Genomic DNA, 115,000 nt, shown 5'->3' on the forward strand with positions numbered 1-115,000 from the left:
CTAACCCTAACCCTAACCCTAACCCTAACCCTAACCCTAACCCTAACCCTAACCCTAACCCTAACCCTAACCCTAACCCTAACCCTAACCCTAACCCTAACCCTAACCCTAACCCTAACCCTAACCCTAACCCTAACCCTAACCCTAACCCTAACCCTAACCCTAACCCTAACCCTAACCCTAACCCTAACCCTAACCCTAACCCTAACCCTAACCCTAACCCTAACCCTAACCCTAACCCTAACCCTAACCCTAACCCTAACCCTAACCCTAACCCTAACCCTAACCCTAACCCTAACCCTAACCCTAACCCTAACCCTAACCCTAACCCTAACCCTAACCCTAACCCTAACCCTAACCCTAACCCTAACCCTAACCCTAACCCTAACCCTAACCCTAACCCTAACCCTAACCCTAACCCTAACCCTAACCCTAACCCTAACCCTAACCCTAACCCTAACCCTAACCCTAACCCTAACCCTAACCCTAACCCTAACCCTAACCCTAACCCTAACCCTAACCCTAACCCTAACCCTAACCCTAACCCTAACCCTAACCCTAACCCTAACCCTAACCCTAACCCTAACCCTAACCCTAACCCTAACCCTAACCCTAACCCTAACCCTAACCCTAACCCTAACCCTAACCCTAACCCTAACCCTAACCCTAACCCTAACCCTAACCCTAACCCTAACCCTAACCCTAACCCTAACCCTAACCCTAACCCTAACCCTAACCCTAACCCTAACCCTAACCCTAACCCTAACCCTAACCCTAACCCTAACCCTAACCCTAACCCTAACCCTAACCCTAACCCTAACCCTAACCCTAACCCTAACCCTAACCCTAACCCTAACCCTAACCCTAACCCTAACCCTAACCCTAACCCTAACCCTAACCCTAACCCTAACCCTAACCCTAACCCTAACCCTAACCCTAACCCTAACCCTAACCCTAACCCTAACCCTAACCCTAACCCTAACCCTAACCCTAACCCTAACCCTAACCCTAACCCTAACCCTAACCCTAACCCTAACCCTAACCCTAACCCTAACCCTAACCCTAACCCTAACCCTAACCCTAACCCTAACCCTAACCCTAACCCTAACCCTAACCCTAACCCTAACCCTAACCCTAACCCTAACCCTAACCCTAACCCTAACCCTAACCCTAACCCTAACCCTAACCCTAACCCTAACCCTAACCCTAACCCTAACCCTAACCCTAACCCTAACCCTAACCCTAACCCTAACCCTAACCCTAACCCTAACCCTAACCCTAACCCTAACCCTAACCCTAACCCTAACCCTAACCCTAACCCTAACCCTAACCCTAACCCTAACCCTAACCCTAACCCTAACCCTAACCCTAACCCTAACCCTAACCCTAACCCTAACCCTAACCCTAACCCTAACCCTAACCCTAACCCTAACCCTAACCCTAACCCTAACCCTAACCCTAACCCTAACCCTAACCCTAACCCTAACCCTAACCCTAACCCTAACCCTAACCCTAACCCTAACCCTAACCCTAACCCTAACCCTAACCCTAACCCTAACCCTAACCCTAACCCTAACCCTAACCCTAACCCTAACCCTAACCCTAACCCTAACCCTAACCCTAACCCTAACCCTAACCCTAACCCTAACCCTAACCCTAACCCTAACCCTAACCCTAACCCTAACCCTAACCCTAACCCTAACCCTAACCCTAACCCTAACCCTAACCCTAACCCTAACCCTAACCCTAACCCTAACCCTAACCCTAACCCTAACCCTAACCCTAACCCTAACCCTAACCCTAACCCTAACCCTAACCCTAACCCTAACCCTAACCCTAACCCTAACCCTAACCCTAACCCTAACCCTAACCCTAACCCTAACCCTAACCCTAACCCTAACCCTAACCCTAACCCTAACCCTAACCCTAACCCTAACCCTAACCCTAACCCTAACCCTAACCCTAACCCTAACCCTAACCCTAACCCTAACCCTAACCCTAACCCTAACCCTAACCCTAACCCTAACCCTAACCCTAACCCTAACCCTAACCCTAACCCTAACCCTAACCCTAACCCTAACCCTAACCCTAACCCTAACCCTAACCCTAACCCTAACCCTAACCCTAACCCTAACCCTAACCCTAACCCTAACCCTAACCCTAACCCTAACCCTTTCTATTCTGCCTTGGTGGGATTCGATCCTGTGAAGTCTTGACTTCCATAGCAGAGCACTAGCGCTGTGAGCTATCCCTCCCCTCCCTGTCAGCCCACCTTTTTTTTGGGCCTTTATCTCGGTGTTTCTATGACGTGTCTTTAGTTTCCCAGCCCCAACCCCAGGAATGAAAGGTTTGCAGAGACCAGCTGTTTTGTGGGGAAATGTGGATTCAGGGGTCGTGGCCTTTCCAAACTTCGCAAGCGCTCCTTTCAAACGGACAGAAAAAGCGGGGGGCCTGGGAGGGCCTTGCGTGGGGTGGTCTAGCGCGGAGGGGTCAACCGCGGGGGTCTGGTGCGAGGGGCTGCTGGCGCGGGGGGGCTTGGCGCGGGGTGTCTGGCACGGAGGAGGCTGGCGCGGGGGTGACTGGCGTGGGGGGCTGGCGCGCAGGGTTGGCAGGGGGGGTCGTGGGGTGTCTGGCACGCGGGGGTCTGGTGCAGGGGTGTCTGGCATGGGGGGTGGTCTGGCGCGGGGGGTGGCTGGCGCGTGGTGTCTGGCACGTGGTGTCTGGCACGGGGGTCTGGCGGTGGGGAGCTCGCGGGGGGTCTGGCGCGGGGGTGTCTGGCGCGGGGTGTCTGGCGCGTGTTGGCTGGCGCGGGGGGCTGGCGCGTGTTGGCTGGAGCGGGGGGGCTGGCGCGGGAGGGGCTGGCACGGGGGGGCTGGCACGGGGGGGCTTCCGCGGAGGGGTCAAGCATGGGGGTCTGGCGCGAGGGGCTGCTGGCGCGGGGGGCTGGCGCGCGGGGGCTTGGCGCGCGGGACCTGGCGCGGGGTGTCTGGCGCGGGGGAGGCTGGCGCGGGGGTGTCTGGCGCGGGGGTGTCTGGCGCGCGTTGGCTGGCGTGGGGGGCTGGCATGTGTTGGCTGGCGCGGGGGGGCTGGCGCGGGGGGGGCTGGCGTGGCATGGCTTGCGCGGGGGGGCTTGCGCGGGGGGGTTGGCGCGGGGGGCTGGCGGGGGGTGGCTTGGCGCAGGGGTCTGGCGCGGGGGTCGCTCACGCAGGGGTGGGTGGCGCAGGGGATGTCTGGCGCGGCAGGACTGACGCAAGGGGCTGGTGGGAGGGCTCGTGGGGGGTCTGGCGCGGGGGGTCTCTGGCGCGGGGGTGTCTGGCGCGCGGGGGTCTGGTGCAGGGGTGTCTGGCATGGGGGGTGGTCTGGCGCGGGGGGTGGCTGGCGCGTGGTGTCTGGCACGTGGTGTCTGGCACGGGGGTCTGGCGGTGGGGAGCTCGCGGGGGGTCTGGCGCAGGGGTGTCTGGCGCGTGGTGTCTGGCGCGTGTTGGCTGGCGCGGGGGGCTGGCGCGTGTTGGCTGGAGCGGGGGGGCTGGCGCGGGAGGGGCTGGCACGGGGGGGCTGGCACGGGGGGGCTTCCGCGGAGGGGTCAAGCGCGGAGGTCTGGCGCGAGGGGCTGGCGCGGGGGGGCTTGGCGCGCCGGACCTGGCGCGGGGTGTCTGGCGCGGGGGTGTCTGGCGCGCGTTGGCTGGCGTGGGGGGCTGGCATGTGTTGGCTGGCGCGGGGGGGCTGGCGCGGGGGGGGCTGGCGCGGCATGGCTTGCGCGGGGGGGCTTGCGCGGGGGGTGGCTTGGCGCAGGGGTCTGGCGCGGGAGGGGCTGGCACGGGGGGGCTGGCACGGGGGGGCTTCCGCAGAGGGGTCAAGCGCGGAGGTCTGGCGCGAGGGGCTGCTGGCGCGGGGGGCTGGCGCGGGGGGGCTTGGCGCGCAGGACCTGGCGCGGGGTGTCTGGCGCGGGGGAGGCTGGCGCGAGGGTGTCTGGCGCGGGGGTGTCTGGCGCGTGTTGGCTGGCGTGGGGGGCTGGCACGTGTTGGCTGGCGCGGGGGGGCTGGAGCGGGGGGGCTGGCGCGGCATGGCTTGCGCGGGGGGGCTTGCGCGGGGGGGCTGGCGCGGAGGGCTGGCGGGGGGGCTGGCGGGGGGTGGCTTGGCGCGGGGGTCTGGCGCGGGGGTCGCTCACGTACGGGTGGGTGGCGCAGGGGATGTCTGGCGCGGCAGGACTGACGCAAGGGGCTGGTGGGGGGGGCTCGTGGGGGGTCTGGCGCGGGGGGTCTCTGGCGCGGGGGTGTCTGGCGCAGGGGGGGCTGGTGCGGGGGTCCGGCGTGGGGGGCTAGCGGGAGGGGGCTAGCATGGGGGGAGCTGGCACGGGGGGGGGGCTTGCATGGGGGGGGCTGGTGCGGGGGGGGCTGGCAGGGGGCTGGCGCGGGGGGGGCTGGCGCGGGGGGGCTTGGCGCGGGGGGCTGGCGCGGGGGGGGGCTGGCACAGGGTGGCTCACGCAGGGGTGGCTGGCGCAGGGGATGTCTGGCATGGGGTGTCTGGCGCGGGGGTGTCTGGCGCGGGGGGTGTCTGGCGCGGGATGGCTGGCGCGGGGGTGTCTGGCGCGGGGGCCTGGCGCAGGGGGGCTGGCGCGGGGGGCTGGCAGGGGTGTCTGGCGCTGGTGTGTCTGGCGCGGGGGTGTCTGGCGCGGGGTGTCTGCCGCGGGGTGGCTTGGCGCGGGGTCTGGCGCAGGGGTGGCTGGCACGGGGTGGCTCGCGCAGGGGTGGCTGGCGCAGGGGATGTCTGGCGCGGGGGGGCTGGCGCGGGGGGCCTGGAGCGGGGTGGTGGCGGGGATGGCTGGCGGAAGGGTCTGGAGCGGGGGGTGTCTGGCGTGGTGGTTGTCAGGCGCGGGGGGAGTGGCGCGGGGGGGTTGGCGCGGGGGTCTGTCGCGGGGGCCTCGTGGAGGGGCTGGCACGGGGTGGTCTGGCGCGGGTGGGGTCTGGCGGTGTGGGGGCTGGCAGGGGTGTCTGGCGCTGGGGTGTCTGGCGCGGGGGTGTCTGCCGCGGGGTGTCTGCCGCGGGGTGGCTTGGCGCGGGGTCTGGCGCAGGGGTGGCTGGCACGGGGTGGCTCGCGCAGGGGTGGCTGGCGCAGGGGATGTCTGGCGGTGTGGGGGCTGGCGCGGGGTGTCTGGCGCAGGGGGCTGGCGCGGGGGGGGGCTGTCGCGGGGGGACTGTCGCGGGGGTGTCCTGGCGAGGGGGGGCTGGTGCGGGGGCTGGCGCGGGGGCTGGCGCGGGGGGGGTGGCGCAAGGGGCTGGCGCAAGGAGTGCTGGCGGGGGGGGCTCGCAGGGGGGCTGGCGGGGGGGCTGGCGCAAGGGGATGTAGCGGGGGGTGTCTGGCGTGGGGGTTGTCTGGCGCGGGGGGCTGGCGCGGGGGGGCTGGAGCGGGGGGGCCTGGAGCGGGGGGGGGCTGGCAGGGGGGCTGGCGCGGGGGGGCTGGCACAAGGGTCTGGTGCGAGGAGGGCTGGCGAGGGGGCTGGCGGGGGGGCTCGCAGGGGTCTGGCAGGGGGGCTGGCGGAAGGGTCTGGAGCGGGGTGTGTCTGGTGTGGGGGTTGTCTGTCGCGGGGGGCTGTCGCGGGGGGGCTGTCGCGGGGGAGGCTGTCGCGGGGGGGCTGGCACGGGGGGTCGGGCGCAGGGGTGTCTGGCGCGGGGGTCTGGCGCAGGGGTGTCTGGCGCGGGTTGGCTGGCGTGGGGTGGCTCGCGCAGGGGTGGCTGGCGCAGGGGATGTCTGGCGCGGGGGGCTGGCGCGGGGGGCCTGGAGCGGGGTGGTGGCGGGGATGGCTGGCGGAAGGGTCTGGAGCGGGGGGTGTCTGGCGTGGTGGTTGTCAGGCGCGGGGGGACTGGCGCGGGGGGGTTGGCGTGGGGGTCTGTCGCGGGGGCCTCGTGGAGGGCTGGCACGGGGTGGTCTGGCGCGGGTGGGGTCTGGCGGTGTGGGGGCTGGCAGGGGTGTCTGGCGCTGGGGTGTCTGGCGCGGGGGTGTCTGCCGCGGGGTGGCTGCCGCGGGGTGGCTTGGCGCGGGGTCTGGCGCAGGGGTGGCTGGCACGGGGTGGCTCGCGCAGGGGTGGCTGGCGCAGGGGATGTCTGGCGGTGTGGGGGCTGGCGCGGGGTGTCTGGCGCAGGGGGCTGTCGCGGGGGGGCTGTCGCGGGGGTGTCCTGGCACGGGGGAGTCTGGCGAGGGGGGCTGGCGCGGGGGCTGGCGCGGGGGGGTGGCGCAAGGGGCTGGCGCAAGGAGTGCTGGCGGGGGGGGCTCGCAGGGGGGCTGGCGGGGGGGCTGGCGCAAGGGGATGTAGCGGGGGGTGTCTGGCGTGGGGGTTGTCTGGCGCGGGGGGCTGGCGCGGGGGGGCTGGAGCGGGGGGGCCTGGCAGGGGGGCTGGCGCGGGGGGGCTGGCGCAAGGGTCTGGTGCGAGGAGGGCTGGCGAGGGGGCTGGCGGGGGGGCTCGCAGGGGTCTGGCAGGGGGGCTGGCGGAAGGGTCTGGAGCGGGGTGTGTCTGGTGTGGGGGTTGTCTGGCGCGGGGGGCTGTCGCGGGGGGGCTGGCGCGGGGGAGGCTGGCGCGGGGGAGGCTGGCGCGGGGGTCTGGCGCGGGGGTGTCTGGCGCGGGTTGGCTGGCGTGGGGTGGCCTGGCGCGGGGGTCTGGTGCAGGGGAGGCTGGCGCGTGGTGGCTGGCGCGTGGGGTGTCTGGTGCGGGGGGGGCTGGCGCAAAGGGCTGGCGCGAGGAGGGCTGGCGAGGGGGCTGCCGCTGGGGGGCTGCCACGGGGGGGGCTGCCGCGGGGTGGCTCGCGCAGGGGTGGCTGGCGCAGGGGATGTCTGGCGCGGGGGGGGTAGCGGGGGTGGCTGGCGCAGGGGATGTCTGGCGGTGTGGGGGCTGGCGCGGGGTGTCTGGCGCAGGGGGCTGTCGCGGGGGGGGCTGTCGCGGGGGCTGTCCTGGCGCGGGGAGTCTGGCGAGGGGGGGCTGGCGTGGGGGCTGGCGCGGGGGGGGTGGCGCAAGGGGCTGGCGCAAGGAGTGCTGGTGGGGGGGGCTCGCAGGGGGGCTGGCGGGGGGGCTGGCGCAAGGGGATGTAGCGGGGGGTGTCTGGCGTGGGGGTTGTCTGGCGCGGGGGGGGGCTGGCGCGGGGGGGGCTGGCAGGGGGGCTGGCGCGGGGGGGCTGGCGCAAGGGTCTGGTGCGAGGAGGGCTGGCGAGGGGGCTGGCGGGGGGGTCGCAGGGGTCTGGCAGGGGGGCTGGCGGAAGGGTCTGGAGCGGGGTGTGTCTGGTGTGGGGGTTGTCTGGCGCGGGGGGCTGTCGCGGGGGGGCTGTCACGGGGGAGGCTGTCGCGGGGGGGCTGGCACGGGGGGGCGGGCGCAGGGGTGTCTGGCGCGGGGGTCTGGCGCAAAGGGCTGGCGCGAGGAGGGCTGGCGAGGGGGCGGGCGCTGGGGGGGCTGCCGCGGGGGTGGCTGCCGCGGGGTGGCTCGCGCAGGGGTGGCTGGCGCAGGGGATGTCTGGCGCGGGGGGGTAGCGGGGGTGGCTGGCGCGGGGGGGCTGGCGCGAGGAGGGCTGGCGAGGGGGCTGGCGGGGGGGCTCGCGGGGGGCTGCCGGGGGGGCTGGCGCAAGGGTCTGCAGCGGGGTGTGTCTGGCGTGGTGGTTGTCAGGCGCGGGGGGGCTGGCGCAGGGGGGTTGGCGCGGGGGTCTGCCGCGGGGGCTGCCACGGGGGCCTCGTGGGGGGTCTGGCGCGGGGTGGTCTGGCGCGGGTGGGGTCTGGCAGGGTGGGGGCTGGCGCGGGGTGTCTGGCGCGGGGGGCTGGCGCTGGCCGCTGGGGTGTGTGGCGCGGTGGGGTCTGGCGCGGGGTGTCTGGCGCAGGGGGCTGGCGCGGGGGGCTGGCGCAGGGGGGGCTGGCGCGGGGGGGCCTGGCGCGAGGGAGTCTGGCAAGGGGGGGCTGGCGGGGTGGGGCTGGCGCAAGGGTCTGGCGCGAGGAGGGCTGGCGAGGGGGCTGGCGGGGGGGGCTGGCGGGGGGGCTTGCGCAAGGGGCTGGAGCGGGGGGTTGTCTGGCGTGGGGCAGAACACTATCGCCCTGAGCTATCAGTCTGCTCCGTACCAGCCCTGTCTTTTTTTGGGGCTTTATTTTCTGTTTCTATTACCTATATATGTTTTTTAACCCCAATCACCACCCCCAAACCCCCTGACCTTTGACCCCTGACACCCAACCCCTTAAATTTGACACTCACCCCCCTGACCTTTGACCCCCCCCTGACCCCCAACCTCCTGGACCCAACCTCTGACCTTTGACACCCCTGACATTTTACCCTGACCCCAACCTTTGACCTCACTTGACCCTTCAGCCACGTGACCCAGGGCCTACGAAGGCCTAACTCCCTAACCTTTCACCCCTGACCAATGACCTTGACCCCTGACCTTCAACCCTGGACTCCTGACACCCCAGCCCCTAACATTTGACCTCCTGACCTTTGACCCACTACCTCCTGACTCCAACCTCTGACCCCCCCAAACCTTTAACCTCCTAACCCCAACCTTTCACCCCCTGACCATGCACCCTTAACCCCCTGACCATGCACCCCTCACCTAACCCTAAGCCCCTCCCCTATGACTGCTGGCCCAACTCCATTTCCTGCTCCCCTCCGCTAATAACACTAACCCCTAGAACGCTAAAACCATAGCCCCCAAAATTAAAACATACTCACCATCCTAGGAATCACGCGTTTGCAGGGACTTCCCAATTGACCCCGTTTGGTGGAGAAATGCGAATTAGGTGGTCTGACATTTCAAACTTCCAGAAGCCCTGCTTTTAAAGCAGGGCCACCGATAGGCCGGAATTACCGGTAGTAGCATCCACAGCCCAGCCATTGCCATTTGCAGCGTGCCTGTGACTTGAATGGCTAAGAAAGTTAATTGGATTTGATGGCAAATATTTTTGAGTCACACCTAATTTAGTATACCTTAAGGTTATGGTGTTAACATTTTTCCCCCAACTTATTCCCTTCTAAGTGTGAGGAAAAGATGCGTTGCTTTGCGGTTCACGTGTTTTTTGGAGCCGTTTCGCGATTTTACGTTTAAGAAAAACCATCCTGGGTTCCACAACCGAGCATTGTGGGAAGTGGGAAGATTTGAATATGCAAAGCAGAAGCTGCTTACGCCTACTAAGATCTTTTTAGAGCCACGTACGATCCGGACCGAAAACTCTTCATTTGAAGGGCTTATGTTTGGTCGATTCGAATACTTTTTTCACTTGGAAAGTAGTCTCAACGTTTCTGCACGCAATGATATCAACGTTGAAATGAAAAAGGTAATTCTTATAGGTTTATTTTGGCGATATAATGCATGCCCCCCCCGTTTTTGTGAAAGTTTTTTCAATTTATGGATGGGTTTGCTTGCAAAATGGATTCTATTTTACTAAAGTTGCTGTGGGATTGGTAGCTTGAACATTTCTGAATATAAGAAAAATATAAAGGAACTGAAAAAAATTATTCTTACTGCTTTTTTAAAATCAAAAATAAGCCCCCCCCCTCGGCTGCTTGCAACCGTTTTCGCTTTTTATTTTTTTATGCTCCCAATCCGAAATATTCTTTAAAATCTTAGGCGTTCCTTTACTCGATTTAACGATGCTGATCCTAAAAAAATATTTTTGGGGTGGTGGCTAATTCTTTTCTGGACAAAAAAAAATCATCGCTTCCAGTCTGTTTCTCTTCGTATCTGACCGGACCGAAAATAATTTGTTTAGGTACTTGAATTTGATCTTTTTCAAAACTTTTTCCACTGGAAAACTAGTTTCAACGTTTATGAACGTAATGATGTGAAAATTGAACTGGAAAAATTGAGACTTATATTTTTATTTTGATCGAAAATCCCCTCCCCCCATCCTTTCTGAATTTCGTGTCCCTTTATATTTTTTAAGGCTACAAATCCCTAAGGAATTTCCCCCCAAAAGGTTTGATATACTAAATTGAACCATCCTGAACGTAAGAAAAATATAAATGAACTGAAAAAAATGTTTCTTATTGGTTTATTTTTGCCACAAAAGGGCCACCCCCGCTCGGCCTTGCCGTGTGCCTTTATTGTCACTTTTTATACGTATTTGGCTAGAAATATTTGGAATATCCTTTTGAAAATCAACCGCGTTGTACCCAGAGAACTAATTTTATGAAAGAAATCCATTTTACTAAAAAAAAGGATGTAAGTTTGAAATTAACAGCATAATTTTGTCAGTAAAGGTAATAAAGTTGATGTGGTGGTGCATCTTGGCACAAACGATTTGTCCGAGAAATGTTAATGTAGTAAAAAGAGATTTTCAATGTCTAAGTGTGGAGCTGGGTAAAATAACTGATTCGGTGACTTTCTCAGAGGTGTTACCGGTTTGTGGCCAGGAGGGTAAAACAAGTTGTATCGGAGAGTTTAATGTGTGGTTGAGGCAGTGGTGTAAAGCTGAAGGTTTTGGTTATGTAAGTCATGATGTCAGTAGGTGGTCTAATAGGGAGTTGTTTAAGAGGGATGGTTTGCGTCCATCGTACAGAGGTGCACAGGTGCTCGGTGAGGAATTCAGAACTTTTTTGCACAGGCATTTAAACTACGTAAAGGGGACGGAGATGTACCGGATGTGGAGGATTTCTATCCCCGACCAATGAGGATAAATCAGTTTCTGGAAGCTTATGAAAAGGGAGCTGTAAATAAAATAGATGTAGTTGTGGATGATAAGGGGCAAACTAATAATGAAAATAATGTTCTTCGGGTAATGTGCACGAATGCTCGAAGCTTGAGCGACAAGCTCTGTGAGTTAATGGCCATAATATCTAGAGATAATTTGGATCTGGTTGCCGTAACTGAGACGTGGTTTAAGGATTCTAATGAATGGGAAATATCCATACCGGGATATACACTGTATAGGAAAGATAGAATAGAGATAAGGGGAGGTGGAGTAGCCGTTTACGTTAAAGAAAGTCTAAAAACAATACTAATTCAAAATACGTGTAAAGATCTGGAGACCCTCTGGATTTGCATGCAAAATAAAGACGGTTCTGTCATTACAATTGGGGTGATTTATTATTTATTTATTTATTTATTTATTTATTTGTTTATTTATTTATTATTTGGATTTGTATGCCGCCCCTCTCCGAAGACTCGGGGCGGCTCACAACAAGTGAAAAAACAATCCAATACACAATCCAATTAATTAAAATATTAAAAGTTTTTTAAAAATCCTATACTAACATACACACACACAAGCATACCATGTATAAATCTATAGGCCTCCAGGGCAATCTGAGGAACATGACAACAAGATGGTGGATGACATTACACTAATGGCAGTAAAGGGAGATATTGTGGTTATGGGTGATTTCAACATGCCTGATGTTATGGTTTGACGTAAAAACTGATTGTGAGCAATCCTATACTGCAACCAAAGTATTGGATTTCAGAAAAACAAATTTTAATGCAATGGGGGAATATTTAAATAATGAATTAAAGGGGAGGGATAAAATGGCAGGAGCGAGCACCCGGTGGACTGTATTAAAAAAGGCCATCTTAAAATCCACATGACTTTATGTAAAACAAGTAACTAAAGGTAAAAGGAAGAAGAAACCGCTATGGTTTAGCAATGATGTAAGGGCTATAGTCAATGAAAAAAAAGCTACCTATAGGAGGTATAAAGAGTCTGGAAGTATAGCTGATAGTGAGGTGTATAAAATGAGACAGAAGGAGGCGAAACAGATAATATATGCTGCTCAAAAATATAACCCTCAAAAGAGGAAGAAATTGCAAAATCTGTAAGGAAGGGGGATAAAACCTTCTTGAGATATATTAGTGATAGGAAGAATAAAAACTGCAGCATCTCGAAGCTTAGTACCGGGAATAATACATGCATTGATGGGAATAAGGAGATCGCTGACCATTTCAATAGCTACTTCTGTTCACTTTTCTCAAAAGACACCATACAAAATAATACTATAGAGGGATGTAGCATTGCTTCCAGCTGTACGGATTCAGCTCCAGTGATCTTAGAAGCCGATGTCTTAGAAGAACTTCAAAGATTAAAGATAAATAAGGCAATGAGTCCAGATGGCATCCACCCCAGAGTTCTTAAAGAACTCAGATCTGTCATTGCTGCCCCCCTGACTGAATTGTTTAACCAATCCCTGTTAACAGGAGATGTTCCTGAGGATTGGAGAATGGCCAGTGTTGTGCCTATCCGCAAGAATGGCAGTAGAGAACAAGCTGGTAACTACAGGCCAGTTAGCTTGACATCAGTTGTAGTTAAAATGATGGAGACTCTACTCAAAAAGAGGATAAATCAGCATCTAAAAAACAATAACTTATTGGACCCAAATCAGCGTGGCTTTACTGAAGGCAAATCGTGTCAGACTAATCTCACTGAGTTCTTTGACTGTGTCACAAAGGTGTTGGATCAAGGTGGTGCCGTGGATATTGCCTATCTGGACTTCAGCAAAGCCTTTGATACGGTTCCACATAAAGAGCTGATAGATAAATTAGTGAAGATTGGACTTAATCCCTGGATAGTTCAGTGGATTTCAAGCTGGCTGAAGCGTAGACATCAGAGAGTTATTGTTAATGGCGAGTATTCTGAGCAGAGACAGGTTACAAGCGGTGTGCCACAAGGGTCTGTTCTGGGTCCTATTCTTTTTAATATGTTTGTGAGTGACAAAGGCGAAGGTTTGGTAGGGAAGGTTTGCCTATTTGCCGATGACTCTAAAGTGTGCAATAGGGTTGATATTCCTGGAGGCGTCGGTAATATGGTAAATGATTTAGCTTTACTAGATAAATGGTCAAAGCAATGGAAACTGCAGTTTAATGTTTCCAAATGTAAAATAATGCACTTGGGGAAAAGGAATCCTCAATCTGAGTATTGTATTGGCAGTTCTGTGTTAGCAAATACTACAGAAGAAAAGGATTTAGGGGTAGTGATTTCTGACAGTCTCAAAATGGGTGAGCAGTGCGGTCGGGCGGTAGGAAAGGCAAGTAGGATGCTTGGCTGCATAGCTAGAGGTATAACTAGCAGGAAGAGGAAGATTGTGATCCCCTTATATAAAGCGCTGGTGAGACCACATTTGGAGTACTGTGTTCAGTTCTGGAGACCTCACCTACAAAAAGATATTGACAAAATTGAACGGGTCCAAAGACGGGCTACAAGAGTGGTGGAAGGTCTTAAGTATAAAACGTATCAGGAAACACTTAATGAACTCAATCTGTATAGTCTGGAAGACAGAAGGAAAAGGGGGGACATGATCGAAACATTTAAATATGTTAAAGGGTTAAATAGGGTTCAAGAGGGAAGTGTTTTTAACAGGAAAGTGAACACAAGAACAAGGGGACACAATCTGAAGTTAGTTGGGGGAAAGATCAAGGGCAACTTGAGAAAATATTATTTTACTGAAAGAATAGTAGATCCTTGGAACAAACTTCCAGCAGACGTGGTTGGTAAATCCACAGTAACGGAATTTAAGCATGCCTGGGATAAACATATATCCATTCTAAGATAAAATACAGGAAATAGTATAAGGGCAGACTAGATGGACCATGAGGTCTTTTTCTGCCGTCAGTCTTCTATGTTTCTATGTTTCTATTTTTATATAAATTGAAATAACTTTATTTATTTATTTAATCATTTGTTTATTTAATCATTTACTTATTGGATTTATATGCCGCCCCTCTCCAAAGACTCGGGGCGGCTAACAGCAGTCATAAAACAGTGTACAATTATAATCCAATAATAAGAACGAATTAAAAACCCCTTAATATAAACAACCAAACATACATACATACAAACATACCATGCATAAAATTGCAAAGGCCTAGGGGGAAAAGGAATCTTAATTGCCCCGTGCCTGGCGACAGAGGTGGGTTTTGAGTAGCTTACGAAAGGCAAGGAGGGTGGGGGCAATTCTAATCTCTGGGGGGAGTTGGTTCCAGAGGGCCGAGGCCGCCACAGAGAAGGTCCCGCCATCACATTCACCCCGCTATGCCTGATTCGGCATTGTTAATGATAGAAACCTGCCCTCCGGTGGTCACGTCCGGTATTTTGCGGAGGCAAAAAGAAATCTATTGGATTTTAATTTTATTATCCGATATCTTTATTATTAACGCCTAATTAATATTAACAAGCGATGATGCGGGTTTGCTACATCAAAGGAATGGGGGAGCAATCCTGAAAAGCAAGGAGGGTGGGGGCAATTCTAATCTCTGAGGGGAGTTGGTTCCAGAGGGGCGGGCCCTCCACAGAGAAGGTCCCGCCATCACATTAACCCCGCTATGCCTGATTCAGCATTGTTAATGATGGGAAACCTGCCCTTCGGTGGTCACGTCCGGTATTTTGCGGAGGCAAAAAGAAATCTATTGGATTTTAATTTTATTATCCGATATCTTTATTATTAACGCCTAATTAATATTAACAAGCGATGATGCGGGTTTCATAGATCAAAGGAATGGGGGACCGGTCCTGAAAGGCAAGGAGGGTGGGGGCAATTCTACTCTCTGGGGGGAGTTGGTTGCAGAGGGCCGGGGCCGCCACAGAGAAGGTCCCGCCGTCACATTCACCCCGCTATGCCTGATTCAGCATTGCTAATGATAGAAACCTGCCCTCCGGTGGTCACGTCCGGTATTTTGCGGAGGCAAAAACAAATCTATTGGATTTTAATTTTATTATCCGATATCTTTATTATGAACGCCTTATTAATATTAACAAGCAATGATGCGGGTTTGCTAGATCAAAGGAATGGGGGAGCAGTCCTGAAAGGCAAGGAGGGTGGGGGCAATTCTAATCTCTGGGGGGAGTTGGTTCCAGAGGGCCGGGGCCGCCACAGAGAAGGTCCCGCCGTCACATTAACCCCGCTATGCCTGATTCAGCATTGTTAATGATAGAAAACTGCCCTCCGGTGGTCACGTCCGGTATTTTGTGGAGGCAAAAAGAAATCTATTGGATTTTAATTTTATTATCCGATATCTTTATTCTTAACGCCTTATTAATATTAACAAGCGATGATGCGGGTTTGCTACATCAAAGGAATGGGGGAGCAGTCCTGAAAGGCGAGGAGGGTGGGGGCAATTCTAATCTCTGGGGGGAGTTGGTTCCAGAGGGCCGGGGCCGCCACAGAGAAGGTCCCGCCATCACATTTACCCCGCTATGTCCGATTCAGCATTGCTAATGATAGAAACCTGCCCTCCGGTGGTCACGTCCGGTATTTTGCGGAGGCAAAAAGAAATCTATTGGATTTTAATTTTATTATCCGATATCTTTATTATTAACGTCTTATTAATATTAACAAGCGATGATGCGGGTTTGCTACATCAAAGGAATGGGGGAGCAGTCCTGAAAGGCGATGAGGGTGGGGGCAATTCTAATCTCTGGGGGGAGTTGGTTCCAGAGGGCCGGGGCCGCCACAGAGAAGGTCCCGCCATCACATTCACCCCGCTATGCGTGATTCAGCATCACTAATGATAGAAACCTGCCCTCCGGTGGTCACGTCCGGTAGGGAGCAATCCCGAAAGGCAAGGAGGGTGGGGGCAATTCTAATCTCTGGGGGGAGTTGGTTCCAGAGGGCCGGGGCCGCCACAGAGAAGGTCCCGCCATCACATTAACGCCGCTATGCCTGATTCAGCATTGTTAATGATGGGAAAACTGCCCTCCGTTGGTCACGTCCGGTATTTTGCGGAGGCAAAAAGAAATCTATTGGATTTTAGTTTTATTATCCGATATCTTTATTATTAACGCCTTATTAATATTAACAAGCGATGATGCAGGTTTGCTACATCAAAGGAATGGGGGAGCAATCTTGAAAGGCAAGGAGGGTGGGGGCAATTCTAATCTCTGGGGGGAGTTGGTTCCAGAGGGCTGGGGCCGCCACAGAGAAGGTCCCGCCGTCACATTAACTCCGCTATGCCTGATTCAGCATTATTAATGATTGATAGAAACCTGCCCTCCGGTGGTCACGTCCGGTATTTTGCGGAGGCAAAAAGAAATCTATCGGATTTTAATTTTATTATCCGATATCTTTATTATTAACGCCTTATTAATATTAACAAGCGATGATGCGGGTTTTCTACATCAAAGGAATGGGGGAGCAATCCTGAAAGGCAAGGAGGGTGGGGGCAATTCTAATCTCTGGGGGGGAGTTGGTTCCAGAGGACCGGGGCCGCCACAGAGAAGGTCCCGCCGTCACATTAACCCCGCTATGCCTGATTCAGCATTGTTAATGATAGAAACCTGCCCTCCGGTGGTCACGTCCGGTATTTTGCGGAGGCAAAAAGAAATCTATTGGATTTTAATTTTATTATCCGACATCTTTATTATTAACGCCTTATTAATATTAACAAGCGATGATGCGGGTTTGCTACATCAAAGAAATGGGGGAGCAATCCTGAAAGGCAAGGAGGGTGGGGGCAATTCTAATCTCTGGGGGGAGTTGGTTCCAGAGGGCCGGGGCCTCCACAAAGAAGGTCCCGCCATCATATTAACCCCGCTATGCCTGATTCAGCATTGTTAACGATGGGGAAACTGCCCTCCAGTGGTCGCGTTTGGTACTGCGAAGGCAAAAAGAAATCTATTGGATTTTTATTTTATTATCCGATATCTTTATTATTAACGCCTTATTAATATTAACAAGCGATGATGCAGGTTTGCTACATCAAAGGAATGGGGGAGCAATCCTGAGGGGCAAGAAGGGTGGGGGCAATTCTAATCTCTGGGGGGAGTTGGTTCCAGAGGGCCGGGGCCGCCACAGAGAAGGTCCCGCCGTCACATTAACCCGGCTATCTCTGATTCAGCATTGTTCATGATGGGAAACCTGCCCTCCGGTGGTCACGTCCGGTATTTTGCGGAGGCAAAAAGAAATCTATTGGATTTTAATTTTATTATCCAATATCTTTATTATTAACGTCTTATTAATATTAACAAGCGATGATGCGGGTTTGCTACATCAAAGGAATGGGGGAGCAATCCTGAAAGAGAAGGAGGGTGGGGGCAATTCTAATCTCTGGGGGGAGTTGGTTCCAGAGGGCCGGGCCCTCCACAGAGAAGGTCCCGCCATCACATTAACCCCGCTATGCCTGATTCAGCATTGTTAATGATAGAAAACTACCCTCCGGTGGTCACGTCCGGTGTTGCGGACGCCAAAAGAAACCTATTGGATTTTAATTTTATTATCCGATATCTTTATTATTAATGCCTTATTAATATTAACAAGGGATGATGCGGTTCGCTACATCAGAGGAATGGGGGAGCAATCCTGAAAGGCAAGGAGGGTGGGGGCAATTCTAATCTCTGGGGGGAGTTGGTTCCAGAGGGCCGGGGCCACAACGGAGAAGGTCCCGCCATCACATTGACCCTGCTATGCCTGATTCAGCATTGTTAATGATGGGATTTTAATTTTGTTATCCGATATCTTTATTATTAATGCCTTATTAATATTAACAAGCGATGATGCGGTTCGCTAATCTCTGGGGGGAGTTGGTTCCAGAGGGCCGGGGCATTGTTAATGATAGAAAACTGCCCTCCGGTGCTCACGTCCGGTAGGGAGCAATCCCGAAAGGCAAGGAGGGTGGGGGCAATTCTAATCTCTGGGGGGAGTTGGTTCCAGAGGGCCTGGGCCGCCATAGAGAAGGTCCCGCCATCACATTAACCCTGCTATACCTGATTCAACATTGTTAATGATAGAAAACTGCCCTCCGGTGGTCACATCCGGTATTGCGGACGCAGAAAGAGATCTATTGGATTTTAATTTTATTATCGAATATCTTTATTATTAATGGCTTATTAATATTAACAAGCGATGATGCGGTTCGCTACATCAAAGGAATAGGGGAGCAATCCCGAAAGGCAAGGAGGGTGGGGGCAATTCTAATCTCTGGGGGGAGTTGGTTCCAGAGTGCCGGGGCTGCCAAAGAGAAGGTCCCGCCATCACATTAATCCTGCTATGCCTGATTCAGCATTGTTAATGATAGAAAACTGCCCTCCGGTGGTCGCGTCCGGTAGGCAGCAATCCCGAAAGGCAAGGAGGGTGGGGGCAATTCTAATCTCTGGGGGGAGTTGGTTCCAGAGGGCCGGGGCCGCCACAGAGAAGGTCCCGCCATCACATTGACCCCGCTATGCCTGATTCAGCATTGTTAATGATAGAAACCTGCCCTCCGGTGGTCACCTCCGGTATTTTGCGGAGGCAAAAAGAAATCTATTGGATTTTAATTTTATTATCCGATATCTTTATTATTAACGCCTTATTAATAGTAACAAGCGATGATGCGGGTTTGCTACATCAAAGGAATGGGGGAGCAATCCTGAAAGGCAAGGAGGGTGGGGGCAATTCTAATCTCTGGAGGGAGTTTGTTCCAAAGGGCCGGGGCCGCCACAGAGAAGGTCCGCCATAACATTCACCCTGCTATGCCTGATTCAGCATTGTTAATGATAGAAAACTGCCCTCCGGTGGTCACGTATTGCGGACACAAAAAGAAATCTACTTTTTAAATTGGATTTTAATTTTATTATCCGATATCTTTGTTATTAATGCCTTATTAATATCAACAAGCCATGATGCGGTTTGGTACATCAAGGGAATGGGGGAACAATCCTGAAAGGCAAGGAGGGTGGGGGCAATTCTAATCTCTGGGGGGAGTTGGTTCCAGAGGGCCGGGGCCGCCACAGAGAAGGTCCCGCCATCACATTAACCCCGCTATGCCTGACTCAGCATTGTTAATGATAGAAAGCTGCCCTCCGGTGGTGACGTCCGGTATTTTGCGGAGGCAAAAAGAAATCTATTGGATTTTAATTTTATTATCCGATATCTTTATTATTAACGCCTTATTAATATTAACAAGCGATGATGCGGGTTTCCTACATCAAAGGAATGGGGGGAGCAATCCTGAAAGGCAAGGAGGGTGGGGGCAATTCTAATCTCTGGGGGGAGTTGGTTCCAGAGGGCCGGGGCCGCCACAGAGAAGGTCCCGCCATCACATTGACCCCGCTATGCCTGATTCACCATTGTTAATGATAGAAACCTGCCCTCCGGTGGTCACGTCCGGTATTTTGCGGAGGCAAAAAGCAATCTATTGGATTTTAATTTTATTTTTCGATATCTTTATTATTAACGCCTTATTAATATTAACAAGCGATGATGCGGATTTGCTACATCAAAGGAATGGGGGAGCAATCCTGAAAGGCAAGGAGGGTGGGGGCAATTCTAATCTCTGGGGGGAGTTGCTCCCAGAGGGCCGGGGCCGCCACAGAGAAGGTCCCGCCATCACATTAACCCCGCTATGCCTGATTCAGCACTGCTAATGATAGAAACCTGCCCTCCGGTGGTCACGTCCGGTATTTTGCAGAGGCAAAAAGAAATCTATTGGATTTTAATTTTATTATCCGATATCTTTATTATTAACGCCTTATTAATATTAACAAGCGATGATGCGGGTTTGCTACATCAAAGGAATGGGGGAGCAGTCCTGAAAGGCAAGGAGGGTGGGGGCAAATCTAATCTCTGCGGGGAGTTGTTTCCAGAGAGCCGGGGCCGCCACTGAGAAGGTCCCGCCCTCACATTAACCCCGCTATGCCTGATTCAGCATTGGTAATGATGGAAACCTGCCCTCTGGTGGTCACGTCCGGTATTTTGCGGAGGCAAAAAGAAATCTATTGGATTTTAATTTTATTATCCGATATCTTTATTATTAACGTCTTATTAATATTAACAAGCGATGATGCGGATTGCTACATCAAAGGAATGGGGGAGCAGTCCTGAAAGGCAAGGAGGGTGGGGGCAATTCTAATCTCTGGGGGGAGTTGGTTCCAGAGGGCCGGGGCCGCCACAGAGAAGGTCCCGCCATCACATTAACCCCTCTATGCCTGATTCAGCATTGCTAATGATAGAAACCTGCCCTCCGGTGGTCACGTCCGGTATTTTGCGGAGGCAAAAAGAAATCTATTGGATTTTAATTTTATTATCCGATATCTTTATTATTAACGCCTTATTAATATTAACAAGCGATGATGCGGGTTTGCTACATCAAAGGAAAGGGGGAGCAGTCCTGAAAGGCAAGGAGGGTGGGGGCAATTCTAATCTCTGGGGGGAGTTGGTTCCAGAGGGCCGGGGCCACCACAGAGAAGCTCCCGCCATCACATTAACCCCGCTATGCCTGATTCAGCATTGCTAATAATAGAAACCTGCCCTCCGGTGGTCACGTCTGGTAGGGAGCAATCCCGAAAGGCAAGCAGGGTGGGGGCAATTCTAATGTCTGGCGGGAGTTGGTTCCAGAGGACCGGGGCCGCCACAGAGAAGATCCCGCCATCACATTAACCCTGCCATGTCTGATTCAGCATTGTTAATGATAGAAAACTGCCCTCAGGTGGTCACGTCCGGTAGGGACCAATCCCGAAAGGCAAGGAGGGTGGGGACAATTCTAATCTCTGGGGGGAGTTGGTTCCAGAGGACCGGGGCCGCCACAGAGAAGGTCCCGCCATCACATTAACCCTGCCATGCCTGATTCAGCATTGTTAATGATAGAAAACTGCCCTCCGGTGGTCACGTCCGGTAGGGAGCAATGCCGAAAGGCAAGGAGGGTGGGGGCAATTCTAATCTCTGGGGGGAGTTGGTTCCAGAGGGCCGGGGCCGCCACAGAGAAGATCCCGCCATCACATTAACCCTGCTATGCCTGATTCAGCATTGTTAATGATAGAAAACTGCCCTCCGGTGGTCACATGCGGTATTGCGGATGCAGAAAGGAATCTATTGGATTTTAATTTTATTATCCGATATCTTTATTATTAACGCCTTATTAATATTAACAAGCGATGATGCGGTTCGCTACATCAAAGGAATAGGGGAGCAATGCCGAAAGGCAAGGAGGGTGGGGGCAATTCTAATCTCTGGGGGGAGTTGGTTCCAGAGGGCCGGGGCCGCCACAGAGAAGGTCCCGTCATCACATTATCCCTGCTATGCCTGATTCAGCATTGTTAATGATAGAAAACTGCCCTCCGGTGGTCACGACCGGTAGGGAGCAATCCCGAAAGGCAAGGAGGTTGGGGGCAATTCTAATGTCTGGCAGGAGTTGGTTCCAGAGGACCGGGGCCGCCACAGAGAAGGTCCCGCCATCACATTAACCCTGCCATGCCTGATTCAGCATTGTTAATGATAGAAAACTGCCCTCAGGTGGTCACGTCCGGTAGGGACCAATCCCGAAAGGCAAGGAGGGTGGGGGCAATTCTAATCTCTGGGGGGAGTTGGTTCCAGAGGGCCGAGGCCGCCACAGAGAAGGTCCCGCCATCACATTAACCCTGCTATGCCTGATTCAGCATTGTTAATGATAGAAAACTGGCATCCGGTGGTCACGTCCGGTAAGGAGCAATCCCGAAAGGCAAGGAGGGTGGGGGCAATTCTAATCTCTGGGGGGAGTTGGTTCCAGAGGGCCGGGGCCGCCACAGAGAAGATCCCGCCATCACATTAACCCTGCTATGCCTGATTCAGCATTGTTAATGATAGAAAACTGCCCTCCGGTGGTCACGTCCGGTATTGCGGATGCAGAAAGGAATCTATTGGATTTTAATTTTATTATCCGATATCTTTATTATTAACGTCTTATTAATATTAACAAGCGATGATGCGGATTGCTACATCAAAGGAATGGGGGAGCAGTCCTGAAAGGCAAGGAGGGTGGGGGCAATTTTAATCTCTGGTGGGACTTGGTTCCAGAGGGCCGGGGCCGCCACAGAGAAGGTCCCGCAATCACATTAACCCCTCTATACCTGATTCAGCATTGCTAATGATAGAAACCTGCCCTCCGGTGGTCACGTCCGGTATTTTGCGGAGGCAAAAAGAAATCTATTGGATTTTAATTTTATTATCCGATATCTTTATTATTAACGCCTTATTAATATTAACAAGCGATGATGCGGGTTTGCTACATCAAAGGAAAGGGGGAGCAGTCCTGAAAGGCAAGGAGGGTGGGGGCAATTCTAATCTCTGGGGGGAGTTGGTTCCAGAGGGCCGGGGCCACCACAGAGAAGCTCCCGCCATCACATTAACCCCGCTATGCCTGATTCAGCATTGCTAATAATAGAAACCTGCCCTCCGGTGGTCACGTCTGGTAGGGAGTAATCCCGAAAGGCAAGCAGGGTGGGGGCAATTCTAATGTCGGGCGGGAGTTGGTTCCAGAGGACCGGGGCCGCCACAGAGAAGATCCCGCCATCACATTAACCCTGCCATGTCTGATTCAGCATTGTTAATGATAGAAAACTGCCCTCAGGTGGTCACGTCCGGTAGGGACCAATCCCGAAAGGCAAGGAGGGTGGGGGCAATTCTAATCTCTGGGGGGAGTTGGTTCCAGAGGACCGGGGCCGCCACAGAGAAGGTCCCGCCATCACATTAACCCTGCCATGCCTGATTCAGCATTGTTAATGATAGAAAACTGCCCTCCGGTGGTCATGTCCGGTAGGGAGCAATGCCGAAAGGCAAGGAGGGTGGGGGCAATTCTAATCTCTGGGGGGAGTTGGTTCCAGAGGGCCGGGGCCGCCACAGAGAAGATCCCGCCATCACATTAACCCTGCTATGCCTGATTCAGCATTGTTAATGATAGAAAACTGCCCTCCGGTGGTCACGTCCGGTATTGCGGATGCAGAAAGGAATCTATTGGATTTTAATTTTATTATCCGATATCTTTATTATTAACGCCTTATTAATATTAACAAGCGATGATGCGTTTTGCTACATCAAAGGAATAGGGGAGCAATGCCGAAAGGCAAGGAGGGTGGGGGCAATTCTAATCTCTGGGGGGAGTTGGTTCCAGAGGGCCGGGGCCGCCACAGAGAAGGTCCCGCCATCACATTATCCCTGCTATGCCTGATTCAGCATTGTTAATGATAGAAAACTGCCCTCCGGTGGTCACGACCGGTAGGGAGCAATCCCGAAAGGCAAGGAGGGTGGGGGCAATTCTAATGTCTGGCAGGAGTTGGTTCCAGAGGACCGGGGCCGCCACAGAGAAGGTCCCGCCATCACATTAACCCTGCCATGCCTGATTCAGCATTGTTAATGATAGAAAACTGCCCTCAGGTGGTCACGTCCGGTAGGGACCAATCCCGAAAGGCAAGGAGGGTGGGGGCAATTCTAATCTCTGGGGGGAGTTGGTTCCAGAGGGCCGGGGCCACCACGGAGAAGGTCCCGCCATCACATTAACCCCGCTATGCCTGATTCAGCATTGCTAATGATAGAAACCTGCCCTCCAGTGGTCACGTCTGGTATTTTGCGGAGGCAAAAAGAAATCTATTGGATTTTAATTTTATTATCCGATATCTTTATTATTAACGCCTTATTAATATTGACAAGCGATGATGCGGGTTTGCTACATCAAAGGAATGGGGGAGCAGTCCTGAAAGGCAAGGAGGGTGGGGGCAAATCTAATCTCTGGGGGGAGTTGCTTCCAGAGGGCCCGGGCCGCCACAGAGAAGGTCCCGCCATCACATTAACCCCGCTATGCCTGATTCAGCATTGCTAATGATAGAAACCTGCCCTCCGGTGGTCACGTCCGGTATTTTGCAGAGGCAAAAAGAAATCTATTGTATTTTAATTTTATTATCCGATATCATTATTATTAACGCCTTATTAATATTGACAAGCGATGATGCGGGTTTGCTACATCAAAGGAAAGGGGGAGCAGTCCTGAAAGGCAAGGAGGGTGGGGGCAATTCTAATCTCTGGGGGGAGTTGGTTCCAGAGGGCCGGGGCCACCACAGAGAAGCTCCCGCCATCACATTAACCCCGCTATGCCTGATTCAGCATTGCTAATAATAGAAACCTGCCCTCCGGTGGTCACGTCTGGTAGGGAGTAATCCCGAAAGGCAAGCAGGGTGGGGGCAATTCTAATGTCGGGCGGGAGTTCCAGAGGACCGGGGCCGCCACAGAGAAGATCCCGCCATCACATTAACCCTGCCATGTCTGATTCAGCATTGTTAATGATAGAAAACTGCCCTCAGGTGGTCACGTCCGGTAGGGACCAATCCCGAAAGGCAAGGAGGGTGGGGGCAATTCTAATCTCTGGGGGGAGTTGGTTCCAGAGGACCGGGGCCGCCACAGAGAAGGTCCCGCCATCACATTAACCCTGCCATGCCTGATTCAGCATTGTTAATGATAGAAAACTGCCCTCCGGTGGTCATGTCCGGTAGGGAGCAATGCCGAAAGGCAAGGAGGGTGGGGGCAATTCTAATCTCTGGGGGGAGTTGGTTCCAGAGGGCCGGGGCCGCCACAGAGAAGATCCCGCCATCACATTAACCCTGCTATGCCTGATTCAGCATTGTTAATTATAGAAAACTGCCCTCCGGTGGTCACGTCCGGTATTGCGGATGCAGAAAGGAATCTATTGGATTTTAATTTTATTATCCGATATCTTTATTATTAACGCCTTATTAATATTAACAAGCGATGATGCGTTTTGCTACATCAAAGGAATAGGGGAGCAATGCCGAAAGGCAAGTAGGGTGGGGGCAATTCTAATCTCTGGGGGGAGTTGGTTCCAGAGGGCCGGGGCCGCCACAGAGAAGGTCCCGCCATCACATTATCCCTGCTATGCCTGATTCAGCATTGTTAATGATAGAAAACTGCCCTCCGGTGGTCACGACCGGTAGGGAGCAATCCCGAAAGGCAAGGAGGGTGGGGGCAATTCTAATGTCTGGCAGGAGTTGGTTCCAGAGGACCGGGGCCGCCACAGAGAAGGTCCCGCCATCACATTAACCCTGCCATGCCTGATTCAGCATTGTTAATGATAGAAAACTGCCCTCAGGTGGTCACGTCCGGTAGGGACCAATCCCGAAAGGCAAGGAGGGTGGGGGCAATTCTAATCTCTGGGGGGAGTTGGTTCCAGAGGACCGGGGCCGCCACAGAGAAGGTCCCGCCATCACATTAACCCTGCCATGCCTGATTCAGCATTGTTAATGATAGAAACCTGCCCTCCAGTGGTCACGTCCGGTATTTTGCGGAGGCAAAAAGAAATCTATTGGATTTTAATTTTATTATCCGATATCTTTATTATTAACGCCTTATTAATATTGACAAGCGATGATGCGGGTTTGCTACATCAAAGGAATGGGGGAGCAGTCCTGAAAGGCAAGGAGGGTGGGGGCAAATCTAATCTCTGGGGGGAGTTGCTTCCAGAGGGCCGGGGCCGCCACAGAGAAGGTCCCGCCATCACATTAACCCCGCTATGCCTGATTCAGCATTGCTAATGATAGAAACCTGCCCTCCGGTGGTCACGTCCGGTATTTTGCAGAGGCAAAAAGAAATCTATTGTATTTTAATTTTATTATCCGATATCATTATTATTAACGCCTTATTAATATTGACAAGCGATGATGCGGGTTTGCTACATCAAAGGAATGGGGGAGCAGTCCTGAAAGGCAAGGAGGGTGGGGGCAATTCTAATCTCTGGGGGGAGTTGGTTCCAGAGGGCCGGGGCCGCCACAGAGAAGGTGCCGCCATCACATTAACCCCGCTATGCCTGATTCGGCATTGCTAATGATAGAAACCTGCCCTCCGGTGGTCACGTCCGATATTTTGCGGATGCAAAAAGAAATCTATTGGATTTTATTATACGATATCTTTATTATTAACGCCTTATTAATATTAACAAGCGATGATGCGGGTTTGCTACATCAAAGGAATGGGGGAGCAGAACTGAAAGGCAAGGAGGGTGGGGGCAGTTCTAATCTCTGGGGGGAGTTGGTTCCAGAGGGCCGGGGCCGCCACTGAGAAGGTCCCGCCATCACATTAACCCTGCTATGCCTGATTCAGCATTGTTAATGATAGAAAACTGCCCTCCGGTGGTCACGTCCGGTATTGCGGATGCAGAAAGGAATCTATTGGATTTTAATTTTATTATCCGATATCTTTATTATTAACGCCTTATTAATATTAACAAGCGATGATGCGGTTCGCTACATCAAAGGAATAGGGGAGCAATGCCGAAAGGCAAGGAGGGTGGGGGCAATTCTAATCTCTGGGGGGAGTTGGTTCCAGAGGGCCGGGGCCGCCACAGAGAAGGTCCCGCCATCGCATTAACCCTGCTCTGCCTGATTCAGCATTGTTAATGATAGAAACCTGCCTTCCGGTGGTGACGTCCGGTATTTTGCGGAGCCAAAAAGAAATCTATTGGATTTTAATTTTATTATCCGATATCTTTATTATTAACACCTGATTAATATTAACAAGCGATGATGCGGGTTTGCTACATCAAAGGAATGGGGGAGCAGTCCTGAAAGGCGAGTCTTCGGAGAGGGGCTGCATACAAATCTAATAAATTATTATTATTATTATTATTATTATTATTATTATTAATTTTATTATCCGATATCTTTATTATTAACACCTTAATAATATTAACAAGCGATGATGCGGGTTTGCTACGTCAAAGGAATGGGGGAGCAGTCATGAAAGACAAGGAGGGTGGGGGCAATTCTAATCTCTGGGGGGAGTTGGTTCCAGAGGGCTGGGGCCGCCACAGAGAAGGTCCCGCCATCACATTAACCCCGCTTCGCCTGATTCAGCATTGTTAATGATAGAAACCTGCCCTCCGGTGCTCACGTCCGGTATTTTGCAGAGGCAAAAAGAAATCTATTGGATTTTAATTTTATTATCCGATATCTTTATTATTAACGCCTTATTAATATTAACAAGCGATGATGCGGGATTGCTACATCAAAGGAATGGGGGAGCAGTCCTGAAAGGCAAGGAGGGTGGGGGCAATTCTAATCTCTCGGGGGAGTTGGTTCCAGAGGTCCGGGGCCGCCACAGAGAAGGTCCCGCCATCACGTTAACCCCGCTATGCCTGATTCAGCATTGGTAATGATCGAAACCTGCCCTCTGGTGGTCACGTCCGGTATTTTGCGGAGGCAAAAAGAAATCTATTGGATTTTAATTTTATTATCCGATATCTTTATTATTAACGCCTTTTAATATTAACAAGCGATGATGCGGGTTTGCTACATCAAAGGAATGGGGGAGCAGTCCTGAAAGGCAAGGAGGGTGGGGGCAAATCTAATCTCTGGGGGGAGTTGGTTCCAGAGGGCCTGGGCCGCCACAGAGAAGGTCCCGCCATCACATTAACGCCGCTATGCCTGATTCAGCATTGTTAACGATGGGGAAACTGCCCTCCGGTGGTCGCGTCCGGTACTGCGAAGGCAAAAAGAAATCTTTTGGATTTTTATTTTATTATCCGATATCTTTATTATTAACGCCTTATTAATATTAACAAGCGATGATGCGGGTTTTCTACATGAAAGGAATGGGGGAGCAATCCTGAAAGGCAAGGAGGGTGGGGGCAATTCTAATCTCTGGGGGGAGTTGGTTCCAGAGGGCCGTGGCCGCCACAGAGAAGGTCCCGCCATCACATTAACCCCGCTATGCTTGATTCAGCATTGTTAAAGATAGAAACCTGCCCTGTGGTGGTCACGTCCGGTATTTTGCGAAGGCAAAAAGAAATCTATTGGATTTTAATTTTATTATCCGATATCTTTATTATTAACGCCTTATTAATATTAACAAGCGATGATGCGGGTTTGCTACATCAAAGGAATGGGGGAGCAATCCTGAAAGGCAAGGAGGGTGGGGGCAATTCTAATCTCTGGGGGGAGTTGGTTCCAGAGGGCCGGGGCCGCCACAGAGAAGGTCCCGCCATCACATTAACCCCGCTATGCCTGATTCAGCATTGTTAATGATAGAAACCTGCCCTCCGGTAGTCACGTCCGGTATTTTGAAGAGGCAAAAAGAAATCTATTGGATTTTAATTTTATTATTCCATATCTTTATTATTAACGCCTAATCAATATTAACAAGCGATGATGCGGGTTTGCTACATCAAAGGAATGGGGGAGCAATCCTGAAAGGCAAGCAGGGTGGGGGCAATTCTAATCTCTAGGGGGAGTTGGTTCCAGAGGGCCGGGGCCGCCACAGAGAAGGTCCCGCCATCACATTGACCCTGCTATGCCTGATTCAGCATTGTTAATGATGGGAAAACTGCCCTCCGGTGGTCACGTTCGGTATTTTGCGGAGGCAAAAAGAAATCTATTGGATTTTAATTTTATTATCCGATATATTTATTATTAACGCCTTATTAATATTAACAAGCGATGATGCGGGTTTGCTACATCAAAGGAATGGGGGAGCAATCCTGAAAGGCAAGGAGGGTGGGGGCAATTCTAATCTCTGGGGGGAGTTCCAGAGGGCCGGGGCCGCCACAGAGAAGGTCCCGCCGTCATATTAACTCCGCTATGCCTGATTCAGCATTATTAATGATTGATAGAAACCTGCCCTCTGGTGGTCACGTCCGGTATTTTGCGGAGGCAAAAAGAAATCTATCGGATTTTAATTTTATTATCCGATATCTTTATTATTAACGCCTTATTAATATTAACAAGCGATGATGCGGGTTTTCTACATCAAAGGAATGGGGGAGCAATCCTGAAAGGCAAGGAGGGTGGGGGCAATTCTAATCTCTGGGGGGGAGTTGGTTCCAGAGGACCGGGGCCGCCACAGGAAAGGTCCCGCCATCACATTAACCCCGCTATGCCTGATTCAGCATTGTTAATGATAGAAACCTGCCCTCCGGTGGTCACGTCCGGTATTTTGCGGAGGCAAAAAGAAATCTATTGGATTTTAATTTTATTATCCGATATCTTTATTACTAACGCCTTATTAATATTAACAAGCGATGATGCGGGTTTGCTACATCAAAGGAATGGGGGAGCAATCCTGAAAGGCAAGGAGGGTGGGGGCAATTCTAATCTCTGGGGGGAGTTGGTTCCAGAGGGCCGTGGCCGCCACAGAGAAGGTCCCGCCATCACATTAACCCCGCTATGCTTGATTCAGCATTGTTAAAGATAGAAACCTGCCCTCTGGTGGTCACGTCCGGTATTTTGCGAAGGCAAAAAGAAATCTATTGGATTTTAATTTTATTATCCGATATCTTTATTATTAACGCCTTATTAATATTAACAAGCGATGATGCGGGTTTGCTACATCAAAGGAATGGGGGAGCAATCCTGAAAGGCAAGGAGGGTGGGGGCAATTCTAATCTCTGGGGGGAGTTGGTTCCAGAGGGCCGGGGCCGCCACAGAGAAGGTCCCGCCATCACATTAACCCCGCTATGCCTGATTCAGCATTGTTAATGATAAAAACCTGCCCTCCGGTAGTCACGTCCGGTATTTTGCAGAGGCAAAAAGAAATCTATTGGATTTTAATTTTATTATCCGATATCTTTATTATTAACGCCTAATCAATATTAACAAGCGATGATGCGGGTTTGCTACATCAAAGGAATGGGGGAGCAATCCTGAAAGGCAAGGAGGGTGGGGACAATTCTAATCTCTGGGGGGAGTTGGTTCCAGAGGGCCGGGGCCGCCACAGAGAAGGTCCCGCCATCACATTAACCCCGCTATGCCTGATTCAGCATTATTAATGATAGAAACCTGCCCTCCGGTGGTCAGGTCCGATATTTTGCGTAGGCAAAAAGAAATCTATTGGATTGTAATTTTATTATCCGATATCTTTATTATTAACGCCTAATTAATATTAACAAGCGATGATGCGGGTTTGCTACATCAAAGGAATGGGGGAGCAATCCAGAAAGGCAAGGAGGGTGGGGGCAATTCTAATCTCTGGGGGGACTTGGTTCCAGAGGGCCAGGGCCGCCACAAAGAAGGTCCCGCCATCACATTAACCCCGTTATGCCTGATTCAGCATTGTTAATGATAGAAAACTGCCCTCCGGTGGTCACGTCCGGTATTTTGCGGAGGCAAAAAGAAATCTATTGGATTATAATTTTATTATCCAATATCTTTATTATTAACGCCTTATTAATATTAACAAGCGATGATGCGGGTTTGCTACATCAAAGGAATGGGGGAGCAATCCTGAAAGGCAAGGAGGGTGGGGGCAATTCTAATCTCTGGGGGGAGTTGGTTCCAGAGGGCCGGGGCCGCCACAGAGAAGGTCCCGCCGTCACATTAACTCCGCTATGCCTGATTCAGCATTATTAATGATTGATAGAAACCTGCCCTCCGGTGGTCACGTCCGGTATTTTGCGGAGGCAAAAAGAAATCTATCGGATTTTAATTTTATTATCCGATATCTTTATTATTAACGCCTTATTAATATTAACAAGCGATGATGCGGGTTTTCTACATCAAAGGAATGGGGGAGCAATCCTGAAAGGCAAGGAGGGTGGGGGCAATTCTAATCTCTGGGGGGGAGTTGGTTCCAGAGGACCGGGGCCGCCACAGAGAAGGTCCCGCCATCACATTAACCCCGCTATGCCTGATTCAGCATTGTTAATGATAGAAAGCTGCCATCCGGTGGTCACGTCCGGTATTTTGCGGATGCAAAAAGAAATCTATTGGATTTTAATTTTATTATCCGATATGTTTATTATTAACGCCTTATTAATATTAACAAGCGATGATGCTGGTTTGCTATATCAAAGGAATGGGGGAGCAATCCTGAAAGGCAAGGAGGGTGGAGGCAATTCTAATCTCTGGGGGGAGTTGTTTCCCGAGGGCCGGGGCCACCACAAAGAAGGTCCCGCCATCACATTAACCCCGCTATGCCTGATTCAGCATTGTTAATGATAGAAACATGCCCTCCGGTGGTCACGTCCGGTATTTTGCGGAGGCAAAAAGAAATCTATTGGATTTTAATTTTATTATCCGATATCTTTATTACTAACGCCTTATTAATATTAACAAGCGATGATGCGGGTTTGCTACATCAAAGGAATGGGGGAGCAATCCTGAAAGGCAAGGAGGGTGGGGGCAATTCTAATCTCTGGGGGGAGTTGGTTCCAGAGGGCCGTGGCCGCCACAGAGAAGGTCCCGCCATCACATTAACCCCGCTATGCTTGATTCAGCATTGTTAAAGATAGAAACTTGCCCTCTGGTGGTCACGTCCGGTATTTTGCGAAGGCAAAAAGAAATCTATTGGATTTTAATTTTATTATCCGATATCTTTATTATTAACGCCTTATTAATATTAACAAGCGATGATGCGGGTTTGCTACATCAAAGGAATGGGGGAGCAATCCTGAAAGGCAAGGAGGGTGGGGGCAATTCTAATCTCTGGGGGGAGTTGGTTCCAGAGGGCCGGGGCCGCCACAGAGAAGGTCCCGCCATCACATTAACCCCGCTATGCCTGATTCAGCATTGTTAATGATAGAAACCTGCCCTCCGGTGGTCAGGTCCGGTATTTTGCGGAGGCAAAAAGAAATCTATTGGATTGTAATTTTATAATCCGATATCTTTATTATTAAAGCCTTATTAATATTAACAAGCGATGATGCGGGTTTGCTACATCAAAGGAATGGGGGAGCAATCCTGAAAGGCAAGGAGGGTGGGGGCAATTCTAATCTCTAGGGGGAGTTGGTTCCAGAGGGCCGGGGCCGCCACAGAGAAGGTCCCGCCATCACATTGACCCTGCTATGCCTGATTCAGCATTGTTAATGATGGGAAAACTGCCCTCCGGTGGTCACGTTCGGTATTTTGCGGAGGCAAAAAGAAATCTATTGGATTTTAATTTTATTATCCGATATATTTATTATTAACGCCTTATTAATATTAACAAGCGATGATGCGGGTTTGCTACATCAAAGGAATGGGGGAGCAATCCTGAAAGGCAAGGAGGGTGGGGGCAATTCTAATCTCTGGGGGGAGTTCCAGAGGGCCGGAGCCGCCACAGAGAAGGTCCCGCCGTCACATTAACTCCGCTATGCCTGATTCAGCATTATTAATGATTGATAGAAACCTGCCCTCCGGTGGTCACGTCCGGTATTTTGCGGAGGCAAAAAGAAATCTATCGGATTTTAATTTTATTATCCGATATCTTTATTATTAACGCCTTATTAATATTAACAAGCGATGATGCGGGTTTTCTACATCAAAGGAATGGGGGAGCAATCCTGAAAGGCAAGGAGGGTGGGGGCAATTGTAATCTCTGGGGGGGAGTTGGTTCCAGAGGACCGGGGCCGCCACAGAGAAGGTCCCGCCATCACATTAACCCCGCTATGCCTGATTCAGCATTGTTAATGATAGAAACCTGCCCTCCGGTGGTCACGTCCGGTATTTTGCGGAGGCAAAAAGAAATCTATTGGATTTTAATTTTATTATCCGATATGTTTATTATTAACGCCTTATTAATATTAACAAGCGATGATGCGGGTTTGCTATATCAAAGGAATGGGGGAGCAATCCTGAAAGGCAAGGAGGGTGGAGGCAATTCTAATCTCTGGGGGGAGTTGGTTCCCGAGGGCCGGGGCCACCACAAAGAAGGTCCCGCCATCACATTAACCCCGCTATGCCTGATTCAGCATTGTTAATGATAGAAACCTGCCCTCCGGTGGTCACGTCCGGTATTTTGCGGAGGCAAAAAGAAATCTATTGGATTTTAATTTTATTATCCGATATCTTTATTACTAACGCCTTATTAATATTAACAAGCGATGATGCGGGTTTGCTACATCAAAGGAATGGGGGAGCAATCCTGAAAGGCAAGGAGGGTGGGGGCAATTCTAATCTCTGGGGGGAGTTGGTTCCAGAGGGCCGTGGCCACCACAGAGATGGTCCCGCCATCACATTAACCCCGCTATGCTTGATTCAGCATTGTTAAAGATAGAAACCTGCCCTCTGGTGGTCACGTCCGGTATTTTGCGAAGGCAAAAAGAAATCTATTGGATTTTAATTTTATTATCCGATATCTTTATTATTAACGCCTTATTAATATTAACAAGCGATGATGCGGGTTTGCTACATCAAAGGAATGGGGGAGCAATCCTGAAAGGCAAGGAGGGTGGGGGCAATTCTAATCTCTGGGGGGAGTTGGTTCCAGAGGGCCGGGGCCGCCACAGAGAAGGTCCCGCCATCACATTAACCCCGCTATGCCTGATTCAGCATTGTTAATGATAGAAACCTGCCCTCCGGTAGTCACGTCCGGTATTTTGCAGAGGCAAAAAGAAATCTATTGGATTTTAATTTTATTATCCGATATCTTTATTATTAACGCCTAATCAATATTAACAAGCGATGATGCGGGTTTGCTACATCAAAGGAATGGGGGAGCAATCCTGAAAGGCAAGGAGGGTGGGGACAATTCTAATCTCTGGGGGGAGTTGGTTCCAGAGGGCCAGGGCCGCCACAGAGAAGGTCCCGCCATCACATTAACCCCGCTATGCCTGATTCAGCATTGTTAATGATAGAAACCTGCCCTCCGGTGGTCAGGTCCGGTATTTTACGGAGGCAAAAAGAAATCTATTGGATTTTAATTTTATAATCCGATATCTTTATTATTAAAGCCTTATTAATATTAACAAGCGATGATGCGGGTTTCCTACATCAAAGGAATGGGGGAGCAATCCTGAAAGGCAAGGAGTGTGGGGGCAATTCTAATCTCTAGGGGGAGTTGGTTCCAGAGGGCCGGGGCCGCCACAGAGAAGGTCCCGCCATCACATTGACCCTGCTATGCCTGATTCAGCATTGTTAATGATGGGAAAACTGCCCTCCGGTGGTCACGTTCGGTATTTTGCGGAGGCAAAAAGAAATCTATTGGATTTTAATTTTATTATCCGATATATTTATTATTAACGCCTTATTAATATTAACAAGCGATGATGCGGGTTTGCTACATCAAAGGAATGGGGGAGCAATCCTGAAAGGCAAGGAGGGTGGGGGCAATTCTAATCTCTGGGGGGAGTTCCAGAGGGCCGGGGCCGCCACAGAGAAGGTCCCGCCGTCACATTAACCCCGCTATGCCTGATTCAGCATTGTTAATGATAGAAACCTGCCCTCCGGTGGTCACGTCCGGTATTTTGCGGAGGCAAAAAGAAATCTATTGGATTTTAATTTTATTATCCGATATCTTTATTGTTAACGCCTTATTAATATTAACAAGCGATGATGCGGGTTTGCTACATCAAAGGAATGGGGGAGCAATCCTGAAAGGCAAGGAGGGTGGGTTCAATTCTAATCTCTGGGGGGAGTTGGTTCCAGAGGGCCTGGGCCGCCACAGAGAAGGTCCCGCCGTCACATTAACCCCGCTATGCCTGATTCAGGATTGTTAACGATGGGGAAACTGCCCTCCGGTGGTCACGTCCAGTATTTTGTGGAGGCAAAAAGAAATCTATTGGATTTTAATTTTATTATCCGATATCTTTATTATTAACGCCTAATTAATATTAACAAGCGATGATGCGGGTTTGCTACATCAAAGGAATGGGGGAGCAATCCAGAAAGGCAAGGAGGGTGGGGGCAATTCTAATCTCTGGGGGGACTTGGTTCCAGAGGGCCGGGGCCGCCACAAAGAAGGTCCCGCCTTCACATTAACCCCGTTATGCCTGATTCAGCATTGTTAATGATAGAAAACTGCCCTCCGGTGGTCACGTCCGGTATTTTGCGGAGGCAAAAAGAAATCTATTGGATTTTAATTTTATTATCCAATATCTTTATTATTAACGCCTTATTAATATTAACAAGCGATGATGCGGGTTTGCTACATAAAAGGAATGGGGGAGCAATCCTGAAAGGCAAGGAGGGTGGGGGCAATTCTAATCTCTGGGGGGAGTTGGTTCCAGAGGGCCGGGGCCGCCACAGAGAAGGTCCCGCCGTCACATTAACTCCGCTATGCCTGATTCAGCATTATTAATGATAGAAACCTGCCCTCCGGTGGTCACGTCCGGTATTTTGCGGAGGCAAAAAGAAATCTATTGGATTTTAATTTTATTATCCGATATCTTTATTATTAACGCCTTATTAATATTAACAAGCGATGATGCGGGTTTGCTACATCAAAGGAATGGGGGAGCAATCCTGAAAGGCAAGGAGGCTGGGGGCAATTCTAATCTCTGGGGGGAGTTGGTTCCAGAGGGCCGGGGCCGCCACAGAGAAGGTCCCGCCATCACATTGACCCTGCTATGCCTCATTCAGCATTGTTAATGATGGGAAAACTGCCCTCCGGTGGTCACGTCCGGTATTTTGCGGAGGCAAAAAGAAATCTATTGGATTTTAATTTTATCATCCGATATCTTTATTATTAACGCCTAATTAATATTAACAAGCGATGATGCGGGTTTGCTACATCAAAGGAATGGGGGAGCAATCCTGAAAGGCAAGGAGGGTGGGGGCAATTGTAATCTCTGGGGGGAGTTGGTTCCAGAGGGCGGGGGCCGCCACAGAGAAGGTCCCGCCATCACATTGACCCTGCTATGCCTCATTCAGCATTGTTAATGATGGGAAAACTGCCCTCCGGTGGTCACGTCCGGTATTTTGCGGAGGCAAAAAGAAATCTATTGGATTTTAATTTTATCATCCGATATCTTTATTATTAACGCCTAATTAATATTAACAAGCGATGATGCGGGTTTGCTACATCAAAGGAATGGGGGAGCAATCCTGAAAGGCAAGGAGGGTGGGGGCAATTCTAATCTCTGGGGGGAGTTGGTTCCAGAGGGCCTTGGCCGCCACAGAGAAGGTCCCGCCATCACATTAACCCCGCTATGCTTGATTCAGCATTGTTAAAGATAGAAACCTGCCCTCTGGTGGTCACGTCCGGTATTTTGCGAAGGCAAAAAGAAATCTATTGGATTTTAATTTTATTATCCGATATCTTTATTATTAACGCCTTATTAATATTAACAAGCGATGATGCGGGTTTGCTACATCAAAGGAATGGGGGAGCAATCCTGAAAGGCAAGGAGGGTGGGGGCAATTCTAATCTCTGGGGGGAGTTGGTTCCAGAGGGCCGGGGCCGCCACAGAGAAGGTCCCGCCATCACATTAACCCCGCTATGCCTGATTCAGCATTGTTAATGATAAAAACCTGCCCTCCGGTAGTCACGTCCGGTATTTTGCAGAGGCAAAAAGAAATCTATTGGATTTTAATTTTATTATCCGATATCTTTATTATTAACGCCTAATCAATATTAACAAGCGATGATGCGGGTTTGCTACATCAAAGGAATGGGGGAGCAATCCTGAAAGGCAAGGAGGGTGGGGACAATTCTAATCTCTGGGGGGAGTTGGTTCCAGAGGGCCGGGGCCGCCACAGAGAAGGTCCCGCCATCACATTAACCCCGCTATGCCTGATTCAGCATTATTAATGATAGAAACCTGCCCTCCGGTGGTCAGGTCCGATATTTTGCGTAGGCAAAAAGAAATCTATTGGATTGTAATTTTATTATCCGATATCTTTATTATTAACGCCTAATTAATATTAACAAGCGATGATGCGGGTTTGCTACATCAAAGGAATGGGGGAGCAATCCAGAAAGGCAAGGAGGGTGGGGGCAATTCTAATCTCTGGGGGGACTTGGTTCCAGAGGGCCAGGGCCGCCACAAAGAAGGTCCCGCCATCACATTAACCCCGTTATGCCTGATTCAGCATTGTTAATGATAGAAAACTGCCCTCCGGTGGTCACGTCCGGTATTTTGCGGAGGCAAAAAGAAATCTATTGGATTATAATTTTATTATCCAATATCTTTATTATTAACGCCTTATTAATATTAACAAGCGATGATGCGGGTTTGCTACATCAAAGGAATGGGGGAGCAATCCTGAAAGGCAAGGAGGGTGGGGGCAATTCTAATCTCTGGGGGGAGTTGGTTCCAGAGGGCCGGGGCCGCCACAGAGAAGGTCCCGCCGTCACATTAACTCCGCTATGCCTGATTCAGCATTATTAATGATTGATAGAAACCTGCCCTCCGGTGGTCACGTCCGGTATTTTGCGGAGGCAAAAAGAAATCTATCGGATTTTAATTTTATTATCCGATATCTTTATTATTAACGCCTTATTAATATTAACAAGCGATGATGCGGGTTTTCTACATCAAAGGAATGGGGGAGCAATCCTGAAAGGCAAGGAGGGTGGGGGCAATTCTAATCTCTGGGGGGGAGTTGGTTCCAGAGGACCGGGGCCGCCACAGAGAAGGTCCCGCCATCACATTAACCCCGCTATGCCTGATTCAGCATTGTTAATGATAGAAAGCTGCCATCCGGTGGTCACGTCCGGTATTTTGCGGATGCAAAAAGAAATCTATTGGATTTTAATTTTATTATCCGATATGTTTATTATTAACGCCTTATTAATATTAACAAGCGATGATGCTGGTTTGCTATATCAAAGGAATGGGGGAGCAATCCTGAAAGGCAAGGAGGGTGGAGGCAATTCTAATCTCTGGGGGGAGTTGTTTCCCGAGGGCCGGGGCCACCACAAAGAAGGTCCCGCCATCACATTAACCCCGCTATGCCTGATTCAGCATTGTTAATGATAGAAACATGCCCTCCGGTGGTCACGTCCGGTATTTTGCGGAGGCAAAAAGAAATCTATTGGATTTTAATTTTATTATCCGATATCTTTATTACTAACGCCTTATTAATATTAACAAGCGATGATGCGGGTTTGCTACATCAAAGGAATGGGGGAGCAATCCTGAAAGGCAAGGAGGGTGGGGGCAATTCTAATCTCTGGGGGGAGTTGGTTCCAGAGGGCCGTGGCCGCCACAGAGAAGGTCCCGCCATCACATTAACCCCGCTATGCTTGATTCAGCATTGTTAAAGATAGAAACTTGCCCTCTGGTGGTCACGTCCGGTATTTTGCGAAGGCAAAAAGAAATCTATTGGATTTTAATTTTATTATCCGATATCTTTATTATTAACGCCTTATTAATATTAACAAGCGATGATGCGGGTTTGCTACATCAAAGGAATGGGGGAGCAATCCTGAAAGGCAAGGAGGGTGGGGGCAATTCTAATCTCTGGGGGGAGTTGGTTCCAGAGGGCCGGGGCCGCCACAGAGAAGGTCCCGCCATCACATTAACCCCGCTATGCCTGATTCAGCATTGTTAATGATAGAAACCTGCCCTCCGGTGGTCAGGTCCGGTATTTTGCGGAGGCAAAAAGAAATCTATTGGATTGTAATTTTATAATCCAATATCTTTATTATTAAAGCCTTATTAATATTAACAAGCGATGATGCGGGTTTGCTACATCAAAGGAATGGGGGAGCAATCCTGAAAGGCAAGGAGGGTGGGGGCAATTCTAATCTCTAGGGGGAGTTGGTTCCAGAGGGCCGGGGCCGCCACAGAGAAGGTCCCGCCATCACATTGACCCTGCTATGCCTGATTCAGCATTGTTAATGATGAGAAAACTGCCCTCCGGTGGTCACGTTCGGTATTTTGCGGAGGCAAAAAGAAATCTATTGGATTTTAATTTTATTATCCGATATATTTATTATTAACGCCTTATTAATATTAACAAGCGATGATGCGGGTTTGCTACATCAAAGGAATGGGGGAGCAATCCTGAAAGGCAAGGAGGGTGGGGGCAATTCTAATCTCTGGGGGGAGTTCCAGAGGGCCGGAGCCGCCACAGAGAAGGTCCCGCCGTCACATTAACTCCGCTATGCCTGATTCAGCATTATTAATGATTGATAGAAACCTGCCCTCCGGTGGTCACGTCCGGTATTTTGCGGAGGCAAAAAGAAATCTATCGGATTTTAATTTTATTATCCGATATCTTTATTATTAACGCCTTATTAATATTAACAAGCGATGATGCGGGTTTGCTACATAAAAGGAATGGGGGAGCAATCCTGAAAGGCAAGGAGGGTGGGGGCAATTCTAATCTCTGGGGGGAGTTGGTTCCAGAGGGCCGGGGCCGCCACAGAGAAGATCCCGCCATCACATTAACCCTGCTATGCCTGATTCAGCATTGTTAATGATAGAAAACTGCCATCCGGTGGTCACGTCCGGTAGGGAGCAATCCCGAAAGGCAAGGAGGGTGGCGGCAATTCTAATCTCTGGGGGGAGTTGGTTCCAGAGGGCGGGGGCTGCCACAGAGAAGGTCCCGCCATCACATTAACCCCGCTATGCCCGATTCAGCATTGCTAATGATAGAAACCTGCCCTCCGGTGGTCACGTCCGGTATTTTGCGGAGCCAAAAAGAAATCTATTGGATTTTAATTTTATCATCCGATATCTTTATTATTAACGGCTTATTAATATTAACAATCGATGATGCGGGTTTGCTACATCAAAGGAATGGGGGAGCACTCCTGAAAGGCAAGGCGGGTGGGGGCAATTCTAATCTCTGGGGGGAGTTGGTTCCAGAGGGCCGGGGCCGCCACAGAGAAGATCCCGCCATCACATTAACCCTGCTATGCCTGATTCAGCATTGTTAATGATAGAAAACTGCCATCCGGTGGTCACGTCCGGTAGGGAGCAATCCCGAAAGGCAAGGAGGGTGGCGGCAATTCTAATCTCTGGGGGGAGTTGGTTCCAGAGGGCGGGGGCTGCCACAGAGAAGGTCCCGCCATCACATTAACCCCGCTATGCCCGATTCAGCATTGCTAATGATAGAAACCTGCCCTCCGGTGGTCACGTCCGGTATTTTGCGGAGCCAAAAAGAAATCTATTGGATTTTAATTTTATCATCCGATATCTTTATTATTAACAGCTTATTAATATTAACAATCGATGATGCGGGTTTGCTACATCAAAGGAATGGGGGAGCACTCCTGAAAGGCAAGGCGGGTGGGGGCAATTCTAATCTCTGGGGGGAGTTGGTTCCAGAGGGCTGGGGCCGCCACAGAGAAGGTCCCGCCGTCACATTAACCCCGCTATGCCTGATTCAGCATTGTTAATGAGAGAAACCTGCCCTCCGGTGGTCACGTCCGGAATTTTGCGGAGGCAAAAAGAAATGTATTGGATTTTAATTTTATTATCCGATATCTTTATTATTAACGCCTTATTAATATTAACAAGCGATGATGCGGGTTTGCTACATGAAAGGAATGGGGGAGCAATCCTGAAAGGCAAGGAGGGTGGGGGCAATTCTAATCTCTGGGGGGAGTTGGTTCCAGAGGGCCGGGGCCGCCACAGAGAAGGTCCCGCCATCACATTAACCCCGCTATGCCTGATTCAGCATTGTTAATGATAGAAACCTGCCCTCCGGTGGTCAGGTCCGGTATTTTGCGGAGGCAAAAAGAAATCTATTGGATTGTAATTTTATAATCCGATATCTTTATTATTAAAGCCTTATTAATATTAACAAGCGATGATGCGGGTTTGCTACATCAAAGGAATGGGGGAGCAATCCTGAAAGGCAAGGAGGGTGGGGGCAATTCTAATCTCTAGGGGGAGTTGGTTCCAGAGGGCCGGGGCCGCCACAGAGAAGGTCCCGCCATCACATTGACCCTGCTATGCCTGATTCAGCATTGTTAATGATGGGAAAACTGCCCTCCGGTGGTCACGTTCGGTATTTTGCGGAGGCAAAAAGAAATCTATTGGATTTTAATTTTATTATCCGATATATTTATTATTAACGCCTTATTAATATTAACAAGCGATGATGCGGGTTTGCTACATCAAAGGAATGGGGGAGCAATCCTGAAAGGCAAGGAGGGTGGGGGCAATTCTAATCTCTGGGGGGAGTTGGTTCCAGAGGGCCGGGGCCGCCACAGAGAAGATCCCGCCATCACATTAACCCTGCTATGCCTGATTCAGCATTGTTAATGATAGAAAACTGCCATCCGGTGGTCACGTCCGGTAGGGAGCAATCCCGAAAGGCAAGGAGGGTGGCGGCAATTCTAATCTCTGGGGGGAGTTGGTTCCAGAGGGCGGGGGCTGCCACAGAGAAGGTCCCGCCATCACATTAACCCCGCTATGCCCGATTCAGCATTGCTAATGATAGAAACCTGCCCTCCGGTGGTCACGTCCGGTATTTTGCGGAGCCAAAAAGAAATCTATTGGATTTTAATTTTATCATCCGATATCTTTATTATTAACGGCTTATTAATATTAACAATCGATGATGCGGGTTTGCTACATCAAAGGAATGGGGGAGCACTCCTGAAAGGCAAGGCGGGTGGGGGCAATTCTAATCTCTGGGGGGAGTTGGTTCCAGAGGGCTGGGGCCGCCACAGAGAAGGTCCCGCCGTCACATTAACCCCGCTATGCCTGATTCAGCATTGTTAATGAGAGAAACCTGCCCTCCGGTGGTCACGTCCGGAATTTTGCGGAGGCAAAAAGAAATGTATTGGATTTTAATTTTATTATCCGATATCTTTATTATTAACGCCTTATTAATATTAACAAGCGATGATGCGGGTTTGCTACATGAAAGGAATGGAGGAGCAGTCCTGAAAGGCAAGGAGGGTGGGGGCAATTCTAATCTCTGGGGGGAGTTGGTTCCAGAGGGCCGGGGCCGCCACAGAGAAGGTCCCGCCGTCACATTAACCCCGCTATGCCGTCACATTAACCCCGCTATGCCCCATTCAGCATTGTTAATGATAGAAACCTGCCCTCTGGTGGTCACGTCCGGTATTTTGTGGAGGCAAAAAGAAATCTATTGGATTTTAATTTTATTATACAATATCTTTATTATTAACGCCTTATTAATATTAACAAGCGATGATGCGGGTTTGCTACATCAAAGGAATGGGGGAGCAGTCCTGAAAGGCATGGAGGGTGGGGGCAATTCTAATCTCTGGGGGGAGTTGGTTCCAGAGGGCCGGGGCCGCCACAAAGAAGGTCCCGCCATCACATTCACCCCGCTATGCCTGATTCAGCATTGCTAATGATAGAAACCTGCCCTCCGGTGGTCACGTCCGGTAGGGAGCAATCCCGAAAGGCAAGGAGGGTGGGGGCAATTCTAATATCTGGGGGGAGTTGGTTCCAGAGGGCCGGGGCCGCCACAGAGAAGATCCCGCCATCACATTAACCCTGCTATGCCTGATTCAGCATTGTTAATGATAGAAAACTGCCATCCGGTAGTCACGTCCGGTAGGGAGCAATCCCGAAAGGCAAGGAGGGTGGCGGCAATTCTAATCTCTGGGGGGAGTTGGTTCCAGAGGGCCGGGGCCGCCACAGAGAAGGTCCCGCCATCACATTAACCCTGCTATGCCTGATTCAGCATTGGTAATGATAGAAAACTGCCCTCCGGTGGTCACGTACTGCGGACACAAAAAGAAATCTACGTTTTAAATTGAATTTTAATTTTATTATCCGATATCTTTATTATAAATGCGTTATTAATATTAACAAGCCATGATGCGGTTCGCTATATCACAGCAATGGGGGAGCAATCCTGAAAGGCAAGGAGGGTGGGAGCAATTCTAATCTCTGTGGGGAGTTGGTTCCAGAGTGCCGGGGCCGCCACAGAGAAGGTCCCGCCATCACATTAACCCTGCTATGCCTAATTCAGCATTGTTAATGATAGAACACTGCCCTCCGGTGGTCACGTACGGTAGGGAGCAATCCTGAAAGGCAAGGAGGGTGGGGGCAAATCTAATCTCTGGGGGGAGTTGGTTCCAGAGGGCCGGGGCCGCCACAGAGAAGGTCCCGCCATCACATTAACCCTGATATGCCTGATTCAGCATTGTTAATGATAGAAAACTGCCCTCCGGTGGTCACGTATTGCGGACACAAAAAGAAACCTACTTTTTAAATTGGATTTTAATTTTATTATCCGATATCTTTATAATTAATGCCTTATTAATATCAAAAAGCCATGATGCGGTTTCCTACATCAAAGGAATGGGGGAGCAATCCTGAAAGGCAAGGAGGGTGGGGCAATCCTAATCTCTGGGGGGAGTTGGTTCCAGAGGGCCGGGGCCGCCACAGAGAAGGTCCCGCCATCACATTAACCCTGCTATGCCTGATTCAGCATTGTTAATGATAGAAAACTGCCCTCCGGTGGTCACGTATTGCGGACACAAAAAGAAATCTACTTTTTAAATTGGATTTTAATTTTATTATCCGATATCTTTATTATTACTGCCTTATTAATATCAACAAGCCATGATGCGGTTTGGTACATCAAAGGAATGGGGAAACAATCCTGAAAGGCAAGGAGGGTGGGGGCAATTCTAATCTCTGGGGGGAGTTGGTTCCAGAGGGCCGGGGCCGCCACAGAGAAGGTCCCGCCGTCACATTAACCTTGCTATGCCTGATTCAGCATTGTTAATGATAGAAAACTGCCCTCCGGTGGTCACGTCCGGTATTGCGTACGCAAAAAGAAATCTATTGGATTTTAATTTTTTTATCTGATATCTTTATTATTAATGCCTTATTAATATCAACAAGCCATGATGCGGTTTGATACATCAAAGGAATGGGGGAGCAATCCTGAAAGGCAAGGAGGGTGGGGGCAATTCTAATCTCTGGGGGGAGTTGGTTCCAGAGGGCCGGGGCCGCCACAGAGAAGGTCCCGCCATCACATTAACCCTGCTATGCCTGATTCAGCATTGGTAATGATAGAAAACTGCCCTCCGGTGGTCACGTATTGTGGACACAAAAAGAAATCTACGTTTTAAATTGAATTTTAATTTTATTATCCGATATCTTTATTATAAATGCGTTATTAATATTAACAAGCCATGATGCGGTTTGCTACATCACAGCAATGGGGGAGCAATCCCGAAAGGCAAGGAGGGTGGGGGCAAATCTAATCTCTGAGGGGAGTTGGTTCCAGAGTGCCGGGGCCGCCACAGAGAAGGTCCCGCCATCACATTAACCCTGCTATGCCTGATTCAGCATTGTTAATGATAGAAAAATGCCCTCCGGTGGTCTCGTCCGGTATTGCGGACGCAAAAAGGAATCTATTGGATTTTAATTTTATTATCCGATATCTTTATTATTAACGCCTTATTAATATTAACAAGCAATGATGCGGTTCGCTACATCAAAGGAATGGGGGAGAAATCCCGAAAGGCAAGGAGGGTGGGGGCAATTCTAATCTCTGGGGGGAGTTGGTTCCAGAGGGCCGGGGCCACCACAGAGAAGGTCCCGCCATCACATTCACCCTGCTATGCCTGATTCAGCATTGTTAATGATAGAAAACTGCCCTCCTGTGGTCACGTATTGCGGACACAAAAAGAAATCTACTTTTTAAACTGGATTTTAATTTTATTATCCGATATCTTTATTATTAATGCCTTATTAATATCAACAAGCCATGATGCGGTTTGGTACATCAAAGGAATGGGGGAACAATCCTGAAAGGCAAGGAGGGTGGGGGCAATTCTAATCTCTGGGGGGAGTTGGTTCCAGAGGGCCGGGGCCGCCACAGAGAAGGTCCCGCCATCACATTAACCCTGCTATGCCTGATTCAGCATTGTTAATGATAGAAAACTGCCCTCCGGTGGTCACGTATTGCGGACTCAAAAAGAAATCTACGTTTTAAATTGAATTTTAATTTTATTATCCGATATCTTTATTATAAATGCGTTATTAATATTAACAAGCCATGATGCGGTTCGCTACATTACAGCAATGGGGGAGCAATCCTGAAAGGCAAGGAGGGTGGGGGCAATTCTAACCTCTGGGGGGAGTTTGTTCCAGAGGGCCGGGGCCGCGGTCCCGCCATCACATTCACCCTGCTATGCCTGATTCAGCATTGTTAATGATAGAAAACTGCCCTCCTGTGGTCACGTATTGCGGACACAAAAAGAAATCTACTTTTTAAACTGGATTTTAATTTTATTATCCGATATCTTTATTATTAATGCCTTATTAATATCAACAAGCCATGATGCAGTTCGCTACATCAAAGGAATGGGGGAGCAATCCTGAAAGGCAAGGAGGGTGGGGGCAATTCTAATCTCTGGGGGGAGTTGGTTCCAGAGGGCCGGGGCCGCCACAGAGAAGGTCCCGCCATCACATTCACCCTGCTATGCCTGATTCAGCATTGTTAATGATAGAAAACTGCCCTCCTGTGGTCACGTATTGCGGACGCAAAAAGAATTGGATTTTAATTTTATTATCCGATATCTTTATTATTAATGCCTTATTAATATTAACAAGCCATGATGCCGTTCGCTACATCAAAGGAATGGGGGAGCAATCCTGAAAGGCAAGGAGGGTGGGGGCAATTCTAATCTCTGTGGGGAGTTGGTTCCAGAGTGCCGGGGCCACCACAGAGAAGGTCCCGCCATCACATTAACCCTGCTATGCCTAATTCAGCATTGTTAATGATAGAACACTGCCCTCCGGTGGTCACGTACGGTAGGGAGCAATCCCGAAAGGCAAGGAGGGTGGGGGCAAATCTAATCTCTGAGGGGAGTTGGTTCCAGAGTGCCGGGGCCGCCACAGAGAAGGTCCCGCCATCACATTAACCCTGCTATGCCTGATTCAGCATTGTTAATGATAGAAAAATGCCCTCCGGTGGTCTCGTCCGGTATTGCGGACGCAAAAAGGAATCTATTGGATTTTAATTTTATTATCCGATATCTTTATTATTAACGCCTTATTAATATTAACAAGCAATGATGCGGTTCGCTACATCAAAGGAATGGGGGAGAAATCCCGAAAGGCAAGGAGGGTGGGGGCAATTCTAATCTCTGGGGGGAGTTGGTTCCAGAGGGCCGGGGCCACCACAGAGAAGGTCCCGCCATCACATTCACCCTGCTATGCCTGATTCAGCATTGTTAATGATAGAAAACTGCCCTCCTGTGGTCACGTATTGCGGACACAAAAAGAAATCTACTTTTTAAACTGGATTTTAATTTTATTATCCGATATCTTTATTATTAATGCCTTATTAATATCAACAAGCCATGATGCGGTTCGGTACATCAAAGGAATGGGGGAACAATCCTGAAAGGCAAGGAGGGTGGGGGCAATTCTAACCTCTGGGGGGAGTTTGTTCCAGAGGGCCGGGGCCGCCACAGAGAAGGTCCCGCCATCACATTCACCCTGCTATGCCTGATTCAGCATTGTTAATGATAGAAAACTGCCCTCCTGTGGTCACGTATTGCGGACACAAAAAGAAATCAACTTTTTAAATTGCATTTTAATTTTATTATCCTATATCTTTATTATTAATGCCTTATTAATATTAACAAGCCATGATGCAGTTCGCTACATCAAAGGAATGGGGGAGCAATCCTGAAAGGCAAGGAGGGTGGGGGCAATTCTAATCTCTGTGGGGAGTTGGTTCCAGAGTGCCGGGGCCGCCACAGAGAAGGTCCCGCCATCACATTAACCCTGCTATGCCTGATTCAGCATTGTTAATGATAGAACACTGCCCTCCGGTGGTCACGTACGGTAGGGAGCAATCCCGAAAGGCAAGGAGGGTGGGGGCAAATCTAATCTCTGGGGGGAGTTGGTTCCAGAGGGCCGGGGCCGCCACAGAGAAGGTCCCGCCATCACATTAACCCTGCTATTCCTGATTCAGCATTGTTAATGATAGAAAAATGCCCTCCGGTGGTCTCGTCCGGTATTGCGGACGCAAAAAGGAATCTATTGGATTTTAATTTTATTATCCGATATCTTTATTATTAATGCCTTATTAATATTAACAAGCCATGATGCGGTTCGCTACATCAACGGAATGGGGGAGCAATCCTGAAAGGCAAGGAGGGTGGGGGCAATTCTATTCTCTGGGGGGAGTTGGTTCCAGAGGACCGGGGCCGCCACAGAGAAGGTCCCGCCATCACATTAACCCTGATATGCCTGATTCACCATTGTTAATGATAGAAAACTGCCCTCCGGTGGTCACGTATTGCGGACACAAAAAGAAACCTACTTTTTAAATTGGATTTTAATTTTATTATCCGATATCTTTATAATTAATGCCTTATTAATATCAAAAAGCCATAATGCGGTTTCCTACATCAAAGGAATGGGGGAGCAATCCTGAAAGGCAAGGAGGGTGGGGCAATCCTAATCTCTGGGGGGAGTTGGTTCCAGAGGGCCGGGGCCGCCACAGAGAAGGTCCCGTCATCACATTAACCCTGCTATGCCTGATTCAGCATTGGTAATGATAGAAAACTGCCCTCCGGTGGTCACGTATTGCGGACACAAAAAGAAATCTACGTTTTAAATTGAATTTTAATTTTATTATCCGATATCTTTATTATAAATGCGTTATTAATATTAACAAGCCATGATGCGGTTCGCTACATCACAGCAATGGGGGAGCAATCCTGAAAGGCAAGGAGGGTGGGGGCAATTCTAATCTCTGTGGGGAGTTGGTTCCAGAGTGCCGGGGCCGCCACAGAGAAGGTCCCGCCATCACATTAACCCTGCTATGCCTAATTCAGCATTGTTAATGATAGAACACTGCCCCCGGTGGTCACGTACGGTAGGGAGCAATCCCGAAAGGCAAGGAGGGTGGGGGCAAATCTAATCTCTGGGGGGAGTTGGTTCCAGAGGGCCGGGGCCGCCACAGAGAAGGTCCCGCCATCACATTAACCCTGCTATGCCTGATTCAGCATTGTTAATGATAGAAAACTGCCCTCCGGTGGTCACGTCCGGTATTGCGTATGCAAAAAGAAATCTATTGGATTTTAATTTTTTTATCTGATATCTTTATTATTAATGCCTTATTAATATCAACAAGCCACGATGCGGTTTGATACATCAAAGGAATGGGGGAGCAATCCTGAAAGGCAAGGAGGGTGGGGGCAATTCTAATCTCTGGGGGGAGTTGGTTCCAGAGGGCCGGGGCCGCCACAGAGAAGGTCCCGCCATCACATTAAGCCTGCTATGCCTGATTCAGCATTGTTAATGATAGAAAACTGCCCTCCTGTGGTCACGTATTGCGGACGCAAAAAGAAATCAACTTTTTAAATTGGATTTTAATTTTATTATCCGATATCTTTATTATTAATGCCTTATTAATATTAACAAGCCATGATGCGGTTCGCTACATCAAAGGAATGGGGGAGCAATCCTGAAAGGCAAGGAGGGTGGGGGCAATTCTAATCTCTGTGGGGAGTTGGTTCCAGAGTGCCGGGGCCGCCACAGAGAAGGTCCCGCCATCACATTAACCCTGCTATGCCTAATTCAGCATTGTTAATGATAGAACACTGCCCTCCGGTGGTCACGTACGGTAGGGAGCAATCCCGAAAGGCAAGGAGGGTGCGGGCAAATCTAATCTCTGGGGGTTGTTGGTTCCAGAGGGCCGGGGCCGCCACAGAGAAGGTCCCGCCATCACATTAACCCTGCTATGCCTGATTCAGCATTGTTAATGATAGAAAAATGCCCTCCGGTGGTCTCGTCCGGTATTGCGGACGCAAAAAGGAATCTATTGGATTTTAATTTTATTATCCGATATCTTTATTATTAATGCCTTATTAATATTAACAAGCAATGATGCGGTTCGCTACATCAACGGAATGGGGGAGCAATCCCGAAAGGCAAGGAGGGTGGGGGCAATTCTAATCTCTGGGGGGAGTTGGTTCCAGAGGGCCCGGGCCCGCCACAGAGAAGGTCCCGCCATCACATTCACCCTGCTATGCCTGATTCAGCATTGTTAATGATAGAAAACTGCCCTCCTGTGGTCACATATTGCGGACACAAAAAGAAATCTACTTTTTAAATTGGATTTTAATTTTATTATCCGATATCTTTATTATTAATGCGTTATTAATATCAACAAGCCATGATGCGGTTTGGTACATCAAAGGAATGGGGGAACAATCCTGAAAGGCAAGGAGGGTGGGGGCAATTCTAATCTCTGGGGGGAGTTGGTTCCAGAGGACCGGGGCCGCCACAGAGAAGGTCCCGCCATCACATTAACCCTGATATGCCTGATTCAGCATTGTTAATGATAGAAAACTTCCCTCCGGTGGTCACGTATTGCGGACACAAAAAGAAATCTACTTTTTAAATTGGATTTTAATTTTATTATCCGATATCTTTATAATTAATGCCTTATTAATATCAAAAAGCCATGATGCGGTCTGGTACATCAAAGGAATGGGGGAACAATCCTGAAAGGCAAGGAGGGTGGGGGCAATTCTAATCTCTGGGGGGAGTTGGTTCCAGAGGGCCGGGGCCGCCACAGAGAAGGTCCCGCCATCACATTAACCCTGCTATGCCTGATTCAGCATTGTTAATGATAGAAAACTGCCCTCCGGTGGTCACGTCCGGTATTGCGTACGCAAAAAGAAATCTATTGGATTTTAATTTTTTTATGTGATATCTTTATTATTAATGCCTTATTAATATCAACAAGCCACGATGCGGTTTGATACATCAAAGGAATGGGGGAGCAATCCTGAAAGGCAAGGAGGGTGGGGGCAATTCTAACCTATGGGGGGAGTTGGTTCCAGAGGGCCGGGGCCGCCACAGAGAAGGTCCCGCCATCACATTCACCCTGCTATGCCTGATTCAGCATTGTTAATGATAGAAAACTGCCCTCCTATGGTCACGTATTGCGGACGCAAAAAGAAATCTATTGGATTTTAATTTTATTATCCTATATCTTTATTATTAATGCCTTATTAATATCAACAAGCCATGATGCGGTTTGATACAACAACGGAATGGGGGAGCAATCCCGAAAGGCAAGGAGGGTGGGGGCAATTCTAATCTCTGGGGGGAGTTGGTTCCAGAGTGCCGGGGCCGCCACAGAGAAGGTCCCGCCATCACATTAACCCTGCTATGCCTGATTCAGCATTGTTAATGATAGAAAAATTCCCTCCGGTGGTCTCGTCCGGTATTGCGGACGCAAAAAGGAATCTATTGGATTTTAATTTTATTATCCGATATCTTTATTATTAACGCCTTATTAATATTAACAAGCAATGATGCGGGTTTGCTACATCAAAGGAATGGGGGAGCAGTCCTGAAAGGCAAGGAGGGTGGGGGCAATTCTAATCTCTGGGGGGAGTTGGTTCCAGAGGGCCGGGGCCGCCACAGAGAAGGTCCCGCCATCACATTCACCCTCCTATGCCTGATTCAGCATTGTTAATGATAGAAAACTGCCCTCCTGTGGTCACGTATTGCGGACACAAAAAGAAATCTACTTTTTAAATTGGATTTTAATTTTATTATCCGATGTCTTTATTATTAATGCCTTATTAATATCAACAAGCCATGATGCGGTTTGATACATCAAAGGAATGGGGGAGCAATCCTGAAAGGCAAGGAGGGTGGGGGCAATTCTAATCTCTGGGGGGAGTTGGTTCCAAGGGGCCGGGGCCGCCACATAGAAGATGCTGCCATCACATTAACCTTGCTATGCCTGATTCAGCATTGTTAATGATAGAAAACTGCCCTCCGGTGGTCACGTATTGCGGACGCAAAAAGAAATCTACTTTTTAATTTGGATTTTAATTTTATTATCCGATATCTTTATTATTAATGCCTTATTAATATCAACAAGCCATGATGCGGTTTGATACATCAAAGGAATGGGGGAGCAATCCTGAAAGGCAAGGAGGGTGGGGGCAATTCTAATCTCTGGGGGGAGTTGGTTCCAGAGGGCCGGGGCCGCCACAGAGAAGGTCCCGCCGTCACATTAACCCCGCTAGGCCTGATTCAGCATTGTTAAGGATAGAAACCTGCCCTCCGGTGGTCACGTCCGGTATTTTGCGGAGGCAAAAAGAAATCTATTGGATTTTAATTTTATTATCCGATATCTTTATTATTAACGCCTTATTAATATTAACAAGCGATGATGCGGGTTTGCTACATCAAAGGAATGGGGGAGCAATCCTGAAAGGCAAGGAGGGTGGAGGCAATTCTAATCTCTGGGGGGAGTTCGTTCCAGAGGGCCGGGGCCTCCACAGAGAAGGTCCCGCCATCACATTAACCCCGCTATGCCTGCTTCAGCATTGTTAATGATAGAAAACTGCCCTCCGGTGGTCACGTATTGCGGACGCAAAAAGAAATCTACTTTTTAATTTGGATTTTAATTTTATTATCCGATATCTTTATTATTAATGCCTTATTAATATCAACAAGCCATGATGCGGTTTGATACATCAAAGGAATGGGGGAGCAATCCTGAAAGGCAAGGAGGGTGGGGGCAATTCTAATCTCTGGGGGGAGTTGGTTCCAGAGGGCCGGGGCCGCCACAGAGAAGGTCCCGCCATCACATTAACCCTGCTATGCCTAATTCATCATTGTTAATGATAGAACACTGCCCTCCGGTGGTCACGTACGGTAGGGAGCAATCCCGAAAGGCAAGGAGGGTGCGGGCAAATCTAATCTCTGGGGGTTGTTGGTTCCAGAGGGCCGGGGCCGCCACAGAGAAGGTCCCGCCATCACATTAACCCTGCTATGCCTGATTCAGCATTGTTAATGATAGAAAAATGCCCTCCGGTGGTCTCGTCCGGTATTGCGGACGCAAAAAGGAATCTATTGGATTTTAATTTTATTATCCGATATCTTTATTATTAATGCCTTATTAATATTAACAAGCAATGATGCGGTTCGCTACATCAACGGAATGGGGGAGCAATCCCGAAAGGCAAGGAGGGTGGGGGCAATTCTAATCTCTGGGGGGAGTTGGTTCCAGAGGGCCCGGGCCCGCCACAGAGAAGGTCCCGCCATCACATTCACCCTGCTATGCCTGATTCAGCATTGTTAATGATAGAAAACTGCCCTCCTGTGGTCACATATTGCGGACACAAAAAGAAATCTACTTTTTAAATTGGATTTTAATTTTATTATCCGATATCTTTATTATTAATGCGTTATTAATATCAACAAGCCATGATGCGGTTTGGTACATCAAAGGAATGGGGGAACAATCCTGAAAGGCAAGGAGGGTGGGGGCAATTCTAATCTCTGGGGGGAGTTGGTTCCAGAGGACCGGGGCCGCCACAGAGAAGGTCCCGCCATCACATTAACCCTGATATGCCTGATTCAGCATTGTTAATGATAGAAAACTTCCCTCCGGTGGTCACGTATTGCGGACACAAAAAGAAATCTACTTTTTAAATTGGATTTTAATTTTATTATCCGATATCTTTATAATTAATGCCTTATTAATATCAAAAAGCCATGATGCGGTCTGGTACATCAAAGGAATGGGGGAACAATCCTGAAAGGCAAGGAGGGTGGGGGCAATTCTAATCTCTGGGGGGAGTTGGTTCCAGAGGGCCGGGGCCGCCACAGAGAAGGTCCCGCCATCACATTAACCCTGCTATGCCTGATTCAGCATTGTTAATGATAGAAAACTGCCCTCCGGTGGTCACGTCCGGTATTGCGTACGCAAAAAGAAATCTATTGGATTTTAATTTTTTTATGTGATATCTTTATTATTAATGCCTTATTAATATCAACAAGCCACGATGCGGTTTGATACATCAAAGGAATGGGGGAGCAATCCTGAAAGGCAAGGAGGGTGGGGGCAATTCTAACCTATGGGGGGAGTTGGTTCCAGAGGGCCGGGGCCGCCACAGAGAAGGTCCCGCCATCACATTCACCCTGCTATGCCTGATTCAGCATTGTTAATGATAGAAAACTGCCCTCCTGTGGTCACGTATTGCGGACGCAAAAAGAAATCTATTGGATTTTAATTTTATTATCCTATATCTTTATTATTAATGCCTTATTAATATCAACAAGCCATGATGCGGTTTGATACAACAACGGAATGGGGGAGCAATCCCGAAAGGCAAGGAGGGTGGGGGCAATTCTAATCTCTGGGGGGAGTTGGTTCCAGAGTGCCGGGGCCGCCACAGAGAAGGTCCCGCCATCACATTAACCCTGCTATGCCTGATTCAGCATTGTTAATGATAGAAAAATTCCCTCCGGTGGTCTCGTCCGGTATTGCGGACGCAAAAAGGAATCTATTGGATTTTAATTTTATTATCCGATATCTTTATTATTAACGCCTTATTAATATTAACAAGCAATGATGCGGGTTTGCTACATCAAAGGAATGGGGGAGCAGTCCTGAAAGGCAAGGAGGGTGGGGGCAATTCTAATCTCTGGGGGGAGTTGGTTCCAGAGGGCCGGGGCCGCCACAGAGAAGGTCCCGCCATCACATTCACCCTCCTATGCCTGATTCAGCATTGTTAATGATAGAAAACTGCCCTCCTGTGGTCACGTATTGCGGACACAAAAAGAAATCTACTTTTTAAATTGGATTTTAATTTTATTATCCGATGTCTTTATTATTAATGCCTTATTAATATCAACAAGCCATGATGCGGTTTGATACATCAAAGGAATGGGGGAGCAATCCTGAAAGGCAAGGAGGGTGGGGGCAATTCTAATCTCTGGGGGGAGTTGGTTCCAAGGGGCCGGGGCCGCCACATAGAAGATGCTGCCATCACATTAACCTTGCTATGCCTGATTCAGCATTGTTAATGATAGAAAACTGCCCTCCGGTGGTCACGTATTGCGGACGCAAAAAGAAATCTACTTTTTAATTTGGATTTTAATTTTATTATCCGATATCTTTATTATTAATGCCTTATTAATATCAACAAGCCATGATGCGGTTTGATACATCAAAGGAATGGGGGAGCAATCCTGAAAGGCAAGGAGGGTGGGGGCAATTCTAATCTCTGGGGGGAGTTGGTTCCAGAGGGCCGGGGCCGCCACAGAGAAGGTCCCGCCGTCACATTAACCCCGCTAGGCCTGATTCAGCATTGTTAAGGATAGAAACCTGCCCTCCGGTGGTCACGTCCGGTATTTTGCGGAGGCAAAAAGAAATCTATTGGATTTTAATTTTATTATCCGATATCTTTATTATTAACGCCTTATTAATATTAACAAGCGATGATGCGGGTTTGCTACATCAAAGGAATGGGGGAGCAATCCTGAAAGGCAAGGAGGGTGGAGGCAATTCTAATCTCTGGGGGGAGTTCGTTCCAGAGGGCCGGGGCCTCCACAGAGAAGGTCCCGCCATCACATTAACCCCGCTATGCCTGCTTCAGCATTGTTAATGATAGAAAACTGCCCTCCGGTGGTCACGTATTGCGGACGCAAAAAGAAATCTACTTTTTAATTTGGATTTTAATTTTATTATCCGATATCTTTATTATTAATGCCTTATTAATATCAACAAGCCATGATGCGGTTTGATACATCAAAGGAATGGGGGAGCAATCCTGAAAGGCAAGGAGGGTGGGGGCAATTCTAATCTCTGGGGGGAGTTGGTTCCAGAGGGCCGGGGCCGCCACAGAGAAGGTCCCGCCGTCACATTAACCCCGCTATGCCTGATTCAGCATTGTTAAGGATAGAAACCTGCCCTCCGGTGGTCACGTCCAGTATTTTGCGGAGGCAAAAAGAAATCTATTGGATTTTAATTTTATTATCCGATATCTTTATTATTAACGCCTTATTAATATTAACAAGCGATGATGCGGGTTTGCTACATCAAAGGAATGGGGGAGCAATCCTGAAAGGCAAGGAGGGTGGGGGCAATTCTAATCTCTGGGGGGAGTTGGTTCCAGAGGGTCGGGGCCGCCACAGAGAAGGTCCAGCCATCACATTAACCCCGCTATGCCTGATTCAGCATTGTTAATGATACAAACCTGCCCTCCGGTGGTCACGTCCGGTATTTTGCCTGAGGGAAAAAGAAATCTATTGGATTTTAATTTTATTATCCGATATCTTTATTATTAACGCCTTATTAATATTAACAAGCGATGATGCGGGTTTGGTACATCAAATGAATGGGGGAGCAATCCTGAAAGGCAAGGAGGGTGGAGGCAATTCTAATCTCTGGGGGGAGTTCGTTCCAGAGGGCCGGGGCCTCCACAGAGAAGGTCCCGCCATCACATTAACCCCGCTATGCCTGCTTCAGCATTGTTAATGATAGAAACCTGCCCTCCGGTGGTCACGTCCGGTATTTTGCCTGAGGCAAAAATAAATCTATTGGATTTTAATTTTATTATCCGATATCTTTATTATTAACGCCTTATTAATATTAACAAGCGATGATGCGGGTTTGCTACATCAAAGGAATGGGGGAGCAGTCCTGAAAGGCAAGGAGGCTGGGGGCAATTCTAATCTCTGGGGGGAGTTGGTTCCAGAGGGCCGGGGCCGCCACAGAGAAGGTCCCGCCATCACATTAACCCCGCTATGCCTGATTCAGCATTGTTAATGATACAAACCTGCCCACCGGTGGTCACGTCCACTATTTTGCGCAGGCAAAAAGAAATCTATTGGATTTTAATTTTATCATCCGATATCTTTATTATTAACGCCATATTAATATTAACAAGCGATGATGCGGGTTTGCTACATCAAAGGAATGGGGGAGCAATCCTGAAAGGCGAAGAGGGTGGGGGCAATTCTAATCTCTGGTGGGAGTTCGTTCCAGAGGGTCGGGGCCTCCACAGAGAAGGTCCCGCCATCACATTAACCCCGCTATGCCTGATTCAGCATTGTTAATGATACAAACCTGCCCTCCGGTGGTCACGTCCGGTATTTTGCCTGAGGGAAAAAGAAATCTATTGGATTTTAATTTTATTATCCGATATCTTTATTATTAACGCCTTATTAATATTAACAAGCTATGATGCGGGTTTGGTACATCAAATGAATGGGGAGCAATCCTGAAAGGCAAGGAGGGTGGGGGCAATTCTAACCTCTGTGTGGGGTTGGTTCCAGTGGGCCGGGGCCGCCACAGAGAAGGTCCCGCCATCACATTAACCCCACTATGCCTGATTCAGCACTGTTAATGATAGAAAACTGCCCTCCGGTGGTCACGTCCGGTATTTTGCGGAGGCAAAAAGAAATCTATTGGATTTTAATTTTATTATCCGATATGTTTATTATTAACGCCTTATTAATATTAACAAGCGATGATGCGGGTTTGCTACATCAAAGGAATGGGGGAGCAGTCCTGAAAGGCAAGGAGGCTGGGGGCAATTCTAATCTCTGGGGGGAGTTGGTTCCAGAGGGCCGGGGCCGCCACAGAGAAGGTCCCGCCATCACATTAACCCCGCTATGCCTGATTCAGCATTGTTAATGATACAAACCTGCCCACCGGTGGTCACGTCCACTATTTTGCGCAGGCAAAAAGAAATCTATTGGATTTTAATTTTATCATCCGATATCTTTATTATTAACGCCTTATTAATATTAACAAGCGATGATGCGGGTTTGCTACATCAAAGGAATGGGGGAGCAATCCTGAAAGGCGAAGAGGGTGGGGGCAATTCTAATCTCTGGTGGGAGTTCGTTCCAGAGGGCCGGGGCCTCCACAGAGAAGGTCCCGCCATCACATTAACCCCGCTATGCCTGATTCAGCATTGTTAATGATACAAACCTGCCCTCCAGTGGTCACGTCCGGTATTTTGCCTGAGGGAAAAAGAAATCTATTGGATTTTAATTTTATTATCCGATATCTTTATTATTAACGCCTTATTAATATTAACAAGCGATGATGCGGGTTTGGTACATCAAATGAATGGGGGAGCAATCCTGAAAGGCAAGGAGGGTGGGGGCAATTCTAACCTCTGTGTGGAGTTGGTTCCAGAGGGCCGGGGCCGCCACAGAGAAGGTCCCGCCATCACATTAACCCCACTATGCCTGATTCAGCACTGTTAATGATAGAAAACTGCCCTCCGGTGGTCACGTCCGGTATTTTGCGGAGGCAAAAAGAAATCTATTGGATTTTAATTTTATTATCCGATATGTTTATTATTAACGCCTTATTAATATTAACAAGCGATGATGCGGGTTTGCTACATCAAAGGAATGGGGGAGCAGTCCTGAAAGGCAAGGAGGCTGGGGGCAATTCTAATCTCTGGGGGGGAGTTGGTTCCAGAGGCCCGGGGCCGCCACAGAGAAGGTCCCGCCATCACATTAACCCCGCTATGCCTGATTCAGCATTGTTAATAATAGAAACCTGCCCACCGGTGGTCACGTCCACTATTTTGCGCAGGCAAAAAGAAATCTATTGGATTTTAATTTTATCATCCGATATCTTTATTATTAACGCCTTATTAATATTAACAAGCGATGATGCGGGTTTGCTACATCAAAGGAATGGGGGAGCAATCCTGAAAGGCGAAGAGGGTGGGGGCAATTCTAATCTCTGGTGGGAGTTCGTTCCAGAGGGCCGGGGCCTCCACAGAGAAGGTCCCGCCATCACATTAACCCCGCTATGCCTGATTCAGCATTGTTAATGATACAAACCTGCCCTCCGATGGTCACGTCCGGTATTTTGCCTGAGGGAAAAAGAAATCTATTGGATTTTAATTTTATCATGCGATATCTTTATTATTCACGCCTTATTAATATTAACAAGCGATGATGCGGGTTTGCTACATCAAAGGAACGGGGGAGCAATCCTGAAAGGCAAGGAGGGTGGGGGCAATTCTAATCTCTGGGGGGAGTTGGTTCCGGAGCGCCGGGACCGCCACAGAGAAGGACCCGCCATCACATTCACCCTGCTATGCCTGATTCAGCATTGTTAATGATAGAAAACTGCCCTGCTGTGATCACGTATTGCGGACACAAATAGAAATCTACTTTTTAAATTGGATTTTAATTTTATTATCCGATATCTTTATTATTAATGCCTTATTAATATCAACAAGCCATGATTCGGTTTGGTACATCAAAGGAATGGGGAAACAATCCTGAAAGGCAAGGAGGGTGGGGGCAATTCTAATCTCTGGTGGGAGTTGGTTCCAGAGGGCCGGTGCCGCCACAGAGAAGGTCCCGCCATCACATTAACCTTGCTATGCCTGATTCAGCATTGTTAATGATAGAAAACTGCCCTCCGGTGGTCACGTCCGGTATTTTGCGGAGGCAAAAAGAAATCTATTGGATTTTAATTTTATTATCCGATATGTTTATTATTAACGACTTATTAATATTAACAAGCGATGATGCGGGTTTGCTACATCAAAGGAATGGGGGAGCAATCCTGAAAGGCAAGGAGGGTGGGGGCAATTCTAATCTCTGGGGGGAGTTTGTTCCAGAGGGCCGGGGACGCCACAGAGAAGGTCCCGCCATCACATTAACCCTGCTATGCCTAATTCAGCATTGTTAATGATAGAAAACTGCCCTCCGGTGGTCACGTACGGTAGGGAGCAATCCCAAAAGGCAAGGAGGGTGGGGGCAATTCTAATCTCTGGGGGGAGTTGGTTCCAGAGGGCCGGGGCCGCCACAGAGAAGGTCCCGCCATCACATTAACCCTGCTATGCCTGATTCAGCATTGTTAATGATAGAAAACTGCCCTCCGGTGGTCTCGCCCGGTATTGTGGACGCAAAAAGGAATCTATTGGATTTTAATTTTATTATCCGGTATCTTTATTATTAACGCCTTATTAATATTAACAAGCGATGATGCGGGTTTGCTACATCAAAGGAATGGGGGAGCAATCCTGAAAGGCGAAGAGGGTGGGGGCAATTCTAATCTCTGGTGGGAGTTCGTTCCAGAGGGTCGGGGCCTCCACAGAGAAGGTCCCGCCATCACATTAACCCCGCTATGCCTGATTCAGCATTGTTAATGATACAAACCTGCCCTCCGGTGGTCACGTCCGGTATTTTGCCTGAGGGAAAAAGAAATCTATTGGATTTTAATTTTATTATCCGATATCTTTATTATTAACGCCTTATTAATATTAACAAGCGATGATGCGGGTTTGGTACATCAAATGAATGGGGAGCAATCCTGAAAGGCAAGGAGGGTGGGGGCAATTCTAACCTCTGTGTGGGGTTGGTTCCAGAGGGCCGGGGCCGCCACAGAGAAGGTCCCGCCATCACATTAACCCCACTATGCCTGATTCAGCACTGTTAATGATAGAAAACTGCCCTCCGGTGGTCACGTCCGGTATTTTGCGGAGGCAAAAAGAAATCTATTGGAATTTAATTTTATTATCCGATATGTTTATTATTAACGACTTATTAATATTAACAAGCGATGATGCGGGTTTGCTACATCAAAGGAATGGGGGAGCAGTCCTGAAAGGCAAGGAGGCTGGGGGCAATTCTAATCTCTGGGGGGAGTTGGTTCCAGAGGGCCGGGGCCGCCACAGAGAAGGTCCCGCCATCACATTAACCCCGCTATGCCTGATTCAGCATTGTTAATGATACAAACCTGCCCACCGGTGGTCACGTCCACTATTTTGCGCAGGCAAAAAGAAATCTATTGGATTTTAATTTTATTATCCGATATCTTTATTATTAACGCCTTATTAATATTAACAAGCGATGATGCGGGTTTGCTACATCAAAGGAATGGGGGAGCAATCCTGAAAGGCGAAGAGGGTGGGGGCAATTCTAATCTCTGGTGGGAGTTCGTTCCAGAGGGCCGGGGCCTCCACAGAGAAGGTCCCGCCATCACATTAACCCCGCTATGCCTGATTCAGCATTGTTAATGATACAAACCTGCCCTCCGGTGGTCACGTCCGGTATTTTGCCTGAGGGAAAAAGAAATCTATTGGATTTTAATTTTATTATCCGATATCTTTATTATTAACGCCTTATTAATATTAACAAGCGATGATGCGGGTTTGGTACATCAAATGAATGGGGGAGCAATCCTGAAAGGCAAGGAGGGTGGGGGCAATTCTAACCTCTGTGTGGAGTTGGTTCCAGAGGGCCGGGGCCGCCACAGAGAAGGTCCCGCCATCACATTAACCCCACTATGCCTGATTCAGCACTGTTAATGATAGAAAACTGCCCTCCGGTGGTCACGTCCGGTATTTTGCGGAGGCAAAAAGAAATCTATTGGATTTTAATTTTATTATCCGATATGTTTATTATTAACGCCTTATTAATATTAACAAGCGATGATGCGGGTTTGCTACATCAAAGGAATGGGGGAGCAGTCCTGAAAGGCAAGGAGGCTGGGGGCAATTCTAATCTCTGGGGGGAGTTGGTTCCAGAGGCCCGGGGCCGCCACAGAGAAGGTCCCGCCATCACATTAACCCCGCTATGCCTGATTCAGCATTGTTAATAATAGAAACCTGCCCACCGGTGGTCACGTCCACTATTTTGCGCAGGCAAAAAGAAATCTATTGGATTTTAATTTTATCATCCGATATCTTTATTATTAACGCCTTATTAATATTAACAAGCGATGATGCGGGTTTGCTACATCAAAGGAATGGGGGAGCAATCCTGAAAGGCGAAGAGGGTGGGGGCAATTCTAATCTCTGGTGGGAGTTCGTTGCAGAGGGCCGGGGCCTCCACAGAGAAGGTCCCGCCATCACATTAACCCCGCTATGCCTGATTCAGCATTGTTAATGATACAAACCTGCCCTCCGATGGTCACGTCCGGTATTTTGCCTGAGGGAAAAAGAAATCTATTGGATTTTAATTTTATCATGCGATATCTTTATTATTCACGCCTTATTAATATTAACAAGCGATGATGCGGGTTTGCTACATCAAAGGAACGGGGGAGCAATCCTGAAAGGCAAGGAGGGTGGGGGCAATTCTAATCTCTGGGGGGAGTTGGTTCCGGAGCGCCGGGACCGCCACAGAGAAGGACCCGCCATCACATTCACCCTGCTATGCCTGATTCAGCATTGTTAATGATAGAAAACTGCCCTGCTGTGATCACGTATTGCGGACACAAATAGAAATCTACTTTTTAAATTGGATTTTAATTTTATTATCCGATATCTTTATTATTAATGCCTTATTAATATCAACAAGCCATGATTCGGTTTGGTACATCAAAGGAATGGGGAAACAATCCTGAAAGGCAAGGAGGGTGGGGGCAATTCTAATCTCTGGTGGGAGTTGGTTCCAGAGGGCCGGTGCCGCCACAGAGAAGGTCCCGCCATCACATTAACCTTGCTATGCCTGATTCAGCATTGTTAATGATAGAAAACTGCCCTCCGGTGGTCACGTCCGGTATTTTGCGGAGGCAAAAAGAAATCTATTGGATTTTAATTTTATTATCCGATATGTTTATTATTAACGACTTATTAATATTAACAAGCGATGATGCGGGTTTGCTACATCAAAGGAATGGGGGAGCAATCCTGAAAGGCAAGGAGGGTGGGGGCAATTCTAATCTCTGGGGGGAGTTTGTTCCAGAGGGCCGGGGACGCCACAGAGAAGGTCCCGCCATCACATTAACCCTGCTATGCCTAATTCAGCATTGTTAATGATAGAAAACTGCCCTCCGGTGGTCACGTACGGTAGGGAGCAATCCCAAAAGGCAAGGAGGGTGGGGGCAATTCTAATCTCTGGGGGGAGTTGGTTCCAGAGGGCCGGGGCCGCCACAGAGAAGGTCCCGCCATCACATTAACCCTGCTATGCCTGATTCAGCATTGTTAATGATAGAAAACTGCCCTCCGGTGGTCTCGCCCGGTATTGTGGACGCAAAAAGGAATCTATTGGATTTTAATTTTATTATCCGGTATCTTTATTATTAACGCCTTATTAATATTAACAAGCGATGATGCGGGTTTGCTACATCAAAGGAATGGGGGAGCAATCCTGAAAGGCGAAGAGGGTGGGGGCAATTCTAATCTCTGGTGGGAGTTCGTTCCAGAGGGTCGGGGCCTCCACAGAGAAGGTCCCGCCATCACATTAACCCCGCTATGCCTGATTCAGCATTGTTAATGATACAAACCTGCCCTCCGGTGGTCACGTCCGGTATTTTGCCTGAGGGAAAAAGAAATCTATTGGATTTTAATTTTATTATCCGATATCTTTATTATTAACGCCTTATTAATATTAACAAGCGATGATGCGGGTTTGGTACATCAAATGAATGGGGAGCAATCCTGAAAGGCAAGGAGGGTGGGGGCAATTCTAACCTCTGTGTGGGGTTGGTTCCAGAGGGCCGGGGCCGCCACAGAGAAGGTCCCGCCATCACATTAACCCCACTATGCCTGATTCAGCACTGTTAATGATAGAAAACTGCCCTCCGGTGGTCACGTCCGGTATTTTGCGGAGGCAAAAAGAAATCTATTGGAATTTAATTTTATTATCCGATATGTTTATTATTAACGACTTATTAATATTAACAAGCGATGATGCGGGTTTGCTACATCAAAGGAATGGGGGAGCAGTCCTGAAAGGCAAGGAGGCTGGGGGCAATTCTAATCTCTGGGGGGAGTTGGTTCCAGAGGGCCGGGGCCGCCACAGAGAAGGTCCCGCCATCACATTAACCCCGCTATGCCTGATTCAGCATTGTTAATGATACAAACCTGCCCACCGGTGGTCACGTCCACTATTTTGCGCAGGCAAAAAGAAATCTATTGGATTTTAATTTTATTATCCGATATCTTTATTATTAACGCCTTATTAATATTAACAAGCGATGATGCGGGTTTGCTACATCAAAGGAATGGGGGAGCAATCCTGAAAGGCGAAGAGGGTGGGGGCAATTCTAATCTCTGGTGGGAGTTCGTTCCAGAGGGCCGGGGCCTCCACAGAGAAGGTCCCGCCATCACATTAACCCCGCTATGCCTGATTCAGCATTGTTAATGATACAAACCTGCCCTCCGGTGGTCACGTCCGGTATTTTGCCTGAGGGAAAAAGAAATCTATTGGATTTTAATTTTATTATCCGATATCTTTATTATTAACGCCTTATTAATATTAACAAGCGATGATGCGGGTTTGGTACATCAAATGAATGGGGGAGCAATCCTGAAAGGCAAGGAGGGTGGGGGCAATTCTAACCTCTGTGTGGAGTTGGTTCCAGAGGGCCGGGGCCGCCACAGAGAAGGTCCCGCCATCACATTAACCTTGCTATACCTGATTCAGCATTGTTAATGATAGAAAACTGCCCTCCGGTGGTCACGTCCGGTATTTTGCGGAGGCAAAAAGAAATCTATTGGATTTTAATTTTATTATCCGATATGTTTATTATTAACGACTTATTAATATTAACAAGCGATGATGCGGGTTTGCTACATCAAAGGAATGGGGGAGCAATCCTGAAAGGCAAGGAGGGTGGGGGCAATTCTAATCTCTGGGGGGAGTTTGTTCCAGAGGGCCGGGGCCGCCACAGAGAAGGTCCCGCCATCACATTAACCCTGCTATGCCTAATTCAGCATTGTTAATGATAGAAAACTGCCCTCCGGTGGTCACGTACGGTAGGGAGCAATCCCAAAAGGCAAAGAGGGTGGGGGCAATTCTAATCTCTGGGGGGAGTTGGTTCCAGAGGGCCGGGGCCGCCACAGAGAAGGTCCCGCCATCACATTAACCCTGCTATGCCTGATTCAGCATTGTTAATGATAGAAAACTGCCCTCCGGTGGTCTCGCCCGGTATTGTGGACGCAAAAAGGAATCTATTGGATTTTAATTTTATTATCCGGTATCTTTATTATTAACGCCTTATTAATATTAACAAGCGATGATGCGGGTTTGCTACATCAAAGGAATGGGGGAGCAATTCTGAAAGGCAAGGAGGATGGGGGCAATTCTAATCTCTGGGGGGAGTTGGTTCCAGAGGGCCGGGGCCGCCACAGAGAAGGTCACGCCATCACATTAACCCCGCTATGCCTGATTCGGCATTGTTAATGATAGAAACCTTCCCTCCGGTGGTCACTTCCGGTTTTTTGCGAAGCTAAAAAGAAATCTATTGCATTTTAATTTTATTATCCGATATCTTTATTATTAACGCCTTATTAATATTAACAAGCGATGATGCGGGTTTGCTACATCAAAGGAATGGGGGAACAATCCTGAAAGGCAAGGAGGGTGGGGGCAATTCTAATCTCTGGGGGGAGTTGGTTCCGGAGCGCCGGGACCGCCACAGAGAAGGTCCCGCCATCACATTCACCCTGCTATGCCTGATTCAGCATTGTTAATGATAGAAAACTGCCCTGCTGTGATCACGTATTGCGGACACAAATAGAAATCTACTTTTTAAATTGGATTTTAATTTTATTATCCGATATCTTTATTATTAATGCCTTATTAATATCAACAAGCCATGATGCGGTTTGGTACATCAAAGGAATGGGGAAACAATCCTGAAAGGCAAGGAGGGTGGGGGCAATTCTAATCTCTGGGGGGAGTTTGTTCCAGAGGGCCGGGGCCGCCACAGAGAAGGTCCCGCCAGCACATTAACCCTGCTATGCCTAATTCAGCATTGTTAATGATAGAAAACTGCCCTCCGGTGGTCACGTACGGTAGGGAGCAATCCCAAAAGGCAAGGAGGGTGGGGGCAATTCTAATCTCTGGGGGGAGTTTGTTCCAGAGGGCCGGGGCCGCCACAGAGAAGGTCCCGCCATCACATTAACCCTGCTATGCCTAATTCAGCATTGTTAATGATAGAAAACTGCCCTCCGGTGGTCACGTACGGTAGGGAGCAATCCCAAAAGGCAAGGAGGGTGGGGGCAATTCTAATCTCTGGGGGGAGTTGGTTCCAGAGGGCCGGGGCCGCCACAGAGAAGGTCCCGCCATCACATTAACCCTGCTATGCCTGATTCAGCATTGTTAATGATAGAAAACTGCCCTCCGGTGGTCTCGCCCGGTATTGTGGACGCAAAAAGGAATCTATTGGATTTTAATTTTATTATCCGGTATCTTTATTATTAACGCCTTATTAATATTAACAAGCGATGATGCGGGTTTGCTACATCAAAGGAATGGGGGAGCAATCCTGAAAGGCAAGGAGGATGGAGGCAATTCTAATCTCTGGGGGGAGTTGGTTCCAGAGGGCCGGGGCCGCCACAGAGAAGGTCACGCCATCACATTAACCCCGCTATGCCTGATTCGGCATTGTTAATGATAGAAACCTGCCCTCCGGTGGTCACGTCCGGTATTTTGCGGTGGCAAAAAGAAATCTATTGGATTTTAATTTTATTATCCGATATCTTTATTATTAACGCCTTATTAATATTAACAAGCGATGATGCGGGTTTGCTACATCAAAGGAATGGGGGAGCAATCCTGAAAGGCAAGGAGGGTGAGGGTAATTCTAATCTCTGGGGGGAGTTGGTTCCAGGGGTCCGGGGCCACCACAGAGAAGGTCCCGCCCTCACATTAACCCCGATATGCCTGATTCGGCATTGTTAATGATAGAAACCTTCCCTCCGGTGGTCACTTCCGGTTTTTTGCGAAGGCAAAAAGAAATCTATTGCATTTTAATTTTATCATCCGATATCTTTATTATTAACGCCTTATTAATATTAACAAGCGATGATGCGGGTTTGCTACATCAAAGGAATGGGGGAACAATCCTGAAAGGCAAGGAGGGTGGGGGCAATTCTAATCTCTGGGGGGAGTTGGTTCCAGAGGGCCGGGGCCGCCACAGAGAAGGTCCCGCCATCACATTAACCCCGCTATGCCTGATTCGGCATTGTTAATGATAGAAAACTGCCCTCTGGTGGTCACGTCCAGTAGGGAGCAATCCCGAAAGGCAAGGAGGGTGGGGGCAATTCTAATCTCTGGGGGGAGTTGGTTCCGGAGCGCCGGGACCGCCACAGAGAAGGTCCCGCCATCACATTCACCCTGCTATGCCTGATTCAGCATTGTTAATGATAGAAAACTGCCCTGCTGTGATCACGTATTGCGGACACAAATAGAAATCTACTTTTTAAATTGGATTTTAATTTTATTATCCGATATCTTTATTATTAATGCCTTATTAATATCAACAAGCCATGATGCGGTTTGGTACATCAAAGGAATGGGGAAACAATCCTGAAAGGCAAGGAGGGTGGGGGCAATTCTAATCTCTGGGGGGAGTTTGTTCCAGAGGGCCGGGGCCGCCACAGAGAAGGTCCCGCCAGCACATTAACCCTGCTATGCCTAATTCAGCATTGTTAATGATAGAAAACTGCCCTCCGGTGGTCACGTACGGTAGGGAGCAATCCCAAAAGGCAAGGAGGGTGGGGGCAATTCTAATCTCTGGGGGGAGTTTGTTCCAGAGGGCCGGGGCCGCCACAGAGAAGGTCCCGCCATCACATTAACCCTGCTATGCCTAATTCAGCATTGTTAATGATAGAAAACTGCCCTCCGGTGGTCACGTACGGTAGGGAGCAATCCCAAAAGGCAAGGAGGGTGGGGGCAATTCTAATCTCTGGGGGGAGTTGGTTCCAGAGGGCCGGGGCCGCCACAGAGAAGGTCCCGCCATCACATTAACCCTGCTATGCCTGATTCAGCATTGTTAATGATAGAAAACTGCCCTCCGGTGGTCTCGCCCGGTATTGTGGACGCAAAAAGGAATCTATTGGATTTTAATTTTATTATCCGGTATCTTTATTATTAACGCCTTATTAATATTAACAAGCGATGATGCGGGTTTGCTACATCAAAGGAATGGGGGAGCAATCCTGAAAGGCAAGGAGGATGGGGGCAATTCTAATCTCTGGGGGGAGTTGGTTCCAGAGGGCCGGGGCCGCCACAGAGAAGGTCACGCCATCACATTAACCCCGCTATGCCTGATTCGGCATTGTTAATGATAGAAACCTGCCCTCCGGTGGTCACGTCCGGTATTTTGCGGTGGCAAAAACAAATCTATTGGATTTTAATTTTATTATCCGATATCTTTATTATTAACGCCTTATTAATATTAACAAGCGATGATGCGGGTTTGCTACATCAAAGGAATGGGGGAGCAATCCTGAAAGGCAAGGAGGGTGAGGGTAATTCTAATCTCTGGGGGGAGTTGGTTCCAGGGGTCCGGGGCCACCACAGAGAAGGTCCCGCCCTCACATTAACCCCGATATGCCTGGTTCGGCATTGTTAATGATAGAAACCTTCCCTCCGGTGGTCACTTCCGGTTTTTTGCGAAGGCAAAAAGAAATCTATTGCATTTTAATTTTATCATCCGATATCTTTATTATTAACGCCTTATTAATATTAACAAGCGATGATGCGGGTTTGCTACATCAAAGGAATGGGGGAACAATCCTGAAAGGCAAGGAGGGTGGGGGCAATTCTAATCTCTGGGGGGAGTTGGTTCCAGAGGGCCGGGGCCGCCACAGAGAAGGTCCCGCCATCACATTAACCCCGCTATGCCTGATTCGGCATTGTTAATGATAGAAAACTGCCCTCTGGTGGTCACGTCCAGTAGGGAGCAATACCGAAAGGCAAGGAGGGTGGGGGCAATTCTAATCTCTGGGGGGAGTTGGTTCCGGAGCGCCGGGACCGCCACAGAGAAGGTCCCGCCATCACATTCACCCTGCTATGCCTGATTCAGCATTGTTAATGATAGAAAACTGCCCTGCTGTGATCACGTATTGCGGACACAAATAGAAATCTACTTTTTAAATTGGATTTTAATTTTATTATCCGATATCTTTATTATTAATGCCTTATTAATATCAACAAGCCATGATGCGGTTTGGTACATCAAAGGAATGGGGAAACAATCCTGAAAGGCAAGGAGGGTGGGGGCAATTCTAATCTCTGGGGGGAGTTTGTTCCAGAGGGCCGGGGCCGCCACAGAGAAGGTCCCGCCATCACATTAACCCTGCTATGCCTAATTCAGCATTGTTAATGATAGAAAACTGCCCTCCGGTGGTCACGTACGGTAGGGAGCAATCCCAAAAGGCAAGGAGGGTGGGGGCAATTCTAATCTCTGGGGGGAGTTGGTTCCAGAGGCCCGGGGCCGCCACAGAGAAGGTCACGCCATCACATTAACCCCGCTATGCCTGATTCGGCATTGTTAATGATAGAAACCTGCCCTCCGGTGGTCACGTCCGGTATTTTGCGGTGGCAAAAAGAAATCTATTGGATTTTAATTTTATTATCCGATATCTTTATTATTAACGCCTTATTAATATTAACAAGCGATGATGCGGGTTTGCTACATCAAAGGAATGGGGGAGCAATCCTGAAAGGCAAGGAGGGTGAGGGCAATTCTAATCTCTGGGGGGAGTTGGTTCCAGGGGTCCGGGGCCACCACAGAGAAGGTCCCGCCCTCACATTAACCCCGATATGCCTGATTCGGCATTGTTAATGATAGAAACCTTCCCTCCGGTGGTCACTTCCGGTTTTTTGCGAAGGCAAAAAGAAATCTATTGCATTTTAATTTTATCATCCGATATCTTTATTATTAACGCCTTATTAATATTAACAAGCGATGATGCGGGTTTGCTACATCAAAGGAATGGGGGAACAATCCTGAAAGGCAAGGAGGGTGGGGGCAATTCTAATCTCTGGGGGAAGTTGGTTCCAGAGGGCCGGGGCCGCCACAGAGAAGGTCCCGCCATCACATTAACCCCGCTATGCCTGATTCGGCATTGTTAATGATAGAAAACTGCCCTCTGGTGGTCACGTCCAGTAGGGAGCAATCCCGAAAGGCAAGGAGGGTGGGGGCAATTCTAATCTCTGGGGGGAGTTGGTTCCGGAGCGCCGGGACCGCCACAGAGAAGGTCCCGCCATCACATTCACCCTGCTATGCCTGATTCAGCATTGTTAATGATAGAAAACTGCCCTGCTGTGATCACGTATTGCGGACACAAATAGAAATCTACTTTTTAAATTGGATTTTAATTTTATTATCCGATATCTTTATTATTAATGCCTTATTAATATCAACAAGCCATGATGCGGTTTGGTACATCAAAGGAATGGGGAAACAATCCTGAAAGGCAAGGAGGGTGGGGGCAATTCTAATCTCTGGGGGGAGTTGGTTCCAGAGGGCCGGTGCCGCCACAGAGAAGGTCCCGCCATCACATTAACCTTGCTATGCCTGATTCAGCATTGTTAATGATAGAAAACTGCCCTCCGGTGGTCACGTATTGCGGACACAAAAAGAAATCTACTTTTTAAATTGGATTTTAACTTATTATCCTATATCTTTATTATAAATGCCTTATTAATATTAACAAGCCATGATGCGGTTCGCTACATCACAGGAATGGGGGAGCAATCCTGAAAGGCAAGGAGGGTGGGGGCAATTCTAATCTCTGGGGGGAGTTTGTTCCAGAGGGCCGGCGCCGCCACAGAGAAGGTCCCGCCATCACATTAACCCTACTATGCCTAATTCAGCATTGTTAATGATAGAAAACTGCCCTCCGGTGGTCACGTACGGTAGGGAGCAATCCCAAAAGGCAAGGAGGGTGGGGGCAATTCTAATCTCTGGGGGGAGTTGGTTCCAGAGGGCCGGGGCCGCCACAGAGAAGGTCCCGCCATCACATTAACCCTGCTATGCCTGATTCAGCATTGTTAATGATAGAAAACTGCCCTCCGGTGGTCTCGTCCGGTATTGTGGACGCAAAAAGGAATCTATTGGATTTTAATTTTATCATCCGATATCTTTATTATTAACGCCTTATTAATATTAACAAGCGATGATGCGGGTTTGCTACATCAAAGGAATGGGGGAGCAATCCTGAAAGGCAAGGAGGGTGAGGGCAATTCTAATCTCTGGGGGGAGTTGGTTCCAGGGGTCCGGGGCCACCACAGAGAAGGTCCCGCCCTCACATTAACCCCGATATGCCTGATTCGGCATTGTTAATGATAGAAACCTTCCCTCCGGTGGTCACTTCCGGTTTTTTGCGAAGGCAAAAAGAAATCTATTGCATTTTAATTTTATCATCCGATATCTTTATTATTAACGCCTTATTAATATTAACAAGCGATGATGCGGGTTTGCTACATCAAAGGAATGGGGGAGCAATCCTGAAAGGCAAGGAGGGTGGGGGCAATTCTAATCTCTGGGGGGAGTTGGTTCCAGAGGGCCGGGGCCGCCACAGAGAAGGTCCCGCCGTCACATTAACCCCGTTATGCCTGATTCAGCATTGTTAATGATAGAAACCTGCCCTCCGGTGGTCACTTCCGGTATTTTGCGAAGGCAAAAAGAAATCTATTGGATTTTAATTTTATCATGCGATATCTTTATTATTCACGCCTTATTAATATTAACAAGCGATGATGCGGGTTTGCTACATCAAAGGAACGGGGGAGCAATCCTGAAAGGCAAGGAGGGTGGGGGCAATTCTAATCTCTGGGGGGAGTTGGTTCCGGAGCGCCGGGACCGCCACAGAGAAGGACCCGCCATCACATTCACCCTGCTATGCCTGATTCAGCATTGTTAATGATAGAAAACTGCCCTGCTGTGATCACGTATTGCGGACACAAATAGAAATCTACTTTTTAAATTGGATTTTAATTTTATTATCCGATATCTTTATTATTAATGCCTTATTAATATCAACAAGCCATGATGCGGTTTGGTACATCAAAGAAATGGGGAAACAATCCTGAAAGGCAAGGAGGGTGGGGGCAATTCTAATCTCTGGGGGGAGTTGGTTCCAGAGGGCCGGTGCCACCACAGAGAAGGTCCCGCCATCACATTAACCTTGCTATGCCTGATTCAGTATTGTTAATGATAGAAATCTGCCCTCCGGTGGTCACGTATTGCGGACACAAAAAGAAATCTACTTTTTAAATTGGATTTTAACTTATTATCCTATATCTTTATTATAAATGCCTTATTAATATTAACAAGCCATGATGCGGTTCGCTACATCACAGGAATGGGGGAGCAATCCTGAAAGGCAAGGAGGGTGCGGGCAATTCTAATCTCTGGGGGGAGTTTCTTCCAGAGGGCTGGGGCCGCCACAGAGAAGGTCCCGCCATCACATTAACCCTGCTATGCCTAATTCAGCATTGTTAATGATAGAAAACTGCCCTCCGGTGGTCACGTACGGTAGGGAGCAATCCCAAAAGGCAAGGAGGGTGGGGGCAATTCTAATCTCTGGGGGGAGTTGGTTCCAGAAGGCCGGGGCCGCCACAGAGAAGGTCCCGCCATCACATTAACCCCGCTATGCCTGATTCGGCATTGTTAATGATAGAAACCTGCCCTCCTGTGGTCACGTCCGGTGTTTTGCGGAGGCAAAAAGAAATGTATTGGATTTTAATTTTATCATCCGATATCTTTATTATTAACGCCTTATTAATATTAACAAGCGATGATGCGGGTTTGCTACATCAAAGGAATGGGGGAGCAATCCTGAAAGGCAAGGAGGGTGGGGGCAATTCTAATCTCTGGGGGGAGTTGGTTCCAGAGAGCCGGGGCCGCCACAGAGAAGGTCCCGCCGTCACATTAACCCCGCTATGCCTGATTCAGCATTGTTAATGATAGAAACCTGCCCTCCGGTGGTCACTTCCGGTATTTTGCGAAGGCAAAAAGAAATCTATTGGATTTTAATTTTATCATGCGATATCTTTATTATTCACGCCTTATTAATATTAACAAGCGATGATGCGGGTTTACTATATCAAAGGAACGGGGGAGCAATCCTGAAAGGCAAGGAGGGTGGGGGCAATTCTAATCTCTGGGGGGAGTTGGTTCCGGACCGCCGGGACCGCCACAGAGAAGGACCCGCCATCACATTCACCCTGCTATGCCTGATTCAGCATTGTTAATGATAGAAAACTGCCCTGCTGTGATCACGTATTGCGGACACAAATAGAAATCTACTTTTTAAATTGGATTTTAATTTTATTATCCGATATCTTTATTATTAATGCCTTATTAATATCAACAAGCCATGATGCGGTTTGGTACATCAAAGGAATGGGGAAACAATCCTGAAAGGCAAGGAGGGTGGGGGCAATTCTAATCTCTGGGGGGAGTTGGTTCCAGAGGGCCGGTGCCGCCACAGAGAAGGTCCCGCCATCACATTAACCTTGCTATGCCTGATTCAGCATTGTTAATGATAGAAAACTGCCCTCCGGTGGTCACGTATTGCGGACACAAAAAGAAATCTACTTTTTAAATTGGATTTTAACTTATTATCCGATATCTTTATTATTAACGCCTTATTAATATTAACAAGCGATGATGCGGGTTTGCTACATCAAAGGAATGGGGGAGCAATCCTGAAAGGCAAGGAGGGTGAGGGCAATTCTAATCTCTGGGGGGAGTTGGTTCCATGGGTCCGGGGCCACCACAGAGAAGGTCCCGCCCTCACATTAACCCCGATATGCCTGATTCGGCATTGTTAATGATAGAAACCTTCCCTCCGGTGGTCACTTCCGGTATTTTGCGAAGGCAAAAAGAAATCTATTGCATTTTAATTTTATCATCCGATATCTTTATTATTAACGCCTTATTAATATTAACAAGCGATGATGCGGGTTTGCTACATCAAAGGAATGGGGGAACAATCTTGAAAGGCAAGGAGGGTGGGGGCAATTCTAATCTCTGGGGGGAGTTGGTTCCAGAGGGCCGGGGCCGCCACAGAGAAGGTCCCGCCGTCACATTAACCCCGCTATGCCTGATTCGGCATTGTTAATGATAGAAAACTGCCCTCTGGTGGTCACGTCCAGTAGGGAGCAATCCCGAAAGGCAAGGAGGGTGAGGGCAATTCTAATCTCTGGGGGGAGTTGGTTCCGGAGCGCCGGGACCGCCACAGAGAAGGTCCCGCCATCACATTCACCCTGCTATGCCTGATTCAGCATTGTTAATGATAGAAAACTGCCCTGCTGTGATCACGTATTGCGGACACAAATAGAAATCTACTTTTTAAATTGGATTTTAATTTTATTATCCGATATCTTTATTATTAATGCCTTATTAATATCAACAAGCCATGATGCGGTTCGGGACATCAAAGGAATGGGGAAACAATCCTGAAAGGCAAGGAGGGTGGGGGCAATTCTAATCTCTGGGGGGAGTTTGTTCCAGAGGGCCGGGGCCGCCACAGAGAAGGTCCCGCCATCACATTAACCCTGCTATGCCTAATTCAGCATTGTTAATGATAGAAAACTGCCCTCCGGTGGTCACGTACGGTAGGGAGCAATCCCAAAAGGCAAGGAGGGTGGGGGCAATTCTAATCTCTGGGGGGAGTTGGTTCCAGAGGGCCGGGGCAGCCACAGAGAAGGTCCCGCCATCACATTAACCCTGCTATGCCTGATTCAGCACTGTTAATGATAGAAAACTGCCCTCCGGTGGTCTCGTCCGGTATTGTGGACGCAAAAAGGAATCTATTGGATTTTTATTTTATTATCCGATATCTTTATTATTAACGCCTTATTAATATTAACAAGCGATGATGCGGGTTTGCTACATCAAAGGAATGGGGGAGCAATCCTGAAAGGCAAGGAGGATGGGGGCAATTCTAATCTCTGGGGGGAGTTGGTTCCAGAGGGCCGGGGCCGCCACAGAGAAGGTCACGCCATCACATTAACCCCGCTATGCCTGATTCGGCATTGTTAATGATAGAAACCTGCCCTCCGGTGGTCACGTCCGGTATTTTGCGGTGGCAAAAAGAAATCTATTGGATTTTAATTTTATTATCCGATATCTTTATTATTAACGCCTTATTAATATTAACAAGCGATGATGCGGGTTTGCTACATCAAAGGAATGGGGGAGCAATCCTGAAAGGCAAGGAGGGTGAGGGCAATTCTAATCTCTGGGGGGAGTTGGTTCCAGGGGTCCGGGGCCACCACAGAGAAGGTCCCGCCCTCACATTAACCCCGATATGCCTGATTCGGCATTGTTAATGATAGAAACCTTCCCTCCGGTGGTCACTTCTGGTATTTTGCGAAGGCAAAAAGAAATCTATTGCATTTTAATTTTATCATCCGATATCATTATTATTAACGCCTTATTAATATTAACAAGCGATGATGCGGGTTTGCTACATCAAAGGAATGGGGGAACAATCCTGAAAGGCAAGGAGGGTGGGGGCAATTCTAATCTCTGGGGGGAGTTGGTTCCAGAGGGCCGGGGCCGCCACAGAGAAGGTCCCGCCGTCACATTAACCCCGCTATGCCTGATTCGGCATTGTTAATGATAGAAAACTGCCCTCTGGTGGTCACGTCCAGTAGGGAGCAATCCCGAAAGGCAAGGAGGGTGGGGGCAATTCTAATCTCTGGGGGGAGTTGGTTCCAGAGGGCCGGTGCCGCCACAGAGAAGGTCCCGCCATCACATTAACCTTGCTATGCCTGATTCAGCATTGTTAATGATAGAAAACTGCCCTCCGGTGGTCACGTATTGCGGACACAAAAAGAAATCTACTTTTTAAATTGGATTTTAACTTATTATCCTATATCTTTATTATAAATGCCTTATTAATATTAACAAGCCATGATGCGGTTCGCTACATCACAGGAATGGGGGAGCAATCCTGAAAGGCAAGGAGGGTGGGGGCAATTCTAATCTCTGGGGGGAGTTTGTTCCAGAGGGCCGGGGCCACCACAGAGAAGGTCCCGCCATCACATTAACCCTGCTATGCCTAATTCAGCATTGTTAATGATAGAAAACTGCCCTCCGGTGGTCACGTACGGTAGGGAGCAATCCCAAAAGGCAAGGAGGGTGGGGGCAATTCTAATCTCTGGGGGGAGTTGGTTCCAGAGGGCCGGGGCCGCCACAGAGAAGGTCCCGCCATCACATTAACCCTGCTATGCCTGATTCAGCATTGTTAATGATAGAAAACTGCCCTCCGGTGGTCTCGTCCGGTATTGTGGACGCAAAAAGGAATCTATTGGATTTTAATTTTATTATCCGATATCTTTATTATTAATGCCTTATTAATATTAACAAGCGATGATGCGGTTCGCTACATCAAAGGAATGGGGGAGCAATCCTGAAAGGCAAGGAGGGTGGGGGCAATTCTAATCTGTGGGGGGAGTTGATTCCAGAGGGCCGGGGCCGCCACAGAGAAGGTCCCGCCATCACATTCACCCTGCTATGCCTGATTCAGCATTGTTAATGATAGAAAACTACCCTCCTGTGGTCACGTATCGCGGACAGAAAAAGAAATCTACTTTTTAAATTGGATTTTAATTTTATTATCCGATATCTTTATTATTAATGCCTTATTAATATCAACAAGCCATGATACGGTTTGGTACATCAAAGGAATGGGGGAACAATCCTGAAAGGCAAGGAGGGTGGGGGCAATTCTAATCTCTGGGGGGAGTTGGTTCCAGAGGGCCGGGTCCGCCACAGTGAAGGTCCCACCGTCACATTAACCCCGCTATGCCTGATTCGGCATTGTTAATGATAGAAACCTGCCCTCCGGTGGTCACGTCCGGTATTTTGCGGAGGCAAAAAGAAATCTATTGGATTTTAATTTTATCATCCGATATCTTTATTATTAACGCCTTATTAATATTAACAAGCGATGATGCAGGTTTGCTACATCAAAGCAATGGGGGAGCAATCCTGAAAGGCGAGGAGGGTGGGGGCAATTCTAATCTCTGGGGAGAGTTGGTTCCAGAGGGTCGGGGCTGCCACAGAGAAGGTCCCGCCATCACATTAACCCCGCTCTGCCTCATTCAGCATTGTTAATGATAGGAACCTGCCCTCCGGTGGTCACGTCCGGTATTTTGCGCAGGCAAAAAGAAATCTACTGTATTGGATTTTAATTTTATTATCCGATATCTTTATTATTAATGCCTTATTAATATCAACAAGCCATGATGCGGTTTGATACATCAAAGGAATGGGGGAGCAATCCTTAAAGGCAAGGAGGGTGGGGGCAATTCTAATCTCTGGCGGAGTTGGTTCCAGAGGGCCGGGGCCGCCATAGAGAAGGTGCCGCCATCACATTCACCCTGCTATGCCTGATTCAGCATTGTTAATGATAGAAAACTGCCCTCCGGTGGTCACATCCGGTATTGCGGACGCAAAAAGAAATCTATTGGATTTTAACTTTATTATCCGATATCTTTATTATTAATGCCTTATTAATATTAACAAGCCATGATGCGGTTCGCTACATCAAGGGAATGGGGGAGCAATCCTGAAAGGCAAGGAGGGTGGGGGCAATTCTAATCTCCGGGGGGAGTTGGTTCCAGAGGGCCGGGGCCGCCACAGAGAAGGTCCCGCCGTCACATTAACCCCGCTATGCCTGATTCAGCATTGTTAATGATAGAAACCTGCCCTCCGGTGGTCACTTCCGGTATTTTGCGAAGGCAAAAAGAAATCTATTGGATTTTAATTTTATCATGCGATATCTTTATTATTCACGCCTTATTAATATTAACAAGCGATGATGCGGGTTTGCTACATCAAAGGAACGGGGGAGCAATCCTGAAAGGCAAGGAGGGTGGGGGCAATTCTAATCTCTGGGGGGAGTTGGTTCCGGACCGCCGGGACCGCCACAGAGAAGGACCCGCCATCACATTCACCCTGCTATGCCTGATTCAGCATTGTTAATGATAGAAAACTGCCCTGCTGTGATCACGTATTGCGGACACAAATAGAAATCTACTTTTTAAATTGGATTTTAATTTTATTATCCGATATCTTTATTATTAATGCCTTATTAATATCAACAAGCCATGATGGGGTTTGGTACATCAAAGGAATGGGGAAACAATCCTGAAAGGCAAGGAGGGTGGGGGCAATTCTAATCTCTGGGGGGAGTTGGTTCCAGAGGGCCGGTGCCGCCACAGAGAAGGTCCCGCCATCACATTAACCTTGCTATGCCTGATTCAGCATTGTTAATGATAGAAAACTGCCCTCCGGTGGTCACGTATTGCGGACACAAAAAGAAATCTACTTTTTAAATTGGATTTTAACTTATTATCCGATATCTTTATTATTAACGCCTTATTAATATTAACAAGCGATGATGCGGGTTTGCTACATCAAAGGAATGGGGGAGCAATCCTGAAAGGCAAGGAGGGTGAGGGCAATTCTAATCTCTGGGGGGAGTTGGTTCCAGGGGTCCGGGGCCACCACAGAGAAGGTCCCGCCCTCACATTAACCCCGATATGCCTGATTCGGCATTGTTAATGATAGAAACCTTCCCTCCGGTGGTCACTTCCGGTATTTTGCGAAGGCAAAAAGAAATCTATTGCATTTTAATTTTATCATCCGATATCTTTATTATTAACGCCTTATTAATATTAACAAGCGATGATGCGGGTTTGCTACATCAAAGGAATGGGGGAACAATCTTGAAAGGCAAGGAGGGTGGGGGCAATTCTAATCTCTGGGGGGAGTTGGTTCCAGAGGGCCGGGGCCGCCACAGAGAAGGTCCCGCCGTCACATTAACCCCGCTATGCCTGATTCGGCATTGTTAATGATAGAAAACTGCCCTCTGGTGGTCACGTCCAGTAGGGAGCAATCCCGAAAGGCAAGGAGGGTGAGGGCAATTCTAATCTCTGGGGGGAGTTGGTTCCGGAGCGCCGGGACCGCCACAGAGAAGGTCCCGCCATCACATTCACCCTGCTATGCCTGATTCAGCATTGTTAATGATAGAAAACTGCCCTGCTGTGATCACGTATTGCGGACACAAATAGAAATCTACTTTTTAAATTGGATTTTAATTTTATTATCCGATATCTTTATTATTAATGCCTTATTAATATCAACAAGCCATGATGCGGTTCGGGACATCAAAGGAATGGGGAAACAATCCTGAAAGGCAAGGAGGGTGGGGGCAATTCTAATCTCTGGGGGGAGTTTGTTCCAGAGGGCCGGGGCCGCCACAGAGAAGGTCCCGCCATCACATTAACCCCGATATGCCTGATTCAGCATTGTTAATGATAGAAACCTTCCCTCCGGTGGTCACTTCTGGTATTTTGCGAAGGCAAAAAGAAATCTATTGCATTTTAATTTTATCATCCGATATCTTTATTATTAACGCCTTATTAATATTAACAAGCGATGATGCGGGTTTGCTACATCAAAGGAATGGGGGAACAATCCTGAAACGCAAGGAGGGTGGGGGCAATTCTAATCTCTGGGGGGAGTTGGTTCCAGAGGGCTGGGGCCGCCACAGAGAAGGTCCCGCCGTCACATTAACCCCGCTATGCCTGATTCGGCATTGTTAATGATAGAAAACTGCCCTCTGGTGGTCACGTCCAGTAGGGAGCAATCCCGAAAGGCAAGGAGGGTGGGGGCAATTCTAATCTCTGGGGGGAGTTGGTTCCAGAGGGCCGGTGCCGCCACAGAGAAGGTCCCGCCATCACATTAACCTTGCTATGCCTGATTCAGCATTGTTAATGATAGAAAACTGCCCTCCGGTGGTCACGTATTGCGGACACAAAAAGAAATCTACTTTTTAAATTGGATTTTAACTTATTATCCTATATCTTTATTATAAATGCCTTATTAATATTAACAAGCCATGATGCGGTTCGCTACATCACAGGAATGGGGGAGCAATCCTGAAAGGCAAGGAGGGTGGGGGCAATTCTAATCTCTGGGGGGAGTTTGTTCCAGAGGGCCGGGGCCACCACAGAGAAGGTCCCGCCATCACATTAAGCCTGCTATGCCTAATTCAGCATTGTTAATGATAGAAAACTGCCCTCCGGTGGTCACTTACGGTAGGGAGCAATCCCAAAAGGCAAGGAGGGTGGGGGCAATTCTAATCTCTGGGGGGAGTTTGTTCCAGAGGGCCGGGGCCACCACAGAGAAGGTCCCGCAATCACATTAACCCTGCAATGCCTGATTCAGCATTGTTAATGATAGAAAACTGCCCTCCGGTGGTCTCGTCCGGTATTGTGGACGCAAAAAGGAATCTATTGGATTTTAATTTTATTATCCGATATCTTTATTATTAATGCCTTATTAATATTAACAAGCGATGATGCGGTTCGCTACATCAAAGGAATGGGGGAGCAATCCTGAAAGGCAAGGAGGGTGGGGGCAATTCTAATCTCTGGGGGGAGTTGATTCCAGAGGGCCGGGCCCGCCACAGAGAAGGTCCCGCCATCACATTCACCCTGCTATGCCTGATTCAGCATTGTTAATGATAGAAAACTACCCTCCTGTGGTCACGTATCGCGGACAGAAAAAGAAATCTACTTTTTAAATTGGATTTTAATTTTATTATCCGATATCTTTATTATTAATGCCTTATTAATATCAACAAGCCATGATACGGTTTGGTACATCAAAGGAATGGGGGAACAATCCTGAAAGGCAAGGAGGGTGGGGGCAATTCTAATCTCTGGGGGGAGTTGGTTCCAGAGGGCCGGGTCCGCCACAGAGAAGGTCCCACCGTCACATTAACCCCGCTATGCCTGATTCGGCATTGTTAATGATAGAAACCTGCCCTCCGGTGGTCACGTCCGGTATTTTGCGGAGGCAAAAAGAAATCTATTGGATTTTAATTTTATCATCCGATATCTTTATTATTAACGCCTTATTAATATTAACAAGCGATGATGCAGGTTTGCTACATCAAAGCAATGGGGGAGCAATCCTGAAAGGCGAGGAGGGTGGGGGCAATTCTAATCTCTAGGGAGAGTTGGTTCCAGAGGGCCGGGGCTGCCACAGAGAAGGTCCCGCCATCACATTAACCCCGCTCTGCCTCATTCAGCATTGTTAATGATAGGAACCTGCCCTCCGGTGGTCACGTCCGGTATTTTGCGCAGGCAAAAAGAAATCTACTGTATTGGATTTTAATTTTATTATCCGATATCTTTATTATTAATGCCTTATTAATATCAACAAGCCATGATGCGGTTTGATACATCAAAGGAATGGGGGAGCAATCCTTAAAGGCAAGGAGGGTGGGGGCAATTCTAATCTCTGGCGGAGTTGGTTCCAGAGGGCCGGGGCCGCCATAGAGAAGGTGCCGCCATCACATTCACCCTGCTATGCCTGATTCAGCATTGTTAATGATAGAAAACTGCCCTCCGGTGGTCACATCCGGTATTGCGGACGCAAAAAGAAATCTATTGGATTTTAACTTTATTATCCGATATCTTTATTATTAATGCCTTATTAATATTAACAAGCCATGATGCGGTTCGCTACATCAAGGGAATGGGGGAGCAATCCTGAAAGGCAAGGAGGGTGGGGGCAATTCTAATCTCCGGGGGGAGTTGGTTCCAGAGGGCCGGGGCCGCCACAGAGAAGGTCCCGCCATCACATTAACCCTGTTATGCCTGATTCAGCATTGTTAATGATAGAAAACTGCCCTCCTGTGGTCACGTATTGCGGACACAAAAAGAAATCTACTTTTTAAATTGGATTTTAATTTTATTAACCGATATCTTTATTATTAATGCCTTATTAATATCAACAAGCCATGATGCGGTTTGATACATCAAAGGAATGGGGGAGCAATCCTGAAAGGCAAGGATGGTGCGGGCAATTCTAATCTCTGTGGGGAGTTTGTTCCAGAGGGCCGGGGCCGCCACAGAGAAGATGCTGCCATCACATTCACCCTGCTATGCCTCATTCAGCATTGTTAATGATAGAAAACTGCCCTCCTGTGGCCACGTATTGCAGACCCAAAAAGAAATCTATTGGATTTTAATTTTATTATCCGATATCTTTATTATTAATGCCTTATTAATATCAACAAGCCTTGATGCGGTTTGATACATCAAAGGAATGGGGGAGCAATCCTGAAAGGCAAGGAGGGTGGGGGCAATTCTAATCTCTGGGGGGAGTTGGTTCCAGAGGGCCGGGGCCGCCACAGAGAAGGTCCCGCCATTACATTAACCCTGCTCTGCCTGATTCAGCATTGTTAATGATAGAAAACTGCCCTCCGGTGGTCACGTCCCGTATTGCGGACGCAAAAAGAAATCTATTGGATTATAATTTTATCGGTTCCAGAGGGCTGGGGCCGCCACAGAGAAGGTCCCGTCATCACATTCACCCCGCTATGCCTGATTCAGCATTGTTAATGATAGAAACCTCCCCTCCGGTGGTCACGTCCGTTATTTTGCGGAGGCAAAAAGAAATCTATTGGATTTTAATTTTATTATCCGATATCTTTATTATTAACGCCTTATTAATATTAACAAGCGATGATGCGGGTTTGCTACATCAAAGGAATGGGGGAGCAATCCTGAAAGGCAAGGAGGGTGGGGGCAATTCTAATCCCTGGGGGGAGTTGGTTCCAGAGGGCCAGGGCCGCCACAGAGAAGGTCCCGCCGTCACATTAACCCCGCTATGCCTGATTCGGCATTGTTAATGATAGAAACCTGCCCTCCGGTGGTCACGTCCCGTATTGTGGACGCAAAAATAATCTATTGGATTTTAATTTTATTATCCGATATCTTTATTATTAACGCCTTATTAATATTAACAAGCGATGATGCGGGTTTGCTACATCAAAGCAATGGGGGAGCAATCCTGAAAGGCGAGGAGGGTGGGGGCAATTCTAATCTCTGGGGAGAGTTGGTTCCAGAGGGCCGGGGCTGCCACAGAGAAGGTCCCGCCATCACATTAACCCCGCTCTGCCTCATTCAGCATTGTTAATGATAGGAACCTGCCCTCCGGTGGTCACGTCCGGTATTTTGCGCAGGCAAAAAGAAATCTACTGTATTGGATTTTAATTTTATTATCCGATATCTTTATTATTAATGCCTTATTAATATCAACAAGCCATGATGCGGTTTGATACATCAAAGGAATGGGGGAGCAATCCTTAAAGGCAAGGAGGGTGGGGGCAATTCTAATCTCTGGCGGAGTTGGTTCCAGAGGGCCGGGGCCGCCATAGAGAAGGTGCCGCCATCACATTCACCCTGCTATGCCTGATTCAGCATTGTTAATGATAGAAAACTGCCCTCCGGTGGTCACATCCGGTATTGCGGACGCAAAAAGAAATCTATTGGATTTTAACTTTATTATCCGATATCTTTATTATTAATGCCTTATTAATATCAACAAGCCATGATGCGGTTTGATACATCAAAGGAATGAGGGAGCAATCCTGAAAGGCAGGGAGGGTGGGGGCAATTCTAATCTCTGTGGGGAGTTGGTTCCAGAGGGTCGGGGCCGACACAGAGAAGGACCCGCCATCACATTAACCCTGTTATGCCTGATTCAGCATTGTTAATGATAGAAAACTGCTCTCCGGTGGTCACGTATTGCGGACACAAAAATAAATCTTTTTCAATTGGATTTTAATTTTATTATCCGATATCTTTATTATTAATGCCTTATTAATATTAACAAGCCATGATGCGGTTCGCTACATCAAGGGAATGGGGGAGCAATCCTGAAAGGCAAGGAGGGTGGGGGCAATTCTAATCTCTGGGGGGAGTTGGTTCCAGAGGGCCGGGGCCGCCACAGAGAAGGTCCCGCCATCACATTAACCCTGTTATGCCTGATTCAGCATTGTTAATGATAGAAAACTGCCCTCCTGTGGTCACGTATTGCGGACACAAAAAGAAATCTACTTTTTAAATTGGATTTTAATTTTATTAACCGATATCTTTATTATTAATGCCTTATTAATATCAACAAGCCATGATGCGGTTTGATACATCAAAGGAATGGGGGAGCAATCCTGAAAGGCAAGGAGGGTGCGGGCAATTCTAATCTCTGTGGGGAGTTTGTTCCAGAGGGCCGGGGCCGCCACAGAGAAGATGCTGCCATCACATTCACCCTGCTATGCCTCATTCAGCATTGTTAATGATAGAAAACTGCCCTCCGGTGGTCACGTCCCGTATTGCGGACGCAAAAAGAAATCTATTGGATTATAATTTTATCGGTTCCAGAGGGCTGGGGCCGCCACAGAGAAGGTCACGCCATCACATTAACCCCGCTATGCCTGATTCGGCATTGTTAATGATAGAAACCTGCCCTCCAGTGGTGACGTCCGGTATTTTGCGGTGGCAAAAAGAAATCTATTGGATTTTAATTTTATTATCCGATATCTTTATTATTAACGCCTTATTAATATTAACAAGCGATGATGCGGGTTTGCTACATCAAAGGAATGGGGGAGCAATCCTGAAAGGCAAGGAGGGTGAGGGCAATTCTAATCTCTGGGGGGAGTTGGTTCCAGGGTTCCGGGGCCACCACAGAGAAGGTCCCGCCCTCACATTAACCCCGATATGCCTGATTCGGCATTGTTAATGATAGAAACCTGCCCTCCGGTGGTCACTTCCGGTATTTTGCGAAGGGAAAAAGAAATCTATTGGATTTTAATTTTATCATCCGATATCTTATTATTAACGCCTTATTAATATTAACAAGCGATGATGCGGGTTTGCTACATCAAAGGAATGGGGGAGCAATCCTGAAAGGCAAGGAGGGTGGGGGCAATTCTAATCTCTGGGGGGAGTTGGTTCCAGAGGGCCGGGGCCGCCAGAGAGAAGGTCCCGCCGTCACATTAACCCCGCTATGCCTGATTCGGCATTGTTAATGATAGAAACCTGCCCTCCGGTGGTCACGTCCGGTATTTTGCGGAGGCAAAAAGAAATCTATTGGATTTTAATTTTATTATCCGATATCTTTATTATTAACGCCTTATTAATATTAACAAGCGATGATGCGGGTTTGCTACATCAAAGGAATGGGGGAGCAATCCTGAAAGGCAAGGAGGGTGAGGGCAATTCTAATCTCTGGGAGGAGTTGGTTCCAGGGTTCCGGGGCCACCACAGAGAAGGTCCCGCCCTCACATTAACCCCGATATGCCTGATTCGGCATTGTTAATGATAGAAACCTGCCCTCCGGTGGTCACTTCCGGTATTTTGCGAAGGGAAAAAGAAATCTATTGGATTTTAATTTTATCATCCGATATCTTTATTATTAACGCCTTATTAATATTAACAAGCGATGATGCGGGTTTGCTACATCAAAGGAATGGGGGAGCAATCCTGAAAGGCAAGGAGGGTGGGGGCAATTCTAATCTCTGGGGGAAGTTGGTTCCAGAGGGCCGGGGCCGCCAGAGAGAAGGTCCCGCCGTCACATTAACCCCGGCATTGTTAATGATTGAAACCTGCCCTCCGGTGGTCACATCCGGTATTTTGCGGAGGCAAAAAGAAATCTATTGGATTTTAATTTTATTATCCGATATCTTTATTATTAACGCCTTATTAATATTAACAAGCGATGATGCGGGTTTGCTACATCAAAGGAATGGGGGAGCAATCCTGAAAGGCAAGGAGGGTGGGGGCAATTCTAATCTCTGGGGGGAGTTGGTTCCAGAGGGCCGGGGCCGCCACAGAGAAGGTCCCGCCATCACATTAACCCTGTTATGCCTGATTCAGCATTGTTAATGATAGAAAACTGCCCTCCTGTGGTCACGTATTGCGGACACAAAAAGAAATCTACTTTTTAAATTGGATTTTAATTTTATTAACCGATATCTTTATTATTAATGCCTTATTAATATCAACAAGCCATGATGCGGTTTGATACATCAAAGGAATGGGGGAGCAATCCTGAAAGGCAAGGAGGGTGCGGGCAATTCTAATCTCTGTGGGGAGTTTGTTCCAGAGGGCCGGGGCCGCCACAGAGAAGATGCTGCCATCACATTCACCCTGCTATGCCTCATTCAGCATTGTTAATGATAGAAAACTGCCCTCCGGTGGTCACGTCCCGTATTGCGGACGCAAAAAGAAATCTATTGGATTATAATTTTATCGGTTCCAGAGGGCTGGGGCCGCCACAGAGAAGGTCACGCCATCACATTAACCCCGCTATGCCTGATTCGGCATTGTTAATGATAGAAACCTGCCCTCCAGTGGTGACGTCCGGTATTTTGCGGTGGCAAAAAGAAATCTATTGGATTTTAATTTTATTATCCGATATCTTTATTTATTTATTTATTTATTTATTACTTAGATTTGTATGCCGCCCCTCTCCGAAGACTCGGGGCGGCTCACAACATGTAAAAAACAAATCATAAGCAATCAGACAGATTTAAAATATTTAAATATTTAAAAAACCCCATATGCTAACAGTCACACACACAGACATACCATGCATAAATTAAACGTGCCCGGGGGAGATGTTTCAGTTCCCCCATGCCTGACGGCAAAGGTGGGTTTTAAGGAGTTTACGGAAGGCAGGAAGAGTAGGGGCAGTTCTAATCTCCGGGGGGAGTTGGTTCCAGAGGGCCGGGGCCGCCACAGAGAAGGCTCTTCCCCTGGGGCCCGCCAACCGACATTGTTTAGTTGACGGGACCCGGAGAAGGCCCACTCTGTGGGACCTAATCGGTCGCTGGGATTCGTGCGGCAGGAGGCGGTCTCGGAGATATTCTGGTCCGATGCCATGAAGGGCTTTAAAGGTCATAACCAACACTTTGAATTGTGACCGGAAATTGATCGGCAACCAATGCAGACTGCGGAGTGATGGTGAAACATGGGCATACCTAGGTAGGCCCATGACTGCTCTCGCAGCTGCATTTTGCACGATCTGAAGTTTCCGAACACTTTTCAAAGGTAGCCCCATGTAGAGAGCATTACAGTAGTCGAATCTCGAGGTGATGAGGGCATGAGTGACTGTGAGCAATGAGTCCCGGTCCAGATAGGGCCGCAACTGGTGCACCAGGCGAACCTGGGCAAACGCCCCCCCTCGCCACAGCTGAAAGATGTTGTTCTAATGTGAGCTGTGGATCGAGGAGGACGCCCAAGTTGCGGACCCTCTCTGAGGGGGTCAATAATTCCCCCCCCAGGGTGATGGACGGACAGATGGGATTGTCCTTGGGAGGCAGAACCCACAGCCACTCCGTCTTATCCGGGTTGAGCTTGAGTCTGTTGACACCCATCCAGGCCCCAACAGCCTCCAGGCACCGGCACATCACTTCCACCGCTTCGTTGACTGGGCATGGGGTGGAGATGTAAAGCTGGGTATCATCCGCATATTGATGATACCTCACCCCATGTCCTTGGATGATCTCGCCCAGCGGTTTCATGTAGATGTTAAATAGCAGGGGGGAGAGGACCGACCCCTGAGGCACCCCACAAGGGAGAAACCTAGGAGTCGACCTCTGGCCCCCCACTAACACCGACTGCGACCGGCCAGAGAGGTAGGAGGAGAACCACTGAAGGACAGTGCCTCCCACTCCCAACCCCTCCAGCCGGTGCAGAAGGATACCATGGTCGATGGTATCGAAAGCCGCTGAGAGGTCAAGGAGCACCAGGACAGAGGATAAACCCCCGTCCCGGGCCCGCCAGAGATCATCCATCAACGCGACCAAAGCGGTTTCCGTGCTGTAACCGGCCCTGAAACCCGACTGCTGGGGACCTAGATAATCGGCTTCTTCCAAGGACCGCTGGAGCTGGAGTGCCACCACCTTCTCGACAACCTTCCCCATAAAGGGAAGGTTGGAGACTGGACGATAGTTGTTAAGTACGGCTGGGTCCAGAGAGGGCTTCTTGAGGAGGGGGCGCACAAGCGCTTCTTTATAGAGTGATGGAAAAACTCCCCTCCCCAAGGAAGCGTTGGTAATCTCCTGGGCCCAGCTCCGTGTCACCTCCCTGCTGGCCGAAACCAACCAGGAGGGACACGGATCCAGTAAACAGGTGGCGGAACTCACAGCTCCGATGGCCTTGTCCACTTCATCAGGTGTCACCAGATCAAACTCTTCCCAGACAGGTGGACAAGTACGTGCCCCAGTCACCTCGACTGACTCGTTGTCAGTCGACTCTGTTACACAATTGGAGTCGAGATCGGCCCGGATCCGAGCGACTTTATCAGCGAAAAACGTGTTAAAATCCTCGGCACTACTCTGTAAGGGCTCCCCAACTCCCCCCTGGTTGAGAAGGGAGCGGGTCACCCTAAACAGAGCGGCCGGGCGGGATTCCGCTGATGCAATCAAGGCGGCATGGTACGCGCATCTTGCCGCCTTGAGCGCCACTTTGTAAGTCTTAATAAAAGCTCTTACAAGTGTTCGATCGGATTCAGACCTACTCTTCCTCCATCGCTTCTCTAGACGTCTCTTTTGGCGTTTCAACTCCCGGAGCTCCTCGTTGAACCATGGGGCTCTACGGGGTCTAGCGCCATGGAGAGGCCTTATTAATATTAACAAGCGATGATGCGGGTTTGCTACATCAAAGGAATGGGGGAGCAATCCTGAAAGGCAAGGAGGGTGAGGGCAATTCTAATCTCTGGGGGGAGTTGGTTCCAGGGTTCCGGGGCCACCACAGAGAAGGTCCCGCCCTCACATTAACCCCGATATGCCTGATTCGGCATTGTTAATGATAGAAACCTGCCCTCCGGTGGTCACTTCCGGTATTTTGCGAAGGGAAAAAGAAATCTATTGGATTTTAATTTTATCATCCGATATCTTATTATTAACGCCTTATTAATATTAACAAGCGATGATGCGGGTTTGCTACATCAAAGGAATGGGGGAGCAATCCTGAAAGGCAAGGAGGGTGGGGGCAATTCTAATCTCTGGGGGGAGTTGGTTCCAGAGGGCCGGGGCCGCCAGAGAGAAGGTCCCGCCGTCACATTAACCCCGCTATGCCTGATTCGGCATTGTTAATGATAGAAACCTGCCCTCCGGTGGTCACGTCCGGTATTTTGCGGAGGCAAAAAGAAATCTATTGGATTTTAATTTTATTATCCGATATCTTTATTATTAACGCCTTATTAATATTAACAAGCGATGATGCTGGTTTGCTACATCAAAGGAATGGGGGAGCAATCCTGAAAGGCAAGGAGGGTGAGGGCAATTCTAATCTCTGGGAGGAGTTGGTTCCAGGGTTCCGGGGCCACCACAGAGAAGGTCCCGCCCTCACATTAACCCCGATATGCCTGATTCGGCATTGTTAATGATAGAAACCTGCCCTCCGGTGGTCACTTCCGGTATTTTGCGAAGGGAAAAAGAAATCTATTGGATTTTAATTTTATCATCCGATATCTTTATTATTAACGCCTTATTAATATTAACAAGCGATGATGCGGGTTTGCTACATCAAAGGAATGGGGGAGCAATCCTGAAAGGCAAGGAGGGTGGGGGCAATTCTAATCTCTGGGGGAAGTTGGTTCCAGAGGGCCGGGGCCGCCAGAGAGAAGGTCCCGCCGTCACATTAACCCCGCTATGCCTGATTCGGCATTGTTAATGATAGAAACCTGCCCTCCGGTGGTCACATCCGGTATTTTGCGGAGGCAAAAAGAAATCTATTGGATTTTAATTTTATTATCCGATATCTTTATTATTAACGCCTTATTAATATTAACAAGCGATGATGCGGGTTTGCTACATCAAAGGAATGGGGGAGCAATCCTGAAAGGCAAGGAGGGTGGGGGCAATTCTAATCTCTGGGGGGAGTTGGTTCCAGAGGGCCGGGGCCGCCACAGAGAAGGTCCGGCCATCACATTAACCCCGCTATGCCTGATTCGGCATTGTTAATGATAGAAAACTGCCCTCTGGTGGTCACGTCCAGTAGGGAGCTATCCCGAAAGGCAAGGAGGGTGGGGGCAATTCTAATCTCTGGGGGGAGTTGGTTCCGGAGCGCCGGGACCCGCCACAGAGAAGGTCCCGCCATCACATTCACCCTGCTATGCCTGATTCAGCATTGTTAATGATAGAAAACTGCCCTCCTGTGGTCACGTATTGCGGACACAAAAAGAAATCTACTTTTTAAATTGAATTTTAATTTTATTATGCTATAACTTTTTTATTAATGCCTTACTAATATTAATAAGCCACGATGCGGTTCGCTGCATCAAAGGAATGGGGGAGCAATCCTGAAAGGCAAGGAGGGTGGGGGCAATTCTAATCTCTGGGGGGAGTTGGTTCCAGAGGGCCGGGGCCGCCACAGAGAAGGTCCCGCAATCACATTAACCCTGCAATGCCTGATTCAGCATTCTTAATGATAGAAACCTGCCCTCCGGTGGTCACGTCCGGTATTGCAGACACAGAAAGAAATCTATTGCATTTTAATTTTATTATCCGATATCTTTATTATTAATGCCTTATTAATATCAACAAGCCATGATGCGGTTTGATACATCAAAGGAATGGGGCAGCAATCCTGAAAGACAAGGAGAGTGGGGGCAATTCTAATCTCTGGGGGGAGTTTTTTCCAGTGGGCCGGGGCCGCCACAGAGAGGGTCCCGCCATCACATTAACCCTGCTATGCCTGATTCAGCATTGTTAATGATAGAAAACTGCCCTCCGGTGGTCACGTCCCGTATTGTGGACGCAAAAAGAAATCTATTGGATTTTAATTTTATTATCCGATATCTTTATTATTAATGCCTTATTAATATCAACAAGCCTTGATGCGGTTTGATACATCAAAGGAATGGGGGAGCAATCCTGAAAGGCAAGGATGGTGGGGGCAATTCTAATCTCTGGGGGGAGTTGGTTCCAGAGGGCCGGGGCCGCCACAGAGAAGGTCCCGCCATTACATTATCCCTGCTCTGCCTGATTCAGCATTGTTAATGATAGAAAACTGCCCTCCGGTGGTCACGTCCCGTATTGCGGACACAAAAAGAAATCTATTGGATTTTAATTTTATTATCCGATATCTTTATTATTAATGCCTTATTAATATCAACAAGCCATGATGTGGTTTGATACATCAAAGGAATGGGGGAGCAATCCTGAAAGGCAAGGAGGGTGGGGGCAATTCTAATCTCTGGGGGGAGTTGGTTCCAGAGGGCCGGGGCCGCCACAGAGAAGGTGCCGCCATCACATTCACCCTGCTATACCTGATTCAGCATTGTTAATGATAGAAAATTGCCCTCCCGGTGGCCACGTATTGCAGACCCAAAAAGAAATCTATTGGATTTTAATTTTATTATCAGATATCTTTATTATTAATGCCTTATTAATATCAACAAGCCATGATGCGGTTTGATACATCAAAGGAATGGGGGAGCAATCCTGAAAGGCAAGGAGGATGCGGACAATTCTAATCTCTGGGGGGAGTTGGTTACAGAGGGCCGGGGCCACCACAGAGAAGGTCCCGCCATCACATTAACCCTGCTATGCCTGATTCAGCATTGTTAATGATAGAAAACTGCCCTCCTGTGGTCACGTATTGCGGACACAAAAAGAAATCTACTTTTTAAATTGGATTTTAATTTTATTATCCGATATCTTTATTATTAATGCCTTATTAATATTAACAAGCCATGATGCGGTTCGCTACATCAAGGGAATGGGGGAGCAATCCTGAAAGGCAAGGAGGGTGGGGGCAATTCTAATCTCTGGGGGGAGTTTGTTCCAGAGGGCCGGGGCCGCCACAGAGAAGGTCCCGCCATCACATTCACCCTCCTATGCCTGTTTCAGCATTGTTAATGATAGAAAACTGCCCTCCTGTGGTCACGTATTGCGGACACAAAAAGAAATCTACTTTTTAAATTGGATTTTAATTTTATTATCCGATATCTTTATTATTAATGCCTTATTAATATTAACAAGCCATGATGCGGTTCGCTACATCAAGGGAATGGGGGAGCAATCCTGAAAGGCAAGGAGGGTGGGGGCAATTCTAATCTCTGGGGGGAGTTTGTTCCAGAGGGCCGGGGCCGCCACAGAGAAGGTCCCGCCATCACATTCACCCTCCTATGCCTGTTTCAGCATTGTTAATGATAGAAAACTGCCCTCCTGTGGTCACGTATTGCGGACACAAAAAGAAATCTACTTTTTAAATTGAATTTTAATTTTATTATCCGATATCTTTATTATTAATGCCTTATTAATATCAACAAGCCATGATGCGGTTTGATACATCAAAGGAATGGGGGAGTAATCCTGAAAGGCAAGGAGGGTGGGGGCAGTTCTAATCTCTGTGGGGAGTTTGTTCCAGAGGGCCGGGGCCGCCACAGAGAAGATGCTGCCATCACATTCACCCTGCTATGCCTGATTCAGCATTGTTAATGATAGAAAACTGCCCTCCTGTGGCCACGTATTGCAGACCCAAAAAGAAATCTATTGGATTTTAATTTTATTATCAGATATCTTTATTATTAATGCCTTATTAATATCAACAAGCCATGATGCGGTTCGCTACATCAAAGGAATGGGGGAGCAATCCTGAAAGGCAAGGAGGGTGGGGGAAATTCTAATCTCTGGGGGGAGTTGGTTCCAGAGGGCCGGGGCCGCCACAGAGAAGGTCCCGCAATCACATTAACCCTGCAATGCCTGATTCAGCATTGTTAATGATAGAAACCTGCCCTCCGGTGGTCACGTCCGGTATTGCGGACGCAAAAAGAAATCTATTGCATTTTAATTTTATTATCCGATATCTTTATTATTAACGCCTTATTAATATTAACAAGCGATGATGCGGGTTTCCTACATCAAAGGAATGGGGGAGCAATCCTGAAAGGCAAGGAGGGTGGGGGCAATTCTAATCTCTGGGGGGAGTTGGTTCCAGAGGGCCGGGGCCGCCAGAGAGAAGGTCCCGCCGTCACATTAACCCCGCTATGCCTGATTCGGCATTGTTAATGATAGAAACCTGCCCTCCGGTGGTCACGTCCGGTATTTTGCGGAGGCAAAAAGAAATCTATTGGATTTTAATTTTATTATCCGATATCTTTATTATTAACGCCTTATTAATATTAACAAGCGATGATGCGGGTTTGCTACATCAAAGGAATGGGGGAGCAAACCTGAAAGGCAAGGAGGGTGGGGGCAATTCTAATCTCTGGGGGGAGTTGGTTCCAGAGGGTCGGGGCCGCCACAGAGAAGGTCCCGCCATCACATTAACCCCGCTATGCCTGATTCAGCATTGTTAATGATAGAAACCTGCCCTCCGGTGGTCACGTCTGGTATTTTGCGTGAGGCAAAAAGAAATCTATTGGATTTTAATTTTATTATCCGATATCTTTATTATTAACGCCTTATTAATATTAACAAGCGATGATGTGGGTTTGCTACATCAAAGGAATGGGGGAGCAGTCCTGAAAGGCAAGGAGGCTGGGGGCAATTCTAATCTCTGGGGGGAGTTGGTTCCAGAGGGCCGGGGCCGCCACAGAGAAGGTCCCGCCATCACATTAACCCCGCTATGCCTGATTCAGCATTGTTAATGATAGAAACCTGCCCTCCGGTGGTCACGTCCACTATTTTGCGCAGGCAAAAAGAAATCTATTGGATTTTAATTTTATCATCCGATATCTTTATTATTAACGCCTTATTAATATTAACAAGCGATGATGCGGGTTTGCTACATCAAAGGAATGGGGGAACAATCCTGAAAGGCGAAGAGGGTGGGGGCAATTCTAATCTCTGGTGGGAGTTCGTTCCAGAGGGCCGGGGCCTCCACAGAGAAGGTCCCGCCATCACATTAACCCCGCTATGCCTGATTCAGCATTGTTAATGATACAAACCTGCCCTCCGGTGGTCACGTCCGGTATTTTGCCTGAGGGAAAAAGAAATCTATTGGATTTTAATTTTATTATCCGATATCTTTATTATTAACGCCTTATTAATATTAACAAGCGATGATGCGGGTTTGGTACATCAAATGAATGGGGGAGCAATCCTGAAAGGCAAGGAGGGTGGGGGCAATTCTAACCTCTGTGTGGAGTTGGTTCCAGAGGGCCGGGGCCGCCACAGAGAAGGTCCCGCCATCACATTAACCCCACTATGCCTGATTCAGCACTGTTAATGATAGAAAACTGCCCTCCGGTGGTCACGTCCGGTATTTTGCCTGAGGGAAAAAGAAATCTATTGGATTTTAATTTTATTATCCGATATCTTTATTATTAACGCCTTATTAATATTAACAAGCGATGATGCGGGTTTGCTACATCAAATGAATGGGGGAGCAATCCTGAAAGGCAAGGAGGGTGGGGGCAATTCTAATCTCTGGGGGGAGTTCGTTCCAGAGGGCCGGGGCCTCCATAGAGAAGGTCCCGCCATCACATTAACCCCGCTATGCCTGATTCAGCATTGTTAATGATAGAAACCTGCCCTCCGGTGGTCACGTCCGGTATTTTGCCTGAGGCAAAAAGAAATCTATTGGATTTTAATTTTATTATCCGATATCTTTATTATTAACGCCTTATTAATATTAACAAGCGATGATGTGGGTTTGCTACATCAAAGCAATGGGGGAGCAGTCCTGAAAGGCAAGGAGGCTAGGGGCAATTCTAATCTCTGGGGGGAGTTGGTTCCAGAGGGCCGGGGCCGCCACAGAGAAGGTCCCGCCATCACATTAACCCGGCTATGCCTGATTCAGCATTGTTAATGATAGAAACCTGCCCTCCGGTGGTCACGTCCACTATTTTGCGCAGGCAAAAAGAAATCTATTGGATTTCAATTTTATCATCCGATATCTTTATTATTAACGCCTTATTAATATTAACAAGCGATGATGCGGGTTTGCTACATCAAAGGAATGGGGGAGCAATCCTGAAAGGCGAAGAGGGTGGGGGCAATTCTAATCTCTGGGGGGAGTTCGTTCCAGAGGGCCGGGGCCTCCACAGAGAAGGTCCCGCCATCACATTAACCCCGCTATGCCTGATTCAGCATTGTTAATGGTCAAATCCGGTACTGTATTGCGGACAGAAAAAGAAATCTATTGGATTTTAATTTTATTATCCTATATCTTTATTATTAATGCTTTATTAATATTAATAACGAATGATGCGGTTTGCTACATCAAAGGAATAGTGGAGTAATCCTGCAAAAGTCTTAAACCCAGTTAAGAAGGGCTGTCATCATCGTCATCATCATATTTATTTATTTATTTATTTATTTATTTATTTATTTATTTATTTAATCTTTTGTTTATTTAATCGTTTACTTATTGGATTTATATGCCACCCCTCTACGAAGACTCAGGGCGGCTAACAGCAGTCCTAAAACAGTGTACAATTATAATCCAATACTAAGAACGAATTAAAAACCCCTTAATATAAACAACCAAACATACATACATACAAAAAAACCATGCATAAAATTCCAAAGGCCTAGGGGGAAAAGGAATCTTAATTCCCCCATGCCTGGCGGCAGAGGTGGGTTTTGAGTAGCTTACGAAAGGCAAGGAGGGTGGGGGCAATTCTAATCTCTGAGGGGAGTTGGTTCCAGAGGGCCGGGGCCGCCACAGAGAAGGCTCTTCCCCTGGGTCCAGCCATCACATTAACCCTAACCCTCCCCATCCCTAGGGTGGCTGGGTCAAGTCCAGATGCCGGGCCCCTCGCCTTCCCTAATAACGCTAACCCTCCCCTTCCCTATGAACCCTAACCCTCCCCTTCCCTAACCCTCCCCTTCCCTAGGGTGGGTGGTCCAAGTCCAGATGCCAGGCTTTTTTTTTTTTTTTGGCTGCTATGCCTGATTCAGCCTTGTTAATGATAGAAAACTGCCCTCCTGTGGTCACATCCGGTATTGCGGACACAAAAAGAAGTCTTCTACCTGTCCTACGTCTGGGGAACCACGGTGCCCTTCTCTTCTGCCTATCCCAGGGGATGGCCAACTGATGTGGGGTCAGGTGAAAAGACCTTCTGGTCTGCTATGACTTCAGAGGACGGTATTTATGTCAACGGACCGAGTGGCACCTGTTAAGAAAAGTTATACAAAACACCTGCTCCTTACCTTTAAAGGCCCAGCTCTCACCGTGCCCCCCGCAAAGGACGGGATGGTCATCTTGCCGGCGACACGCTTGGCTGCCTTTTCCCAGATGGACGGGCTGATGTACCATCGCCTCGGTAGGATTCCGCCTGCATCCCTCGAGTGGCCGGGTTCTAGAATTTGGGAGAAACGGGTGTTATATGATATTGGAACCGTCCTGTGCTTTAAAGGGAAAGTCTTGAATATTGGTAAGAACCAGAAGACGAGCGGCTAAATAGAAACGACTTTATTCCGTTAAAATGAGAAAATGCATAACAAGTAAAAACCCAATGGCGCGGTGAAAATCTCTGGGAGGCTGTGCTCTCCAGGCTCTCAAATATCCGCTCTCCCCGGCTGTGACCGATCAAACGGTCCGGCTCTCCGCCTGGAGATTGACCGGTTCGTGCTAGGACGGGATTCCCCTCCCTACCTGGCAGCTTTAACTCTTCAAGGATTCCTTCTGGTGCTTGCGTTGCGACCCCCGGGCCTACTGTTGCCCTATGAATGTTATTAAGGAGTTTAATAATAAATATACAGAATAATAAACTTAAAATCTGTTAAGAGGGTTGATTCCTTTTTCTGTCTCATATTCCTTTTTTGACAATAGAATGGCAGAGTCTTCTGTCCCTTGGCGATATTCTGTCCCTTGGCCTCAATATTAAATCCTAAAACCGAAAACTCTGCCGTTCTGTGGTCAAAACAGATATTGCAACCACACAAAGGAATCGACCTTTTTAATCGGATTTTAAAGTTATCCTGTATATTTTTAAAGTATTATCAATTTTAATAGGTTAATGGGAGGCGCAAGCCTTGAAACAAGTTAAATCCTATGATGCCTATTAATACTAATGATGTTTTAATAATAAAGGATAATCACTCTTCACACAAAAATAACACAAAACCTACACAACTGACTCTTACATAAGGTGGCCAGATTTTAACATTGGTAAAGCGGGACATCATTGACTGCCGGGGGGGTTTCTGTGTGTGTGTGTGAGTCTATGAAATAAATAAATTAGTTACCGAAATTATCTGAGACGTGTATATGTCGTGGAAGAGAACCAGCCGGTACTTTTCTCTCCGCTGGGTCAATGAATTTTGATCTTACTACGTGATTTATGCAATTAATATCAATATTGGGTTTAGAACCTGTTTTTTTCTTTTATATATTATTATTATTATTATTATTATTATTATTATTATTATTATTATATTTGTATTCTGCCCTTCTCCGAAGACTCAGAGAATTATTTAGTGAAAGGCACTGAAGAAAGTGATAATTTTCTCTCGGTTGGGGTCAATGAATTTTGATGTTACTACGTGATTTATACAATTAATATCAATATTTGGTTTGGGACCTGGTTTTTTCTTTTATATATCATAAATAGGATGCAATAGAACAGGGGTAGGATTATTCAATCTAGGATTAAGCAATTCTTAACTTAATATCTATAGAGACAGAAATAATTTAAGTGTGAGGTCTAAATAGAATATTTACCACTAGCTCTACTGATTTTAGGGAGGAAGACATCCAACAACAGCACTAAAAATGAAAAGGCACAAGAAATAACCTTTTCCCACAGCTCTCCACCGGCGGTTCACACGCTCTGCAGGGGTCCTTCAGCTCCCATGGCCGGTCAATTGCAGAGAGAAAAGCACACCTGAAGTCAGAGTTGGTAAGGGATGCCAGGAGAAGGGCACACAGGAAGTCGGCCACGCTTAGAAGGGCGATGCCAAAGGAAGTTGGTGAGGGATGCCAGGAGAAGAGCACACATGAAGTCAGAGTTGGTAAGGGATGCGAAGAGAAGGACATACAGGAAGTCGGTCATGCTTAGAAGGTCACTCCAAAGGAAGTTGGTGCGGGAATGCCAGAAGGGCACAAAGGAACTGCGGGCTTCCCCCCCCCCCTCTCCTATCCCTATTTGAGCCTTAATGATAGAAAACTGCCGCCCTGTGGTCACATTTGGTATTGCAGCCACAGAAAGAAATACACTTTTTCAATTGGATTTTAACGTTATTATCCTGTATCTTTATTATCAATGCCATATTAATATTAACAGGCGATGATGCATTTTGCTAAATCAAAGGAATTGGGAATAATCCTGTAAAAGCCTGAAACCCATTTAAGAAGGGCTGTCATGGCCTAAATATGAATCATAAGTTTTTAAGAAAGAAGTTGGCAGCCATGCAGACAATTATAGAAACATAGAAACAGAGAAGTCTGACGGCAGAAAAAGACCCCATGGTCCATCTAGTCTGCCCTTATACTATTCTCTGTATTTTATCTTAGGATGGATATATGTTTATCCCAGGCATGTTTAAATTCAGTTACTGTGGATTTATCTACCACGTCTGCTGGAAATTTGTTCCAAGGATCTACTACTCTTTCAGTAAAATAATACCACGTTAGCCTCTCTGAATCCGCTTTGGAATAAGCGGCATATAAATACGATCGATCCACGCATTCCTGCATCGATAAATAAATACAAAAAACACTAACCTATCCCAAAGATGCAAAAAGGGAATTCTGCATCTATTACTTATGCGTAACTATGCCGGAGACCTGTTCCCCGAATTTTGGAGAGAAAACCTGGACCTTTACTTTTCCCGGGGGCTTCTCGCCCTTGGAAAAATACAAAGAGCTCTTCGAAATAAATAAAAGAAACTTGCATTGACTAAAAACAAAGCGTATTTATTGCAAAGAAATAATAATAACGGTTTACAAAGTGAGATGGAACTTTTAGCTTCGCTGAGCTTTCAGCCAAAAGCCATTCCTGAAAGCCGTATCCTTTCTGTTCTCTGCTCCCCCCCACCACATCTCGATAGTGGAAAGAAGCAAATTCTTCATCGGCTGGGTTGAAGCTCTTTCTCTGGCTCCTTCGTAGCGGCGTGGGCTCGCTCCGTTTGCGCTGAATCCCTGAAACACGCTTCTAACGCCTTCTGAGGAAGACTCTGGACAAATGCCTTTTATCCTCATTTTAGAAAAAAAGAAACGGAAAACAAACGTTATTCTTCTACTTTTCCATCGTCAGGGGAACCACGGTGGCCTTCTCCTCTGCCTACCCCCGGGGACGGCCGATGGATGTGGGGTCAGCTGATGGATGTGCGGTCTTTCTGGTCTGCTATGACTTCAGAGGCCGCTGTCTATGACGACGGACCGAGTGGCACCTGTTAAGAAATGTTATAGAAAACACCCGCTCCTTGCCTTTAAAGGCCCAGCTCTCCCTGTGCCCCGCAAAGGACGGGATGGTCATCTTGCCGGCGCCACGCTAGGCGGGCTGATGTAACGTCGCCTCGGTAGGATTCCGCCTGCATCCCTCGAGTGGCCGGGTTCCAGAATTTGGGAGAAAAGAGTGTTATATGGTATTGGAACCGCCCTGTGCTTTAAAGTGAGTCTTGAATATTGGTAAGAATCAGTAGACGAGCGGCTATATAGAAATGACTTTATTCCGTTACAATGAGAAAATGCGCAACAAGAAAAAACCCATTGGCGCGGTGAAAATCTCTGGGAGGCTGTGCTCTCCTGGCTCTCGAATATCCGCTCTCCCCGGCTGTGACCGATCAAACGGTCCGGCTCTCCGCCTGGCGATTGACCGGTTCGTGCTAGGACGGGATGCCCCTCCCCGCCTGGCAGCTTTAACTCTTGAAGGATTCCTTCTCTCCCTGCGTTGCCACCCCCGGGCCTCCTGTTGCCCTATGAATGTTATTAAGGAGTTTAATAATAAATATACAGAATAATAAACTTAAAATGCGTTAAGAGGGTTGATTCCTTTTTCTCTCCCATATTCCTTTTTTGACAATAGAATGGCAGAGTCTTCTGTCCCTTGGCGATATTCTGTCCCTTGGCCTCAATATTAAATCCTGAAACCGAAAACTCTGCCCTTCTGTGGTCAAAACAGATATTGCAGCCACACAAAGGAATCGACCTTTTAAATCGGATTTTAAAGTTATCCTGTATATTTTTAAAGTATTATCAATTTTAATAGGTTAATGGGAGGCGCAAGCCTTGAAACAAGTTAAAGCCTATGATGCCTATTAATACTAATGATGTTTTAATAATAAAGGATAATCGCTCTTCACACAAAAATAACACAAAAGCTACACAACTGACTCTTACATAAGGTGACCAGATTTTAACATTGGTAAAGCGGGACACCATTGACTGCCGGGGGGGGGGTGTCTGTGTGTGTGTGTGAGTCTATGAAATAAATAAATTAGTTACCGAAATTATCTGAGACGTGTATATGTCGTGGAAGAGAACCAGCCGGTACTTTTCTCTCCGCTGGGTCAATGAATTTTGATCTTACTACGTGATTTATGCAATTAATATCAATATTGGGTTTAGAACCTGTTTTTTTCTTTTATATATTATTATTATTATTATTATTATTATTATTATTATTATTATTATATTTGTATTCTGCCCTTCTCCGAAGACTCAGAGAATTATTTAGTGAAAGGCACTGAAGAAAGTGATAATTTTCTCTCGGTTGGGGTCAATGAATTTTGATGTTACTACGTGATTTATGCAATTAATATCAATATTTGGTTTGGGACCTGGTTTTTTCTTTTATATATCATAAATAGGATGCAATAGAACAGGGGTAGGATTATTCAATCTAGGATTAAGCAATTCTTAATTTAATATCTATAGAGACAGAAATAATTTAAGTGTGAGGTCTAAATAGAATATTTACCACTAGCTCTACTGATTTTAGGGAGGAAGACATCCAACAACAGCACTAAAAATGAAAAGGCACAAGAAATAACCTTTTCCCACAGCTCTCCACCGGCGGTTCACACGCTCTGCAGGGGTCCTTCAGCTCCCATGGCCGGTCAATTGCAGAGACATCGGCCAAGCTGCTCCGGCGCTGCTCTTAAACGTCATCAACCAGCGTTCCTCACAGCTGAGAGGGAATGGAGAAGAGGGCGGGGTTTCCAAAGGGGGGGCAGGAAACTGACAGGAGGTGAGCAATGCTGCCAAAGGAAGTTGGTGGGGGATGCCAGAACAAGCGCACACACGAAGTCAGAGTTGGTCAGGGATGCCAGGAGAAGGGCACACAGGAAGTCGGCCATGCTTAGAAGGTCACTCCAAAGGAAGTTGGTGAGGGAATGCCAGAAGGGCACAAAGGAACTGCGGGCTTCCCCCCCCCCCCCCCTCGCTATCCCTATTTGAGCCTAATGATAGAAAACTGCCGTCCTGTGGTCAAATTCGGTATTGCAGCCACAGAAAGAAATACACTTTTTCAATTGGATTTTAACGTTATTATCCTGTATCTTTATTATCAATGCCATATTAATATTAACAGGCGATTTTGCATTTTGCTAAATCAAAGGAATTGGGAATAATCCTGTTAAAGCCTGAAACCCATTTAAGAAGGGCTGTGATGGCCTAAATATGAATCATATGTTTTTAAGAAAGAAGTTGGCAGCCATGCAGACAATTATTATTGTTATTTGTAGTAGTAGTAGTAGTATTACTCTTATTATTATTATCAACATCATCATCATTATATTATTATTATTATTATTATTATTATATTTGTGTTCTGCCCTTCAAGAAGACTCAGATAATTACTTAGTGAAAGGCACTGAACAAAGTGATTTTTTTATGGCATTCCCATGGTCATGTGTTCAAAATTGTGATGCTTGGCAACTAGCATGAGCAACTAACATGCTCACGTGTCCCCTTTTGGGTCTTGTCTATTGGGAAAAATGTGGAGCTCAATGGTCATAAGCCGAGGACTTAACAGTGGTAGGATTCAGCCGCTTCTCTCAGGATAGCACGAACGGCTGGGGGCTCTGCCCACCCATCCCGAAGTCATGCGGACACTCGCTTTTGTGAACCGGTAGGGAAGGGAAGGGAATCCCACTTCTGGAGGACTAGCTGCGTATTGGACACGAAAACCGCCAGGGGTTTGTGAAGGTACTACAAAAATGATAACTTTATTATATAAAACAGGGTGTTGGCTAAGTCCCCAGCTCTACCGTTTCCCTAATGAAGAAAGTCCGCACCCGCCTCTCTCCTAGCAGAATGAAATATTAAAAAGACAAAACGTTGATGGAAGGCGAATCTCCCCACGCAGATAGAAACGGAGAAACGTAGAAGCGTGAAGGCAGAAAAGGACCTCGTGGCCCATCTAGTCTGCCCTTATACTATTTTCTGTATTTTATCTTAGGATGGATATATGTTTATTCCAGGCGTGTTTAAATTCAGTTACTGTGGATTTATCTACCACGTCTGCTGGAAGTTTGTTCCAAGGATCTACTACTCTTTCGGTGAAATAATATTTTCTCACGTTGCTTTTGATCCTTCCCCCAACTAACTTCAGATGGTGTCCCCTTGTTCTTGGCTTCGCTTTCCTATTAAAAACGCTTCCCTCCTGAACCTTGTTTAACCCTTTAACGTATTTCAATGTTTCGATCCTGTCCCCTCTTTTCCTTCTGTCCTCCAGTCTATACAGATTGAGTTCGTGAAGTCTTTCCTGATACGTATTATGCTTAAGACCTTCCACCGTTCTTGTAGCCCGTCTTTGGACGCGTTCAATTTTGTCAATATCTTTTTATAATTTCGTGCAATCTCCCCCCTACCGGTCTTCCGGAAACCCGTTAAGATCTGACTTTTCTGGCAGGTATGGAATAGCATTGACCTTGGGGTGTGTATGGTTCTTTTAAAGACGTTACATTATTCTTATTGTATGACTGATATGTCCCGTCAACAAAACAATGTCGTTTGGTGGGCCCCAGGGGAAGAGCCTTCTCTGTGGTGGCCCCGGCCCTCTGGAACCAACTCCCCCCGGAGATTAGAATTGCCCCCACCCTCCTCGCCTTTCGTAAGCTCCTTAAAAGCCACCTCTGCCGTCAGGCGTGGGGGAACTGAGATATTCTTTCCCCCTTGGCCTTTTCAATTTATGCATGGTATGTTTGTTTGTATGTATGTTTGGTTTTACAAATAAGGGTTTTTTAATTGTTTTAGTATTAGTTTTTAGTATTGGTTTTACGTGATGTTTTGTACTATTGTTGTTAGCCGCCCCGAGTCTACGGAGAGGGGCGGCAAACAAATGCAATCAATCAATAAATAAATAAATAATGTCATTTTCATTTAATACTGTTCTACTTATACCACGTTAGCCTCTCTGAATCCGCTTTGGAATGAGCGGCATATAAATACGATCGATCCACACCTTCCTGCATCGATAAATAAATACAAAAAACACTAATCTTTCCCCAAAGATGCAAAAAGGGAATTCTGCCTCTATTACTTATGCGTAACTATGCCGGAGACCTGTTCCCCGAATTTGGGAGAGAAAACCTGGACCTTTACTTTTCCCGGGGGCTTCTCGCCCTTGGAAAAATACAAAGAGCTCTTCGAAATAAATAAAAAAAACTTGCATTGACTAAAAACAAAGCGTATTTATTGCAAAGAAATAATAATAACGGTTTACAAAGTGAGATGGATCTTTTAGCTTCGCTGAGCTTTCAGCCAAAAGCCATTCCTGAAAGCCGTCTCCTTTCTGTTCTCTGCTCCCCCCCACCACATCTCGATAGTGGAAAGAAGCAAATTCTTCATCGGCTGGGTTGAAGCTCTTTCTCTGGCTCTTTCGTAGCGGCGTGGGCTCGCTCCGTTTGCGCTGAATCCCTGAAACACACTTCTAACGCCTTCTGAGGAAGACTCTGGACAAATGCCTTTTATCCTCATTTTAGAAAAAAAGAAACGGAAAACAAACGTTATTCTTCTACCTTTCCTGCGTCAGGGGAACCACGGTGGCCTTCTCCTCTGCCTACCCCCGGGGACGGCCGATGGATGTGGGGTCAGCTGATGGATGTGGGGTCTTTCTGGTCTGCTATGACTTCAGAGGCCGCTATCTATGACGACGGACCGAGTGGCACCTGTTCAGAAATGTTATAGAAAACACCCGCTCCTTGCCTTTAAAGGCCCAGCTCTCCCCGTGCCCTGCAAAGGACGGGATGGTCATCTTGCCGGCGACACGCTAGGCGGGCTGATGTAACGTTGCCTCGGTAGGATTCCGCCTGCATCCCTCGAGTGGCCGGGTTCCAGAATTTGGGAGAAAAGAGTGTTATATGGTATTGGAACCGCCCTGTGCTTTAAAGTGAGTCTTGAATATTGGTAAGAATCAGTAGACGAGCGGCTATATAGAAACGACTTTATTCCGTTACAATGAGAAAATGCGCAACAAGAAAAAACCCAATGGCGCGGTGAAAATCTCTGGGAGGCTGTGCTCTCCTGGCTCTCGAATATCCGCTCTCCCCGGCTGTGACCGATCAAACGGTCTGGCTCTCCGCCTGGCGATTGACCGGTTCGTGCTAGGACGGGATGCCCCTCCCCGCCTGGCAGCTTTAACTCTTGAAGGATTCCTTCTCTCCCTGCGTTGCCACCCCCGGGCCTCCTGTTGCCCTATGAATGTTATTAAGGAGTTTAATAATAAATATACAGAATAATAAACTTAAAATGCGTTAAGAGGGTTGATTCCTTTTTCTCTCCCATATTCCTTTTTTGACAATAGAATGGCAGAGTCTTCTGTCCCTTGGCGATATTCTGTCCCTTGGCCTCAATATTAAATCTTGAAACCGAAAACTATGCCCTTCTGTGGTCAAAACAGATATTGCAGCCACACAAAGGAATCGACCTTTTAAATCGGATTTTAAAGTTATCCTGTATATTTTTAAAGTATTATCAATTTTAATAGGTTAATGGGAGGCGCAAGCCTTGAAACAAGTTAAAGCCTATGATGCCTATTAATACTAATGATGTTTTAATAATAAAGGATAATCGCTCTTCACACAAAAATAACACAAAACCTACACAACTGACTCTTACATAAGGTGACCAGATTTTAACATTGGTAAAGCGGGACACCATTGACTGCCGGGGGGGGGGGTGTCTGTGTGTGTGTGTGAGTCTATGAAATAAATAAATTAGTTACCAAAATTATCTGAGACGTGTATATGTCGTGGAAGAGAACCAGCCGGTACTTTTCTCTCCGCTGGGTCAATGAATTTTGATCTTACTACGTGATTTATGCAATTAATATCAATATTGGGTTTAGAACCTGTTTTTTTCTTTTATTTATTATTATTATTATTATTATTATTATTATTATTATTATTATTATTATTATTATATTTGTATTCTGCCCTTCTCCGAAGACTCAGAGAATTATTTAGTGAAAGGCACTGAAGAAAGTGATAATTTTCTCTCGGTTGGGGTCAATGAATTTTGATGTTACTACGTGATTTATGCAATTAATATCAATATTTGGTTTGGGACCTGGTTTTTTCTTTTATATATCATAAATAGGATGCAATAGAACAGGGGTAGGATTATTCAATCTAGGATTAAGCAATTCTTAATTTAATATCTATAGAGACAGAAATAATTTAAGTGTGAGGTCTAAATAGAATATTTACCACTAGCTCTACTGATTTTAGGGAGGAAGACATCCAACAACAGCACTAAAAATGAAAAGGCACAAGAAATAACCTTTTCCCACAGCTCTCCACCGGCGGTTCACACGCTCTGCAGGGGTCCTTCAGCTCCCACGGCCGGTCAATTGCAGAGACATCGGCCAAGCTGCTCCGGCGCTGCTCTTAAACGTCATCAACCAGCCTTCCTCACAGCTGAGAGGGAATGGAGAAGAGGGCGGGGTTTCCAAAGGGGGGGCAGGAAACTGACAGGAGGTGAGCAATGCTGCCAAAGGAAGTTGGTGGGGGATGCCAGGAGAAGAGCACACCTGAAGTCAGAGTTGGTAAGGGATGCCAGGAGAAGGGCACACAGGAAGTCGGCCATGCTTAGAAGGGCGATGCCAAAGGAAGTTGGTGGGGGATGCCAGAACAAGCGCACACACGAAGTCAGAGTTGGTCAGGGATGCCAGGAGAAGGGCACACAGGAAGTCGGCCATGCTTAGAAGGGCGATGCCAAAGGAAGTTGGTGAGGGAATACCAGAAGGGCACAAAGGAACTGCGGGCTTCCCCCCCCCCCCCCGCTATCCCTATTTGAGCCTTAATGATAGAAAACTGCCGTCCTGTGGTCAAATTCGGTATTGCAGCCACAGAAAGAAATACACTTTTTCAATTGGATTTTAACGTTATTATCCTGTATCTTTATTATCAATGCCATATTAATATTAACAGGCGATTTTGCATTTTGCTAAATCAAAGGAATTGGGAATAATCCTGTTAAAGCCTGAAACCCATTTAAGAAGGGCTGTGATGGCCTAAATATGAATCATATGTTTTTAAGAAAGAAGTTGGCAGCCATGCAGACAATTATTATTGTTATTTGTAGTAGTAGTAGTAGTATTACTCTTATTATTATTATCAACATCATCATCATTATTTTTTTATTATTATTATTATTATTATTATTATTATTATTATTATTATTATTATATTTGTGTTCTGCCCTTCAAGAAGACTCAGATAATTACTTAGTGAAAGGCACTGAACAAAGTGATTTTTTTATGGCATTCCCATGGTCATGTGTTCAAAATTGTGATGCTTGGCAACTAGCATGAGCAACTAACATGCTCACGTGTCCCGTTTTGGGTCTTGTCTATTGGGAAAAATGTGGAGCTCAATGGTCATAAGCCGAGGACTTAACAGTGGTAGGATTCAGCCGCTTCTCTCAGGATAGCACGAACGGCTGGGGGCTCTGCCCACCCATCCCGAAGTCATGCGGACACTCGCTTTTGTGAACCGGTAGGGAAGGGAAGGGAATCCCACTTCTGGAGGACTAGCTGCGTATTGGACACGAAAACCGCCAGGGGTTTGTGAAGGTACTACAAAAATGATAACTTTATTATATAAAACAGGGTGTTGGCTAAGTCCCCAGCTCTACCGTTTCCCTAATGAAGAAAGTCCGCACCCGCCTCTCTCCTAGCAGAATGAAATATTAAAAAGACAAAACGTTGATGGAAGGCGAATCTCCCCACGCAGATAGAAACGGAGAAACGAAGAAGCGTGAAGGCAGAAAAAGACCTCGTGGCCCATCTAGTCTGCCCTTATACTATTTTCTGTATTTTATCTTAGGATGGATATATGTTTATTCCAGGCGTGTTTAAATTCAGTTACTGTGGATTTATCTACCACGTCTGCTGGAAGTTTGTTCCAAGGATCTACTACTCTTTCGGTGAAATAATATTTTCTCACGTTGCTTTTGATCCTTCCCCCAACTAACTTCAGATGGTGTCCCCTTGTTCTTGGCTTCGCTTTCCTATTAAAAACGCTTCCCTCCTGAACCTTGTTTAACCCTTTAACGTATTTCAATGTTTCGATCCTGTCCCCTCTTTTCCTTCTGTCCTCCAGTCTATACAGATTGAGTTCGTGAAGTCTTTCCTGATACGTTTTATGCTTAAAGCCTTCTACCGTTCTTGTAGCCCGTCTTTGGACGCGTTCAATTTTGTCAATATCTTTTTGTAATTTCGTGCTATCTCCCCCCTACCGGTCTTCCGGAAACCCGTTAAGATCTGACTTTTCTGGCAGGTATGGAATAGCATTGACCTTGGGGTGTGTATGGTTCTTTTAAAGACGTTACATTATTCTTATTGTATGACTGATATGTCCCGTCAACAAAACAATGTCGTTTGGCGGGCCCCAGGGGAAGAGCCTTCTCTGTGGTGCCCCCGGCCCTCTGGAACCAACTCCCCCCGGAGATCAGAATTGCCCCCACCCTCCTCGCCTTTCATAAGCTCCTTAAAACCCACCTCTGCCATCAGGCGTGGGGGAACTGAGATATTCTTTCCCCCTTGGCCTTTACAATTTATGCATGGTATGTTTGTTTGTATGTATGTTTGGTTTTACAAATAAGGGTTTTTTAATTGTTTTAGTATCAGTTTTTAGTATTGGATTTACGTGATGTTTTGTACTATTGTTGTTAGCCGCCCCGAGTCTACGGAGAGGGGCGGCATACAAATGCAATCAATCAATCAATCAACCAATCAATCATGTCATTTTCATTTAATACTGTTCTATTTATACCACGTTAGCCTCTCTGAATCCGCTTTGGAATAAGCGGCATATAAATACGATCGATCCACGCATTCCTGCATCGATAAATAAATACAAAAAACACTAACCTATCCCAAAGATGCAAAAAGGGAATTCTGCATCTATTACTTATGCGTAACTATGCCGGAGACCTGTTCCCCGAATTTTGGAGAGAAAACCTGGACCTTTACTTTTCCCGGGGGCTTCTCGCCCTTGGAAAAATACAAAGAGCTCTTCGAAATAAATAAAAGAAACTTGCATTGACTAAAAACAAAGCGTATTTATTGCAAAGAAATAATAATAACGGTTTACAAAGTGAGATGGAACTTTTAGCTTCGCTGAGCTTTCAGCCAAAAGCCGTTCCTGAAAGACGTCTCCTTTCTGTTCTCTGCTCCCCCCCACCACATCTCGATAGTGGAAAGAAGCAAATTCTTCATCGGCTGGGTTGAAGCTCTTTCTCTGGCTCCTTCGTAGCGGCGTGGGCTCGCTCCGTTTGCGCTGAATCCCTGAAACACGCTTCTAACGCCTTCTGAGGAAGACTCTGGACAAATGCCTTTTATCCTCATTTTAGAAAAAAAGAAACGGAAAACAAACGTTATTCTTCTACTTTTCCATCGTCAGGGGAACCACTGTGGCCTTCTCCTCTGCCTACCCCCGGGGACGGCCGATGGATGTGGGGTCAGCTGATGGATGTGCGGTCTTTCTGGTCTGCTATGACTTCAGAGGCCGCTGTCTATGACGACGGACCGAGTGGCACCTGTTAAGAAATGTTATAGAAAACACCCGCTCCTTGCCTTTAAAGGCCCAGCTCTCCCTGTGCCCCGCAAAGGACGGGATGGTCATCTTGCCGGCGCCACGCTAGGCGGGCTGATGTAACGTCGCCTCGGTAGGATTCCGCCTGCATCCCTCGAGTGGCCGGGTTCCAGAATTTGGGAGAAAAGAGTGTTATATGGTATTGGAACCGCCCTGTGCTTTAAAGTGAGTCTTGAATATTGGTAAGAATCAGTAGACGAGCGGCTATATAGAAATGACTTTATTCCGTTACAATGAGAAAATGCGCAACAAGAAAAAACCCATTGGCGCGGTGAAAATCTCTGGGAGGCTGTGCTCTCCTGGCTCTCGAATATCCGCTCTCCCCGGCTGTGACCGATCAAACGGTCCGGCTCTCCGCCTGGCGATTGACCGGTTCGTGCTAGGACGGGATGCCCCTCCCCGCCTGGCAGCTTTAACTCTTGAAGGATTCCTTCTCTCCCTGCGTTGCCACCCCCGGGCCTCCTGTTGCCCTATGAATGTTATTAAGGAGTTTAATAATAAATATACAGAATAATAAACTTAAAATGCGTTAAGAGGGTTGATTCCTTTTTCTCTCCCATATTCCTTTTTTGACAATAGAATGGCAGAGTCTTCTGTCCCTTGGCGATATTCTGTCCCTTGGCCTCAATATTAAATCCTGAAACCGAAAACTCTGCCCTTCTGTGGTCAAAACAGATATTGCAGCCACACAAAGGAATCGACCTTTTTAATCGGATTTTAAAGTTATCCTGTATATTTTTAAAGTATTATCAAATTTAATAGGTTAATGGGAGGCGCAAGCCTTGAAACAAGTTAAAGCCTATGATGCCTATTAATACTAATGATGTTTTAATAATAAAGGATAATCGCTCTTCACACAAAAATAACACAAAACCTACACAACTGACTCTTACATAAGGTGACCAGATTTTAACATTGGTAAAGCGGGACACCATTGACTGCCGGGGGGGGGGGTGTCTGTGTGTGTGTGTGAGTCTATGAAATAAATAAATTAGTTACCAAAATTATCTGAGACGTGTATATGTCGTGGAAGAGAACCAGCCGGTACTTTTCTCTCCGCTGGGTCAATGAATTTTGATCTTACTACGTGATTTATGCAATTAATATCAATATTGGGTTTAGAACCTGTTTTTTTCTTTTATATATTATTATTATTATTATTATTATTATTATTATTATTATTATTATTATATTTGTATTCTGCCCTTCTCCGAAGACTCAGAGAATTATTTAGTGAAAGGCACTGAAGAAAGTGATAATTTTCTCTCGGTTGGGGTCAATGAATTTTGATGTTACTACGTGATTTATGCAATTAATATCAATATGTGGTTTGGGACCTGGTTTTTTCTTTTATATATCATAAATAGGATGCAATAGAACAGGGGTAGGATTATTCAATCTAGGATTAAGCAATTCTTAATTTAATATCTATAGAGACAGAAATAATTTAAGTGTGAGGTCTAAATAGAATATTTACCACTAGCTCTACTGATTTTAGGGAGGAAGACATCCAACAACAGCACTAAAAATGAAAAGGCACAAGAAATAACCTTTTCCCACAGCTCTCCACCGGCGGTTCACACGCTCTGCAGGGGTCCTTCAGCTCCCATGGCCGGTCAATTGCAGAGACATCGGCCAAGCTGCTCCGGCGCTGCTCTTAAACGTCATCAACCAGCGTTCCTCACAGCTGAGAGGGAATGGAGAAGAGGGCGGGGTTTCCAAAGGGGGGGCAGGAAACTGACAGGAGGTGAGCAATGCTGCCAAAGGAAGTTGGTGGGGGATGCCAGGAGAAGAGCACACCTGAAGTCAGAGTTGGTAAGGGATGCCAGGAGAAGGGCACACAGGAAGTCGGCCATGCTTAGAAGGGCGATGCCAAAGGAAGTTGGTAAGGGATGCCAAGAAAAGGAGACACAGGAAGTCGGCCATGCTTAGAAGGTCACTCCAAAGGAAGTTGGTGAGGGAATGCCAGAAGGGCACAAAGGAACTGCGGGCTTCCCCCCCCCCCCTCGCTATCCCTATTTGAGCCTAATGATAGAAAACTGCCGTCCTGTGGTCAAATTCGGTATTGCAGCCACAGAAAGAAATACACTTTTTCAATTGGATTTTAACGTTATTATCCTGTATCTTTATTATCAATGCCATATTAATATTAACAGGCGATTTTGCATTTTGCTAAATCAAAGGAATTGGGAATAATCCTGTTAAAGCCTGAAACCCATTTAAGAAGGGCTGTGATGGCCTAAATATGAATCATATGTTTTTAAGAAAGAAGTTGGCAGCCATGCAGACAATTATTATTGTTATTTGTAGTAGTAGTAGTAGTATTACTCTTATTATTATTATCAACATCATCATCATTATATTATTATTATTATTATTATTATTATATTTGTGTTCTGCCCTTCAAGAAGACTCAGATAATTACTTAGTGAAAGGCACTGAACAAAGTGATTTTTTTATGGCATTCCCATGGTCATGTGTTCAAAATTGTGATGCTTGGCAACTAGCATGAGCAACTAACATGCTCACGTGTCCCCTTTTGGGTCTTGTCTATTGGGAAAAATGTGGAGCTCAATGGTCATAAGCCGAGGACTTAACAGTGGTAGGATTCAGCCGCTTCTCTCAGGATAGCACGAACGTCTGGGGGCTCTGCCCACCCATCCCAAAGTCATGCGCACACTCGCTTTTGTGAACCGGTAGGGAAGGGAAGGGAATCCCACTTCTGGAGGACTAGCTGCGTATTGGACACGAAAACCGCCAGGGGTTTGTGAAGGTACTACAAAAATGATAACTTTATTATATAAAACAGGGTGTTGGCTAAGTCCCCAGCTCTACCGTTTCCCTAATGAAGAAAGTCCGCACCCGCCTCTCTCCTAGCAGAATGAAATATTAAAAAGACAAAACGTTGATGGAAGGCGAATCTCCCCACGCAGATAGAAACGGAGAAACGTAGAAGCGTGAAGGCAGAAAAAGACCTCGTGGCCCATCTAGTCTGCCCTTATACTATTTTCTGTATTTTATCTTAGGATGGATATATGTTTATTCCAGGCGTGTTTAAATTCAGTTACTGTGGATTTATCTACCACGTCTGCTGGAAGTTTGTTCCAAGGATCTACTACTCTTTCGGTGAAATAATATTTTCTCACGTTGCTTTTGATCCTTCCCCCAACTAACTTCAGATGGTGTCCCCTTGTTCTTGGCTTCGCTTTCCTATTAAAAACGCTTCCCTCCTGAACCTTGTTTAACCCTTTAACGTATTTCAATGTTTCGATCCTGTCCCCTCTTTTCCTTCTGTCCTCCAGTCTATACAGATTGAGTTCGTGAAGTCTTTCCTGATACGTTTTATGCTTAAAGCCTTCCACCGTTCTTGTAGCCCGTCTTTGGACGCGTTCAATTTTGTCAATATCTTTTTGTAATTTCGTGCAATCTCCCCCCTACCGGTCTTCCGGAAACCCGTTAAGATCTGACTTTTCTGGCAGGTATGGAATAGCATTGACCTTGGGGTGTGTATGGTTCTTTTAAAGACGTTACATTATTCTTATTGTATGACTGATATGTCCCGTCAACAAAACAATGTCGTTTGGTGGGCCCCAGGGGAAGAGCCTTCTCTGTGGTGGCCCCGGCCCTCTGGAACCAACTCCCCCCGGAGATTAGAATTGCCCCCACCCTCCTCGCCTTTCGTAAGCTCCTTAAAAGCCACCTCTGCCGTCAGGCGTGGGGGAACTGAGATATTCTTTCCCCCTTGGCCTTTTCAATTTATGCATGGTATGTTTGTTTGTATGTATGTTTGGTTTTACAAATAAGGGTTTTTTAATTGTTTTAGTATTAGTTTTTAGTATTGGTTTTACGTGATGTTTTGTACTATTGTTGTTAGCCGCCCCGAGTCTACGGAGAGGGGCGGCAAACAAATGCAATCAATCAATCAATAAATAAATAAATAATGTCATTTTCATTTAATACTGTTCTACTTATACCACGTTAGCCTCTCTGAATCCGCTTTGGAATGAGCGGCATATAAATACGATCGATCCACACCTTCCTGCATCGATAAATAAATACAAAAAACACTAATCTTTCCCCAAAGATGCAAAAAGAGAATTCTGCCTCTATTACTTATGCGTAACTATGCCGGAGACCTGTTCCCCGAATTTGGGAGAGAAAACCTGGACCTTTACTTTTCCCGGGGGCTTCTCGCCCTTGGAAAAATACAAAGAGCTCTTCGAAATAAATAAAAAAAACTTGCATTGACTAAAAACAAAGCGTATTTATTGCAAAGAAATAATAATAACGGTTTACAAAGTGAGATGGATCTTTTAGCTTCGCTGAGCTTTCAGCCAAAAGCCATTCCTGAAAGCCGTCTCCTTTCTGTTCTCTGCTCCCCCCCACCACATCTCGATAGTGGAAAGAAGCAAATTCTTCATCGGCTGGGTTGAAGCTCTTTCTCTGGCTCTTTCGTAGCGGCGTGGGCTCGCTCCGTTTGCGCTGAATCCCTGAAACACACTTCTAACGCCTTCTGAGGAAGACTCTGGACAAATGCCTTTTATCCTCATTTTAGAAAAAAAGAAACGGAAAACAAACGTTATTCTTCTACCTTTCCTGCGTCAGGGGAACCACGGTGGCCTTCTCCTCTGCCTACCCCCGGGGACGGCCGATGGATGTGGGGTCAGCTGATGGATGTGGGGTCTTTCTGGTCTGCTATGACTTCAGAGGCCGCTATCTATGACGACGGACCGAGTGGCACCTGTTCAGAAATGTTATAGAAAACACCCGCTCCTTGCCTTTAAAGGCCCAGCTCTCCCCGTGCCCTGCAAAGGACGGGATGGTCATCTTGCCGGCGACACGCTAGGCGGGCTGATGTAACGTCGCCTCGGTAGGATTCCGCCTGCATCCCTCGAGTGGCCGGGTTCCAGAATTTGGGAGAAAAGAGTGTTATATGGTATTGGAACCGCCCTGTGCTTTAAAGTGAGTCTTGAATATTGGTAAGAATCAGTAGACGAGCGGCTATATAGAAACGACTTTATTCCGTTACAATGAGAAAATGCGCAACAAGAAAAAACCCAATGGCGCGGTGAAAATCTCTGGGAGGCTGTGCTCTCCTGGCTCTCGAATATCCGCTCTCCCCGGCTGTGACCGATCAAACGGTCCGGCTCTCCGCCTGGCGATTGACCGGTTCGTGCTAGGACGGGATGCCCCTCCCCGCCTGGCAGCTTTAACTCTTGAAGGATTTCTTCTCTCCCTGCGTTGCCACCCCCGGGCCTCCTGTTGCCCTATGAATGTTATTAAGGAGTTTAATAATAAATATACAGAATAATAAACTTAAAATGCGTTAAGAGGGTTGATTCCTTTTTCTCTCCCATATTCCTTTTTTGACAATAGAATGGCAGAGTCTTCTGTCCCTTGGCGATATTCTGTCCCTTGGCCTCAATATTAAATCCTGAAACCGAAAACTCTGCCCTTCTGTGGTCAAAACAGATATTGCAGCCACACAAAGGAATCGACCTTTTTAATCGGATTTTAAAGTTATCCTGTATATTTTTAAAGTATTATCAAATTTAATAGGTTAATGGGAGGCGCAAGCCTTGAAACAAGTTAAAGCCTATGATGCCTATTAATACTAATGATGTTTTAATAATAAAGGATAATCGCTCTTCACACAAAAATAACACAAAACCTACACAACTGACTCTTACATAAGGTGACCAGATTTTAACATTGGTAAAGCGGGACACCATTGACTGCCGGGGGGGGGGGGGTGTCTGTGTGTGTGTGTGAGTCTATGAAATAAATAAATTAGTTACCAAAATTATCTGAGACGTGTATATGTCGTGGAAGAGAACCAGCCGGTACTTTTCTCTCCGCTGGGTCAATGAATTTTGATCTTACTACGTGATTTATGCAATTAATATCAATATTGGGTTTAGAACCTGTTTTTTTCTTTTATTTATTATTATTATTATTATTATTATTATTATTATTATTATTATTATTATTATTATATTTGTATTCTGCCCTTCTCCGAAGACTCAGAGAATTATTTAGTGAAAGGCACTGAAGAAAGTGATAATTTTCTCTCGGTTGGGGTCAATGAATTTTGATGTTACTACGTGATTTATGCAATTAATATCAATATTTGGTTTGGGACCTGGTTTTTTCTTTTATATATCATAAATAGGATGCAATAGAACAGGGGTAGGATTATTCAATCTAGGATTAAGCAATTCTTAATTTAATATCTATAGAGACAGAAATAATTTAAGTGTGAGGTCTAAATAGAATATTTACCACTAGCTCTACTGATTTTAGGGAGGAAGACATCCAACAACAGCACTAAAAATGAAAAGGCACAAGAAATAACCTTTTCCCACAGCTCTCCACCGGCGGTTCACACGCTCTGCAGGGGTCCTTCAGCTCCCACGGCCGGTCAATTGCAGAGACATCGGCCAAGCTGCTCCGGCGCTGCTCTTAAACTTCATCAACCAGCCTTCCTCACAGCTGAGAGGGAATGGAGAAGAGGGCGGGGTTTCCAAAGGGGGGGCAGGAAACTGACAGGAGGTGAGCAATGCTGCCAAAGGAAGTTGGTGGGGGATGCCAGGAGAAGAGCACACCTGAAGTCAGAGTTGGTAAGGGATGCCAGGAGAAGGGCACACAGGAAGTCGGCCATGCTTAGAAGGGCGATGCCAAAGGAAGTTGGTAAGGGATGCCAAGAAAAGGACACACAGGAAGTCGGCCATGCTTAGAAGGTCACTCCAAAGGAAGTTGGTGAGGGAATGCCAGAAGGGCACAAAGGAACTGCGGGCTTCCCCCCCCCCTCGCTATCCCTATTTGAGCCTAATGATAGAAAACTGCCGTCCTGTGGTCAAATTCGGTATTGCAGCCACAGAAAGAAATACACTTTTTCAATTGGATTTTAACGTTATTATCCTGTATCTTTATTATCAATGCCATATTAATATTAACAGGCGATGATGCATTTTGATAAATCAAAGGAATTGGGAATAATCCTGTAAAAGCCTGAAACCCAGTTAAGAAGGGCTGTGATGGCCTAAATATGAATCATAAGTTTTTAAGAAAGAAGTTGGCAGCCATGCAATTATTATTGTTATTTCTAGTAGTAGTAGTAGTATTATTACTCTTATTATTATTATTATTATCAACATCATCATCATTTATTTTTTTAAATTATTATAATTATTATTATTATTATAATTATTATTATTATATTTGTATTCTGCCCTTCTCCGAAGACTCAGAGAATTATTTAGTGAAAGGCACTGAAGAAAGTGATAATTTTCTCTCGGTTGGGGTCAATGAATTTTGATGTTACTACGTGATTTATGCAATTAATATCAATATTTGGTTTGGGACCTGGTTTTTTCTTTTATATATCATAAATAGGATGCAATAGAACAGGGGTAGGATTATTCAATCTAGGATTAAGCAATTCTTAATTTAATATCTATAGAGACAGAAATAATTTAAGTGTGAGGTCTAAATAGAATATTTACCACTAGCTCTACTGATTTTAGGGAGGAAGACATCCAACAACAGCACTAAAAATGAAAAGGCACAAGAAATAACCTTTTCCCACAGCTCTCCACCGGCGGTTCACACGCTCTGCAGGGGTCCTTCAGCTCCCATGGCCGGTCAATTGCAGAGACATCGGCCAAGCTGCTCTGGCGCTGCTCTTAAACGTCATCAACCAGCCTTCCTCACAGCTGAGAGGGAATGGAGAAGAGGGCGGGGTTTCCAAAGGGGGGGGCAGGAAACTGACAGGAGGTGAGCAATGCTGCCAAAGGAAGTTGGTGGGGGATGCCAGGAGAAGAGCACACCTGAAGTCAGAGTTGGTAAGGGATGCCAGGAGAAGGGCACACAGGAAGTCGGCCATGCTTAGAAGGGCGATGCCAAAGGAAGTTGGTGGGGGATGCCAGAACAAGCGCACACACGAAGTCAGAGTTGGTCAGGGATGCCAAGAGAAGGGCACACAGGAAGTCGGCCATGCTTAGAAGGGCGATGCCAAAGGAAGTTGGTGAGGGAATACCAGAAGGGCACAAAGGAACTGCGGGCTTCCCCCCCCCCCCCCCGCTATCCCTATTTGAGCCTTAATGATAGAAAACTGCCGTCCTGTGGTCAAATTCGGTATTGCAGCCACAGAAAGAAATACACTTTTTCAATTGGATTTTAACGTTATTATCCTGTATCTTTATTATCAATGCCATATTAATATTAACAGGCGATTTTGCATTTTGCTAAATCAAAGGAATTGGGAATAATCCTGTTAAAGCCTGAAACCCATTTAAGAATGGCTGCGATGGCCTAAATATGAATCATATGTTTTTAAGAAAGAAGTTGGCAGCCATGCAGACAATTATTATTGTTATTTGTAGTAGTAGTAGTAGTAGTATTACTCTTATTATTATTATCAACATCATCATCATTATTTTATTATTATTATTATTATTATTATTA

The 115,000-nt window shown here is 47.5% G+C and overlaps 1 protein-coding gene and 5 long non-coding RNA genes across 9 annotated transcripts; all 6 read right to left on the minus strand.

Annotated features, from left to right (window-relative positions):
• Window positions 1-2,272: 2,272 nt before the first annotated feature.
• LOC139155971 (uncharacterized) lies at window positions 2,273-4,065 on the minus strand (the record flags this gene model as incomplete). Its single annotated transcript, XM_070731354.1, has 2 exons — window positions 3,121-4,065; window positions 2,273-2,858 (listed from the first exon to the last, which is right to left on the minus strand). Coding segments are annotated over exons 1-2 (1,531 nt in total), but the record flags the coding sequence as incomplete, so codon positions are not given.
• Window positions 4,066-27,128: 23,063 nt separating this feature from the next.
• On the minus strand, window positions 27,129-95,365 carry LOC139155972 (uncharacterized). 2 transcript variants are annotated; one of them, XR_011557146.1, is made up of 4 exons: window positions 95,287-95,365; window positions 93,701-93,849; window positions 92,074-92,105; window positions 27,129-27,151 (listed from the first exon to the last, which is right to left on the minus strand). It is a non-coding gene; the product is annotated as an uncharacterized lncRNA (long non-coding RNA). The 2 variants fall into 2 exon arrangements; XR_011557145.1 differs by lacking the exon at window positions 27,129-27,151 and having other exon boundaries at window positions 92,035-92,105.
• A 1,021-nt stretch (window positions 95,366-96,386) lies between these two features.
• LOC139155968 (uncharacterized) lies at window positions 96,387-98,637 on the minus strand. The gene is made up of 2 exons (XR_011557143.1): window positions 98,486-98,637; window positions 96,387-96,883 (listed from the first exon to the last, which is right to left on the minus strand). It is a non-coding gene; the product is annotated as an uncharacterized lncRNA (long non-coding RNA).
• Window positions 98,638-101,108: 2,471 nt separating this feature from the next.
• LOC139155970 (uncharacterized) lies at window positions 101,109-103,354 on the minus strand. Its single transcript, XR_011557144.1, has 2 exons — window positions 103,218-103,354; window positions 101,109-101,409 (listed from the first exon to the last, which is right to left on the minus strand). It is a non-coding gene; the product is annotated as an uncharacterized lncRNA (long non-coding RNA).
• Window positions 103,355-105,981: 2,627 nt separating this feature from the next.
• Window positions 105,982-108,194, minus strand: LOC139155967 (uncharacterized). Of its 3 annotated transcripts, none has more exons than XR_011557140.1 (2): window positions 108,085-108,194; window positions 105,982-106,478 (listed from the first exon to the last, which is right to left on the minus strand). It is a non-coding gene; the product is annotated as an uncharacterized lncRNA (long non-coding RNA). The 3 variants fall into 3 exon arrangements; XR_011557141.1 differs by having other exon boundaries at window positions 105,982-107,004; XR_011557142.1 differs by having other exon boundaries at window positions 108,012-108,194.
• A 2,584-nt stretch (window positions 108,195-110,778) lies between these two features.
• On the minus strand, window positions 110,779-113,026 carry LOC139155966 (uncharacterized). Its single transcript, XR_011557139.1, has 2 exons — window positions 112,890-113,026; window positions 110,779-111,801 (listed from the first exon to the last, which is right to left on the minus strand). It is a non-coding gene; the product is annotated as an uncharacterized lncRNA (long non-coding RNA).
• Between the last annotated feature and the right edge of the window lie 1,974 nt (window positions 113,027-115,000).

This window comes from Erythrolamprus reginae, unplaced genomic scaffold (genome assembly GCF_031021105.1).
Source record: "Erythrolamprus reginae isolate rEryReg1 unplaced genomic scaffold, rEryReg1.hap1 scaffold_171, whole genome shotgun sequence".
In the NCBI taxonomy this organism is placed as follows: Eukaryota; Metazoa; Chordata; class Lepidosauria; order Squamata; family Dipsadidae; genus Erythrolamprus; species Erythrolamprus reginae.